This window comes from Papio anubis, chromosome 5 (genome assembly GCF_008728515.1).
Source record: "Papio anubis isolate 15944 chromosome 5, Panubis1.0, whole genome shotgun sequence".
Taxonomy (NCBI): Eukaryota; Metazoa; Chordata; class Mammalia; order Primates; family Cercopithecidae; genus Papio; species Papio anubis.
In genome coordinates this window covers 466,111-606,023 of record NC_044980.1, presented here as the reverse complement: position 1 = coordinate 606,023, position 139,913 = coordinate 466,111, and the positions used below count along the sequence as shown (strand labels likewise).

Here is a 139,913-nt window from a genome sequence, read left to right as displayed (position 1 = left end):
GAGTTGAAACCCAAGGTGCTGTGGTCACCTCAGTCTAATAATCTCCCAGTTAATTATTTTAACCTGTGTGTGTGTTTACTATGTGTACTCACACAAGCACAACTAAGAAGAGCTCAAATTCAGAATAAAGAAATTCTACAGGCTGGGCGCAGTGGCTCAAGCCTGTAATCCCAGCACTTTGGGAGGCTGAGACGGGTGGATCATGAGGTCAGAAGATCGAGACCATCCTGGCTAACACGGTGAAACCCCGTCTCTACTAAAAAATACAAAAAAAACTAGCCGGGTGAGGTGGCGGGCGCCTGTAGTCCCAGCTACTCGGGAGGCTGAGGCAGGAGAATGGTGTGGACCCGGGAGGCGGAGCTTGCAGTGAGCTGAGATCTGGCCACTGCACTCCAGCCTGGGAGACAGAGCGAGACTCCGTCTCAAAAAAAAAAAAAAAAAAAAAGAAATTCTACAAATCAATAAAAGACAAAAATCCAATTTTTGAAAATGCCAAGAGAGTATCCAAATTGCCAATACGCATATACAACTGTGCTCAACTTCAACGACTGTGGGAGCAATGAGTATCAAAAACACAATAAAATACCAATATACACCCAATAGAATGGCTAAAATTTACAGCTGACAATTGCAAGTGTCAGCAAGGGTGTGGGGCAACTGGAACTCCCGTAGACTCTTGGAGAGTGTCAGTTGGCACAGCCACTCTGAAAAGCCATTAAGCAGTGTTTGATAAAGCTGAGCATGTGCATACGCTATAACCCAGCCCTTCAACTCCAGTGTATGTTCCACATTCGTAAAAGAATTCCATTCACCACAAAGTACACATGAGGCTGTTTGTGACACCCTTACTCACAACAGGTAAAAACTACTGTGATTAATGGAACAGATAATCAACTGTGTTCGCATGATGGAATACTACAAGGCCACTTATATAAATGAATCACAACAGGTAAAAACTCCTGTGATTAACAGAATGGATAATAAACTGTGTTCACATGATGGAATACTATAAGGCCACGTATATGAATGAACCAGTGCTGTGTTCAATAGCATGGGTGAATTTCACACTTATATGAAGTTCAAGAAGAGCTGAAGCTAATCTGTGTGTTAAAAGAGGGGTTGTGGAGCCCTACTGGGTGTAGGATTCTGGGGGCTTGGGTTGTTCTGCGTCCTGGTCTTGGTGGTCTTGATGCTGTAACAATTCACCATAATTTTCTTATGCATAGTATACTTCAAAAAATTGCCTAGAAACAATAAAAGAGTTAGGAAACTAAATAAATAAAATTAAATTTAAAAATAAATTCCCGGCTGGGCACAGCGGCTCACACGTGTAATCCCAGCACTTTGGGAGGCCAAGGCGGGTGGATCATGAGGTCAGGAGATCAAGACCATCCTGGCTAACACAGTGAAATCCGGTCTCTACTAAAAATACAAAAAATCAGCCGGGTGCGGTGGTTCACGCCTGTAATCCCAGCACTTTGGGAGGCCAAGGTGGGTGGATCATGAGGTCAGGAGTTCAAGACCAATCTGGCCAACATGGCAAAACCTTGTCTCTACTTTAAAATACAAAAAATTAGCCAGGTGTGGTGGTGGGCACTTGTAATCCCAGCTACTCGGGAGGCTGAGGCAGGAAAATTGCTTGAACCCGGGAGGCGGAAGTTGCAGTGAGCTGAGATCACACCACTGCACTCCAGCCTAGGCAACACAGTGAGACTTCATCTCAGAAAAAAAGTAATACAAAAAATTAGCCAGGCATAGTGGCGGATGCCTGTAATCCCAGCTACTTAGGAAGCTGAGGCAGGAGAATTGCTTGAACTAGGGAGGCGGAGGTTGCAGTGAGCTGAGATCATGCCACTGTACTCCAGCCTGGGTGACAGAGTGAGACTCCATCTCAATCAATCAATCAATCAATCAATTCCCACATTGATTCTTTTGGGGGGAAAAGCAATAAAATGCATGAACAGGCAAACAGACTAATGGAATAAAAGAAAGTGCCAAAAAGGGCCCCCATTTATGGGAACCCCAATACGACAGGACCATCACCTACGGGAACCCCCCTATGATGAATGTGGACCCCACATCCCTGGAGAAAGGGTGCCAGGGCCAGCATGAGGGATGAGAGCTGCCTCACCGCCTGGGAAACGTGAAGGTGGATCCCTGCCTCATGCCCGATTCAAGAGGGGAAACTGGGACCAGGTGCAGTGGCTCACACCTGTAATCCCAGCACTTTGGGAGGCTGGGGTGGGTGGATCACCTGAGGTCAGGAGTTCAAGATCAGCCTGACGAACATGGAGAAACCCCGTCTCTACTAAAAATACCAAATTAGCTGGGCATGGTGGTGCATGCCTGTAATCCTAGCTACTCAGGAGGCTGAGGCAGGAAAATTGCTTTAACCTGGGAGGCGGAGGTTTTGATGAGCCAAGATCACACTATTTCATTTCAGCCTGGGCAACAAGAGTGAAACTTCATCTCAGGAAAAAAAAAAAAAAAAAAACACACACACACACACAAAAAGAGGGGAAGCTGGTTTCAAACCTAACGTGAAATTAAAGCCTTGAAGCTCACAGGAGAAAACGTCACGTAGCTTCACAACCAGAAAACCTCACGCCACGCGGTGAAAAACCACGGGTACCACCAGTGGGCTTGTGTATTCCACAAAGGACATTAACCACATCATGCCTGCACAGCAGACAGAGGGGCCGTTTCCAGATCCAAACCCTGCAAGGGACTCATCTCTATGACACACAGCAGCATCCGTGAACCATGAGCAAAAGGCAGCCTCTCAGTCCACTTCATGCTGCTTAACAGAATTCCAGTCTGGGTAATTTATAAAGAACAGAAATGTATCCCTCACCAATTCAGAAGCTGAGAGTCCAAGCAAGGCACCTGCATCTAGTGAGGTCCTTCTGGCTTCACCATCCCAGGGCAGAAGGCAGAGGGTGGAAGTCACGGGCATGGGTGGGCATCCAAACTCATCCTTTTATCAGGAACCCCCTCCTGGGATAATAGCACTCATCCATTTATGAGGGCGGAGTCCTTGTGGCCTCACACTCCTTAAATGTCCCACCTCTTAATACTGCTGCAATGGTAATTAAATTTCAACATGAGTTTGAGAGAGGACAAACATTCAAACCACAGCAGATGAGAACTAGCATTCGGGCAGAGGATAGACATGGACGATTCACAGAAGGAACAACCGATAGGACTCACCTCAGCCTCTGTTCAGCCTCCTGTGATGGGTGAGTGGGAGACGCTCAGCCTCCCGTGACAGGTGAGTGGGTGAGTGGGAGATGCTCAGCCTCTCCTGTGACGGGTGAGTGGGTGAGAGGGTGACACTCAGCCTCCCGTGACGGGTGAATGGGTGACGCTCAGCCTCCCGTGATGGGTAGGTGGGTGGAGGCCCAGGGGGCGGCAACCTCCCTGTGGTGGGTGGTGGGAGACCTCCAGCCTCCCCTGTGGCGGGTAGTGGGTGGCTCAGCCTCCCCTGTGGCGGGTAGGGTGGGAGGCGGCTCAGCCTCCCAGCGGCCAGGTGAGTGGAGTGGCTCAGCCTCCCACATGGCAGGTGAGTGGGTGGCTCAGCCTCCTGTGTGGTGAGTGCAGGTGGCAGCTCAGCCTCCACCTTGATAGGTAAGTGGATGGCACTCAACTGTCCCGTGATGGGCAGAGTGGTGGGAGGCGGCTCAGCCTCCGTGGCTGGCGGGTGAGTGGGTGACGCTCAGCCTTCCGTGACGGGTGAGTGGGAGACGCTCAGCCTCCCGTGACGGGTGAGTGGGTGACGCTCAGCCTCCCGTGACGGGTGAGTGGGAGACGCTCAGCCTCCCGTGACGGGTGAGTGGGAGATGCTCAGCCTCACCTGTGACAGGAGGCCGGCAGGTACACTCACACTAACTGAATGTTTCGTAAATCTGGGTACTGCATGCTGCTGGTTGCTGTTAGAGTGGGGTCTTCCCTCCATGGTGTGTTTGACAAGTCCTACTTTTCCCCCAGCAGTTCAGGAGCCTTGCAGCCATGCAGCACTGGCCTCTTCACATGCCAGTAGCGTTCCTGTCCACTTTGCGGGTGGCCTGTGCTGCCAGGTGAGCCACAGCCGTGGTGGGCCCTGCTTTCCTTCTCACGGCTCTGCCTCCTTGGAGGGCACAGATGCCTCAGAGCCGCTCAGCTGCAGCAAACCGCTGCCTTCCTCCTTGGGTGGCTGTTGCAATGCAGCCTCTGCTCAAGACCCTGTGCTCGTCCATGAGACCCCCGGGTGGAGGGCAGGTGGGTGACAGGATGGTCTAAGCTTGGCGCTCAAGACCCTGTGCTCGTCCATGAGACCCCCGGGTGGAGGGCAGGTGGGTGACAGGATGGTCTAAGCTTGGCGCTCAAGACCCTGTGCTCGTCCATGAGACCCCTGGGTGGAGAGCAGGTGGGTGACAGGATGGTCTAAGCTTGGCATTAGCTGATAAATCACTTGATTCCACGGCTTTGGCATCAAATCTTTTCTTGTCTCTGTGGGCACTGCCTGTTGGCCCTGCAAAAATGTGTTGCACTGCCTTTTGAAATAGGAGTAAGGGCCGGGCGTGGTGGCTCACGCCTGTAATCCCACCATTTTGGGAGGCCAAGGTGGGCAGATACGAGGTCAGGAGATGGAGACCGTCCTGGCTAACACGGTGAAAACCCGTCTCTACTAAAAATACAAAAAAATAGCCGGGCATGGTGGTGGGTGGCTGTAGTCCCAGCTACTCAGGAGGCTGAGGCAGGAGAATCGCTTGAACCCCGGAGGCAGAGGTTGCAGTGAGCTGAGATTGTGCCACTGCACTCCAGCCTGGGCGACAGAGCGAGACTCCGTCTCAAAAAAAAAAAAAAAAAAAAAACCAACCAAAAAAAAAAAAAAAAAGAGAAAAAACAGGAGTAAGTTTATAATGTTCTAGTTTACTTGCTATGTTTTCTTTTCCTCTTGATTTTGATGGAAATAATTTCTTATTCCTGAAATTGATATTTAATAAACAGCTTATGTGAGAACTGAGAAGTAACAAAGGAGACAGGCAGTGGGGAAGCAAGACAGTGCCAGGACACGGGTTTAAAAAATAGTAGAGCTGGAAATGTCTAAAAGAAAAGGTTCGATTGTGCCTTATTTATTTATCGTATACTGTCTTGGCTGGTGCGTCTCATTAAATGCTTTCCCGAGGGACGATGCATTCTTCTTTCAGAGCTGGCCATGGAAGTCTCGTGGCCATAAACGGTTTTCTGCAGAGTCTGTGGCCCCAGGTCTGCGGATGGCAGGTGCGGGTCCTTTCTCTGGGCCACAACAGGATGCCAGGGATTTGGAAGAACCAGCTGCCCTGAGGAGGTCTCTTCTGCGCTTCCCTGCAGACAGTGGGTGATGGGTTAATCTGCGCCCCCCCTCCCCCCGCAGGACAGCACTGGGGACACAGCCTGGGGACGCAGCCTGCAGGGGCTGTGGACACCACGGTGACACCAGGAAGCTCTTCAGGGGCTCCTGCATTCCCTGCCCCGAGCTTAGTCCTGCTCAACCTCACAGGCCTTCCTCCCAGGAGTGAGCTCTGGAAGGTGCCACAGAACCCGCTTCCCCCAGTATTTCTCCAGGCATGTAGGTGGTGCCCGAGCCACCTCCCATAGTGACCCTCTTGTGACAACCTTGCTCCCACCCCCTTTCCATCCATGCAGCCACTTCTAACCATGTCTCTCAAAACCCAGGTCCCTCCAAGGCCAGGCCACCCAGACCCGACCCCACCCACACCCCACTCCTGCCAAGCCTCAATACAGAGTTCCAGGCCGGGCGTCACAGGGGTGTCATCAACTTACCCCCACCACTGGCCCCACACCAGCTTGTCATAGACTGCCCCACCTCTAGAGGGGAGGCCTCCTGTGTCCTAACCTCAGTCTCAGAGAGAGATACAGACAGACAAGGAGAGACAGAGACAGACACAGAGAGAGACATGAAAACATGCCTCTCCCACCTCCTGTGGCTGTGGGTGTGCCCATTCCCAGTCTCCCCACTGTTCATGCCCTGCCTTTAAATACATGCACTTCACATCCCATTAAGTGACTCCTCTGTGGAACAAGATGCGTTGACTGTAAGTGACAGCAAAGTAAGGGACTGCCTCCCATGACAGCAAGTCCACCTCAGGGTGGGTTTCAGGCACAGGGTGCTTAAGGCTCCAGCTCTGCCCCTTCGCCCATCAAGCTGTGGAGCCCCTTCCTGTCCTCCGCCTGTCTCTTCAACACTCCGGCTCTGCTCAGCTCTGGGATTAGCTTTGTCCTCAGGCTGGCTTCCTCGAGAGGGCAAAGTGGCTGCCAGTGGCAGCTGCAGCAGCACACTCCCTCACCGCACACTCCAGGGAGGACAGAAGAAGGGGACTGCCCACCTGCTGTCCCTGAAGCAGTTTCCTGGAAGCCACAGAAGTCCCCTCCCTGAGTCTCACTGGCCAAAAGCAGATGTGGATTTTATGCCAATTCCAGAACAAAGATTGGCAGGGGAAATGGTGCTCCCAAGATTGGCTAAGGGTAGTGGATCAGGAGAGAGAGAGAGAGACAGAGAAAGTGAACTTTGGCCCACACTTCACATGATAAAAATAAGTTTAAAATGGATCTCAAACCTAAGTGGGAATGCTGAGAAGGTGAAGCTGTGGGAGGGCAGGGCCCTCACCAACGTCCAGACGCACCCACCCCACGGCCAGTGGCACCCGATGTGAGAGACTCCACAGGCCACCGACAACCCCAAGCACGAGTGTCCTCCGTGCCGCCCCCACAACACCACCAGGCGGGAAGCCGCCCTCGCAGCCAGCAGCAGAGACAGAAACCGGAGCCATCACGCCAGGCCGCCCCCGCAGCAGGACAGCCGAGAGGAGGGGGCAGGTGTAGTTGTGTCTACCTGAGGCCAAGGCACAGCAGAAAGCAGTGCGGCCGCAGTGGAAGCAACCATGGGGGTGTCTGGTGGGGGGCCCACGGTGCCCCCAGGGATGTCTGCACCACTCTCTGTCTTGACCTGGGAGTGGGTAAAGAGACGGATACACAAATGCCATGGACTGTGTGTCTGTGACACACCCCCCCGCCACGAAAGTCACATGTGAAGCCTGCATGGGACAGCCTGGCAGGCCGCAGAGAATCGGGCTGGGATCCGCTCCCCTGGGTTAAAAGCGACTGGGAAATAAAAACAATGCGTGAAAACTTTCCCAGGACTGCATCGCCAACAGCCAGTTCTCACACCTGACACGGGCCACGACGGGAAAGCAAGCGACAGGCTGTTCCACCAGGGTCTCTCTGCCCCCGACACCCCAGGACCCTCCCCACACAGAGCCAACCCTCCCAACACCCTGGGACCCTCCCCACACAGAGTGTTGGCAGGAGTGGGGAGGAGCCTATGGGGGAGGCTCCTGCAAAGCCACTGGGTGAGGAGACATGGCCACTCCACCTCTGTCTCTTGCTGTATGTCTGTCTCTGTCTCTCTCTGTCTTTCTGTCTCTGTTTCTATGTCTCTCTTTTTTTGTCTCTGTCTCTGTGTTTCTCTGTGTCTCACTCTCTGTCTCTGCTTCTTTTTCTGTCTCTCTGTGTGTCTCTGTTCCTCCCTCTCTGTCTCTGTCTCTCTCTCTCTGTGTCTCTCTGTCTTTGCCTCTGTTTCTGTGTGTCTCTCTCCAGCCCCCTCAGGATACCCCGCAGTCCTAGCACATGGCTCTCACAGGCCCTTTCTGGAGAAGTGAAGATGGAGACTGAGGTCCCAGGAGCTGCAGAGACGGGTGTAAGGGAAGCAGGGGTGGAGAGAGTAGGTGTGAAACTTGGTGGGAGGAGGGCCCAGGAGCTCTGGCTCCTCTAAGCAGCTGGGGGGCAGCCCTGCTGCCCCTGAATCCAGAACCCTCTTGTGCAATTCTCCAACATCATTTTAGGTGGGAACAAAAAACTAAGTGATCAGCCTGGTGTGATCGGGAGGGATGTCCACATCCTGATTATGTCAGGTTCTACAGCGCCGCGGCTGCCACTCACCCGAGTGGAGGTGAGGACAGGATCCCAGGGGCTGCAGGCGGCCCAGGGTGACCACCGGGTCCTTTTAAGCAGGAGAGAGTGGGAAGGAAGGGTGGGAGGAGGGCTCCAGGGGCCACTGCTGGTGGTGAGGATAGAGGACAGGCCACAAGCCTGGCACCTTGGGAGTTAGAAGAGGCGAGGAACGGAGTCTCCCCTGGGTACTCCAAGAGGAGACAGCCCTGTCCAGATCTGGACCTCAGCCCAGTGAGACGCACTCTGGACCTCCAGCCTCCAGACTATGAGAGAACACGTGTGTGCTGTTCTGAGCCACCGAGTCTATGGCAACTTATCATAGCATCTGGCTGTGAGGGCTGAGAGCAACCGTTCCCCTCCCAGGAAGCTCCTACAGGAGCAGGCCCTGGAGCAGCGTGGGGGAGGGCCATGGACCTGTCCTGGCTGCAGCCGCACCAGCTCTGTCACCAGCCCCCTTGGTCTGGGCTGTGGAGGAGAATTCCTGTTCCCACAATCGCTGGGGTCTGGCTCTTGCTTTTGGAATTTGGGGCGAGGCTGTGTGCTTTGGCTCTAGCACAGAGAAGACCGCAGAGGTGGGGGTCCCTGGGGAGGGGGTGCAGGAAGCCCTCTCCATTCTTAGGGCCTGAAGGTGCCTTTTGCTTCCTGGCTGCCAGCAAGGAGCAATGGGGCGACCTCATTGTGCACACAAATGTGTGTGCATGCATGTCCATGTGTGTATAGGTGTGTGTGTGCTGAGCCATCCCAACTTTCCCTCTGGGTCATGCTGCTTTCAAAGCTCTCTGGTGGCCACCCTGCTCCTGGTGTCCTGGAGCGTGTGGTGGAATGAACCACAGGGGAGGGACTTGTCCTCTGAGGAGCAGGGCTGGGAGCCCAAACGGTGGGAAGGACATGAAGTGACCGGGTGAGAGGCGGCGGCATGCGTGGGAGGGGTGGGGAGAGCCAACAGGCAGAAGCCTTGATATGGGGTCTTGTCCACTAGGCTGGGGACCCCCTGGGGCCTGTGTGGTAGGAGGGTGGCGGCTGGGGGCCCCTGGGAAAGGCCGTGTGAGGCAGGGGTGTGTCGGGGCTGCCCCAGCAGCCAGGAGCGTGGGGTGGGCCATGGCGGGAGGTGGGGTCCTGTGGAGGCTGGTGTGGTGTGAGGGGCTGGTGCGGGGCTCCCACCATGCTTGGGAAGAAGGTTCTTGTGGCTGCCCCGGGTCCAGAAGCCCCTCCTGTGCTTTTTGGGATCATAGTCGGCACGGAGTCACTGCCCGTTGAAAAGCGGAGCTGGAATGGGAAGTGCTCAGCCTCACCTCACCGGCGCCTCCTTTGCCAAACAGTGTGAATAGGAGGCAACCACCTGAGCTCCGCAGCTGTTTATAAAACCTGCCGAGTGACACCCAGAGTCCAGTCACGCAGAGCTCAACCCGGGGACATCACTGGTACCGGGCGGGAGGAAGAGACCCGGCAGGCTGGACTCTCCTCTTCACAGCTCAGCTGCATCCAGGACAGACTAAGCCTCGGAGTCTTCGCGAGACGCCCTCTCCTTGCATAAGATGGTGGTCAGCGAAGGTCAGAAGCGTGGCCTCAGCTGGAGGTCTGGACTGAGTGTGGAATTCCTGCAGGGTGAGATGCAGATGCCAAGTGTGCCCTGTCTTCCCTTCAGTGGGCTTTGTCCCTGGTCACAAAGTCAGTGGAAGCGCAGCCCCGAGGCAGGCGCCATGCTCGCTCTCTATCCCATGTGGGCCCCCCAGATATGGGCAGAGGCTCGGCCCTGCGGCCTGGCAGCTTCTCCCTTTCTGGCCCCAGGGCCACCTTGCTGTGGCTTCCTGAGGGGAATGATCACCCCTCTTCTCGCTCCATCTTCCCAGGTTTTCAGGTGCACATCCAACGCTTGCTGAAGCTAAACGGCATCTCAGTGAGCTTCCAAAAATGCCTGCCAACCGCCTTCCTTCTTCACCAGGCCAGGCAAGGGCTCAAAGCACTTTTCTTGCAGGAACCGAGGCACTAGCTCCTTTAACAGCCACCAGCGAGTCCCACCTCCCCCTCCCCCTCTACCAGATATCCCCTTTCATCCTCAGGGGAAGCACCCGGCCCCTCCTTGGCCTGGGCCCCCTGGAATGGGCTGCCTGGTGCAGCTGCATCCTGTAGGAGCCCGTGGGTGGCTGGCGCTCCGTGTCTTCCAGGCACTTCTGTTGAAGGCATTTTGAGGAGGTTGGAAGATAAGTGTCTAGTTAGGCATTAGAGAGAAGTCTCCCTTCACGGTGGCAAAGTTAGGCTGTGTGTCTTTTCCTGTCTTGGGAGCAGCCGCTCTTGCCCCAGTTGTGGATACTGGGAGTGAGCGAGGCCTTCAGGCTGGCCATGGGCTCTGTTCAGGCTTGAGCTGTGTCCCCTGAAGCCAGGGGGAGCCATTGACCTGCAGCCTCCCAGAGGAGGGGCACGAGGTCTGCCACTGGCCTTTCCAAGTCGACTTCCTTCTTTTGTCCTGCCAATTTTCTAGGGAAGAAAGCTGCATTTTCTCTGGAGGCTGGCAAGAACTGTCTGGGAGACTGAAATACAGCCCCTTCCTTTCTGTCTTTAATTTCCCTTCAAAACTGAGCAGGAAAAAATGATGCCTTTTGGTCTGGGGCCCTTGCGGGCAGCATCAAGCCCCCAGCACCCCTCCCTTCCCCTCACTGTGCTCTGAGCGAACCCCACACGTACATGAGAAAAGGCGGGAGAAAAAGGTTCGGGAACAAACGAACAGGATGTTCTCCTCTTCTTCAACTGTCTTTGAGTCGGAGCCACTCGTCTTTAGAGCCAGAGAGAAGCTCTGTTTCTCCTTTTTTTTTTTTTTTTTTTGTTGAAAGAGAAAACACTGTTCCAGCATGCCGGCTTAGAAAAGAGAGATGTTTTGTGCCAGCTGATTTTCAAAAACACCTGGAAAAGCGAAGGACCTGCTCCTGGAATCTGTCCCCAGCAGACCCTCCTGCCCCACTTGCACTATCCTGAGCAGTGCGGGGGGCACTTCTGACCGCAGCCCCCAGCCCCACTCCTGCCCACCCTGCGCTTCCGACAGCAGCTCTCGGGTGTCTGATGGGCCCAGAAAAGAGGAAGTGGCCCAGATGTTTAGATCTGGATGTGCGCCCAGAACACCATGATGTCATGTGGTCAGGTTTTAATGTGGATGTTGGGTGGGGGAACCGAGTGCTTATTCTCCTTATTCCTTTCAAGCAAATTGATTGATGAAACAGCACCAGGCTGTCTAGGTTCGGTTTCCACAGAGCAGTCTTTGAAGACAACGAAACATCTCCAGAAACATCTTTACCAGGCCCTTTCCCTAATTTCCACTTTTCCTCAGGTGAACCATCTTTCCTGCAGAAACTCAGCCAGTTACCTCGGAACCACAGCAACCCTCCCGAGGACCAGTGAGGTGGGCCTGGCCACCAGCATGGCCACAGAGGGGTCCTCGCCCCACAACAGCTCACGGGGGGTTTCTCAGAGTAAGTATGACATGCACCTTGCCATCTGCCTTCCCTTCAACTTTTAACTTTTGAAAAGTTTGTCCCCATCTATTTAAAGTGTGCTTATTGTAAAAAATAAAAGTTCAGAACTGAAACAAGAAAAATTCCCGTCCTCCTTCTAACAGCAGTCACTTCTGTTAACACTTTAATATGCGCCTTTTGAGACATTTGCTCGGCATGTACAGTCGGAAACATTTTTATGTAGGTGGAATCATGTCAAAAATATGTTCTGAGATTGGCTGATTTCATTTAACCATTAGCCCTGGACATCCTTCCACTGGAGTCTGGCTAACATGGTGAAACCCCGTCTCCACTAAAAATACAAACAAAAATTAGCTGGGAGTGATGGCAGGCACCTATAGTCCCAGCTACTTGGGAGGCTGAGGCAGGAGAATGTCGTGAACCTGGGAGGCGGAGCTTGCAGTGAGCCGAGATCGCACCACCGTACTCCAGCCTGGGCAACAGAGCGAGACTCTGTCTGAAAAAAAAAAAAAAAAAGAAATGAATAAAATAGGCCAGGCACAGTGCCTCAGGCCTATAATCCCAGCACTTTGGGAGACCAAGGCAGGCGGATCACCTGAGGTCAGGAATTCAAAACCAGCCTGACCAACATGGTGAAACCCAGTCTCTACTAACAAAACAAAAATTAGCTGGGCTTGGCGGTGGCTACCTGTAATCCCAGCTACTCAGGAGGCTGAGGCAGGAGAATTGCTTGAACCTAGGAGGCTGAGGTTGCAGTGAGCTGAGATTGCACCATTGCACTCTAGCCTGGGTGAAAAGAGTAAAACTCCATCTAAAAAAAAAAAAAAAAAAAAAAAAGAATAAAAAGGGAAGAAGTTATCTGTTCAAACATAATTTTCAATTAAAATATTCTGTACAACATGTTTGCTTCCAGGCAAAATGGAGTAAAGAGACCAGATTTACCCTCCCAACTGAAACAACTAAAATATCAGACAAAATATATGAAATATTGGTTTTCAAGACACTGTACGGAAGGCACCAAAGGAGAGAGATACCTAAGAGATCAAAAATGAACAAGACGAGCCTGTGTTCACCCTCAGCATACTTTCTACAAGTGTCAAAGTTGCAGGGCAAGGCATGGTTACCCGAGAGGATCCAGCAGAATCCCTGAGTTAAGGAGGTAAATGTGGGAGTCTGGGTGTGCTCAGGATGCCAATGGTCACAGAAGACTATAGGACACAAGAGGGCTTTACAGAGAGAAGGGTTGGGAGATGAGCACATAAAGAAAAAAGACTGAAAAAGTGAATCCAGCACAAAAGAACAGTGGAAAAACTGGAAGTGGACTATATGTGTGAAGTGTAATCCTAAAGGAGGGAAGGATATATAATTTAAATTTGAAAAAACAATGGCTGAAATATTTCCAAATTTGATGAAAACTATAAACTCATAGATCTGTGATCCTTAACAAACTCCAAGTGCAATAAACAAGAAGAAAGCTATACCAAGGTACATCATAATCAAATGCTTAAAAACAATACTAAAGAGAAAATCTTAATAGCAATCACAGAAATAAGTCACATGATGTAGAACAATAAATATTGGATGACAGCAGATTTCTTGCTGAAAACAATGCAAGCAGGAAACAATGGAGCAAAATTTTTAAAGTGCCAACATTAAAAAGCAATCAAGCTAAAATTCTTTACCCAGTGAAATTGTCTTCTGAAAACAAAAACAAAATAAAGATTTCTTCAGACAAAAGCTAAAATAATTAATCACAGCAGATCTGCACTACAAGAAATGTTAGAAGAAGTCCTTCAGATGGAAATCTGGATTTTCACAAAGGAATCAAAAGGATCAAAAGTGGTAAGTGTGTGGCTAAACAGAGACTTTTTCTCATTATATAAGTCTTTATGAAAAGATAATCAACTGTTTCAAACAAAAATGATAGCAATGTACTTGAGATTTGTAACATATGTATAAGTAATACAATACCACCACCATAAAGGTCAGGAAAGGAGATATGGAAGCATAATGTCATAAGGCCCTTACACTACACATAAATTGATATGATATCACTTGAAGATAGGCCATGATAAGTTAAAGACGTATGCTGTAACCTCTAAGGCAAACACTAAAATAACGAAATTATAGCTAATAATCCAATGAAAGAGAAAAAATAAATCATAAACAACATTCAATTCATCCATAGAGAAGTCATAAAAATGAAAAAAAATGAATGAAAAACAGATAGGACAAATAGAAAACCAATAGTGAAATGGAAGATTTAAACCCACATATCAATAGTTGCATTAAATGTAAATAGTGTAAACACCCAAATTAAGAGGTAGAGGCTGTCAGATTGGATAAAAAAGCAGAGCCAAATATACGCCTTCTTTAATTAAAAGGGCACAGATAGTTTAAAATTCAAGGAATGGAAAAAAACTCCAGCTAGTCCAATCAAGAGAGGGCTGGAGTGGCAATATTAATTTCAGATAAAGTACATGTCAAAGCAAAGAATATTACCAAGGGTAAAAAAGCAACGTTTCATAAAGAGGCAATTTATCAAGATGACATAGCAGTCCTAATTATTTATGCACGTAATTACAAAGCTTCAAAATACATGAAACAAAATTGATAGAACTGCAAGGAGAACATTTTAAAATCACAATTACAGTAAGAGATTTCAACACCACTCTCTCAACAATTGAAAAAAGAGCAGGCAGACAAACCGGCAAGAAAGAACACTGGACAACATCGATCAGTATGACCTGACTGATGCCTGCAGAACCCTCCAACCAGCCACAGAGGAATTCATGTTCTTCTTACCAGAACACCTGACTGATGCCCATATAACCCTCCCCACAACCACAGAGGAACTCATGTTCTTCTTCTTCTTTTTTTTTTTTGAGATGGAGTCTCGCTCTGTCACCCAGGCTGGAGTGCAGTGGCACCATCTCAGCTCACTGCAAGCTCTGCCTCCCCAGTTCAAGTGATTCTCCTGCCTCAGCCTCCCGAGTAGCTGGGACTACAGGCGCCCGCCACCATGCTCAGCTAAATTTTTTTGTATTTTTTAGTAGAGATGGGGTTTCACAATGTTAGCCAGGATGGTCTCTATCTCCTGACCTCATGATCTGCCCACTTCAGCCTCCCAAGGTGCTGGGATGACAGGTATAAGCCACTGCGCCCGGCCGATTTTTAGGTTTATAAGGAGTGGCCGTCCCTGGAGCTCAGCTATGCTTGGGAAGCTGAGCCTCCGAGTCACATGGGGCAGGTGCAGACAGGCTTGTACCAGGGGAGGTTGGCTGTCATGTCCTGTCCCCACCACTGCCCACAAGCTGTGGGGCCAGGCCTGGGGTCCTACCACACCTGGTCCACCAGCCACGGACCACAGCCCATGGTGAGCTCAGGGAGGTACGTGAGACAGATGGAGCTCGGCCCTGGGAGACCTCCGCTTCCTCCCCCAAGGTCACCCCACCCCAGGAGGGGTAGGGACCAGTGGGCAGATGTAGAGCCACTGGGTGCTAGAGCAGAGGAGCCTCGAGATGAGACCCCGCACGCCCATCACACCCTCTGATTATCAGAACGAAACCAATGCCATCCCTTCCTGGGCTCTCAGCCCTTCCAGGACTTCTCACTGGTGCAGAATTCCACCGTACGCCTCATCTCCATCCTGGCCCAGGGTTAGCCCTGAAGATCAGGGGGCCCAGCCCAGATACTTCCTGCTCCCCACAGTGATCCCATGGGACTGAGCCAAGAGGATGCCCTGGCAGGGGGGCTTCTGGAACCTAGTGGCCTTCACCAAGCCCATCTGCACTGCCTCTCTCTGCAGGCTCCCAGGCAGCATCAGGGTCTGTCTGGCCCAAGGGGAGGTGGAGTGCCCAGACCTCGGTACATGGGCAAGTGAGGACTGAGATGCGTGGACAGCAGACCAAGCCCATCTTCCAGGGAGAGCAAAGAAAGTTGCACTGTGCTCACCTGGGCAACCCCTCCTGCACAGGTCCCATCAGAAGAGGCATGGCGCCACCCCTAGCCTCTGCAATAAAGAAATCAAGATGACCTAAGTTGTACAAGGTCGGGCATCCCTCAGTGGCACAGGAACAGAACCACAGGTCTGTCCTGTTGTGCTTTTTTGTTTTGTTTTGTTTTAAATAAAAGTGGTGGTTTTTAACCCCTTCGATCCAGAGCTCTTCTGTCTCGGTTGTGGTCCCACAGAACATTCTCTGTCTCCTGACTCCTCAGTGAGACTGAAGGAACGGCTGCCAAGGAGCAGAAAGGCAGCTCTGGGGACTGAGCCCCATGTGCAGCTGACAGGCCATGAGCTGAGATATCCAGTAGGGTTGGGAAATAACCAGGAATAACTGGCAACTAGAATCCCAGGAGAGGGGCTTATCTTTCATGAAGTTCCTGGAAGTTATAAGCGTTAAAATTAAAGAGGCAATTTCTGCTGGGTGCGAACTGTTTAGCACCAAGTGTCCATGCGCTTGCGAGAGAGAAGCCCAGGACGGAAACCCCCAGGGGTAGCAGAGCGATGCTGTTTTGTCCACCACTGCCGAGCAGCCAGCAGCCCCTGCACTTACTGGGGAGAAGCAGGTGGCCAGGGCAACAGGCAAGGGAGGGAGGGTTTGTGTAGAAGAGGAACTGATTTTTTTAAGTGCATTCCCACTTGGGACATATCTATGGACACTTGGAAAACCCAGGAAAGAGAACAGGTCAGTTCCATTCTACAGTGCAGCACGGTTACTAAGCACTTACTGCGTGCCCTGAGTAAGATGGGGTCCCTGCTCTCAGGAACGGTGGGACATGCTCGGCAACTTTGAGTTACCAGGGAGTGGGGAAGGGTTCTGCAGTTCCCAGCCTCTGAGGACTGACTGTTGATGGAAGGCCTGGGCCACATCAGGTGTTCACCCTGAGGACCCTTGTCTAGTCCTGGGATCCCATGAAGGAGAATCCTGGATTTGGGGTCTGTTGTTCAGAAGAAAATGACCCAAGATCGGCCAGGCACGGTAGCTCACGCTGTAATCTCAACACTTTGGGAGGCTGAGGCGGGGGGGATCTCGAGGTCAAGAGCTCGAGACCATCCTGGCTAACACAGTGAAACCCCATCTCTACTAAAAATACAAAAGATTAGCTAGGCATGGTGGCAGGTGCCTGTAGTCCCACTACTCAGGAGGCTGAGGCAGGAGAATGGCGTGAACCCGGGAGGTGGAGCTGGCAGTGAGCCGAGATCGCACCACTGCACTCCAGCCTGGAGGACAGAGTGAGACTCCTTCTCAAAAAAAAAAACACCAGACAAAAAGAAAAGAAAGAAAAAAGAAAAAAAAAAAATGACCCCAGATCATGAGACCCGATTGAGCAGCCGTGAGCAGCTGGATGGGCACAGAGCCATCTCCTGGTCCTCGCCCAGGCTGTTCCCGAATAAACCATTTCCGGGGTGAGTGCAGAGAGGACAGCCCACCCTCTACTCCTAGAGAAACAGCAGGGAGGAGAAGGCTGGAGTTCAACCTCCACCCCCACTCCCTGAGTGTCAGCCAGGATGATGGAATCTGGTCATTTCCAGCAGAGCTTGTGCAAGCAGGAAGCAGCTGGATAGCAGCAGCGACCTCTTTTTTTTTTTTTTTTTTTTGAGACGGAGTCTCGCTGTGTCTCCCAGGCTGGAGTGCAGTGGCGTGATCTCGGCTCACTGCAAGCTCCGCCTCCTGGGTTCACGCCATTCTCCCGCCTCAGCCTCCCAAGTAGCTGAGACTACAGGCGCCCGCCACCACGCCCGGCTAGTTTTTTGTATTTTTAGTAGAGACGGGGTTTCACCATGTTAGCCAGGATAGTCTCGATCTCCTGACCTCGTGATCCACCCGCCTCGGCCTCCCAAAGTGCTGGGATTACAGGCTTGAGCCACCGCGCCCGGCCAGCAGCGACCTCTTTAAACCCATTTCTTTAGACTTGGTTGATAGAGAGTACTGGAGTTGAGCTAGCCCCACCTCTCAACCCGTTGCTCTCAAGTTGCCCAATGTGGAAGAGACATGGGGTCTGGAGGAACAAGTGACACAGGTTCAGCAGGGCCAATGAGTCAGCGGTGGGACGGGAATGACAGCCAGGACCCAGCATAAACTGCCCCCTCACCGGGCTTGGTCCCAAAGGCTGAACTCTGCAAACTGCAGAGACCCTTACACAGCAAGAAAATTTTATAAATGGGAGGCACCTGCAGGCTCCAGGGGAGGAGGGAAGGGAGGAGAGGAAAGGAGGGAAGAGAGACAGGAGAGGAGGAGAGAGAGGAGAGAGAGACAAGGGGAAAGAGGAGGGAGGGGAAGGGAGAACGAAGGGGAGAGAGGAGGGGAGAGGAGCAGGGAGCACCTGGCAGGGCTGATGCCCATTCTCATCCAGGAGCGAGGAAGGACCAGCTCCCAGGCTGGCCTTCTGTTAGGATAGATCCTGCTGCATAAGAGGCCATGGAAGCAGGACCTGCCAAGAAACTTCCAGGACCCAGGGCAAGATGTCCATGTAGGGCCGGCCCCTTGTTCAAAAGTTAAGAATTTCAAGACAGCAACAGCAGAGCATTAAATCAAGCTCAGCTCAGGGTCCAGGAAGTGGGGCATGTTACATGCAGAGGGCAATGGAGCCCTTGAAAATGCAAAAGGCATCTACCCCTGTGCACAGGCTCTGTGTGTGCTTGTGTGAACATGCATATGGGTACATGTGCCGTGTGCACGCGTGTGAACGCGTGTATGCATGTTTGGAGGGCAGATGTGTGTAGAAGTGTCATCAGGTACAACCCTCCTCTACCTCAGTGGACCCTGGGCTCACCCAGACCCTTGGAGAAACACGGTGAGGGCCCCTCACATAGGGCCCTTCAGGACCCAGCCACATCCCAGCCAGCCAGGAGCCCACAGTGTCCATGCCCAGGCCCCACGCAGTGTTCAGAGTCCATGCAGGGTGCTGCCCATTGGGTGGGCCTGAGGCTCCAGGAAACAGACATGACAGCCCATGGGCAGGTGGCCTTCTGGTCAACAGCCATGAGGAGGCCTCAAGAGAAAGCTGCCTGGCAACCCCTTTCATCTGGGACAACTGGTCTAGCCCAACTGACAAACAGCCTGAACTTGAGGCTGCCTCCTGCCAGAGGCTCCCTGGGTACCAGAGGCCAAGGGGAGCTCCACCATCCCCTTTCCTGGGAGGGGCGAGTTGGGCCAGCCAGCCTCACTGTGGCCGCCTGGCAGGGCTACAGGCCTGCCCCTTGCACCTCCCCACAGCCTTCTGGAGGGAAACACTAGAAAGGCCACTTCCTACACCATGTCCCACTGGCTTGGGGTACTTCAAACCTGGAAACTAGTGTGGCCACAATCTCCTTTTGCAGCCCAAGAGTTGGAGGCTGGTTTCTAAGGAGACAGCCAGTGCCTGGGGTGGGTGGCAGGTGGGCTGTTTGCAGGAGGAAACGTCAGTGGGCCTGGGCCTGCCTGCAGGAGGGCATTGTTAGGAAGGCCATGGAAGACTCTCAGAGCCTGCATCTCCATTCAGGGGCAACTTCATCCACCCTCATCGTCCTCTCTCCAACTGGCTGTCCTTACCTCCAGCCCAACACCAAGCCAGCTCCGCTGCAGGTGCAAAGGGGCCACCTGTCCCAGCCCAGCTTCCACATGTGAATGTCCTGTGCTCTGGACAGCCAGGACCTGCTGCCACCTGCTTACAGGGGCGGCGAGCACCCTCAGGCATACCTGTTCATCACCCACAGGTGCCCAGCCCTGTGCTTACCCCACAGCACGTGCACACAATGCCCTCTGGATGCCACAAATAATTTCTAGCAGCAGATGAGTCAGAAGGGAATGGACCCAATGTCTAGACCCCACCCCACCCCCATCCTGCTGAGGTTGCGAGCTCCAGGGGAGCAGAGGCAGTTGAGGACATGGGCCATGGCTGGTCCCTGGCAACCTTGCAGCACCACCTGGGGGCCCAGCAGTGAGCACAGTGTTTGAAACACCACTGGGCAGGAAACACCACTGGGCAGGAAACACCACTGGGCAGGTATCACCCACACCTACACCGTGGAGCAGCCCATTCCAATGGCAAAGATTCCCAATTACACTATTAAATAAGAAAAGAATGTACTTTTTTTTTCTTTTACTACATATAGATGTTAAGCTTCTGTAAATCAAAAAACAGGACCGGGCATGGTGGCTCATACCTGTAATCCCAGCATGTTGGAAGGCCAAGGTGGGCAGATCACCTGAGGTCAGGAGTTCGAGACCAGGCTGGCCAACGTAGCGAAACCCTATCTCTACTCAAAATACAAAAATAAGCCAGGCGTAGTGGCATGCGCCTGTAGTCCCAGCTGCTTGGGAGGCTAAGACAGGAGAATGGCTTGAACTCAGGAGGCAGAGGTTGCAGTGAGCCAAGACTGTGCCACTGCACTCCAGCCTGCGCAACAGAGCGAGACTCCATCTCAAAAAATGAATCAAAAAACAAATAAATGTAATAGCAAACTGGGTGAATGTCTGCAGCAAAATTACAGAGAAAACATATCCTTCACAGAGGAAAAGCTCTTACTAATCAAGAAAACAACATCATAACGGAAAGAGAAATATAACCATAGACATTCAACATAGATGTCAACCTTGCCCATGGCCAAGGAAACAAACACTGAAGCCATCATGAGACTTCGTTTTTCAGTTTGCTACAGTTTGGAAAGGCAACGAGCTTGCCCCTGTGTGGCTGGTGGGCATGTGGGCTGGCAACAGCTTTCTGAGCGGCTGCTCCTCTAAGAACAAAAGCAGTTCCATCCCTCTTCCAGGGAAGCTCAGGAATCACTTACAAACATAAACAGGAATTTGTGAAGGAGGCCATCCAATACAATGTTACCTGCAATGGCAAACTAAAAACAATGTAGCTGTTTCATGGGAGGAAATGCTGAAATCCATGTCCCTACATTTGTACCTTCCAGCACCAGGCAGAAGTGTAAATTGAACTTTTAAAGAATATTTGAACATTGAGAAATAAAAACACAATCCCAAGACTTCCAACTGACTAAATGAACCCCTTCTACGCCAAGGGGGCTCCAGAGAAACCTTAAACACTGGGTTCCCAGCCATGAAGGGATGAAATGCCGGACATGCCTCATTATGCCCCCTCCCTCACTAACCACTGCCATTGAGTTTCTTTCTTCAGGATAAACAGAAAGCCCTTTTGAAAGATTTGCCAGACTCCCCACCCCTCATGCAGTTTTGACACAACCACCAAGCAGCATTCCTTCCTGATAACAGACCCCGACTGGGGACTGGCTCTGGCTGGTGTGGAGGCTGCACACAGGATGCCCCTGTGTCCTTCATTTCACCTTTTGACCTACAGAGCCTCATTTCAATGCACTTAAATGTTAAGTCTCTACCCCAAAGTGAACACGGGACACATGTAACCACACATGTGAGCTCACCATGCATGCGTGCCCCTCACTCTTGTAGAGCGCCTCCTGTAGCCTCTCAGCCACCCTGGTCAGCACGTTCCTGTCTCATCCTCCCCACCCTCAAAGTGCCTGCTTCTGGTTTAAGGCAGAGGCCACGCCTCCCAGCCTGTGGATGGTTACTTGCAGGCTTCAACTCTTTAGAGAAATAAAGCTCTCCCTTCCATGTTTATGAATCTCATGAATCTTCAGTTGACAACATATAAAGAAATGAGCATGAAATGATTTTCAGTAAAATAAGTAGGAAACAAAACTGCAGATAATTAGGTGATTATCTTGGGAAATGGGAATCTGTGGGTCGGGGGAGGGAATTTTTATTTTCCCCTTCACAATTTTCTACATTTTTCTAATTTTCTAATTTTTCTAAAAAATTTTCTAATTTTTTTTTACAATGATCATACAGCACTTTCATAACAAAAACTAATAAATATTTTATTTCACAAAACTACAACCTGGAAAAGGTGTGATAAATGTGTATGAGCAAATATTCCATAGCAGTTAGAATGGATGAGGCATTTTTATCCACACAGCAGATCTTCAGAACATGAGGCACTGCTACCGGTACTGGGCATGGCTTTGGATGCTCTCCCAGTGGAGGTCTGAGGTGACCCTGAGCCATCTGCCCTCACCTGGCTCTGGGGCAACAGGGGCAGGGGTGGGAGAGGCATCAGGTCTGGGAAAGGGCACAGTCCACGGGCTCCATTGGATCAAGGCAGTGCCCTCCACCCCATCGGGCCTGAGTGGAGATGGCCTCACTGGCTTAGCTCTGCCCAAGCAAATCCACCCTAGTGTTGACTCCAGGGCATCCACCAGGTCCCCACCTCACCCCCTGCCCCAATTACTTATGTTGTTCTTTTTATCAGAAGAACATTCGATGTGGCCGTATTTTCAGTAACAGCTTGAGTCAGTCTCACTTGGCTGTGATAACTCGGAAGACTGGTGATCAGAGAGGAGGAAAAGGGGGATGGGGGAGGGGGGAAGAGGGAGGGAGGGAAGAGAGAGGGAGAGAAGAGGTGGATGGTGGGAGGATGTTTCTTGGCATGATTCCTGCTGGTTCAGACCCAGTCCAAGTTTTCTGAATCCATGTTCTGGAGTGTCTGGCGCTGCCACAAGATGAGGAGGAGGCCCAGTCACATGCGTGAGGACATGGGTGCATTCTCCTTATGGCCAACCGGAGTTCCCACCAGGCACATGACTTCGTTAACAGAAGCAGCTTCTCAGGCAAATCACATGGCACCCCCAGCCCCTGCTGAAGTGCCTCCTCCTCCTCTCCAGCTTGCCCAAGGAGCCAGAGCTCCGGCTGCATTGGTGCTGGGGGTGGCTTCACCCCGTGAGGGTGACACTCCGTGGGCCACTGGGAGGTGGTTGTGCAGTCCTGGCCAGTTTACAGCACAGAGATCCAAACTTTCATCTAATACATAAGACAGGAGCCATTTTCATTTGACCAGAGAGGGCCCCAGTGGGAGCCTCTTGGCTCCCTGGCATGAGCCACCATGCCTCGCTGGGCCCTCAGCTCCCAGGAAGAGCTCCTCTCCCTGCAGCATCCATGGGAAGTGCCTTCAGTTGCTCCAGTTCTTCACCCCTCTCTGTATCTGCCCTGTGCCTGCAGCTTGGCAGGGTATTTGCTGCTTACATTTTGAGACTGTCAGAAACAAACTGTGCCTTCAAAATACACAGTGGAATCTGACACCAATGATGCAGTCCCGAATGCTTTCTTGCCCTGGTAACAAACTTTCCGAGTATCTTACGTTAGTTTAGTGGGGCCTTCCAGCAGCTGTCCCAACTCAGAGATAGACCTGCAGGCCCATGGGGCAAGACAGAGCCCTTCCCCACCAACCTTGAGCTTGGATGGAAAGTATCATCCCTATGTTTGCTGCAAGTGTGTAGTATGATGACGGATGTGTTGGCAGAGCCAGGACCATGCTGTCCAGGGAGGCATCAACACTTTGCGACGTCAAGACAGTTTACAAGACCCAAGAATGCTGCTCCCTTGGTGAGACAACTACCTTGTGCTATAAATCCCCTGACAAGTCACCAAGACTTGAAGGGAGGAGGCTCTCTGGAGTGTGAGCCCACTCTCCCAGATGCTAACTTGGATGGCTGCAAACCCAGTCCTGCCTCAGCCATGGGCAGTCTCTTCCTTGGAATCCAAGTATATTGCTGCCACCTGTGCCCCTGGTTGCACAGACTCAGGATGCCACCCACAGGAGAGAGTTGCAGGAACGCCTGGCCTCACTGCCCTGGGTAGGGAGCCGGATGTCCAGGGCAGGGAGGACTGGCTCTCACATTCTGCAGAAAAGACTATTTGTGTACACCTGGGGCCCTCTGTGGGGTGGGGGGGTCAGAGACGCCTCAATGCAATTCATTGTTCTGGCAATGGGGAGGGAAGAGCCTCTTTTAGTAACTCCCAAAACTGCCATTGAAGAGGGGATCCTGGACATAGCCAGCCTGACCCTCTGAGGTGAGAAAAGAAACTATAACACAAGGACTGCTGCAGTTGCTCTCTAAGCAATAGGCTTGACCCAGCAGGCACTGTTTAGACAGCCCAGTAAGCTCCCCTGTTGCCAGGAGAATCCCAGAGACCCTCTGGGACCCTCCAGCACCCAGCTATACCAGCTCCACTCCACAGCTCACCCAAGATGGACATGAGGACTTCAGATCGTGATGTCCAGTTTTAACTAAACTAACTCCCCAGAAACAGGACGCGTGACTTCACAAGGCTTTTGCTGAGAAGCCCTTGGCTGCAGGGAACGTAAATGGGGTAGGAGTACCCAGGCAAGGATGCGGGCAGACCCTCCAGTCTCTTGTGGTCTGGGTCTGCCCTGGGAAATGGCCAGCAGGATTCTTGTCGGAGGCAAGCTGGAGGTTTCTAGGTCCTGGGTTGGAGGGAGAACTATGTGATTCCCCTCAGAGACCTGGGGATGGAGGGATTGGACCCTTCCAGCCACCTGTGCTGAGCCCATCTGCTGCCTCCTAAGAGGCTCCTAAAGGGCGAAGGGTGGAAGTCTCCTGGGCCATGCCCTGAGCAGACACCACCCTTTCTGCTCCTTTGCAAAGATGCCTCTCAGGATCAGAGCTGGTGGCCTGGTCCCTCCAGGAGGGATGGGAGGGCCAGCTTCCTTCCCTGACAGCTGTGGGAAGATGGATCCCAGTCCAGGCCTTGAGTGCAGTTCCCTGACCCTCATGGTAAGCGCCGTGCCTGGTCCCCTCATCTCTCTGGGGAAGAGGTAATAAACACTGTTGGGTTTCCCCGACTCAAGCACAGTGACTTACACATCCTTGTCACAACCTGGGCTGTAAATGCTGCACCACACGTTCCCAGCATGAGTGAGGGCTGCATTTCTTTAGGAGATGGAGGCACAGCCGCCTCTGGGGGTCCTGCTGCCTGTGGGCACCCATCAGGATAGAACTCACAATCTGCCCACCACTGCCTACCATGTGGTCCCTCAATATCCCCAGGCCTCCTCCCACCAAGTACCCTCAAGCTTCTGTGCCCACTGCAATCTCATCGTAGTGACATCCATGATGTGGTGAAGACTTGAAGAAAAAGATGTTAAATGAGGGGTTCCTTCCTCAAAGTAGAATGCCCCTTTTGTGGGCTGAGAATTGAAAACTGAGGACAGGGTTCGTTCCTTGAGTCCACATCTGCTGCTGCAAGGAAAATCTGCAGTACAACCCCAACCCAATCTGCCTGGCATCTACACCTGTGCACTGGGCAGGGGAAGGAGTGGGTCCTTGCGACTGGGACCCCAGGGAGTCCCCAGCGGTGGGTGAGATGGACCATGGAAAGGGACTCCCCCACCACAAGAGCTGCACAACCTGTTAAAGGGGCTGAGGCCTCCATCTTAAAGATAAGTGGCTTTAGGCTGGGCTCGGTGGCTCACGCCTGTAATCCCAGCACTTTGGGAGGCCGAGGTGGGCGAATCACTTGAGGTTAGGAGTTCAAGACCAGCCTGGCCAACATGGTGAAACTCTGTCTCTACTAAAAATAGAAAAAAAAAAAAATAGCTGGGTGTGGTGGTGGGTGCCTGTAATCCAAGCTACTCGGGAGGCTGAGGCAAGAGAATCGCTTAAACCCAGGAGGCAGAGTGAGACTCTGTCTCAAAATAAATAATAAATAAAAGATAAGTGGCTTTGTGAGCCCAGGGCTGGGGACTGCCCTGGGCAGCTACGAGGCAGTAGACCCAGCTGGCCTGCTGTCCCTGGGAACTTGGTAGTTGGGCAGGTAATAGCAGCATATTTCAGCACTGCCCCAGGTAGAGGAGTGGACAGGGGAACCTTCCTTCCTTCTCGGGGATGATTGGCACACACAAAGCGCCTTCTGTATGCACACAGGCCCATGGACAGGGCAGGAGGCAGGGCAGTCAGGGGCGCTGGCAGGTGTCCTGGCAGGAGGGAGGATGCACCCCTGGTGAGAACCATCAGGAGACAGTTTGGCATTGCATGACCAGGGTGGAGAAGGGGAAGCCCGCAGGACCAGGTCACAGAGGGGCATCTTGTGGCCCACCAGATGGCAGAGACTTCCCTCAGACAGCATTCCCTGCACACTCACTGACAACACCCACGAAGGCATGCGGATTCTTCCAGAAGCAGCTCAGAGCCACACAGGGAAGCCTGCAGTGCAGTGGAGAAGCAATTCTCTGGGTTTCTCAGGGGCAGGCAAAGAGGTGTGTGAGCCCCCTGGGCTGTGGACAGCGGGACACCTAACAGCCCCCCAAGCCTCTGCAGAAGCACCAGTCACCATGCCCAACAATCACATCCCCTGTCCCCAGGTGAGGCCTGCGTGGGAAACAGGTGTCCACAGAAATCCCTGAGCCAAGGTCCCTTTGTGATCTTTTCTGACTTCCCAGTGAAATTTCACCACAAACTGCACATTTGGAGCATGGCTGCTGCAGCTTAGGCAGAAGCAGGCCTCGGTGGTCAGGTGCAGAAGCTGTTGGAGTTGCCATGTCTCAGGCCACCTCCGGCCTGGGCACCCAAGGCTGACCACATGCTGCATTGAGTGGAGGACGAACCTGAGCCCCTTCACCTGGAAGTGAGAGCAGTAACTCACTGCTGATTCACTTTAATTTCCAGCTGGGAGAGACTTTCCTCCAAGCTAGAGCTGATAAGATACAAAGACTAAGACTAAAACTCCCCAGGTTGGGGTAAGATAAATATCACTAAATTACAGTGAGTGTTTAGGTAGAGAGCACCTCAATAATCATAATTGATTCCCACACATGTTTCTTGGCAGTTGGGCTTCCTTCACTGCTCACTCAGATTCCTGGGTTATTTAAAAACTCACGGCCAGGAGTGGTGGCTCATGCCTATAAATCCCAGCACTTTGGGACGCCGAGATTGGCTGGGTGGGGGGAATCACTGGAGGTCAGGAGTTCAAGACCAGCCTGGCCAACATGGTGAAACCCCCTCTCTACTAAAACCAAAAATTAGCTGGGCATAGTGGTATGCACCTGTAATCCCAGCTACTCGGGAGGCTGAGGCAGGAGAATCACTTGAACCCAGGAGATGGAAGTTGCAGTGAGCCAAGATCATGCCACTGCACTCCAGCCTGGGTGACAGAGTAAGATTCCATCTCAAAACAAAAGCAAAAACAAAAACAAAAAACTCATGCATACAGGACCCTGGGAAGGCATCTTCTCACTGTCACTGCTGTCTGCCCTTCTACACATGATAGCTGTGTTTCACATGTTCACCGGTGTGTACGCCTGGGTGTGCTTCGAACTGAGGAGCCAGGAGCCCAGGGCTTCTCTGCTGCCCACGAATCATGCCTTCCTCTTGCCCCCGCTGCCCAGTTTGCAAGGCCCTTTTACTGAACTTACTTTATTTTGATTGTGATAAAAACCAGTAAAACCCAAAAAACAAGTGCATACAAAAGTATGCCCAGTACACCTTTGGAAAACCATTTTCTGAACTGGGTGGTTTTTTCCCTTCTGGGTCTCTAATCACAAATTTGCCTAAAAGATTTGCACAAATATTTACCTGAAACTGGAAGAGGTGTTTCCTCAACTATGAATCGTGGCCAGTCTGGGTCCCTTTGAGGCATTTTCCCTTGAGAAATGCATGGTTATTAAATTTAATAGGGCAGATGATTCATCTTTTGGATGCGGTCAGAATGATGGCTGAAGATAAATGTAGAATTATCCTCGTAAGTATCCAGTGGTCTGGCAACGTTCCAGCTGTGCCAGGAAACAGGTAGGCATGCTTCACATCCACCTCCTTTTTAATAATTTTAACAGTCCATGAACCAGAGGTGATATCACAACCACCCTGTAATTCAAAATAAGCGTCGTGTGGCAACACCCGGTGGGGGGGGGTGAGGGGAGCAGGTGAAATGCAAGGCACTTGGGTGTGGCAGCCACTTGAACTTCCTGTTCATGCCTTAGAAGGCATGTTCATGCCAAAGTGTGTGTCTGCAGGGAAACTCGGGGCACGTGGGAGGCACAGCCAAGGCTTCAGGAGTCAGCATGGCAGGCAGAGGCTGCACAGACAAGGAGAGGTGGACTCAAACAAAGGCTGCCTAGGGGGCAGTGTGCAGGCGACATCCAGGGGATCTTGTGCACTTAAAAACGCAGTGATCCATTTGCAAAGTGAAGAGCACGCAACGGGAGCACACATCCGGACCCGGAGTCGCCATCCTCCCGCGCAGGGCAGAACCGCCAGGGCCAACGCAGCATGGGCAGGGAGGGGAAATGGCTCCAGCAGGCTCCCTGTGACGTGCCACAGTAGCGTTCTGTCCCATGTCAGGCAGTGCTTTTCTTAGAAGTTCCCAAGGCTCACGCGAAGACCAGCCCGTGTGTGAATTTCAGTCTTGCCGGCTACTTCGGGTCTCGAGGCTCACGGGTTTGCTGGCACTATGGGGACAAAGCTGGGCACCAAAGTGGGTGTTGGTTCCGCGCATGCGCCTATTTCAACTCCAGCCACTGTCTCAGGCCAACACAGTGTCTTCAAAAGAGGCTCCTGACCCCAGGGTCAGAGTTGGCTACACCATGCCTTCCAGACATGCCACACCGTGACGTCACGCCGCGGACGCCCCTCACATAGGGACGCCCCCCACGCCGCGGACGCCCCTTCACACAGGGACGCCCCTCACATAGGGACGCCCCCCACGCCACGGACGCCCCTCACATAGGGACGCCCCCCACGCTGCGGACACCCCTTCACACAGGGGACACCCCTCACGCCGCGGACGCCCCTCACGCCACGGACGCCCCTCACGCCGCAGACACCCCTTCACACAAGGACGCCCCTCACACAGGGACGCCCCTCAAACCGCGGACGTCCCTGAAACCGCAGACACCCCTTCACACAAGCGACGCCCCTCACACAGCAGACGCCCCTCACACAGTGGATACGCTACGAAGCCCGCACGCGGCGGACGCCCCTCACGCCACAACGCCCCCTCAGATGGCAAACACCCCTTACCGCAACGCCCCTCACATGGCGGATGCCTCCTGACTCCATGGACTTCCCACACACGGAGGACGCCCGTTGTCCGCGGACGCCCCCTCTCACACTGCAGACACACCGCGGACGCCCCCTCACGCACTCCACGCCCCCTCACGCGGTCCACGCCCCTTACGCCGTGACGCCCCCTCACACGGTGGGCGCCCCTCCCAGCGACGCTCACCCACACGGTGGGCGCCCCTCGCCGCTACGCTCACCATCAGCGGACGCCCGTCATGCCTCCGACGCCCCTCACGCTGCAGACGCCCCTTCACGCCGCGGACGCACCTCACACAGCGGACATGCCTCGACGCCCCCTCACATGGCGGATGCCCCCCTCACGCTGCGCACGCCCCTCACATGGCGGACCCCGACCTGGCTGCCTTCTAAACGGGAGAGGAGGAGCCATGGCCACCGTGACAACCACAAAACAGGATGAGCCCCGCCTCCCAGAACGGTGGAGTCGCGGTGGGAGAGGCTGAGTTCACGAGGGTGTCCCAACCCGAGTGAGGAGCGCGCGGGTGCGCTTTTGTTCCCAAGGCCGCATGAGCGCCAAGGCCTCGCGGGGACAATGGCCACGGAGGGAGACGGGGTCTGTGGTGCCCCATGAACGCTGTTGGTGGGGACCCCGCGGCTGCGTCCGCTGAGGTGGAGGGGCCGGGAGGACAGAGCCCCGCGAACGCCGCCGCCCGCTTCGGAGCCTGCCGGTCCTGGGCTGGTGCAGAGAAGGGCGGGCCCAGGCGGCCGTGCTGGGAGCGGCGCCCCCTCACGCCGCGACGCCCCTCACACGGCGGATGCCTTGGCGTCCTGCGGCCGCACCTCCCCAGCCTGGAGGCCAGGCCCCTGCCCCGCCCGCTGCTGATGAGATAAGGAAAAGCTGTTTTGAAAAGCTGCGAGGAGGAGGAGGACGCGCATTTTAACCTCCAGGGACGGCTTCAGCCCCGCTCTGCCCTTTGAAAGTGCTGGGAACGGATTTTATCAGCAGGCGAAACTGTCCTCAAAGCTCCGTGGCCCAGAGAAAGGCAGGGCGAGGACGACCATGGTCCCCGGACCAGCCCCGTGCAGGCTCAGCCTCGAAGCACCCCCGGACTGGACGTGCGGGCATCGGGGGTCCCGGCTGCTCCAGCAACCCCTGCTGTGAGCCCGAGCCACGCTGCAGCCTCTGGTCACTTGTGGGGGTCCCCCGCGTCCTTTCCTCCAGGCCGGCAGTGGGCTGGGGCCGCAAGTGTCCCCGCATACACTGGCCGTTCCCCAGGGACAAGGACACTTGCCCTGAGAAGCTGCGGCTCCCGCCAGAAGGTCCCAGCTCGGGCTGTCCCGGGCAGACGCAGAGAGAAAGGCGAGGCAGGGACGGGCCTGAGGAACCTGGAAGTCCCTGCAGGGCCCCTGGAAGAGGCAAGCGGGGGGTTGCCCCACAGACAGGCCCAGGAGAGGACACCCGGGCTGGCATCCTGTGAGGAGGGCGTCCAGCAAACCACACTGGTCCCAAGGCCTCTACAAAAGTAGACGGGCACCTTACAGCAGCCACCACTGAGGCAGCATTAGGAAGGCGTGGTGGGTGCCCACTGGCCCCGCAGAGGGCAAGGGCATGCACATGCCAGAAGGGAACGTCAAGGGGAGCAAAGAGAACCCCTTCCTCCTGAAATGGCTGAGGGGACCAGGCCGCCCTGTGATGCAAACATCTCAAGGGGCTCTCCCTTGCGCTATCCCATGTGGACTTTTAACTCCCAGTTTAGAAAGTAACGACGTCATCTTCTGTGGTCTCAGGGTCCTAGTGAGCGTGTGAGGATAATAGTGTTACATGTTATGTAAAGGGATTGTGAACTGGCACGGGGGTGAGCTTTGCAGGGCCTGGAGCTGGTGACTCCAGCTCTGGAACAACCCCAGGTGGGCTCTGCCCTACCCAGGAGAAATGGTCATAAGAGGAAGAGTCCAGTGGGCGTTGGGGGCATAGGGACCATTTAGGGTTGCCCTTTGAGCTGACAGCCCACCCCCGCCCCCCAGCTCCACCTGCCCTCCCAGGACATGTCCTCCCCAGACCTCCTGACATCTGCATTTAGCAGGACCAGAGCTCAGCCACCTGAGGAGTGAGACACAATGGCCCACAACAGCCAACCTCCCCCAGTGAGACCTTCTCAGGGTCTTGGGAGGAGTGCCCATGAGTGTGTGAGGCAAGGCTCCCAGCCACACAAGGGTCACAAGACCACCAGCAGATCTTCACCCAGGATGGCTCACCAGTCCTCAAGTAGGGGCAGGATTTAGAGGCATGGAAATGGCTGCAATCCTCAGGCTGTGCTACTTTGCATAACATGGGGTGAGGGCTGGCCCCTGGTTCAGCTTCTGGTTTTGCCACTGAGCAGCCTAGGTCTCTGTAAAATGGAGTGATGGCGGCATCTGCCCTGAGGATGGTCTGAGAATGGGAGGCAGTAATTAGCCTGAAAGGGCTTGGCTGGACGTCAGTTCCAGAGGTGTAGGTCAGCGCTGAGCAGCCGCGGGACTGCGCTGCTCAGCTGGGAAACAGGGCTCCAGCCAGGGGAGTGGGAACAGAGAGATGGGGTGGGACCTGGGCCAGCTCAGCGGAGGCCTGGCAGGGCCTGAGCTGGGCAGGTGAGGGGTCCCCGACCGCCAGCCTCGGAGCTCCTCCACCAGGGACAGGAGATGCCCTGGCAGTGGGGTCACCCACTGAGGTTGGAGACGTGGGCGTGGCAACAGCCCATGGGGAAAATGCTGAGCTAGCTCTTGAAAGGCTAGAGAGATACAATGTATCAATGCAACAGTGCATGTCAGGGAGGAGATTCATGGGTAGGGAAGGAAAAAATGTCCCAGAAACAGGAGCAAGTTAGGGTTCCAGGAGGAGGTGAGGGAAGATGGTTCCTCTGAAGGTAAATAAGGAAGAGAGCCCCGAGGTACCCAGCAGGGTAGGAGGCAGAGAGGGGGTCCAGGGCAGGGTCCTGAGGGAGTGGTTTCCAGAGCCAGCCGGAGGATCTTGAGATGAGGCCAGGGAGGGAGCTGAAGCCACTGAATTGGACACGTGGAGGAGGCAGCGCAGGTGACCAGGTTTAGGGCTCCTGGGAGGCTCCCACACCCTCAAGGCACAGATCAGAGGAGACCCTGCCCAAACCAAAGTAAGGGGGTGTAGGGTGCTTCCAGCCGGGGGGGGGGGGGGCAACGCTGGTTCTTCATCAATTTGGAGCGCCAGGAGAGGGCGGGAACTAGTCCTGTACGGAGACCCCCCCAACTTTGGGCTGTCCACACCCCCACCCCCTCTCAAGCAGCCAAGGGAGGCGGGTCCTCCCCTTCAAAGGGAGGGGCCCTCAGGCTCCTCTGGAATTGGACGTCTTGACCCAGGACGGCCTGGTGAGGGGTCGGAGCTGACTCCCGCCAGGCTCTGCTGCAGCCCCTGACCGCCCTTACGGGTGGCCAGGCCCGGTCCTCGTCGCTGTTGGGGGCTCCGGCTGGGGGCGGGGGTCGAGGCCGATGCGCTGCGGGCAGCGGCCGCCGGGGGCGCTGCGGGGGCCGCAGTTAAAGCCCCGGCGCGGGCGCACGCGCTCAGTGAGAGCTGGGCCGCCGCCGCTGCTGTCCCCGCGCTCTGCGCCCGGTGCCCTCCATATCCGCCCCGCGGCCCCCGGCTCCCCTGGCCCCGGCACGGCGTCAAGCCATCTTCCCTCACCTTCTACCGGAACCCTAGCTTGCTCCCGGCCCATGTGGCCCCCGCGGGCGCCCGGCATCAGCTCCAGAACTCAGCCTTGCACCTGAGCGCGGGGCCCGGCGGGGCGCGGCGGCGGCGATGGGGAAACTGCAGTCCAAGCACGGTGAGCCGCGGGCCGGGAGGGCGGGCGGGCGGGCGGGCGTGGGGCCGCCTCTCACTGTCGTTTTCCTCTCCCCGCGCCCCGCCGTGCCGCAGCCGCCGCCGCCCGCAAACGGAGAGAGAGCCCGGAAGGTGAGCGGGCGAGCGGGCGGACGGGCGAGCGGACGGGCGGGGCGGGGCGGGGCGGGGGGCGGCGACCCCGGCCGGGACCCTGGAAGCCAGGAGCCCGCGCGCGCCCTGTCCTGGAGCCAGCGGTGGGGGGACGGGACCGCGGGTCTCCAGGAGCGCGCGGGACCCGCACGCCTGCCCCTGCGAGGTCTCCGGGAGATGGGGACACAGCGAAGGCGCAGCGCCCGCGGGGCTCACGGCGCGTCTCTTTCCCTCCTCGGTGCGGGTTTCCCGCGCGTCCGCCCCCGGGCCGCAGGGGACAGCTTCGTGGCGTCAGCGTACGCGAGCGGCCGCAAAGGAGCGGAGGAAACGGAGCGGCGCGCGCGGGACAAGCAGGTAGGCGGCGGGGCGACGGCTGGGTCGCGCTGCGCACCCGCCTGGGGACAGGGAGCAGTGTCAGCGCTGTTCCTGGCGCCCACCTGCGGACAGGCGAGACGTGGGCCGCCATGGCCGCACGAGTTACCGACGGGCCAGGAGAGCCCGTCCCTCCCCAGCCTCCAGGACGTCTGGGAGTCCCGTGGGGGAGGCCTTGCAAGTGTCCCGTGGTGGGTGGAGGAATAGGAATTCCTTGTCCTAGGCTGGGGGCGGTGTGGGGGCTCTATGTTTCGGGCTGGAGGAACTGGGGGAGCAGGAGGGGCTGGACCTAGACGTCCCGGGCTGGGGGTCCTGGGAAGCGGGAATGCAGTACCCCGGTTGGAGGAGCTGGAGGAGGGGTGGGAGTTACAGGCCTGGGGCATCACTGGCCAGAGCCTCAGTGCTCGCTCAGCAAACACGGCCAGAGTCAGAGGCCGCGGTGCCTCCCATCTCTGGGGGGCGGGGGGGGGGGGGGACCACAGGCCTGCTAGAGGCTCAGGAGACAGAAGGACATCTGCACAGCTGTGGCCACCCAGACTGCAAGGCTGGCTGAGGACCCAGGTGGCCCTGAGTGTGGGTGAGGAAGGTTCTATGTCCAGGAGCAGAGAACTGTCCAGGTCTGGCATCCTGGAAGGGTCTGGGGTAAATTAGACCTGCATGTTTGCTGAGTGTGAGAAAGCTAACATTCAGTGGTCATCAGTGTCAGTGTGAACAGGATTGCTGTAGACAGGCCCACCAGGTGGCCAGGCCCACACTTGCCCCGTGCTTCCTCCCCCACTGTCCCCACAGGTCCCCAGACACAGAGCATGCTGGGACACACAGTCAGTTTCTTTTTTGGAAAGATGTTCTTCTGGCAGTTGATTTAAAAAAGCTCTGGGCGTGTTTGGAGACATTTTCTGCAGCTCTGTCTTGAGAAGGGGCTTAGGTGTGCTTGGAAATTAACACGAAATAGAGTTAGGATTGGTGCTTCCTGAGAGTGACCATCTAACGTCTGTGAGGGTAGGAAGCATGCTCTAAGGTACAGTAACTTGGGTGGTTCTGTGAGCCTCCATCCGGGATAGGGAGACCAGGGTGAGGCCATCCAGGGAGCTGTCCCTGCCCCAATCTGGCTCTCTTTGCCAGTTACATTTGCACAGGGGCTTGCTGGTGAGTAGATGGTGCCATTTAGCAGCCAGGTTCTCCTAGTATGATTAGTCAGTGATGTGAGCACCTGGGGTGGCCGGGTGTTCACCTCACTCACGGTCAGGGCTTTGGCCGGCCCCTGTCCATTGGCCCACCAGCCTGGGGCCTTCTCCCTGGGAGGCGCGGCACCATGAACCTTAAAATCCCTGAGCCAGCGCCCCCACCGTGAAGTGCGGCTCCCAGGGCCATAGCGGGAGGTCAGTGCGCTCTGGAAAATGCACGTGCTCCCCGTGTGGCTACGATGTCAACGTGAAGGCTGCTTGTGGGCATTTAGACCCGGCACTCTACACTGGGACGTTTTCTTTAGAGAATAGTTTGGGGGTTGAGGCTTGCTTGGATTGTTATCTTCTAATTTTGCCATCATTTCATAAAAGAAAACTCCTTTCTGAGTTAAAATGAATAAACTCAGAATCAAAGGCTATCCTGTGAATTAAATACATTTCAGCTTTCAGACAAAAGTGCTGCCTTTCTGTATTTTCTGCTTCTGGCCGTGACTCCGCCCACCTGGCATGGAGACCCCTGGGCCCAGGTGCGCCCTCACCTGGCCAGGTGCCCTCCCTGCCACATTGCTGTTCCTCTCACCTGGCAGCCGTGCCCCTGGCGACAAATCCTACCCAGGTCTGGGAGAGCCGTAGCCACCACAGCAAAGTGTCTGGCCAAAAGTTAGGTGTTGAATCCAGCATCCCTCTGGCTCTTACTTTCTTCCTTCTTTGTGTAGTCCAGAGCCTTGCCTATCATCCTTGTCCTCCCAGGTGGTATCCACTGAGGAGGGCCAGTCCTTAGTCACCCAAGGCACCCCTCGTGATGCCTGGCTGGGGCCAGCGAGGGGACTCGCTCCTTCCCTTCTCCAAAATCCACCTTGTGGTTCCGTGCGAGGCATCCTGGATGCCACAGAACGGTGGCAGAGAACCCTGTGGAGATTGGGTGCACTAAGAGCCAAGACCTCCAACCTGTCCTCTCTCCCCAGACCCCAAAATAACACAAATGAGATTGGCCATTATTCTCTGTGAGCAGTGCTGGCTCCTGCCTCTGTACGTGTCTGAAAACACCAACAGCAGCACTTTCCCAGACAGGTGTCTCTCTGCACCCCTGACGTGGCTCTCCCTGGCGACTCTGCGGAGCGCCACACTTTGCTTTTGGTGGGGCCCGCACGGCTTCATCACCGAGTGTCCCTGAAGGGCCAGGGCCATAGGATTGCTAGTGACAGTGCCATGAAGGTCTGGAGAGCGGATTGTGAGGGATCCGAAGTCTCTGGGGTCGTGCGTGGGTGAGGAGTGGTGCATGGTGGCAGTGCACTTGCGTGGCTGTTTTTAAAAGTGGTAGTGACTGCAGGGAGGATGGCTTCAGTCCTGGGAACAGGCTGCCCCTGCACACTCACCCTCATCATCTGGTCTGCAGAATAGCTTTAGTTTCCACAGCGCTCCCTGAGGCTGGCAGAGAACAGTTCCAAAGACAAGAGTCACTGTTAACTGGAATGTTGTTGTGAACAGAGCACAGACGTCCATGAAGCAGCGCTGAGGAAGGTGCACTGGGGTAACTCCAGAGGCAACACTGGAGTGAACACTCGTGACAGACCAGCCTGTGCGTTGAGGAGGCCGTGGCCCTGGCCTGCATGGGGGGCTCCTGCCCACATATGTGGGAGGCCGTGGGCACGGCTCTGATTGGCCTGTGTAGGGCAGGTCCCAACTTGCAGGATGCACTTGCCGGTCCCACCCCCATGCCATGGCCCTTCTGAATGTGCTAACATGGTACATGTTTCCCGGAAGGGAGCCGGGAAGACCACAGCTGCAAGACATGCTGGCTCTGTCCAGGGCTGAGCTCCAGGCCAGGGCCCAGGCCTTCACCTGCACTGATCTCTGGCTTCCCGCAGCAAACTCCGTCTGCCCTCGGCATGGTCTTGCTCACAGGAACTGGGGGCTCAGCCCCATTACATGACTTGATGCCTTCAGACTGGAGCCAGCCACAGCGCTGAGGACTGCAGCTGGCCTTCCCCCAGAGGCAGGGGTGGGGCTGCCCCTTCCCTGTCCCTCCTGGCCACCCAGAAGCCACCGCTCACCTGTCCTCTGTGGGGCCAGAGAGCTGGATGTGGCAGTGGAACGCCCAGTTCTCAGTTGGGGGGAGCAGTTTCTTTTAGAAGATCCTGGGAAATTCTTCATGGCTTCGAGCACAGTCTGGACACTGCCGCATCAACACAGAGATACAGGGTGGAGACAAGATACACATTTGCAGGAGAGACTCGGGCCAGCACACATGTGCCCAGAGACAAGGCAGCATGGACCATGCTCTGCTTGGTGCTCGGCCACATTCCACACAGAAGGAGAGGTTGTGGGTGCCCGGTCCAGCCAGCTCTGCATTTGAGGGTACAAGCCACTCCAAGATGTCCAGGAGAACGGCAGCCTCCAAAGGGAGCAGGGGCACTTGGGGATGCCTCTAGCACAGACACTGAGGGCCGACCTTCTGTCTTCTGTGACCCGTGTTCCGGGACCCTGTGGCCTCATGCAGCTGAGGCCCATATGGGGCCTTGCGTTAGAGCCGGCGGCGGCTGCAGCGTGTCGTGGCTACCCTTTGCTTTCATTTTGGTGCCCTCTGCATGCCTGGCCCTTGGATACAGGCAGCTGTGTTCCTACCCTGGGATGTGGTCCGGCCATGTGGCAAGGCCGGCACAGACGTGCACAGAGGCTCAGGCACAGAGGGAGCAGAAGGGAGTTGCCAGGCCACCTGGCCATGCCCCCTTGTTGGGGGGGCATCGAGGTCACCTCTGGGCACGCAGCCGACGGCAGCTGATGCCCAGCACCTGAGAGCCATGGGACAGACTGGACACCATGTATGTAGTTTCTGCGGCAGCCTGGGCCCTGGGGCACTGAGGGCCGTGTGTGCCGCCAAGCTCTCCACCAAGCCACAAGCATCCCCTGTCTTGCAGCAGGGGCTCTGGGGTGCTGACTGGGAGAGGCTGCTGCCGGCGCCCGGCCATGAGGCTGGACCAGTAGATCTGTGTTGCCCATGGTGAAGGCCGGAGGCTGGCCGGTGGCATGGTCCTGCCCGCCCAGGTCACTGCGCCTGGACAGTGCCGGTATGCGTTCTCACTGGCAGCCACCTCACTTTATGTCGGCCCCTGTGTCTGTGAAGTGCATCCTGACAGCCCTGCGCATGGGCCAGGCAAGTGTCTGGATGGAGGCCCTGGAGCGCAGGGCGTCCCTGCCGCAGGGCCTGGGGCTGGAGCTGGGGGTTTCACAGACAAGGCCGAAGAAAAAGCCCACAAGCCCGCAGCTGCATCTGGGGCAGCTGTCACCCCTGGACTTCCGAATCAGCTTCCTCAAGCTAAAACTGGCCATTTTGCTGCTGAATGAGCTGAAGGTTTAGATTTCTGCAGGTGAAAGAAGACAGGCGGCTTCGCTCTACCCTCGTCAGTGGGAACCTCAGCCTGGTGCTGCTCCGTCCTCCTTCCTTCCTTCTTGTGGCTGAGTAATTTGAATTCCTTTGAGGTTTTCATCTTGTTTTGGCTGAAGAGCTTACATCTTTCCTTTTCTTAAAAAACCCAGGCTGGTTTGCAATCCTCAGAAACCGGTCATCAGCCCTGCAGCTTCGGGCCGCCCTGTGCCTGCTTTAGGGGGTTGGGGTTCCATCAGACACACGTGCGACTCCTGGAAGCCGCGGGAACTGTGGCTGGTGTGGGCCAAGGCGGTTGTGCCAGAAAGGGCAGGGCCGTCTCAAGTACCCGTCCACGAGTGCCCTTCGGTGCACTGGGCCCCTGCTGTGCATGTCTCCCGTTGAGCAGCAAGGTGATGGCGAGATTGGAAGTGCAGTTTCGCCTGCCTCATAGGAGTGGCTGGCTCTCCTTTGCCCTTAGGTGGCCACCGCTTGTTCAGAGCTGCCTGAGCAGGCGGTAAGTCCATGGCCACCCCAGGTCTAGGCCCCGGCAGGGGTAAACGCGCACCTTGCCACTGTCCTGTCTAGGCTGGGGTTGGGGGTTCGGCTGTTTCTATTTCTCAGGAAGTCAGGAGTCTGGGCCAAGGGCTCCTGTCCTCCACCCTCGCTTTGCGGCCAAGGGATACCCACCTGGTCAGCCCTGACAGAGGCTGTGAACGATGTCCTGGTCAAAGACCACAGTTGGGAGCCACCATGTGGCCGTTTTACGTGTGACTGGGCCCCGTCGTCAGTACCAGGTTTCTGTCATCCCATCGTTAGCGGAGGCGGCTTGTGGGGTGGCTCACAGCCTCTGGACCCGGCTCCGGACCCAGTGCTGCCACTCACAGCCTGGCCACATCCCTCGTGCCTGGGCCGCCTGCTTCCCCTTGTGGTCCTGCGAGGAAAGACAAGGGACAGCTCCACACTCCATAAGGCCGGGCAGCGAGGGCCACCTGGAGAGCAGCCCGGTGTGGCCAAGCCCCTTACTGGGCTTTTCCCCAAGTGCCAGGGTGCTCCAAGCCAGAGGGGTGCATGAGGCCGTGAGCTCACGCCAAGATGCTGTGGGCCCGACCTGTACCGCACAGTCGTCTGAGCTGTCAGCAAGCTCTCACTGGTTGGCAATGCCCACAGCCTCCCCGGTGTGGCCAGGTGTGGTGGGAGCAGAGGCCAGAGGGTGGGAGGGGAGTCTGCCCTCCTTCCTGTAGAGAGGAAGGCTCTGGCCTCCCGGCTGCTGTTCTTGAGTTGGCAAAGCCACACTTTACGGAAGCAGCAGTTCTTGAGGCCAGACATACCTGAGTTTGGAGTTGCCCAGCCTACCCCAGAATTTGTGGATAGCTACCTGCCAAGTCACTGGGTCCCTGGAGCTCTGAAGGCTGAGCCCTGTATCCTTCCTGCAGGGCTCTCAGACAGATGCCTGCATCAGAAAGTCCCTGGGTTATGAAGAAAGGCCCATGACACCCCCAGGTTGTTGGGGAAGCCTCAGGAGCATCAGGAAGCAGGAGGAAGCAGGAGCCCCTGCTTGGGTGAGGTCAGCGTTTAGGGGTGGTCCTGCCTATTCATGCCGCTGCCGGCATTTCAGGGTGGGCTGCTCCCAGCAGGACTGCAGATCTGCCTGTCCATGTGTGGAACCCAAGGGGGCCTGTGCTGCGTCCTGGGGCACTCATGCTGGAGGGTTCCTGTGGCTCTGTCCTCTCACAAGTCTTGCCAACCATGGCCCCTCTCCTGTTGGACTTGCCTTCCTGAACATGGGGAGGGGTCCCAAGCCCAGGACCCCTAATCAGTTCCAAGGGCTCCAGAGCTTTCAGTCCCTGCCACCTTCTGAGCCATTGTCTGTCACAGATCATGACCATTAGCTGTCCCTGGAGGAGCCCTTCCCACAAGGCTACTGGGTTAACGCTGGAACCATGGGGAGGAGAAGGCGCGGTGTGTGAGGGGTCTGCCCAGGTAGCAGGATCCCCCCACATGCCAGACACTTCCCAGCGTGGGGCGAAGCTCATGGTGCTGGCCTGGAGGGACACATGGTACTGACCTGGGTCAGCACCGCTCCTCTGGCTGCCGCCTCTGGGCTGCGAAGCCTGGACATGCTGGGACAGAAGCCTTGCAGAGACCGCGGTCTGATCCGCTCTCCCAGTGAGCTGCACCCATGCTAGCTGATAGGAGCTTTAATTTGCTTTCATGTTGGCAAATGCTTGGCAGGGCACCCTCTGGCAACCTTTCACGCTGGCGTTAAACAAATTGGGTTTGTTCGATCCTGTCCTGCACAGAGCTGGAATTCACTGGTGGTGATGGCCAGCCCTCGGCAGCCGGAGGGGGAAGGTTTGTTTTCCTTTGTTCTGCAGAATTTTCCAGGGAAATTGTACATAGTTTTGCGCACCAGAATCAGAGAAGCCAAAAAGCATGAAATATTGTAATACAAACATTCAAATTGGAGATTATTTTAATGGTAAGTGTCTTGGTGGATTTGGACTGAGAGCCTTGCTGGAGGCCGATGGAAATGGGGGGTCCTTCCGTGCTGTCTCTGGTGAGGGTCCATGGCACTCACATCGGTGGCTGTCAGGACCCTCCAGGGCTCCCACCTGTCCTTAAGGCTGTGGTCCTGCATGGACCTACCTCTAGGACAAGGCCTCTCACATCCGCTAAGGGGGACATGACAAGAGCTACAGCTGCTTTTGAGTAACAGAGCCCACCCCATCCTCGTTCCCACAAGGATAACAGAGCCGACTCCACCCTCGTTCCCACAAAGGATAACAGAGCCAACCCCATCCTCATTCCCACAAAGGATAACAGAGCCCACCCCACCCTCATTCCCACAAAGGATAACAGAGCCGACCCCATCCTCGTTCCCACAAAGGATAACAGAGCCGACCCCATCCTCATTCCCACAAAGGATAACAGAGCCGACCCCATCCTAGTTCCCACAAAGGATAAAGGAGCCGGCCCTATCCTAGTTCTCACAAGGACCTGCCTGGACATGGTGCAAAGCTGCTGCCCCTGGTGGCCTCCCTGCTGCCCCGGGGACGTGGGTAGCCTGGCCCTCGGTGGCTGGCGTCTGGGCCTCAGCGTCACCCCACATCCCTCTGCGTGCCATCGCTGCCTGCTCTCTTGGCTGCCCAGATGTACCCAGTTCATCCGTCCTGAGGGCCCTGCCAGGCCAATGGCCAGGTCCGTGTGCCCTGCACCCTTTGGGGCAGCCACTCACACTTGAGACCAGCCAACCCTAGACAGGGCTGGAGCAGGGGCATTTCAGTGGCTCTGATTTTGCTCTTGAGGGCTGTGGTGTAACATGAAAGAACGTTGCCGTAGGCTTCCGGCCATGGGATTCTGGGACTGTCTTTGCCTTGTGCTGCTGTCACAGGCTTGTCCTGGGCACGCCCTCAAAAGGAGGAAACAAAAACAGAAGAGCTGAGTCCCGGAGCCAGGACCCCAACCCAGAAGCCCCCCGACCAAAGCCCGCACCCCCACCACCGGGCTGCCCTGCTGCCCCGCTGCCCCAGGGTCTGAGCTGCTCTCTGGCTGCTGGGAGAACCTGATGGTGGTTGCCGGAAGGCAGGCCGGCAGGGCCCTGGGTTCTGGGATGCGGGAGAGGCCGGGCATGGGTGCAGGGCCTGTGGTGCTGGGGTGTGAGAGAGGTCAGGCCTGTGGTGCTGGGGTGTGAGAGAGGCCAGGCTGGGGTGCAGGGCCTGGGGTGCTGGGGTGTGAGAGAGGCCAGGCTGGGGTGTGGGAGAGGCGGGGCAGGAGTAGGGGCTGCCGCTTGTTGTGGGTGTCAGGACAGTGTGTGGTGAGGAGGCATGGAGGAAGTGTGGCCCCCCGGAGGCTTCCAGGCTGGGTGGCCAGTGCAAAGGCCCTGAGGCAGGAGTAGACCTGGAGGATGGGACAGTAGCAGGGGGCTGCGGGAGATGGGGGGAGGAAGAATGGCGGCCCCCATCCATCTCCTCTGCCTAGAAGGAGCCACAGGCACAGCCTACAGGTGTGCACTGGTCTCTGTGCTGTGGGAGGCCAGACCTGGTGTCTGTGAGGAGCACCACAGCTGCAGACCTGCCGGATGACCCTCGGGTGACACTTCAGGGTGGAGGACCCCCACCCACCCTGCGAGCCACGTTCCTCGGGCTCCGAGCCTGTCCTCCCGTCTGTGGAGCAGGTGGAGCCACTAGCAGGGGCTTCTGGCCCTTCCTCTCCTGCTGTTGATTTGTTGCAAGTGATTTAGGTTTTCTGTAAAACAAAGCGAATGTGGGCCTGGGGAAGGCTCTCGCGGGTGTTTCATGAGCTTTCCCAGGCCTGAGACGCGTTTTAGGCGGCAGCCAGCTCACGTGTGTTGGGAGAGGCTGGTCACAGTCGGGGCGACTCGGGGGCTTGTGCTCAGACGGTGACACCCAGCCCGCTTGTCCCCAGGGTGACGGGGAGGTGGCAAGAACTGGCAGCTGCCCCACAGGCTGAGCCAAGCCCAACAGAAAGGCCCAAGGCCGGAGCACAGAGGTGGCCCGGATGCTTCCGGCCAGTGGTCAGGACCCTGCCAGGCCTTGCTTGGAGGCGTCTTGTGTATGAGGGGAGCCCCGTCCATGCCAACCACCTGGCTTTGCCCAGGGGAAACTGCCCCGGAGGCCTGTTTTCGGGGTCTGTTTGCCTGTCGTGGGGAGAGCGTGGCGCAAGCTGGGTCCGCGGAGAGGAACGTCCTTGACCTCTGAAAGGGCTGAGAGCACCACCCCTGCTTTGGGCCATCTTGGGGGCAGCAGGTGGGGACGTTGCGCCTCTGTCCACAGCTCAGTCTGGGAGACTCAGAGCCCTGTCCGTGAGTCCTGGGTCAAAAGGGCATAGCGACCAGGCCAGAGTGCCACCTTCCTGCTGTCCCCCTGGCAGGGCTGTGATTGCCTCTAGCTCTAGTGACCGGGGCAGTGGTCCTGGCTGCCTGCACCTCCCCTGCCAATTATGTCCCCCATCTGCACCCCCCATGCTGGCTTCTCCTCTTTCGAGTTTGGAGTGTGACCCCAAGGCTTTGTGTGCTGCTCAGAGCTCAGCCTGTGCACCCTGCAGCCTCGGGCCCAGCGCCCTTCCTGAGATGAGATTGTGTGTCCTGTAACAAAGATGTGCGTGGTCTCCTCTGAACACTTCTTACCTCTCATGCGTGGGTTGTCACCACTCTCCCCTGAGAGTGGGTTGTGGCTCGTGTGGATGGCAGCTGCCAGGCATAGCCCCTGCCCCCTAGAGCCCTCTGCAGCCTCGGCCAATAGCAAAGTTGCAGGTGGGCACCAGGCCCTCCTTTCGTCTCATAGAGCCCCTCGCCAGCCACAGCAGGGCCCATGTGGAAGTTCTGAGATTGTCATGTGCAGGGCATGCAACGGGGGTGCTTAAGAGAAAGAAAAGGCCTTGATTATTTGTTTGAGTAGCTCAGTCCCCAGGGTCTGGAGCTGTAATCAAATATAAGCCCCTCAACCAGCATTTCCCGCTGTTTCTGTCTGGTAAGGACATCGACGTTGCATGTTCACATGTGGTGTCTTCCAAATGAGAAAAAAGAAAACTCTGAAATGCAGCAGGGTTCTTTCCAGCTTTGGAACTAATCTTCCTTTGAAACAGGACACATGAGGCTTTAGTATGAATGAAAGAAAACAAAAACATCCGGTGGTTTTTCCCGGGGAAGAATTCAGAGAGAAGGGAAGTGGATTCGGGTCTGCTTTCAATCCTGCTGGAATTCAGCCTCCTCTGACTGGGGCGGCCGAGGGTGCAGCCGTTCGGAAGTTCAGGGCCTGAGTCGTGGTTTTATTCTGTGTGTTCTGTGGCCTGGATGTAAGCTGAGCGTGGCAGCTGAATTTGGAAGGTCAGTCACCCTTGGTTTTCCTTTTTCTGTGACATTGGGGATCATTAGCTCTGAAGACAAAGACAGTAGCAGGCGTGACTGGGAGAAGAAAAACCTGCAGATGAGTTTGTGAAATGGTTGTTAACATTCAGCGTCAGCACGTCAGGATGCTGAGAGTAAAAAGCAGGGCATAAAGTTTCGGCAGAATTTATGATCACACCTCTATTATCTGGGCAGAGGCACACGTGTATATGTAGGTGTATGTGTGATGTGTTCACATATGTGAGTACACACGTGTATACATCCGTGCATACAGGTTACACACACACGTACATAGGTCTGTATTTAATACCTGAGCTGAAAACATTTCATATCAAGGCACCTGCTCTCCACCCTTGGCCCTGGTCACCCTGCTCAGCCTCAGCCATACCTGGCTGACAATGGAGTCTCTGGGAGGGCTGTGGGTTCCCATTCCTGAGCCAAGGTGTGGGCTCAGCGGCGCTCACGCCTTCCCCCTCCCGTCCAAGTCGGTTAATGTGGGTAAAGTGCTCCCTGAGTCCCCCTCTCTAAACGTGGGGGGAGGGAAGCTCGGCTGCCTGGTTGTAAAGCCAGGTCTCGCTGACCACGTGTTGCTTGTCATGTTTTTTTTTTCTCTGCATATGTTTAGATTGGGGTTAATTTCATGGGCAGGGCAGCCCTGGGCCTGTCGCTGTAACTCATCTCTTCACTTCCACTTGTAAGGGTGCGCCGTGGCTGGGCTAGGTGCCCCTTGACCCCTTGGTGTGGTCAGTCGTCCCCTTAGGCTGAGTGTCCACCCTCGTGGCAGGGGTAGGCCCTGCAGAGACCCTCCCTGGGCTCAGGGCATTTACTGGGTAAGGGGGCAGATGCCAACACAAAAGCCCTGTAGTGAGGGAGTGAGGGGCGTGGGGAATGTGGCGCCTCCATTTAAACGATCCAGATGATGAAAAGCTGCTGTGAGGCAGGATGAAGAGGGAGATGGAAACATTTGTATTTTCTGGGCCTACAGGAAGTTAAGTTGCAGCAGAACTCTAGCTTATGAGGACATCTGAGTATTTTAGGAGGCTTTTTGACCCCAAAGTTACTGCTTTTCTAGATATAAATTTCACATGTGGTTATTAAAAGATCTCTCAAATCAGTCCTAACCCAGAAGAACTGATGGGCAAAATCTGCAAATGCCTCTCAGATCCAGAGACTCCGTCTGAATGTATCCTGGGCTTGCGTGGGAAGCCTGGCTCCCCTGCCCAGTCCCCCCGCCCCTCCCCTCCGCCCGGCCCCCCTCCACCCGGCCCCCCGCCCCTCCCCCTGACCCGGCTCTCCCCAGCCCCTCCCCAAAGGGCCTCAGTCTCATCGTCCTTAAATCTTTCACTTTAGAACCAGAAGTTCGGAATAGCAAGCACAGCCTGGAGGGACCGGCAGGCGGTGTTACTGTAGCCTCTCTGGGCCCCAGCTGCACATGTGTCGGAATTATTAAGCCCATAAAACTACATTGTCACATCTGAAACTGTTTAGCCATTGAAACCGAGACTTTGACTTCAAAGCCGGCTGCAGGGTTTCCAGACAGGCGTGCTGGCGGATCACCTTGAAGTCAAATTCCATCCCATGGCAGCCCAGCAGAAGTGGGCCCCAGCACCTCCTTGTAAGAAAACACACTCTTCTGCAGACGCTGGTGGCAGGTTCCCCCTCCCCACGGTGACATTTTGGAGAGACATCTTTGCATCTGAGCTCCCAGCAGGGAGGAGGCGGGTGGGGTGGTGGTCTTTGCATTTACAATTGCTTGGAAACCACCGTCCCCCACCAGGCCCCAGGCCCTCTCCCTGCTGCTCTGGCCCCTCCCCCAGGGCCGCCTGCAGCCTGCTGTGACTCAACCTGTCTCCTTCCTGTTTCCTGCCGGCCTCACCTTCCACCTTGTCTCGTAAGGTGCCCTCCCACCCTCCCCCTACCACCAGCCGAAAAGGGGTCCTTGGCTGTCCTTCAGCCCCAGAACCTGCACCCTTGACCTTGCTGGCTCCTGTCCGCCAGTTGCCAGTGACGCTGTCCCTGCTCTTCCTATCCACTGTGAGGTGTCCCAGCCCTTTGTCCCTCCTCTTCCCACCAGCTATGGGTGTCCCAGCCTGTTGTCCCTGCTCTTCCCACCTGCTGTGAGGTGTCCCAGCCCTTTGGGTTCCTTGGGATCCTGGCATCACCCTCAGCCTTTTCCCGAGAGGCCCAGCTCCAGCCCGTGTGCCATGTCCTGAAGCTCCCCTCCCTGAGCCGCCTGCTGGGCACTCACTTCATCCCACCACGTCCAGCGTTCTCGCAGCTTCTGAGGCAGAAGGTCACTGCTGGCCTGGACATGGCCTTGGTCCTGACCAGCTGCACTCCAGGCACCTCCCGACTGCCCTGAGGCAGTGGTGGCTGTAGCCCAAGCCTGGCAGGTGCCCACCTCGCTCCTTACCACCTGGCATCCTGCCTGAGCCCCACAAACCTGCCCTCGATGCCACGACAGCCCCATAATTCTGGAAGCCTCGGGCCTTTGCTGCCCAGCAAAAGGCAGCCCAGTTTGCAGGATTAGCCCTGCAGAACAGGGTGGCCATGGGGGTGGTGGCAATGACCGCAGGACATGGGCCAGGCCGTCGCCTCGGCCCTTCCTTTCAGCTCCTGGAGGCCCCCTGGGTGCAACTCCAGAGGCACTGCTTGACCTGCCAAAGACAGGGAGGTGCACCGAGGCCATTTCCCCAGTGGTAGGAACTTCCAGCCAGGGGCTTCACCCGACAGGGCCGTCCCCACCACAGTGCAAGGCGGCTGAGGCACTGGGGAGCCAGGGTACAGCGCGGGAGGCACCTGTGGATCCAGGGGCACCAGGTGCTGCTGGTGGTGATGGAAGCTGTAGGAGAGGCCCGTCCCGCGTTGGGTGGAGCAGGAGCTGCGCCTTTTGGACAATGCCCCAGACTTGGGGCTCCACATCCACTCCAGAGGGACCCGGGGGCCCCGAGTTCTGGAAAATGCTGCCCGACACACCCACCCCGTTCTCCGAAGCCTTCCTCTCTGTCTCTCTCCTCCCTCCCTGCTCCCTCTCCTCTGCCTCGGCTCCCATCACCTCCACCCTCCCAACTCGTGGGGAGACGGTGGGCTCCAGGGGATGCTCCCAGCCTGGCCGCCTGGATATGCCACAGCCTTTGCCTGTTTATCGGGGCTGGTATTTCCAGAACCCTAGACCAGGGCTTAGGTTGTGACCCAGGGGCCATGACTTCACTGTGGACCACCCATGTGCTTCCCGCCGGGGGTTCCACCAGGGCTGTGGCCAACAGCTGCCCTCACGAGGCCCAGGAGGGGACGGCGCCTCCCTATGTTTCCGAGACCTGGGAAGGGTGCCTGGCCGTGCCCACCTGTCTACTGGGAAGAGGACATTGCCTACTCCAGGTGGCTTCCAGAGGCGCCTGCACCGGCACTTCCAGATTGAAGGCCACTAGGACGATACCTGTGATGCAGCTGCCTGGCGCCCCTCCAGGGGTTCCGACAGACGGGGCGGCTCTGGGGGGCAGTGGTGCTCCAGCTGCTGGGCGCTGCCGAGTGCTGGCACACGGGACACGGGAACATGCTCCTTTTGACTTTTCCAAGGAAGCTGGGAGTTGTTTTGTGAGCGTCTCTCCGTGCCTGGCCGCCTGTGGAGGCTGTGGTTTGCATCTTACCATCTGGGCTGGGACCAGGACGGGAGCTGGGTGCTGGGAGGACGAAGCACTCAGCCTGGTGCCTGTGGCGGGGAGCAGATGTCCTCACTGTCATGGCAGGGACATGGACAGTGGCCTTGGGGCTGTTGGCCCACAGACCGGGGTGACCTCTGTGAGTGTCCCACGGGGCCATGGGACCTGGAGCAAAGGCCACCTGTTGTTGACGCCGTGTGACAGACACCTGCCACTCATGCAGCTGTGAGGCTGTGGGCTCTGGCCTCCGTGGCCTGGGGTCAGACCCTCCTCCCAAATCTGAGGTGACGCTGAGTGAGGGAGTGGGGTCGAGCTGCTCAGGCAGATGCGGCTGCTTTCCTTATGGGATGAGGCCCCACGGGGCCGGCCCATGGTCGGGTTCCCTGTCCTCCCAGCGGCCAGGAGAGCGCCCAGCATTGCAGGAGGATGCCGTGGGCAGGAGGGGACAGCGGGCATGGGGAGGCCTGAAGGCCAGCCGTGGAGTCACTGCTGACATGGAGGGTTCTCAGGGATGCAGGGCAGTGGGACAGGTTAGAGGAGGTGCCCAGGCACCCCAAGCCGGAAGTGCAGCTGGGACGGGGCGGGGGTGGAACAGGTTGGGGGGTCACAGGAGGCTCTCACTGGGGGCAGGGTGAGAGGGATTGAGGGGGGTTGGGCCTTTGGGAGGGAGTGAGGGGAGGGTGGGTCCTCGGGAGGGCGAGGCCAGGTGGGGGCTGCATCTCAGGGAGGGGCGCCTGCCCTGGGAAGCTGAGGCTTTGGTGGGTGCTGGGGCACATTGGGCCAGGCCTGCTGGGGTCCCGAGTGTGGACTTGGCCTCTCAGGAAGTCTCCCCAGTGGGGAGGGGCCGCACATCTGGCCAGTGGCCCGGAGGCAGGTTTTATAAATTGCAATTAAAGCTCTTGGCCTTCTAGTTAACCGAGGCAGCATAGATTAAAGGGCAATTTTATGCAACCAGGACGGATTCGATGAAATCACCAGCCACAGAGACCGGTGTGGCTTTGACTGCAAATATTTCTTCCCGTTTGATCCTCTCTGCATCTCGGAGGCAGCTGTTGACTTGTGGCTTAGAAAAAACACTGTGCATTCGAGGGCTGAGAATTCTAGGGCTGAGGTATAAGTGGATTTTTTTAAATGGGATTTTCCTCTGTGTTAGGAACTCGGTCATGAGCTGGTTGGTGTAGCGTTGGCTGGTTGGTGTGGCGTTGGCTGGTGGCTGAATGGCTGGTGTGGCGTTGGCTGGTGGCTGAATGGCTGGTGTGGCGTTGGCTGGTTATTACAGTGTTGGTTGGTTATTGTAGCTTGACTGGTTGGTGTAGCACGGGAAGCATTTCCAGAAATCAAACCACGGGTCTGTGCAGATTCTTTCTGTCTTGAACAGCTGCACCCCTCCTCCTGCCATCTCGCAAGTTTAGACTTCTGTCTGTAACCAGTGAAATCCCCCACCAGTGGCCGGGCGGTGGCTCACGCCTGTAATCCCAGCACTTTGGGAGGCTGACGTGGGCGGATCACGAGGTCAGGAGATCGAGACCATCCTGGCTAACATGGTGAAACCCTGTCTCTACTAAAAATACACACACACAAAAAAAACTAGCCGGGCATGGTGGCAGGCACCTGTAGTCCCAGCTACATGGGATGCTGAGGCAGGAGAATGGCGTGAACTCGGGAGGCGGAGCTTGCAGTGAACCGAGATTGCGCCACTGCACTCCAGCCTGGGCGACAGAGTGAGACTCCGTCTCAAAAAAAATAAAATAAAATAAAATAGAAATCCCCCACAAGTGCACTCAGAATTTTTAGACACATGACACGGACGGCGTTTGCATGTTCGCCGTATTGACGTCATGCGTGGAGTGCGTGATGCGCCATTTCTCACTTGTCATTTTCAGCAAATCGTGGGAAACACTTAAAAATCCCTTAAAAATTACTCCACCCCGCCCAACTCGCTGCCCGGCTGCTCCTATGAGTTCTGGCACTTTCCAGGAAGCCGCTGCTGCTGCCCCCCATCTGGACAGCAATGTGGCATCCATGAGTGACTTCAGTTAGGGCTCTTTAGCAAGGAGTGCTGTGCGTGCCGGCCCTAAGGCCCCAGGGCACCTCACTGCCATCTGTAAAGAGGCTTGGGGCACCCAGCACCATGCAGGAGGCCTGAGCTCTGCCTGCTGGTCTGATGGGAGGTGAACTGGGCACTTGGTGGGGGATTGTGGTGCAGTGGGGTGGGGGGACTGAGAACCCTGCGTGGTGCAGCCCCCCAGCACCCTCCCCACATCCCAGAGAAGGTCTGGGCTGGAGCTCCCAGGGGTGGACAGGGATGCCTCGGGGCGCCCACCTCAGCATTTAGGGTCACTTTCCCCTCCCTACCAGCCCTCCACAGTGACAGTGCCTGCATCTCTCAGCCTGGGCTTTGGGGGCCTTGGCTGCCCTCATGACACCATTTCTGTTGGCAGCCGCCACCAAGCACCTGGACGAGTCCACCTGAGGGGCTCTGGAGCTCCTGGCACCTGGTCCTTCCCACGAGGATGCTGTGCCCATGGGGGCTGCACCTCTGGGGCTCTGGGCACTGCTCTGCACTCCACAGAAGCCTGCGACTGCAGCCTCATCCATTATTCTGATTTTGAAAAAAAATAAATAACCACAGCCCGGGTTTTAGAGATGATTTGGTTTTATGCCGGTGTCCACGTGGACAGAGTTTTACCTCACAGTGGTGCCTCCCTGCTGTGTGGATGTACGAGGGCCTCGCCAGGCTGGGCTCATAGGGCCCCTCAGTTCCGCAGCAGCCAGTCCCGGAATGTCGGGACTGCAGCCCCCAGGAGGGAGGCCTACTTTTTAATAATCAGCTGTTTTGTTTCTTATTAAAATGAGGGCAAGCTCTCCTGCCTCCCACTGGGAGCTGCCTACCCTGCCTTGGCACCTCCCTGGGTGACCGGCAGGAGACCTCAGCTCCAGGGGGCCCTTGGCTCAGCCACAAGGAGGGCTGGGGGCCTGGGTCTGACTCAACCATACTCAGCCTCGGCAGCGTCACCTTAGTGCCCATGTGTGGATGGGGGTCCAGTCCTTCTCCCTGCCCAAGGTCTGGGGTGGCAGCCGGCCAGCCTGGAACCTTCCAGCATACCGTGCTTGGCCCCTGGCCAATGACCACGGTGGCAGGAGGCGCTTGGGGGGGGGGTCCAGGTGCCCTCGAGGGCAACCTCTCTCGGCCTCCTGCCCAGGCCAGACTCCAGGAACCCCAGGGACCCCAGCGGGGCCGGTAGCCCCCCAGGAGGTCAGAAGGGATGAAGGGCACGTGACCCCGGTCAGGAGGAAAGGATGAAGCGTGGGGACCATGAGGGCAGCCCTGGGGTCCCGTGTCCACCCACGGAGACACCAACTCGCACCAAAGTCATCGCCAGGGTCAGGCTCTGGCCGTCCGGGTAGACGGGACTCAGCTCTGTGCTCTGTCTCCTGTGGGCTCTCCACGGCTTTCCAGGGACCTGGAATCAGAAGCAAAAACACAGCTGCCCATCCCTCCAGCCCGCCTGCGCGAGAGCTGCCTGCTCTCAGGAAATGCTCCAGGGCAGTGAGTGCTGGGCTGAGGGACGCCGCACCTCCACTGCCACGCAAGACCCCTGCCCTGACCACGGTCTGTCTCCTTCTCCGTGTCCTCAAGGCTGTAGCTAATTCAGTGAGCTTTGGCTCAGCAGAAACACCGCTGGGATGTGTTTGAAGTTTTTCCCCATTTTCCGTAACTGGTCTCTGCTGGCAGCCCTAGAAGAGGCACGCTGGGGTGCTGGGCAGCTGTGGGGGCAGCGGCTGGAGTCCTCGTGTCAGGCTCCGGGGGGCAGTGCTGGGAGCAGGCCCCAGAGCAAAGGGGCAGGTGCGTCTCCTCTTGTATTTAGGGTGATCCAGCGTGGGGGCCCTGGCCAGGGGCATCCTCAGGGCAGGACTGACCGAAGAGGTCGTTCCAGGCAGCCGCATCTTCCACCTGGAAATGCTCTGGGGAACCTGACAACACGGGCATGTCTGTGTGTTTTGCCTCCTAAAATCCGAGGCTGAGTGGGGCACAGAGGGTTGGTGTTTCTGGACCCAGAGATTGAGATGCCCCAGGAGGCTTGAGGCGAGTGTCAGGCTCCAGTCCAGCCGCCCAGAGCTCCTGTCCGCCTGCCCACTGAGCTGTGTGGCCACTGACTGCCCCGTTCTTCCTGCAGGAGCTGCCCAATGGGAACCCCAAGGAAGGGCCTTTCCGGGAGGACCAGTGTCCCCTAGAGGGTAAGTGCAGCTCCCGCAGCCCTCCCTCCCCAAACCTCGCAGACTTCATCCCGTACCAAGGCAACGCCAGAAAACCACCCTTAAAACAACCTGTGTGTGAGGCAAGGGGCACTTCCCAGACTCAGACGCACCTTGTTCTTGAAAAGTGCTTGGCAGCACAACTCACAGGGTCCTCGCTGGACTGGCAGCTGGGATCTGGCAGCAGAGATGAAAAAGGCCCATCCCATGGCCAGAGCCCTAAGCATCACCTTTATGTGTTTGGAGTCTCTGTGAGCCTGTGTTTGTGGATGGGGGTGGCTCTGTATAAAGGTGACCTGTGAATTTTCACGTCAGCCCTGGGTCAGAGGATGTGTGAGATGCTGGCCCAGCCTAAGTCCCTGCCACTTGTGTGTCTCCGTGGCACCAGTCCTACCTGTGGCATGTGGCAGGTTGACACTTGGCTTACCTGTGGGTCTGTGGGAGGGTGCTGGGAGGTCAGCCAGCCGGGTCACCTTCAGATGGCTGCTGAAGCCAAGAGAGGCACCCAGACCCCCCTCAATGGGAAGGCAGGCCCAGAGTGTCGTCCCAGCTCAGGCTCGACGTGCACTTGTCTGCAGGTGCTAAGCTGGGACAGACCCATGCTCCTATCCTGGGGACGCGGCTTGTGAGTGCCAGAGAATAATGGAATAATTGTGCCCCAGAAACCTGAGTGCTGTTCATCCATCCTGCCCAGAGGCTGGGGGAGGGGGCCGCCTTTGACACACTCAGTGCACAGGTGGCCTGCATGGCCTGTGGGCTCAGTGCCAGGATGCTGGAGTGGAGGGCGGTAGGGACTGTGTCTACGGGGAGGGGGGCCTGATGATGACACAGGGAGCATCTCCTGGAGGCCCAGGCTGTCTTCCCCTATCTGTGCTCCTCGGAGTCTGCTGCATCCCCAGCCCCGAGGTGGTGGTTGCAGTTGGGAGCCACTGTGGGCTGGTGAGAGGAGGGCACACCTGGCTGAGGCTGGCTGGGATGGGGCCTCTCTCCCCTCCGCAGGGGTCCCAAGATCGGGCTCTCGGCTCAGGCTCGTCTGGATGGGATCATGGTGCGGTGAGGGGAGGGCAGCGACGGCCCCCCCCACGGCAGGCCACATCCTCCATGTCTCCTCTGCCAGCCCCTTCGCCACCTCTTGTCCCCCTAGTGGCACTCCCTGCTGAGAAAGCTGAGGGCCGCGAGCGCCCAGGACAACAACTCAGCGCAGATGACGGAGAGAGGGCAGCCAACCGCGAGGACCCACGAGGACCAGGCGGGCAGCGCCTCAACATTGACGTAGGTCTTTCTCCGGCCTCACTTGCGGGAACACGTCCCTGGGGCCGGGGGCACAGGGACAGGTGTGTGTTGCCCTAAAATGGGCATCTGTGGACAGTGCGTAGTTCACTCAGTTTTCCCCACAGTTCACCCCATTTAAAGCACTGAAGCAAAACTTGAATATGCAGCCAAAGTCAGCAGGAGCCAGCGAGTGCGGGATGTTGCTGTGAATTTGGCCAAAACTGACTGGTCTGGCATTAAATAACTTGAGCCGCGTTCCCAGCCTTGGTACCCTTAGCACTACAGGAGTAATGCCAAAGCTGACTTGACGGACAGCCCGACTGGAGGCAGGGCACCGGGCCCAAGGCACAGGGCACTGGGCTTCCGCTTCCCGGGAGGGCTGAGGGAGGGGTGGGGTCTCCGTGTCCAGTCAAGATTTCTGGAATTGACAACACTTGACGGCCAGCGTGTCCTCTTCTCCTTCTGGGGGACATGGAGTGCTTGCATGAGCTGAGACAGGTGTCACTGTGGGGAAACCAAGTCACGGAGCACAAAGCTGTGTCCCCCCCAAGGAGGGCTGAAGACGGACAAGAAAGACCTGCTGGTTCCAGGGCCTGGGCTCCAGCCATGCTGCCCTCTAGGCTCCCCCTTTCCTGGCTGGCATGAGGGACCCCCGGGAAAGGCCCCAGAAGATCCTGCCCCCTACGGAATGGGGCGTGTTGGTGTGGGTAGGAGGCGAGGTCCCAGCCCCCATGTCCCCCGCAGGCGCTCCAGTGCGATGTCTCGGTGGAGGACGACGACCGCCAGGAGTGGACGTTCACTCTCTACGACTTTGACAACTGTGGGAAGGTCACCAGGGAGGTAGGTGAGCTTGTGTTTGTGTCAGGTCCACAGGAAGGGCTGCACAGGGCCCAGTAGTAGACAGACTGGGGGACAGATGGAGGGACAGATGGACTGTGCTGGCCTCGCCATACCTCAAGGGGCGGGCGGGGACCTGTCTGCTGAGAGCTCCTCACGCCAGCTGGGCTTGCGTCTCCCCAGGGCCTGATTCACATGTGTTTCTGGGCCAAGCCTGCACCGCCCATTTCTGCGGCTGTGCTTCCCACACGGCAGGGCTGCCCTGAGGGCACTGGAGGCACTCACAGGGCCTCCCAGGCAGACCCAGGCTGCTCAGAGAAGACGCCTGTGTTGGTCCCTGAGGTCTGTCGGCAGCTGCGAGGATGGTGCGGGGAGGGGCAGGGGATGGGCGTGTTTTCTGGCAGGGAGGGCGGGTGGCATCCCCTGGGGTCTGCTCTGTCAGTGACACCGATGCTGGGCCCCAGGACATGTCCAGCCTCATGCATACCATCTATGAGGTCGTGGATGCCTCGGTCAACCACTCCTCGGGCAGCAGCAAGACCCTCCGTGTGAAGCTAACCGTCAGCCCTGAGCCCTCCAGCAAGAGGAAGGAGGGTCCTCCTGCCGGCCAGGGTGAGTGAGGCCTGAGCACACACACAGGACCCTACCCCACATTGGCAGGGACCTAAATTGTGTGCTGGGGACAGGGAGGGACAAGTGAGTGGATGGAGGAGTGAGTGGGTGAATGGATGGGTGAGTGAGTAAGCAGATGAATGAATGAGTGAACAAGTGAGCTAATGAATGAGTGAACAAGTGAGTTAATGAGTGAATGAGTGAGTGAGTTAATGAGTGAATGAGTTAATGAATGAGTGAACAAGTGAGTTAATGAGTGAATGAACGAGTGAGTTAATGAGTGAATGAACGAGTGAGTTAATGAATGAGTGAACGAGTAAATGAATGAGTGAATGAGTGAGTTAATGAATGAGTGAATGAGTGAGTTAATGAATGAGTGAATGAGTTAATGAATGAGTGAACGAGTGAGTTAATGAGTGAACGAGTGAGTTAATGAATGAGTGAGTTAATGAGTGAATGAGTGAGTTAGTTAATGAATGAGTGAATGAGTGAGTTAATGAATGAGTGAATGAGTTAGTGCTGAATGAAGAAGGGAGTGAGTGAGTGACAGCAGGACCCCCCTTTCAGACCGGGAGCCCAACCGTTGCAGAACAGAGAGTGAACTGCCAGAGGAGCCAAGGGTGGCCGACAGGAGGTTGTCTGCACACGTCAGGTGAGGGCTGGGGTGCCAGGGTGGGGCTGTGCCTTAGGCAGAGGCACCCTGGCCATACCCCTGCTTCCCGCAGGCCACAGGCCATGCATTGTCCTCTAGGTCAGACCTGCTGGGGGCACCTGGGCCGGCAGCTCTGTGGGGCACAGGCCCTTCCAGCATCCGGCACCATGGCTGAGTTGGGCCCCCGAGTCTGTCTGAGCAGAGGGCTTTGAGGGGCAGCAGTTGCAGCAGCCTTGACACCCTCAGCTTGGACTTGCCGTGGCTCCCTGTTGCTCCACTCAGCAGCTTTGGCAGCAGCAGGGCTGGGGGTGGCTGGGGCAGTGGTTGGGGGTGGCTAGGCAGTGGCTGGGGCAGTGGCTAAGGGTGGCTGAGGGTGGCTGGGGATGGCTCAGGCAGTGGCTGAGGGTGGCTGGTGCAGTGGCTACAGTGGTCCCAGAGTGGTGACCAGGGGCCACTACAGCATGAGCCACTCCCTAGAGCACCTGCAGCTCTGGTGCCTGGGACAGAGATCACAGGGTTCTGGGGGGCGGCCATGACCTTGTTTCTCTGGACGGCACTTGGCTGTGTCTGCGCCCAGTCGTCCGCTCTTCCTGCTCTGCGAGGAGGTGGGTGCTGGTCAGGACACACCCCGGACGTCCGCCGCCTGCTGCAGGTACCCCATCCTCGGGGACGTGCCGCCCAGTCTGTGCGGCGGTCAGGCCCTTCTCTGTGCTCCATGCAGGAGGCCCAGCGCTGACCCCCAGCCCTGCTCAGAGCGGGGACCCTACTGCGTGGACGAGAACACGGAGCGCAGAAACCACTACCTGGACCTCGCCGGGATTGAGAACTACACGTCCAGATTCGGCCCTGGTATGTCCTGGAGGCCACCCTGGGCGCGAGGCCCCGGCTGTGGGTGCCCATTGAAGGTCCTGCTTCCTGCAGCCCTGAGTGCAGGGGGACCCTGCCCCACCCCGCCTGGCACCCAGGTCCTTCCACAGCTACCTGTTGGTGATGACTGCCTCCTGGCTACCTGTTGGTGCCGCCCAAAAGCAAGGCGGGCGCCCCCTCCAGGTGTGTGTGTATGGCAGGGGGAGTACCTGGTTCAAAGTGAGATGGAAGACGTTGGGTCTGCATTCAGGAAAACCCTGCCTTGGGGTGAGAAGTCAGTATTTTAGGGTCGAATCACCGGCTCACTCAGCAGAGGGGTTGTCCAGTAGTGTGGACGGCAGGCAGTGTGGACGGCTGGCAGGCAGTGTGGACGGCAGGCATTGTGGACGGCAGGCAGGCAGTGTGGATGGCAGGCAGTGTGGATGGCAGACAGAGCAGTGTGGACACCAGGCAGTGTAGATGGCAGGCAGGCAGTGTGGACAACAGACAGTGTGGACACCAGGCAGTGTAGATGGCAGGCAGCCTGCCCAGCACCCATTTATTTCTGACCAGCAGCACCCCCGTGTGGCCTGCATGGAGATTATTGGACTAAAGCCCAGGCCGCTCCCCAAGGACTGGGGCCAAGTCCCTCTCCTAACCCCGGCTCCAGGAGTCCCCAGGGGCAGGAGGGGTGGAGTTGGATCGGGGTCACGGGCTCGGTGTGCTGTGTGCTGACGCTGAACTGGGCCATTCTGTGCATGGGGCTTGCACTGCACCTTGTGAAGGTGGAAGCCCTGGGTCCTTCTGGAATCTGTTTTGTAATGAGGGTTTAGGGACGTGAATCCTGGGGGTGCCCTCCCTGACATAACCTGGCTTTCTGCCATGGGGCCCCAGGCAGGGTCTCAGCTGTGCGAGGAGAGAAGCTCCGCTCCCAGGACACGCAGTGGGGATGGGGCTAGAGGAGTCGGCCTTTGCAGGGAGCTGTGGAGCCAGGCAGGTCATCCCCGGTGGCCGGGCCCCTTCCCTTCAGGGCTGGTGGCCGTCTGACTGCAGACTTGGCTAACAGGCTAGCCTCAGATGGGACACCTGGCGCAGCTCTTCCAGCGGGCCTTGGGCCGTTTCGGAGGAGATGGGAACCTGGGCCTGCACTCCCAGGGCCTCACACTCTGACCTGTGTCCGCAGGGTCCCCTCCTGTACAAGCCAAGCAGGAGCCCCAGGGCAGGGCCTCGCACCTCCAGGCCCGGTCCCGCTCCCAAGAGCCGGACACACACGCCGTGCACCACCGCAGGTCGCAGGTGCTGGTGGAACACGTGCCATCCTTGGAACCTGCTGCCCGGGCCCTGGACCCACAGCCCCGGCCGAAGGGGCCGGAGAAGCAGTTCCTCAAGTCCCCCAAGGGCTCCGGGAAGCCGCCTGGGGTGCCAGCCAGCAGCAAGTCCGGGAAAGCCTTCAGCTACTACCTGCCGGCCGTCCTGTCCCCCCAGGCCCCTCAGGACGGCCACCACCTCCCGCAGCCTCCCCCGCAGCCCCCACCGCCACCCTACGGCCACAAGCGGTACCGCCAAAAGGGCAGGGAGGGCCACTCGCCACTCAAGGCCCCACACGCCCAGCCTGCCGCAGTGGAGCACGAGGTGGTGCGGGACCTGCCGCCCACGCCAGCGGGAGAGGGCTACGCGGTGCCGGTGATCCAGCGGCACGAACACCACCACCACCACGAGCACCACCACCACCACCACCACCACTTCCACCCGTCCTAGTGCCGCCGCCAAGCGCACCTCGCTGCAGCACACCACGGCCCGCACCCTCGGGACAGGGAGCCCAGCACCCCCTACCTCCGACAGCAAACAGCAACTGACTGCAGGTGCTGGCGTGACGGAGGCAGCACAGCTTGGACACGCGGACAAGGCCCAGGGGCCCTCTGCTCTCCTGCCCTCGATGCCACGTGGCGGTGAACACATCTGGGCCGCTGCGTTTCCTGGCTCTAAGGCTCATCTGTGTCACCCATAAAACTGCTTTCCTTTACAATTCCAAAATGAGGTCCTAGAGTGCGCAGGGAACGCCTGGATGCTTGGGGTGGGTGTTCCTCCCCAGGCTTTAAGCAGTGGCCTCCGTAGGCTGTCCCAGTGCGAGGCTGGGAGCGAATGGAAAAGCTGAGGCTTTGCCTGGCTTGTGCATTATGAAGTCAGAGGGGACAGGGCCGAGGGGAAGCAGCTCGTGCTTAGCAGGGAGCATCCGTGGCTCCCTGCAGGAGGCCAAGCAGCAGACGTAGCAGAAGGCAGCAGTGCTAGAAAGAGAAGTGCCAGAGTGGGCAGCCCAGACTAGCGAGGAGGGACCACAGGGCACAGGGAGCCCCGACGAGCGAGGAGGGGCCACAGGGCAGCATGCGGCGGTGGAGGTAGCCCCTGGTCCCGGAGCCACAGCAGCTCAGGTGGATGCAGGACACAGTCAAGGCGGGGAGGGGCAGGGCGACAGATGCTGGGGAGAGGCAGAGGCTCGCGCTTGGTGCGGCCCAGAACACGGGGACTTGAACATTCAGGCTGTGTGCCGGGAGTCCTCCGAGGAGGACTCCTCTGAGCAGTGGTGAGGGACTGCCTGAGCCCCGCCTCCTGTTAGATCAGTAGGGGGATTAGATCCTCGTGGGCCCTCGAACCCTGCTGTGAACTGCGCATACGAGGGATCTAGGTTGGGTGTTCCTTATGAGAATCTAATGCCTGATGATTGGAAGTGGAAGTTTCATCCTGAAACCATCCCCCGAGCCCCTGTCTGTGGAAAACTTGTCTTCCACAAAACCAGTCCCTGGTGCCAAAAAGGTTGGGGACTGCTGGGTTAAAGGAACTGGCACCTCCCCCTCTCTCTTCTTCTCTGACCATGTGACATCCCTGCCCCTCCTTTGCCTTCTGCCTTGAGTGGAAGCTTCCTGAGGTCTCCCCAGAAGCTGAGCAGATGCAGGCACCGTGCTTGTACATCCTGCACAACGGGGAGCCAAATACACCTCTTTTCTTTATAAATACCCCAGTGCCAAGTATTCCTTTATAGCAATGCAAAACAGACTAACACAAGAACCACAACCCCCTCCAAAAAAAACCCTGCAAAAAACACACATGCACAGAAAGTGAGCCAGTGCTGAATGGCTGTCATTCATTAAACACCCACGTGTAAAGATCGGTGTGTCTCGTCAGTTATGCTGCAGCAGCTTGGCCTGGGCCTGGGCAAATTGTGTGTGTGAAGCTGTTGGGTACCATGTCCAGCAGGCCTGGCGCGTGGCGGATGGGAAGGGACACAGCACAGGATGGCATCAGGTCCTGCTCTGGCTCCCGGGTCACACCCGTCGGGGGACGTGGGTGCCAGTAGAAGGAAGGCCATGCATCACTGCAGGCGAGACAGAGGCGGAGGCTCCTCGGAGGACTCCCGGCACACAGCCTGCTCCTCGGGCAGCTCTACCTGCCGTTCGGCCAGGTCTTCCCACCATGCTGGCGCCAGGAAGGCTTTGCTGCAGGAGACCGGGTGACAGAGGTGACACAAGGACAGAGGCCTGTGTCACAGAAACCAAGAGCTTTGTTCTTTCTTACGTTTGTGTAGACTTTGACTACCAGATGATCTTATAGCTGAACCAGCCTGTATCTGAATGAGTGGGAGTGACTTGGTGTAAATTAGTGAGTGAATGGGTGAAGGATGAGTGGGTGAGTTAGGGAATGAATGAATGAATGGGTGAATAAATGAATGGAACAGTGACTGAGTTTGTGAATGACAGCGATGAGTGAGGGGCTGAGGGGTAAATGAGTACGAGTAGGCGAATGAATGGGTGGGTGACAGTGAGTGGTGAGTGGGTGAATGAATGGGTGAGGCAGGGCACGGGTGGATGAGCAGGTAAGTGAATTAGTGTGCAGATGAGTGGGAGAACGAGTGGGTGAGTGAATGAGGGAACGAGTGGGTGACTGCTCTAGCCGAGTTCTTGCTCCTTGGGAAGCACCCACTGAGGCGAGGAGGCAGCCTGGTTTTCGGGGTCCCAGGGAAGGGGACATCTCGGGGTCTCTGACTGGGCCCTGGTCCCAGACGTGTGAGTATCAGTGGGTCCTCAAGCCTCCCTGCTGGAATTTGTGAGCACGTGGCCCTCAGGACAGCAGGCCCACCCCAGCTGGCCACTCCTGTGCTCGAAGTCCCAGGTGTGGATTCCTGGGTGCAGCCAGCACTCACCCGTCAGGGGTCTGAGGACAACGCTGCTCTCACGGTCACTCTCCTGTGGCCTGAGAGCCAGAGCAGGACCCGCCACCCTCCTGTGCCGTGTCCCTTCCTGTCCACCATGTGTCAGGCCCTCTGGAGACGGTGCCCAACAGCTTCACACACATAATTCACCCTTCGACACACACGAGGCAGTGTTCCAGCACATTCAGTCACGTAAGCTTCACCACAGCCATTTCGGAACATTTTCACCCCAAAGAGAAATCCATACCCCATGAGCAGCCTCCCCACATCCCCTGTCTCCCCCATTCCCTCGGCCCACCCCCGGCACCTGTCAGTGCACGCCCTGCCTCTGTGCCTGGCCCGCTCTGGCATTTCGCGTTAAGTGGAGTCCCGCAGCGTGAGACCCCTTGTGTCCAGCTTCCTCCAGAGCGAGAGGCTTCCAAGCTTGGCTCCTGGTTCTAGCTGGGTGAGGCCCACAGCAGGCACAGCCTGCATAGACTCAGCATGTTCTCAGACCGCGTCCAGTTTGGCTGCTGTGAACCTACGTGCACCCGTTCCTGAGGCCGTGCCACACACCAGGAGTGGACCTGCTGGGGAAGGGGCAGCTCTGTGTCTCGCACTTTCAGGAACCACAGGCCCTTCCCATGTGGCTGCAACCCCGCAAGAGGGGTCCGATTCCGCACGTCCTCACCATGGTTCCCCACTGTTTTGGCTGTGGCCAATCACAGGTGTGAGGTGGCATCTCACCGCGTGTTAGAACGTGCTGTCCCCACTCAGGTCAACTCTCTGGTGCCTCCATCCTTATATAAATTATAAATCAAATGGCTGGGCACAGTGGCTCATGCCTGTAATCCCAGCACTTTAGGAGGCTGAGGCGGGCAGATCACTTGAGGTCAGGAGTTTGAGACCAGCCTGGCCAACATGGTGAAACCCCATCTCTAGTAATATACAAAAATTAGCTGGGTGTGGTGGTGCATGTCTGTGATCCCAGCTATTCGGGAGGCTGAGGCAGGAAAATAGCTTGAACCCGGGAGGCAGAGGTTACAGTGAGCTGAGATGGCGCCACTGCACTCCAGCCTGGGCAACAGAGACTGTCTCAAAAATGAATACATAGATTGGGTCATTTTAACATGCAGCACTAGGAAGTTTGGGGTAAGGTCAGTTCCAAGCTGATGACATGATTTAGAAGCCCTCGTCCGATTCATGTGGTCACTGTCCAGCCACCTGCGTTGGCTGTGGCTGGTCAGCCCTGACGCTGCTGCTAGAGAAGGGGCGGCTAGTACATTTTCTCCAGTCACCTAACTTTTATGCTGAATGAGACTCAGAGATTCTTCAGCATACTCAGATTTCATCGGACTTTATTTTTCTACTAACAAAATCATACAAAGAACAAAGACAGGGAACCTACAAAAGGAAACGGAGTCAATTATAAATGGCCGTAGTTACTGCTTACATGGAGTTGATAACAGAAAGGATGCCTGTCGCTTGCTTGCAGAGGCTGCAGCCCAGGGTGGAGGCAGAGGTGAGCCCTCACGAGCCGTTTGGTGTGCAGGACTGAGCGGCTCTCAGAGGCATCCAGCACACAGGGCTGTTTTCCAGCCACCAACCGACATTCAGAGCCAGCACCCAGTGGCCACTGTGCCTCTAGCCTGCTCTCCTCCAGGTGCAGGGGACACAGGACCTGCTGGCCCCATTCATACACGGAGGAGAGTTTTGCTGCTTAACTCACACTTAGCCAAGGCAGGCAGAGGCTGCGGGAACTGCTGAGCCCCGCTGTGGTGTCCGGGACATGCTCTAGGCAGCCGTCACTCTACAGCAACGCCAGCCTGGCGCGGAAACCACTGTCTGAAGGCACAAGTGCAGCCTCTGCCCTGATTCGAACTTCGTTGATGGGGCTGATTCCCTCGGGAGACCGTGCAAGCCGGACGCAGCCCGAGGCCTGGCCATCTGGGGCCTCCAGTACAGAAGCAAGCTCTTTATAGACAACCTCCTTACCACGTAACTCCCTGGGGTGTTTAAATAAATAAATACGCCACACACAAAGGAAGGCCCAAGTCGGTGCCACTGCTCGCAGTCTGCAAATGTGACCACAGCCTGTAAAGCAAACTCACAGCGGAAGTGCAAAGTGTGCTGGGCCCTTGAAAGTTTTTATCTCTTCAGTGCCGCCGCCGCCACCTCCACGCAAGGCACAGGCCATGGAGGGGACGCCCGGGACTCAGCCAGACAGATCCGACGCCAGGCGCCACTGCTGCCCGAGGACCTCCCACGCAGGGGCCGTGTCCACCTTCCCTGGAGCGCCCGGGTGGGGATGGCACGTGTGAGCCGGCTCAGAGGCTGAACCATGTGCTGTGCTCCTGGGGTGGGGTGGGATGGAGAGTCCTGGCTGTCATGGGCCGTATGGGGAACTCGGTGTTCACTCCATGTGCGTGTGCCCCTGGGTTTCAGTGCATTCACCTGTGCGAGGCACTGACGGCAGCAGTGGCTGTGGGCTGGGCCCTGTCAGTGCTTATGAAAAGAAGTGGCTGGTTTTCTGAAGGCGGATGGAGACTCGGATGGCTACGAACACAGCCCGGCATGGCAGAGCCACAACTGGGGGCTCCTTCCTGGAGCATAGGCCCTGACGAACACACCATGTTCACCACACACACAACAGATGATCCACCATATTCCAGAAAAGCTGAGTTCCCTTTCCAGATGGCCCCAGCCCACGCCTCAGCTCGTGAAATGCGGACCTGCTGAGCCCAGATGCTCCCACACGAGGGTGACACGGGCATGGACAGAGTCCTCCAGCCTCTCTGCCTTGAGGTGCAGAAACACAAAGACAGTCAAGGAACACAGCGACTCGGAGGTGACCAGGGCCCTGAGCGGAGCCACGGCCAGGGCTGACGTTTCACCTTCATCACCAGGGACAGCTTCAGCTCCGGGTGCTCTTCCAAGAATGTTCTGGATGGGGTAGAAATGCAACCTAACCACTGGGTAAGTCCAGCCAAGAAAAGAACTTCCAGAAACCAAGGCGAGGGCTCGCTGGCGTCTTGTGACCTGCGAGAAGATCCGGCCATGTCCAGGTCACTCCTGCAGCAGTGTCTGCCCTCGGACGCAAGGAAATCGTCCAGCCGCGCCCTTGCTGGTTGAGCCTGTTGTTTAAGGCTGCTGAACAGGAGAGCCCCAGGTGACGGGCCTAGAAACTTCCATAGGAAGCCCCACGGGCAGGTTGGGTGGCATCACTGGGGGACAGGTGTGTTTGCTGTTTCCCTGGGCCAAGCCCAGGTGCAGGCCACCCACGCCGTCCTCCGTGCCCGTCCCAGCGTGCCGCAACGCTGTTGGGCGTTAGGAGTAGATGGTGATCACCTCCCGGCCGCCACCCCTGACCAGGAGGACTCTGTTCAGCCCCTCGGTCAGGACCTCAAGAAACTCCATGTCTGTGGTCAACAGAGTTAAGGCCAGAGCTGATCTCACCTGGGCGTGTGTAGCTGGAATCGTGTTGGGAGCGAGGTTTTATCCTCTTCCTAGTTAGCTAAGATTTGATTTGTGAAAGCCAGAGCCAAGGTGAGAGGAGGGGTGGGGATTAGAGAGACCCCTGGGCACGGAGAGGCAGGGCAGGGGAGAGAGAGGCTGGTGCTCAGGAAAGAGAAGGAGCACCGTGGCCACAGGAAGGATGAGCAGAGACAGCGACAGGGCCCACGGTGCTGACCCCACAACAGGGAACCTCAGCCAAGGGACTGGGTCCTTGCCAGTCTAAAGGGGACCCGGGCCACAGCTCCTGACCAGGATCCGTGGAGGACATGCCCTCACTGGCACCGGCTCTTGGTGCCGACCTGGCAGGGATGTGCCAGGCATCGCCCTGTCTGTGCCAATACGCCCAGATGCACCGCGGAATTCTCCTTCCCAACAAAGCACAAATTCCCAAAGCTGCGGCTAATTGGGGCCTTAAAGCCGAGAGCCGGGCTCTTCACCTCCCACCATCGTCCGGGCAGGGTGGGGCCGAGCCCCAGTGGAGGTCCCAGGACGCACAGCCGCTGTGGGGGTGCACAACAAGGAGCCTCCTAGTCCCAGGGCAGCCCTGAGCACCCGGAGACAGTGGGGCTGGTACTGTAGGCGGGCCCTCCCTCCCCACACCAATGCCAGGGTTGGCCTCAACTCTGGCCCCGTCACCACTGGCCTCAGAGCCCCACTGCATCCCAGTCGCAGCTCCCAGGGCCTGGGGCTGAAGAAGAGGCGGGAAGCCAGGCTCGCTCACAGCACCCACAATCCCAGGTCTCAGTGAGAAGCCGCCAGGGGATGCCCACATGCCCAGCAGGCACACTGTGGGAAAGGATACAGTTCTCGTCTCCCTGCCGGTTTTTGGGGGGCCCTGGCATGTTGAGCAGGACCAGTTGTGCGTCCTGGGACTTGTTGAGGACGACGCCATTGAGCTTCACAGCCGTGTGCATCCGCCTGACGTTGGACTGGTCCCTGCGGGGGAGGTGGGCACTGTCAGCGGGCGGCAGGTGCGCCCCACGCTCTGGACATGAGGCTGAGCCGAGCCCTGATGAGCCGCATTTACACGTGCTGGAAAGGGCTGTGTGAGTCAGGATCAGGCGGTTCCTCTGACCCTGAAGGATGCAGAGGCGGCCGCTCCGAGCGAGAGGCGCTGACTGCAGTGGGGCGGGTGTTCAGCAGTGGGAAGCTTTGGCCTCCAGGCACCTAGAACTCAGCACACTAAGGCTGCCAGGCTTCTAAGGGCTAGTCACACAACACAAACAACAAGCGCTTTCTCAACTACATCTACGTCTGCGAAGCAGGCAGAACAGAGTGGAAACCGTCTGGGGGTCCCGTGTGCCTGACGCCTTCAAGGCTGACACATTTCTCTTGACATTCATGGCGTTGCCCCTAAACCCCGTGTCAGACGCTGCCAAGCACCACCCGTCAGGCTGAGCACACGTGGCCTCCTCTCCCCTCCTCTCCTCTCCCCTCCCCTCCCCGCCCATCGTCTCCTCTCCCCTCCTCTCCGAGGGTCCTGATACGACTGGGTCCAGGGCCCAGAAGCTCAGGAAGGAAAGGCCCCGAGGTACCCCCGGCCTGTGCAGCCATCGCTGCTGAAGCTCTCGGGGGGGCAGGGTCTGCCGAGAACTCAGCTGGAGGCACAGGCGCTCACAGTGGCCACTATTGGGGTCCCCTCCCACAGCCCACCCTGCCCCTGCCTGGCCAAGGGCTAAAGGACAAGCACTTCCACTGTGTGGCCGTCCAACCCCGGCCTTCCGTCCTCACTGACAACGCAGCTCTGCTCCACGGCCCTCCCTGTCTGCTCTCCGAAGCTGCTGTGGCCAGTCCATGTCTCAAAGTGTCCCTGGCAGCCTGGGCCCGGCCGCGGCCCCCCAGGAGACTCCCCAGCCAAGCAGGTTTGGGGACACTGCAGAATCATGCTGTGCAGTGCTCAGGCCCCTGCGGGACAGAGCTTACCTCCCTCCTCTACCCCACGGTCCCCTCCCTAGGCAGGCCCCGAAACCGCAGCAGAACTGGCGTTCCAGGAAGCCACCTCGGGAAACGCCGGCAGAGGGCAGCCCTAGGGGAGCACTCGTGTTTCTGTGTTGGAAAAACCCGGCCCATGTGTGGACCTGCAAGTCAGAGCGGGTCTCAGGCCAGCTGTAGTCAGCACAGTCGTGACCGTGGCCCCCTGGGGAGGTCACCAGTGCCCTGGACGCAGAGGGGCGGCGGCGGACAGACAGAGGCCGCCCATGCAGGGTCACGGAGAGGCCCCGCAGACGCCGTCCAGGCTCACGCCCTTTGATCCACTTGACCCTTAAGCCAAATAAACCTGATCACAACCACCAATTTCCAGGAGGAACACGGAGAGGCCTTTCATCTCCTCTCCAGCTTGGTCTAATTACAGATGGGGTCTCTGTCCACAGTACAGTCAAGGGGCTTTCGTTACAGGAACTTGGAACTTTGAATTCGACTTCTGGATAGACCACAATTACCAGTGTGTTTGGGGACAAAGAGCAACGCCAGGAAGTGAGACCAGGCCAGGGGCAAGGGGGGTCGGAGAAGGCAGCATGTCTACAGCAGTGAGTGCTGGGGGGAAGCAGGGACCTGTCCCTTGGCTGCTGGTGGAGTATGCCGGCTGCGACAGCAAGGAGGACCACTGCAGACACAGGCACAGATAAGCACACTAATGTGTATACGCACGCACACATACATGCAGACACACTGACATGTACACACAGGCATGCAGTCACACTAATACACAAACACATGCACACACAAACAGGCGTGCAGTCATAATGTGCACACAAACAGGTGCAGACACACTAACATGTAAGACATGCATAGTATGTGCAGACATGCATACTAACATGTACGCAGACGTGCACACAGGCAGGTACATGTCCACCTGCAGGTGTGCTGACAGGTACATGCGAGCACGCACACAAATGCACAGACATTCCTAAGTGCGCTCCCAGTGACGTCACAGTAAGCTGCGCACATCTCACACCTGCACTGCCCAGAAGAGGTCAGGGCCCAACCTCCAGATCTTCGGAGGACTTCTCCTAGCCCAACCCCAAGGAACTGCTGGGCCAGGAGAGTCAGTGCCGTCCCAAACGCACGCCCCACGTGAACACAAAGCCCATGCGTCGTCCATTCTGGCCCACCTTCTCCTGACCCTACAGGCCTGTGGGGACCTGCCCCTGCCCCAGCCCAGGAGAGGCAAGCCCTGGTGCTGGGAGGAGGCACAGGTGCCACTGCAGGTCCCCGAGTGTGTGTGCACGTGTGTGTCAAACCCTACTCCTGGGTCTGCGTCCTCATTCTGCAGCTTTAATTAATACGCTATTCTGAAGGCACTTTCAGATTCACAGAATGAAGCAGGAAGTACAGGGATTCCCTACACGCCTCCCACACAGCTGCAGTTTCTCGAGTCTGATTAATTCAGATTTCAGGGTTAAAGATAAAAAGGGAAGTGTGGCCACTCAGCCAAGGCGTTCCTCACTCAGGCCCCAGGCACTGCCTGCCCACAAGGAAAACACGGCCCAGGCGGTTACTGGCAGGGGCAGGCAGGGGACAGAGACAGCGTCGAGGACTCCCAGGGAGCAGCTTGGGGGTCCGTCCAGGGTGCTCCCTCCCACCCACCCCAGAGCTCAGACGCAGGCAGCTCCCACCCCAGGGTCCGACCACACAGAGAACTGATCCGCAACCCTCTCCGCCTAGAGACTGAACGGTCAATCCCCAGGGTGTACGGCTTTAACAGGGAAGGCATTCCACGTGGGGCGCAACCCAGCTAGCACCCGACCTAGAAGGATGTGGAAAGACTGACGGGCCCTGCGAGGCACACGCCTCCCCTCCACTCTGGAGCAGCTCGGCCACCTCCCAGGTCTCAGTTCCTGGGCCTCACTTAGGAAGAGGCTTCAGGTGTGTGCTGGAGCCACCGTGAACAGAGGGGAGCAAAGACAACAGGAAACTGATGTGGAAGCCGCGGCAGCGCTAGGTAAGCTCTGGCCACACTCGGATGCACACAGGCCAGCGTGCACAGGGCAGGCACAGGCCTGGAACATGCACACAGACACACACAGGCCACGCACACAGACACACACAGGCCACGCACACACAGGCATGCAGGGCAACTGGGCCCGGGAGGCAACCTGGTAGCAGCGAGTGGACTTACAGGTTTCCCCATTCTCTATGCAGCAGAGAAAAACAAGAGTGCGTTACTGACTTCAGGAGTGAGCACCGGGGCTGTTCCAGACATCACGGCTGCCCCGGAGAACGCCACCTCGTCCCACCCCACAGGGCCTGGGAGCCCCCAGTCCTTCCTGAGAATCCAGCTTTAGGATCTGGCTCCAACCCCAGGTGAGAGGTGTCTCTGGTGCTGTCACCCTGGGACTCACAGGCTGCGTCTGCAGAACCAGACCCACACCCCCAAGGGCCTTGTCCAGCCCTGGTGTTCGCAGCCCAAGGCCACAAGTGGGAGCCTTGGCGTGGGGCAGGCCCTGGGGCCTGACAGCACCCTGAACTACCCACAGGGTGAAGGCCAGGAATTCCATGCCCACCAGCACACGCCTCCTCGCCTCCATGGAACACTCATCTGCCTGCTGTAGTGAGGCTTGCACAGCAGAGCAGAGCAGGCCTGGCTGCATGGCTGACTTCGGGGCCGGCCTAGGTACCAGGAGGACCACTTGGCACCCAGCTGTATGGTTAACACTGGGGCCCAGCCTAGGTCCTAGGAAGGACTCAGCGCTCTGGCTCCCAGCACTGAAGCGGGACTCCTCAGCCTGGCCTCTAGCACTAGCTGGACCCCTCAGCCCCTGCACTAGAAGGCTGACCCCTCAGCCACCTGGCCTCTCAGCACTCAGCTGACCCCCAGCCACTGGCCCTAGCACCAGAAGGTCCTCAGTCACCCCCAGCACTCAGAAGGACCCCCCAGCCCGGGCCCCAGACTGAAGGACTCCCCAGCGCCTATTCCTAGCATCTTAGCTGACGCTTCAGCTCTTGGCCTCAGTACTCAGGCGGGATGTTCTCAGTGCTCTGGCCATGTGGGCCAACTCAGGCCCGCCTTGGCAGCAGCAGACTCCCTCAGTGCTCCGCCTCTGTATGCCTCCCGCCTCTAACGTGGGCCTGCCTCATGGGTTGCCCCAAAGCTCCTCAGTGGTCAGGGAAGGGACTCTGTCCTCACTGCCGCCAGGCTGGGGCACTGCCAGGGATTCTGCTCACATGCACGGACACTCACGGCTTCATGCTGAAGAGGTCTTTGAACCCAGACAAGCTGGTGTCTCTGTTCCTGTACTTCTCGGCAATCAGCTTCTCCCTGGTCCAGGTCATCTGCACCTTGTCTGGCGCAGGCGGCGCTTGGGTCCTGGCCGCTGCTGCGGTATGGGACGCAGTGTTCCTGTCGTGGATGAGCTGGGCCTGGTGGGCCCGGGATTCGTTGAGACCAGCCAGTCTCAAAACTCCCCCAGGTGAGAACGACCCAGGACGCCAGGCCAGAGGCGAGGCCAGCCCACAAAACCAGAAGGGCCCTGCGTGCCTGACCCGGGACCAGCCTGGCTTCCCACATGGGCCCTGTGCCGCCCCCGCGGCTGCCTCCCTCCTCCCAGGCTTCCCGACCAAACGCTCGCTTCCTCCTCCCATCTTCACCCCCTCACCGTCCCGCCCTGGCCCTGAACTGGAGAGAAAGGCCCCACGACCCCGTGCTGACAGGAGGGGACACGTGCTGGGAGAGTCTCCCCCCCACCTGGCGGGGCTCCACACACACTGTGTTCGCCCCAGACCACCCGCTCGCCCACACAACCGGCACGCAGGCGTCCCTGTCTCAGGGAGGCTCGGGGCAGGTGGGGCCGTGCCAGCATCCAGGCCCTGTCCCAGGGAAGCAGGCTGTGTCTGACCAGCCAGGGGATGTTTAGGGGCCAGCCAGGCTGACGGCACCCTGTGGGGCACCGCTGGGGCCAATGACAGGGCTGGCCCCATGGGTCACTTCGGACAATCCGAGGAAAATGAGAACACCGTCCGCCCCTCGCTGTAGGCGCCGAAGGGGAAGTGGTGCCCTCACTGCGAGATCGCACCAACGGCACAGTCCCTGGTGGTTGAACACCCTCCACGGGGTCCTCCCTCCCTGTACCCTTCACGCCCTCCTGCTGTTGTGGCCAGTCTGAAGGGGAGGCCAGTGGGAACTCCCAGACACGGGTGCCACCTTGGAAGTGGTATTTACACATGTGCCGGAATGGCCACCTCTCCCATCGTGGCTGGAGCCCTGCCTGAGTCTGTGCCGCAGCCCGGGGGAGCCGCTCCTCCCAGGGACATCAGGAGTCTGGAGCCCTGCCTGAGTCTGTGCCGCAGCCCGGGGGAGCCGCTCCTCCCAGGGGCATCAGGAGTCCGGAGCCCCAGGATGATTTAAAAAGCCAAAGGCCCCGAGTGATTTCACTGGACCAGGTTCTTCCTCTCCAAATAAAAAAGCTTAATTTGGATGCCAGTCCTTCCAGAAAGGGAAGAGGTTGACACAGATTGGGGAGGGCCTGGGGCTGCCTCCCTCTCTGGACATGGACAGCAGGCCCCAGGCCTCTACTCACTGTGGCTGGCCCTGCAGCCACCTCACAGCCCGGACCGGCCTAAATTTCCCGTGGCCTTGAACGCGAAACCAGAGCCCAAGGGCTGCCCGCTCTCGCCAGAGCCAGCGCCGCCCACCTGGCCCTGAGGGCCACCGTGTAGGGCACCAGAGGGTGCCCAGCCAGTGTCTGCACAGTGGCTCAGCCAAACCCCGGCCTCTGCAGAGGAGCGACACCTCCAACCCCGCCCTGGCCCAGCAGGCGCCCTTCGAGCTCAAGCTTGCCGTTCCGCCCCCGGTCCCTCCTCGCTCAGCATTTGCTGACTCTCCACACTGAACTTCCCGTCAAGCCATGGGTGGATTCTTGCTCCTGGCTGGACCTGAGCTGAACCCCTGTGACGCCAGGGCGACCCTGCTGGAGATCAGGGACCTGGCCTGGACAGAAACAGAGGATGTGGGTCCTCCCAGCACTCCTGGCTGCCCGGGCCGCCGTGGAAGGGGTCTCTGTCCACAGACAAGCTGGGCATCCCCCCTGGTTCCCACATCTGTGCCCACCCTGACCTTCCCAGGATCTGGGAGCGGGCAGAGCCGCGCTTCTCTGTTGGGGAGAGGGTGGTCACTGCTTAGTGATTCCGGCTGGCAGCGCATATGGCCCCATACACAGACCCGTGTACTGCAGGTTCCTGCTGAGGCTGAGGCCCCAGGGCAGGCAAAGCCTCTGTCCCTGCCGCTGCTGTCACTGTAGTCTCAGAAAACCATCGCCTGCACCTGGTCTGCAGACACAGACACGCGTGTGATGCCAGCCTGGTGGGAGCCACGAAGACCCCACGGGGCCGTGACCTCACAGAGCTGAGCGTCCTCCTACCAGGCGACCCCCACACCGTCCCCCAGTGTGAAGTGACCCCAGAAACGCCTGCCCTCAGGGTCTCACAGTGGCCACGGGGCCCAGCCCAGTGTAGCTCAGGTGGACACACCTGGACATCCTCAGCAGCCTACAGGTACCCACGGAGCCCAAGCCTCTGCGGCTGGGCGAGCAGCTTCCATGTGCGGAGGCTGAGCAGGTCTGCATTGGTGGCAGGGTGTGGTGGCACCTCCTCTCCAGCTCACTTCCCTCCCTCCCCACACACTCACTCTCCCCTCCCACTTGGTCTTGGACAGGACAGAATCTGTGCACGCTGCGGGGAAGGGCGTTGAGGGGCTCCGGGGTTTCAGGCTGTGAGACGAAGCAGCCATCGTAAGAAGCTGCAGGCACTCATGTGGGCACTCATGCAGGCACTCATCTGGCTCAGAAGCTGCTGACCCTGTCAGAGGGCACTGCCCTTGGGGAGGGTCCCCACGTCTCCCGCCTGCATCGATGCTCAGAAAAGCTAAGTTCAAAGGTCCCGGCCCTGTCCCCTCCTGTACGTGAGTGTGCCTCTGGCAGGCCGCCGCTCCTCTAACCAGGCACCCGCACGCCCAGGCTCTGACCCCACTCCTGTGCTCCTGCAGGGCCTCTGCCACCTCCACGCGGACGGGGGGCTGAGACCGCGACGCAGCACCTGAGGAATGCTCCCTGGAGGACCCTCCTGGGCTGCAAGAGCGTCCCAGGAAAGACTCAGCGAAGCCGGCTGTGCTTCTCGGAGAGCCTGTCTCTGTGGCCGCGGCCCCCACGCACCTCTCGCTGCCGCTCATTCTTGGACAGCTGCATCTGCTTCAGCATCTGTGACCTCTGCTCCATCATGAGTGTCCTCTCGTAGGTGAAAGCAGAAATGTCGTTTTCAACCTAGAAAGTTCCCAAGCACATAGTGAGTCCGGTGTGCACAGAACCATGACTCCTCCACCACCACCCCGGCACCCAGAGACTGAGCTGCCCTGAGTGGTGGGAGAGGCCATGTGTCCCGGGCCCCACAGGCCCCCTCTGGCTCTCAGGCCCCCCGCCCAGTGGCCAGGAAGGTGTGAGACAACGGGCAGTCACGCTGCACACACACTCTGCTTATGTCCCTCCCCGGGACCCTCCGACCGGGCACAAGGGCAGCTGTGAGGACAAGGCCACAGTCACAAACCAACCCGGCGCACGCAGCTCAGGGCAAGGCACGGCCCCGTGGGGGCTGCAGGATCCACGCCCACAGGTGTCACTGTCTATGCTCAGGGGGGCTCGGCACCACGGGAAACCCACCCAGGACACATGGAGAAGCCACAGCACAACCTCAGCGCCCACCATGTGGGACCCTGGGTCTCACCCAGTGCACCCGCCACGCGGGACCCCTGCGTCCACCTGCTGCACCCGCCGTGCGGGACCCCTGGGTCTCACCTGCTGCACCCGCCGTGCGGGACCCCTGCATCCACCCGGTGCACCCGCCGTGCGGGACCCCTGTGTCCACCTGTGCGGGACCCCTGGGTCTCACCTGCTGTACCCGCCGTGCGGGACCCCTGCGTCCACCTGTGCGGGACCCCTGGGTCTCACCCGCTGTACCCACCGTGCGGGACCCCTGGGTCTCACCCGCTGCACCTGGCTCATGGGAATTGGGAGCAGCTGTGCCTGTTAAGCACCAGTGTTTAAAACAGCACACCAGATCGGGCCCAGTGGCTCACACCAGTCATCCCAACACTTTGGGAGGCTGAGGCAGGTGGATCACTTGAAGTCAGAAGTTTGAGACCAGCCTGGCCATCATGGTGAAACCCTATCTCTACTAAAAATACAAAAAAAAAAAAAATTAGCCAAGTGCGGTGACGCGCACCTGTAGTCCCAGCTACTTGGGAGACTGAGGCAGGAGAATTGCCTGAACCCAGGAGATGGAGGTTCCAGCCTCAGGGACAGAGTGAGACTTTGTCTCAAAAATTTTTAAAAAAAACAAACAGCATGCCAGACTGAATGGCAGCGGCCCACACACCCCTCTCCAGCCAGGTGACACTTGTACCTGGGGCCAGGGCCACGGGGGGGTGGGCAGCACCAGCCCTGCCAGAGATGTGGCCGGGAGCATCGGGGGTGCTGGGAGCTGCAGGTTCCCAGACTTCAGAGCTAACAACCTCTGCTCAGGAGCTGGTGAGCTGCCTCTGGCACCACGGGGGTGCTGGGGTGCGGCTGGGGGTGCGGCAGGGGGCATGGGCTCACTTTGCCTGTTTCCTCTGGGCCCCAATGGCCGTCCCACCTAGGCCCCTGGCAGGGCTGGTTCTCCCAGGCAGCATTTTGTTACCATTTTACTAAGTGGTTTTATGACTTGGAAATAACATTATTCATACAACTATTAGCACCAATAATAACCCCTACAACCTTGAACCTGCAAAGCCTTGTCCAAGCAAGACAAACTCCAGCCATTGTCCCCGAAGACACAGCCACGTGCAAACTAAGCCCAGTGTACAAAACTGGGCAGAAAACCGGCGCCACGCAGGCCTCGGCCTCGGAAAGGTCCCACAGGGCAAGAGGAAAAGCAGCCCCACGGGACAAGCGAGCTCCACGGGAACTGACGCAGAAACACAGAAGGTTGTCGGCGGGGCACGAAGCCATGCCTGGCCTCTCACAGCCAGACACCAACCAGGAGCAGGCGCTTGGGGTCTCTGCCATACCCAGGGCTGGGGGGCTGAGGGGCTGGGGGGCTGGGGAGACTGCACCTCCCAGGCTGCTGCAGGGGCACAGATGGCTTCCTGGGGGACAGCATGACAGTCTCTATCCAGCTTTATGTCTTCCCAGCACCCACCTCCAGGAGTCCAGGCCACCGAGGGCCTGCAAAACCGTGCGCTGGGGTCACGGGAGCCAGAAGAAATCAGGACTTTGCGGGTTCTGACTTCAAGACCAGTGTTGTTGGTGTGATCCACATGGGGTCAGAACCCACAAAGTCCCAGGACCGCCAACAGGACCACAGGGGAAGGCACAGCCGTGGATCCGGGTGGGCTGGTAGGGAGCAATAGCATGGTTCTATCCAGCACAAGGGGCCCACCAGACCCCCAGGGTCCAGAGCTTCATGCTTGGGGGCCCGGAGCAAGCACTCCCACGTCAGGCCTCCGCCCATCAATCCCGTCCTCTCCAGGCTTGAAGGACAGGACGAGTCTCTGTCCAGGCCCCACCTGCAGCTGACTGAGGGGCTGTCTGTCCTACACGATGGCTGCAGCCTGGCCTCACTCTGACCAGTGCCCTTCTCCCCCAGTCCCGACTGCTGACGTGTGGTTTCTAGCCATGGGACTGAGCCCATCTGGGGAGAGCACCCAAAACGGGAGGTGCTCAGAGGTGCACCCACCATGGCAATACCACTGAGGTGTGAGGTCCTGGACAGGGCCCCGGGCCGAGGAGGACATGAGACCATGGGGGACACGGAGACGCCGACGCCAGCTCTAGGGCAACACCCACGCCCAGGTTATACAAGGTGTCAACAGGGACACACGGGGCTCTGTGCTCTCTGCAGTGTCCTGACAATTCCAAAACCAAGCCTCCTCAACCACCCCACAAGGCCTGGCAGTCCCCACCACAATCGCCACCACCTTCTCCTCCCCACCTCCACCTCCACCTCACAAGGCCCACAGCCCTCCCCATCCCCCTCTCCACCTCGCGAGGCCCACAGCCCTCCCCCTCCACCCCCACTTCCACCCCCACCTCCTCCCCACTTCCCCTCCGACCTCCTCCCCTCAAGCCGCAGGCCTCACCATCTCCACCACCTCCACCTCGGCGCTGATGCGCAGGTGGTACAGGAACATCTGCAGGTCCTTCTTCATCTGGATGCTGTTGTCGTCCACCTGGGCCACCGTGAAGATGCGCATCCGGCACTTCCTCCACACCTGGAGACGGGGCGGGCGTCGCTGCGGGTCCTCGGAGGAGCCTGCCCGGCCCGCGGCGTGTGGGGTAGCCGTGCTCCGGCCGGTGCGTCCCCGTCCCCACCCGTCCCTGGCGCACCCCACCTTGTGCTGGCGCAGCAGGAAGGGCAGCAGCATGAGCATGCCGCCGTCGTGCACGATCCACCACACGTCGATGCAGCCCCCGCTGAAGCGCTCCTGGTTTTGCGGAAACGAGTCGACATTCTTGGCCACCAGCAGAGCCTGGTGCGCGGTGGTGGTGTCGCGGACGGTGTCTGTGAGAGAGGCGGCCGTCCGCAGGTCACCTGAGGCCAGGGTGCGGGACGGGCCTCGGCGGAAGCGTCTGGCCTCCCCCGGGACTCACAGCCGGCGCAGAGGCGGGCACGGCGAGGTGAGTGGCGTCCCTGCAAAGCCCCCACCCTCACTCCGTCAGCTCCTCCAAGGCCCAGCCAGAGACTCACAGCAGAGTTCAGTTGCTGGTCATGCGCCCAGGGACTCCCCCAGCCCCCGCGGGCTCTGGGAGAAGGGGAGGGAGTGCCTGGACACTTTCAGATGGCCGCTCCCCGGGCCAGAGCCCTCCACAGCCTCGGAGCACACACCCTCAGGCCGGCAGCCTCGAGGCCCATCGGGACCTGACAGCGCACAGGCCTGGGGACGTCGAGGGGACGGCGAGGAGACTGCGAGGGGACAGTGAGCGGACGGTGAGGGGACAGCGAGCGGACGGCGAGGGGACATCGAGGGGATGTCGAGGGGACAGCGAGGGGACAGTGAGGGGATGCGAGGGGACATCGAGGGGATGGCGAGGGGACAGTGAGGGGACGGTGAAGGGAAGCTGAGGGGACAGTGAGGGGACGGAGGGAATGCAGAGGGGACAGTGAGGGGACACAGACGGGACAGTGAGGGACAGGGAGGAAGAGGGGATGGAAGGACAGTGGAGGGGGGACAATGGACGAAGGGGAGGGGGGACGGAAGGGATGGACAGGGGAATGGAAGGAGGGGAAGGAAGGGACAGTGGAATGGACAGGGGAGGGGATGGAAGGGATGCCAAGGGGCCACCAGCCACACCTACCCACAAAGTTCTTCCAGGAGAAGGGGTTCTCCTCCTGCTTCCAGGACGCAGGCCAGGCCATGAGCACTGTGTTGTGCTTCAGGCCGCCCAGGCCGGCCGACTGGATCAGGTGGGACATGCCGTCCCGCAGGCTGGACGAGACCACCAGCTGGCAGAAACCCTTGGCCTTCTCTGCACTCATCAGGGACCGTATGTTCTGTGGGAGACAGGACAAGTTAGTGCTACGGCCCCCAAGAAGGAGCGGGGCGCACAGACCCACACCCACCACCCACGGTGGCCAGAGCACCCCCACCAGCTCCGTGGACCCAGCAGGAGGGAAGGCCCGAAAGCTCAATGGTGTGCTGCGATGCTCCAGGCCGCTGTGTGCATGTGCGTGTGCGTGTGTGTGCACGCGCGCTCACACACTGGGGAGAGACACACAGAGCAGGTGCGATTGATGCATGTGCAGGTGATGTGGAGGGCTGCTCTGGGCACACAACGCCAGGCAGTTCTCTGAGGTGATCCACAACGTCCCAGACCCACCCGCCACTTCACTTGGATTCTCTGGGCCAGGTTCATACACCTGGTGCCTCAGAAACACCCGAAAAAGGGTCAAATTAGCAACTCTTTAAAGAGAGGCCGTGAGGTCCAGGATGAAGCAACCCTAAGAGCAATGGCAGTGGGGGAGGGTCACTGCTGTGTGCAGTCTCCTCCCGGGGTCGGGGGTCACTGCTGTGTGCAGTCTCCTCCCGGCGGGGGTCGGGGGTCACTGCTGTGTGCAGTCTCCTCCCGGGGTGTGGGGTCACTGCTGTGTGCAGTCTCCTCCCGGGGGGGTGGGGGTCACTGCTGTGTGCAGTCTCCTCCTGGGGGTGTCTGAGTGGCTCGATTCCATGGGGGGCCGCACAAGCGTGGCCGAGGGACTGCCACGCACTAAAGCCACACGTGTTGGACACAGGCCTTCCGCCCTCTGATCTTCGGGCAACCTCAAGCCCTGGAACCCCAGAGCCTGCCCTGCTGGGTCTCAGCCTTGTGTGGTACCAGTGGCCCCTTCCCGCCTGATTCTCCCTTTTGGAGCAAACATGCCTCTCCCGGATGTCCCCTGCTGCGTTCTGGGATAACCACTTCCTTGCCTGCACAGATCTACAGACAGAGCAGTTCTGTCCAGGATGGACCAGATCCCACATTTCACTGGCTTCTGGTTTGGATGCTCAGAGGATGAGATTTGGGAGCTCTGAGCGATGAGATTTACATGAGACTTGGGACTCAGCTGGTCTGTGCAGGGCTGAGACTTCGGGAGACGCTGGGATGGGGTGAACATACTGTACACGTGTATCAGATATGAATTTTAGGGCCCAGAGCACAATTGCAGTGGGTTGAATGGTGGCCCCCAAAAAGAGGATACCCACATCCTGGCCCCAGGAACCTGAGAATGCGAGCTTATTTGAAAAAACTGTCTCTGTGGATGTATTGAAGAACCCTGTAATTAAGTGATGATCTTGAGAGAGCATCCTGGGTCAGAGTTGGGCCCTGAAGCCACTGACAAATGACCTTACAGGATGAAGGCAGGAAGAGCTCTCAGACTGGGAAGAGGCGGCTTCATGCAGGCATGGACAGAGGCAGAGTGACCGGCGCCCAGGGTCGCCTTGGGGCCACAGGAGCTGGAGGAGGCGTGAGGATCCTCCCAGGAGACTCTGGAGGCAGCGTGGCCTGTGGTCTCCTTCATCTCAGACTCCCGGGCTCCAGAACTGGGAGAGAATAGACGCCCTTTGCTGTGAGCCGTGTGGTCTCTGTCCCATCACGGCAGCCCCGGACCACTCAGGGACCAGAGCCACCACCTGCCTCCTTTGCCGAGATTCCAGTGGCCCCTATGTCAGCCTGACTGGTGTCCTCACCCCCTACCCTGGCTCACACCTAGAGCTCCACCAGCCCTTCATACACAAAACAACACCCAATGTTCTCCCACAGCCCCGCTCCTCCTCAGGCACCCCTCGCCCACACCCTGCTCTCCAGACACCTCCACCTTCTGCCCAGCTGCCTGGGGCAAGACGGGACAGGGTGCAGGACCAGCAGATATGCTCCTCTTTGAGACTTTTGCTTAGGTCAGGAAAGGTCTGAACATGTTACCCCCAAGGGGCGCCAGCCAGCGAGCAGAGGCAGGGGCCCCAGCGAGGCAGAGACCAGCTGGAGGCGGAGGCTGTGGGGTGGACACAGCGGCCCCCGGGCAGGAAGGCGCCGGGAAGCGCCTGCATCAGGGGTCACGTGGGAAGACGGCAGGAAGCACGGCTATTTCAGCAAAGGCTGCACAGCGGCCCCTTTATGCGGCTGCTTCTCATCCCCACGAGACCCCTCTGCAGGGCAATTCAGGCTCTCTGTTCCTGGGCCCCCATCTGGCCGGAGACCAGAGCCCAGGGAAAGCGCTGTTCAGGATCAGCCAAGTTTGGACACAGCCACTGGAGGGGCCCTGAGAGTCTCCAAGTGCTGGAGCCACGTCACGGGGGCCACTTCCCACAGGACCGGCTGCTGTGTTCACCCCACGTGCTGGTTCCAAGGAGTCGGAGCTGGGGATCTCCCCTCTCCTCCGGCCTCACCATTGGGAAAACCACCTTGCAGAACTGCAGCATCTCAGGAGGACGCGGCACTGCCCTGGCCTGGCAGGAACTCAGCACTGTGTCAGGCGGCCCTGTTACTACAAGTCCCCGCACCAGCCCGGCGCGGCAGCCACAGAGGCCTCTGTGCAGACAGACCTCAACCCGGAGGGCAGCGGGCCCTTTACAAGCGGGGAGCAAGAACGCCAGCACCTTAGGACCCCTTTCGTGCCTATCAGTGCCACACAGAACCGAGCACAAGGGCGTGCGTGAGCCTCTGGCGACTGCATGAGTCACGAAGCTGCATGCTTCTTAGAGAAAACTCTATGCTTTACAGACTTGCTCAGGCCGGGCACAGTGGCTCACACCTGTAATCCCAGCACTTTGGGAGGCCGAAGCAGACGAATCACTTGAGCTCAGGAGTTCGAGACCAGCCTGGCCACCATGGCGAAACCCCATCTCTACTAAAAGTACAAAAATGAGCTGGGCGTGGTGGTGGGCACCTGTAATCCCAGCTACTTGGAAGGCTGAGGCAGGAGAATTGCTTGAACTCAGGATGTGGAGGTTGCAGTGGGCTGAGATCGCACCATTGCATTGCAGATTGTGGCCTGGGCAACAGGCGAGACTCTGCCTCAAAAAATAAATAAATAAATAAATAAATAAAAACTAAAAAAAAAAAAAAAGATTTGCCCATATTTCTCTAATTTCACACTAACATAACCACAATGGAGGAGAACACAGCCCCCCAGAGCAGTGCACCCCAGAGGCAGCCAAGGGAAGGCAGGGCCTGCAGCTGGCTCCAGCCCTCACCACCAATGCAGCTAAGTCACAGCTAAAGGCTCGCTGAGAGCAGTGGGGGCAGGGTGGGCTCGGTCCCCATCTCGAGAGCGGGCTCCTGTCTGAGGCTGCCCCAGAGCCCCCAGCCGAAGGGCTGTCGGCCGGAGAGGATCTGGCTGTGAGCTGCATTAGATGTGTGAGTGAAAGTGAGGGCAGCTCTTCCCATGGCAGTGATGACTGTGGCAGAGCGTGGCAGGCCGTCCTGTCATCCCCCCAGTCACTGCAATCCCAGCCCTGTCTCCCCGTCACTGCAATCCCGGCCCCAACCCCCGGGCCACTGCAATTCCGCCCTGTCCCCCTGGCCACTGCAATCCCGCCCCACCCCCAAGTCAATGCAATCCCAGCCCTGTCCCCCCGTCACTGCAATCCCGGCCCTGTCCCCCAGTCACTGCAATCCCGACCCTGTCCCCCCACTGCAATCCTGGCCCTGTCCCTCGTGTGCACAGACGCGCCTTCACACACCTCCAGGGAGGTCAGGTGGTGCCAGGATTCTTAGAATCCACACCATCAGGGCAGTTCCAACTCCGAGATTCCTCCTAAGAGCATTCCAGCATGGGATAAGAAACACGGAAAGGGACATATGGGGACCAGGACTGTGAACATGCCCCTGAAAACCACAATACCTAAATCCACGGGTTCACAGTCAATAGCAGCTAACGCCTGAACCCGTGGTGAGCCATGATGCCACTGTCAGGGAAAGGGAAGGCCCAGAGCATCTCCTGTCTTCCCTGGAAAAGCGACCCTGTGGAGCAGCCTGAGAGGGCGGCCGTCCACGTGGCCAAGGTGGCGGGAGGGGCAGGGGCCATGTTTTACCTCCACGGATCCTGGCCCTAGGTCATGCCACCTGAGGCTGCCACCGTCCACACGCCCACAGCCCCGTTGAGCTGCGTTCCCACCCCTAGGCTGACCGGCCTGGATCTGGATGGGCCTCAGTGCGGCTGTGGTTGTGCAGAGAAATAGATGGGGGGGCCACCTGCAGATGCCTGGACATACCCACAAGGCCCCAGTGCAGGTCTGACAGCAGGGAGCTGGCTCCCGACCCACAGCAAGGACAGAGGGGGCACCGCATGGGAGGGGCCTCGGACACACACCACCACAGCAGGCACTTTGTGTAGGTTCCACAGACTCCCACAGACACGAGGGGGAAGAAGGAGGCTCAAGGCGCTGGCAGCAGCCAGCCCTGCCTGGGAATGAGGTGCCCCCGGCATGAAAATCATGCAGGTGGGCGCTCGGAAACTCCCCGCTTTAGCGAGAAATACAGAAGTAACTCCAGGTGGCGTGACAGGCCCCACGGGCTTTGACGGTGTCATAATTCCATTTCCGGACACTGAGAAGCTTCCCATAAGAAGTTTGAAAATCAGAGAATTGAAGACATGAAGTCTCAGGCCCCGATGTCCTGGGGGAGCCGACTGTAGCAGCACGGTACACACGCAGGGCACTCACCCGTCCCTCCCCACAAAGCTCTGAGTGGGCAGAAGTTCGGCCGCACACGGGCATCACGCTTACGCGGCCCCCAGTGAGCTCGAACAGCAGAGGAGACTGAGCTTGCAGCAGAACCATGACTGCGCCTCTGGACGGGGCTCACCCACGGCGGGAGGAGGCGGTCCCAGGGTTTGCCCTTGGAAAGCTAACGGCCCTCAGCACCTCCCAAGCATCCCAGGGTGTGGCTGGCACTCCCAGGCCTCAGCACACTGCTCCGAGCTCAAAGCCACCGCCATGGCTGAAACACAGCAGCGCCATGCACGGCACCGTGTTGACACATCACGATGAGGACATACCAGGGCGCATTTCCTGTGCAGCCCAGGTGGGAAAGGGGCCCGGCCCCCAGACGCTGCCCTGCCCACCTCCTCGGCCCGCTGTGCCTCCATGTGCTTGTCCAGGTACGTCCCTTCCAGCACCGAGCCCACGATGGTCAGGCCCTTGCCGGCCTTCAGCTGCGACGTGAAGGACAGCAGGCGGGGGTGCTTCACAGCCTGCTCTGCGTCCAGGTTCAGCATCACCAGCACCTGGGGCCTGCAGCGGGGGTGGGGCGGCTGTTACCACGGCACCACTCACCCGCACACAGCCCATCAACAGGGCAGGAGGGACGGCTGGGGCATGTGACACAGGTGGGACGGGGGACATATGACAGGCGGGACAGGTGACAAAAGGGGCAGGTGACACAGATGGGATGGGGAGACACATGACACAGGTGGGGGTAAGTCGAACAAGTGACAGGTGAGACAGGCCACACAAGCCAGGTGGGACAGGCAGGGCCGATGGACAGGTGGGCACTAGCCAGGCAGGACAGGTGAACAGGCAGGTTAGACAGGTGGGACAGGTGACATGCTGGACAGGTGAGACAATGGCCCAGGACACATGCCGGATGCCCCTGCCAAGACCCTGAGGGGACACTGGCCCAGGGCACAGGCCTGAGGCCCCTGCTGAGACCCTGAGGGGCAGAGGCTTCCTACAGATGGCCTTTGCTTCAGCAGGAGCCACCCTCTCCCACCCCAAGCCCAGGGCTGTGCCGGCAGAGGGGACGGCTCCCCACACCCCCGCCCTGCAGCAGGGACACCCCCGGTGCTCCAAGGCCCCCAGCTGTGCAATTCGCTCTGCACCAGGCAGTGTTCACACCCCAGACCGTGCCCAAGCGGCTGAAGGTAAGAGGCCCCTGAGACTCCAAGGTCCCCACTCAAAGGCCAACCTCAGAAACGGCTCTTCTGTGCATCTGAGGAACACGGGGCATGGGCAGTGCTCACCTCCAGTTCTTGGTGTGGGGAGGCCCGTGCTCCACACGCAGCAGGGCATAGCGGGCAGCGTTCAGGGACAGGCCACGGATGCCGTCGCCCCACTCCTTCTCGGCACTGCGGGAAAGGAAGTGGGGGGCTTGTTCAGCCCATCTGGGAAAGAGGGGACTTCTGGGGGCAGGTGAGTCAGGGCAAACAGGACCCCCGGAAAAAGTCCCTGGATAAGGAGGGAGGCCTCCGTGCCCACCCCTGCCCTCAAGGGAGCCTGTCCCAGGAGCCACGGGGTCAGAGGGTGCCGTGGCTATGGAGGAAATGAGGTCTACGTCCTGCATGCGTGAGGCGCCTTCCTCGCAGGGTGGGGAGCAGAAGGCCTGTGACAGGGAAGTGGCTGGACCCCGGGAAGGAGGCGGGTGCAAGGGGAGGGACGGTGGGCGCTGGGGCACGGGGAAGGACATCCGTGGCTGCCGAGTGAATACAGGCACAACCTGGGGACACCTCGCGAGACATGTAGCAGGAATAGTCAGCCATGGGCTCACCGCCTGCTGAGGACGGCACGAGACAAGAGCTCCAGGCTGGAGACACTGTCCACGAGTACAGGCACCTTGGCCTGGCTGGGGGCGGGAGGGAAACCCTGGCTTTCACAGCACAGCCCACCTGCATGTGCTCCCAGCTGCTCCCAGGACGCCACACAACATTCGGGCCCCAGGGAGGCCCCTCTAGGGAGCTGCCCTGGGCATAGTGTGAGAGGGGCCCGCAATCCTGTGCGCCGGGTCCGTGAGGGGGACTAATGGCGCTTACCCGCGGTACTCGATGTACTTGTAGATGCAGCCAGCGATGAGCATGGCGGAGAGTGCATAGTACCAAGAGCAGATGAACATCAGTGCCAGGCACAGGCTCATGCCCAGGAAGGACAGGGTCCTGGGGGCGGGACAAGTGGCTCAGGGGTGGCCCAACGCCACACAGACACTGCCCCTCCCTCAGTGAAACTCTCTGTTAACACCAGGAAAACAGTCACTGATGCCTGATGACCATGCCTGCACCCAACCACCTCTGAGGGGTGACGTGGCTCCCTGGGCCCCCGTGGGAGCCGCTACTCCAAGACCCAGTACACAGCTCCAGCTCCCAGCGTGCACACAGCACCTCGGCTGTGCACGCAACACCATGGCTGCAGCATCCATCCAGCGCCTGATTCCCAAGGAGGGGAGTTAAGAAGACCCACAGCCCTGATGGAATACGCCTCAAGTCTGGGAGGGCCGGCTGACCACGGGAGGTACAAGGCGGCACACAGACACCTGGGCATCCTCGTAACTAGAGACCTTCCTCAGGTGCAGAGGCAAAGAGAGGCCACAGTCTCATCAGCTGCCCAGGGGCTTACTCCGCAAAGGAACAGTCGAGGACCCGCCTGGGGTCTTCAGGCCCAGGGCAGCTGGCCTTGCAGAGGCACCCAGTGTCCCAGCCTGCAGGGTCCCTGACGCCCATGCTGAGCGGCCTCCCCACTGGCAGAGGCACCCAGTGTCCCAGCCTGCAGGGCCCCTGACGCCCATGCTGAGCAGCCTCCCCAGTGGCAGAGACACCCGGTGTCCCAGCCTGCAGGGCCCCTGACGCCCGTGCTGAGCGGCCTCCCCAGTGGCAGAGACACCCAGTGTCCCAGCCTGCAGGGCTCCTGACACCCATGCTGAGTGGCCTCACCAGTGGTAGAACTTGAAGCGTGGACGCCAGTTGGGGGTACGTAGCAGGGTCTGCACGGCGCAGGCCAGGTTCACGAACAGGTAGCACATGAGGAAGAACCTGCAGGGACGACCAGACACTGACACGCGCCGGCTGCGCCCCTCCAAGCCCCCAGTCACTGCAACCTGGGAGACCACCCTTGTCATCACTGTCCCTCCCACCTGCGTCTTGTCTCCCCGTGTCTCTGTACATAAGCTGACTCAGACTGACTCCGAATCAGGCCCCCTCAGGCCCCAGTCATCCTGTGGCCGCCTGGTCCATGAAGAGATGGGCCATTGTCCCTTCCCCAGCAGCCATTTGTTCAGCCACACTGTCCCCGGCAGACCCTGGCCGGCGCCTGCCTGGAGGCCTGTGCACCTGCCTTCCCCGGCCCAACTCCCTTCCCAGCAGGATCCTGACTGCCCACGGCTGGCCCTGCCTGTTTACTGATTGTCCTGAGCAGGGCCTCCCATCCACACTGCCCCATGCTCCAGGCCCATACACCCAACCCCAGGTCCCCGTCCTGCGGGGGCTCACATGGAGAGGATCGGGGCCACGCTGTCCAGGGAGGCAATAAGGATGCCAGTCTCACAGATGAGGACCGTCAGCAACAGCGCCCACGTGGGCTCCCCGTTGGCCTTCCCGTGGCCAAACACCTGCAGGGACAAGGGCAGGAACATGGGGCAGGTGACACCACCCTTTTAGGAGAGAAGCTGCAGTCTGGTCAGGTCCAGCCCAGATAAGTCTTAAAGGCAAAGACCAGCAGACACCGCCTTTCACAGTAGGTCCCCGGGACGTCACCCGGCTGGCCTGGGAAGAGGCCCTGACAAAGGGCTGCAGCCCAGGAGGCTTCAGAGCTGTGTCTACACCGGGCTTGCCTGCAACCTGTGTGGCCTCAGCCCACCCCCCACCTGCCTCAGTTTCCCCGACCACACAACACAGGACCAGCGTCTCCAGGGCACTCACGGTTCCCCAGACCCTGTAGTGACCTTTCTCACCCTCAGGCCACCCTCACCTCCCAGAAGCTGAGGCCCACGGGGTCTGTGTGTCCGTCCCCTTCCCGGACACCAGGCCCTAGGCCTGGCTGGGACTGACAAGATGCAACCACACAAAGGCCCGGTGGGTCGGCACCCTGCTGAGGGACCGGCGATGGGCGAGGACGGCTCCCACAACCTTCCCACAGCTCCCCTGGGCCCGAGTGGCAGGAGGAGCCACAATTGGCAGCTCTGGGCACAGCACACGGACAGGACCCAATGCGGGCGTCTGTGCCATCCCCAGAACAGCCACACACTCTGGCTGCAGGCTGGTGACGCCACCTCCCACGGGCTGAAGAGCTCAGCCACACAGAGAAAGGAGTGGCAGGCAGGCAGGGGGCTTCTGGCCAGACAGCAGACCAGGCACGTCTGGACCCGAGGCCGTGGGCCCTCACAGCCGCTCCTGACACACCCAGGGCTGCGCTCGGAGGGACCTGCAGGCAGGAGGGCTGGAGCTGCCTCTGCCCACCACTCACCACCCACCACTCCCATGCTCAGAGCAACGGCCGGGGCAGAATGACCACCCCGGGGTCCAAGCTGCAGGAATGTGCCCCACACACGGCACTGTGAGGATCCCGCAGGGGAACAGAGCCCGACCCTGACCTTCCAGGGTCCCCTCCCCGAGGACGCAGGGCTCACCCGCAGGAAGGGGATGATGCCATCACGGGCAATGGCCTGCAGCAGGCGCGGTGCCCCCGTGAGGCTCTGCAGGCCGGCGCCGCAGGTGGAGAAGAAGGAGCCGATGACGATGACCCAGGGGGAGGGCCAGGCCAGCATGCCGATGACCAGGTTCCCCTGCAGGGCCTCCCCGAACCTGCAGGCAGGCGGTTTTCAGAAATGTGCCTAAATCAGACAAAACGTCTTCTCCCACCGAGGGGCCCGGTGTGGTGGGAACGGCTCCTTGGAAAGCTGAGGCCTGGCCTCCAGTCCCCGTTGGCTGAAACCTCCACCAGGCTCTGCCCGGCATGGCCGGAATGCTCTGCAGGGTCTTCAGCGGGGGAGCGGGTCCTGCTCACCTCAGGGTCGCTCTTGCGAGCAGGGAAGACCCAGCCTGGCATCAGCTTCAGTCAGGGACCACCCAGGATCCCCGGGGCCTTGGGGCTGCCAGACAGGCACGTCCCATGAGGATGCAGGTCAGCGACGACCTGCCTGGGACCCCACTACTTCTCCACTTGGCCGCAGGGCTGGGGGGCCTCCCAGGGCCAAGCCTCACCCGTCCACACCCCTGTGGCCTCCCCAGGAAGGGCCTGTGCCCCCAGCTGCATCAGGGCTTGGAGGCGGCTCTGAACGGTTCCCCAGGCTCTAGGCTCCAGTGGAAGAGACACACATCAGACCAAGGGGATCCCAACCCTGGGACCGGGACGGCTTCAGCTCTGCACACGGACATGAAGTCCGAGGGCGATGTAATTTCAAAGTCGAACTCGTCCTCAGGAAAACCCATGAAGACGACAGGCTTTGCACGAAAACTGCAGATGGAAACGTACTTATCTCGTAAGACCACACCTTCGATGCAGGCCCCAAACAGCACAATGCAGGAGAGATCTACAGCTCTCGTCAAGGAAAGGCAGGTCTGCGGGTGCAGTGTCCTCAGGTACGGGGGTGGGGTAGGTGGGTGTCGTCAGGTACGGGGGGTGGGGTAGGTGGGTGTCCTCAGGTACGGGGGGTGGGTTAGGTGGGTGTCCTCAGGTACGGGGGGTGGGGTAGGAGGGGAGACGCGCTGGCCCCAGGCTCCAGTTGGGCAGGGACCATTCTGCATCCCATTCCGGGCATGTCCTGTCCCCCGCGTCCTCAGCGCATCCTCCCGGAGCTCTGTCCAGCATCACAGAACAGGGCCCTGGGGTGGTGGAGACACACCTGGCCTGGTGCTTGACCGCCAGGGATCAGCAGGGGACCTCACTGAGGGGACGATGCTCGGCTGGAAAGAGGCAGCCTTGGGATTGAGAAGTCAGAGACCCCACGGGCCCAGCCTGCCGGTGGCACACACCACACACAGCTGCGCGTCACTGTCCACTCGCAGCAGGGTGACTGCTTCTGTTTTATCTACGATCGCATCACACAGTGGCGAAGAAGCCGGGGTCCTGACAGCAGCCCCAGCCCCGTCTCCCAGGGAGGATGACATGGTCAGAGCCCGGCCTAACCCGGGAAGTCACACGCCAGTGGCCGAGGGCGCAGCGCTGAGCCGGGGAGGGCATGGGGGTCTCCCCCCAGGCAGAGGCTGGAACCCGCACCTCCCTCGTCTGCACCCCTCCAAGGATACAGATGAAAGACGTGGTCACTATGGCCAGGATGGTCCCCGTGGGGATGGACTTCTGCGCATCCTTGAGGTCCCCAGACCGGTTTGAACCCGCCATGATACCTACGAACATGGAAAATGCTGCCAAGACCCATCTGAGGAGTCAGTGCCATGTGATGGCGGCCCCTGCCCAGAGAGCCGGAAAGGTGGTCTCTGGGGAGATCCCGAGGGTGAGCTGCTCCCGAGGCTGCAGTCCAAGCTCCACCAGCCCACACTGCAGGACCACGGCTGGGGGGACGCAGGCCCAGGCACGTTTACCTCTCCCCTGGACCCGAGGACAAGGCCTGACCCCAACACTGACCCCCACACCCCCCACACCCAGGGCTCCTCTGGAGCCTGCGTTAATCCCACGACCAAGGGCCAGCCCAGGGACGCTGCTGAGCAAAGGCTCACAGGCCCCCCAGGACCTAAGGACTTTCGGAATGAGACCCTAGAACAACTCAGAGCCCAGCCAGCCGGGCGGGCAGATGCTGTGACCCCTCCTGCTGCAGTGCCACGTGGGCACCACCTTCCTCTAGGGAGCCACAGCCATGGGCATTTCCACACAATCAGCTCCCACAGAGCTCCGGGAAGCCGGGTCGGTGGCGGCCACTTGACGCCTGGCTCAGTCCCATCCAAGGCACAGCCTGAAGCGCCCATGCTCAGGGTGGCCCGGGAGGCAGCAGAGCGCACAATCCGGTGCCGTGGACTGCAGAGACACCCAGAGCCACGCAGAGGCTCTGCCCCACGCCCTCCACACAGAGGCTGTGCCCCACGCCCTCCACCCACGGCGCTGGGAGCAGACGGACGGGGTAGGCCGGAGCGGACGCACACGGAGAGGACCCCGGGCTGATCACCCCCTCCACGGTGAGACGGGCCCACCTTCAGGGGCGGCGAGGTAAACACGAGACGCCAGCACTGGGCCGGGCCCTGCGGCTGACCCTGGGCTCCAGGGCTTTGAGATGTGCTGAGATAAAGTCCAGGAGCAGACGTGGGAGGGACGGGAAGGGCAGCCCGGGCCACACAAGCAGCCAGCGCCAGTCAGGGGCATCCCGACAGGAAGGCCGAGTGGAGACAGCCGGGGGCGTGTGCGTGTGACGGGGGGAGCACGGGGCCCGGCCCCACCCCTTGGGGAACAACAAGGGCCCCACCCCCGGTCGGAACAAGGCCCACTGTCTGAGGAGGACACACAGGGCCGAGGTCCCCGGCCTCTGAGCTCACACGAGGCCACTCCTAGGCGTCTGCTAATATTGCGCCATGTACTCTCAGCAACCCTACAACAGCCTCTCCTGACACAGGCCTGCCCGGGAGAGCGGCAGACAGGCGTCTTACGAATCCATCAGGACGCAGAGCGGAGACCTCAGCCGCTTCCCTTGAACCAAACAGGCAACATAAGCAGGGACAGGAAGAAATACACTAGAGAGAGAGACAGAGAGAGACACAGAGAAAGAGACACAGAGAGAGACAGAGAGAGAGAGAGAGAAAGAGAGAGACAGAGAGAGATGTGGGAGGGAGAGGGAGACACAGAGAGAGACACAGAGAGAGAGAGAGAAAGAGAGAGACAGAGAGTGACAGAGAAAGAGACACAGAGAGAGACACAGAGAAAGAGAGAGAAAGATGGAGAGAGGCCGGGCGCAGTGACTCAAGATGCCTGTAATCCCAGCACTTTGGGAGGAGTAGGATGGCTTGAGCTCAGGAGTTTGAGACTAGCCTGAGCAATGTGGGGAGACCCCCCTCTACAAAAAATACAGACATTTGCTGAACGTGGTGCCGTGTGCCTGGGGTCCCAGCTGCTCCCCCTCTACAAAAAATACAGACATTAGCCGGGTGTGGTGCCATGTGCCTGGGGTCCTGGCTGCTTGGGAGACTCAGGTGGGAGGAATGTTTGTGTCTAGGAGGTCGAGGCTGCAGAGAGCCATGATCACGACACTGCCCTCCAGCCTGGGTGACAGAGCGAAAAAGAGAGGGAGAGAAAGAAAGAGAAGGAGACGGCTGGAGCGGCGGGCTCACCGGTCACGGAGGGGAAGTAGATGCCAACCAGGAGGGTAAAGGAGGCCGCGATGTCGGTGAGCACGTAGGGCAGCGTGCTGGCGCGGCTCTCCTCTGCCACAGGCACCGAGGGCACACCTTTCTTCTCCACAAACGCCCCCGCGTGCGCGTACGTACTCCACAGGTTCTCTGCCGGACAAGGAAGATCCCATGGGTTTCTGGCACCTTCCGTCCAGCGCCCACACCACGGGGCAGGCCACTCCCTGGCAGGTCCCACTGGTGGCCGGAGGGGAAGGGTCACAGCTTGTGCGCTGCAAGCAGGCTCCAATTCAAACAAGTTTTTTGAGACGGTACCTCTGGGAAAGCTACCCGTCTGCGTCTACGGAAGGAAGGTCAGCACTAAAGAGAAGCCTCAGTGCGTAACAACATACTCCCGGGAAGCCCGGGCCTCCCGTCTCGGGTTCTGGAGGAGGTCTCGTGTACCCTGCCAGGGGTCCTTTCCCTCAAGCCCCTGGGGCGGGTCCAGGGCAGCCTCTCCTCAAGGAAGGACACACAGAGGGGGTGTCACCGCCCAGCCACCGCTCCCTCACTAACACAGCAAGTTCCCCACACACACTGCCAGGTGGTCGTGGACATAAATCCATGGCTTTAAGACCAGCTTGCTGACCACGACAGAGGCCGTCTCCCCGCCACACTATGGCTTCTGTGGCTCTGCCAGGGGTGTGCACAGGGACCCCCAGGCTCGTCAGCAGCAGCTGGGGAGGGGCTCGGCCAGGCAGGAGGAACTGGGGCCCTGAGAGCGACTCTATGGTGACAGCGTCCACCAGGGCCAGCGCCGGCCGCTGCCACCCCCAGCCCCTGCTGCAGCCCTGCGGGCCTCACCCAGGAAGACGCCGCTGGCCGCGCCCGGGATGCCCTGGATTTCGGTGACGTTGTTCCGGATGAAGTACTCGTCACACGTGGCGCTGGGCTGGGAGCCGTTGCAGAAGAGGCCCCAGAGTGCAGAGGCGGCTGAGTTGTTGTCGGTGACGTAGGCCTTGACGCAGGCATCAAAGCTGCGCCGAGACAGCGTGCGGTTCCCCAGGAGGCAGACCCTAGGGCGGGACAGGGAGGCACGGCCGTGTGCTGCTGCCGAAGTGGCTTTTACTGCCCCACCCGGCTCCTCCAATGGGCACCCGTGGTGTCACCCGCGAGTGGCTCCTGGCACCCTGCACCTCCCAAGACAGGAAGGCCACAGATCACGCCGGGAACTGGGCCCGAGCCAGGCTGCAGCAGGAACGCAAGGGTCACGGATCATGCCGGGGACCAGGGACCCGGGACCGGGCCAGGCTGCAACAGTAATGCTGTACCGTACAGCCGTCCCCTCATCCATGGTTCGGCCACCCATGGTCCAAACATGCTTAACTGAAGTGTTCTAGACATAAACAATTCACACGTTTTCCACTGCGCAGTGGAAACCAGTGAGGTGGAACCCCGCGAACCCCCCGTGCCGACACAGCCATGCTGTAGTCGCTCCTGCCTGAGGCCCTCGGCGGTGTCCTGGCCGGGTCGGCTGTCACAATCTCAGTGCCTGAGTCCAAGCCACCCTCCTGCCACGTCCCAACGGCCAAGAGCACAGGAGTGCCGCCCCTGGTGTGTAAACCAGGCCTGTGTGTAGAAAACAGTCTACACGAGGCCACGGCTTCAGGCATCAGCAAGGGGTCTCAGGACGGGCGCCCCAGGGAAGGGCAGAGCTGTGTTTCCCTAAAACAGGCTCGCAGGGTTGCGGCTGCTCTGCCTCCCTCTGTTTTGAGGCCTCTATGAGGCTATTCCTTCAGGGGCTCCCTCCACATGGAGATGGCAAAAACTTGGGAACCTCGAGGGGCTTGGCTGCTGGCCTTTTCTGGACCCGCTCCTGAGGGCTCTGGCGGCCACTCCCGTGTTCCAGGACGTGGGCCGCCTCCCAGCTTCTCCTCCAAGAGGACAAGAAAAGAGACTCTCCAAGCACCTCTGGGAGGGAGAAGGGAGCCCACGACCCTCGGTGCCACCTGACCGTGCTCAGGCCGCCGGCCACCCCTGAAACCTACCACTGAGGAGGGTCTTCACGCTCAGACCCGGCCACGAGGATGCCTCGGCCCGCCTCACGGCTGGGTTTCCCATAATCCTCAGAACGAGCCCACAGGGGTTCCTGCCGTGGTCACACCCAGTCCCGCCCCTCACGGGGAGCTCAGTGTCAAGGATGACGGACCAGAGGAGGGCAGAGCCCATGGGACCTGGCCCCAGCCCCACACACCACCCACGGCTCAGAGGCCCCGAGACTCACGGGATGTCCGGGGGGTCGAAGGCAGACTTGATGACGCCGGCGTAGATGGCCAGGATGGACAGCACGACGCAGGCCAGGAAGACCAGCGCCAGCTTGTTGACGTACTTGACGCCCACGAAGACCACCAGGGCCATGAGCACCAGCGTGCACGTGCCATACACACGCATGTTGTGCAGCATGGCGGCCGCCTCGCCACCCGCAGCCTCTGCCTGGAAGATGGCCGCACCCGGGGAGATGTATGTCTGCAGGGACAAGACGGGTTGGGAGGCCGTCCCCGGACAGAACTCTCAGCGCCCCTCCCTCCTGCAAGCGCCACACAGGGGCCTCCTCCCAACAGGCGCTGGGGCCATCGGGAGGCATCCGTGCTGGACAGAGCCTGCGGGGGTCAGCGCACGGGCAATGGACGGCCAGGGGCTTGCACGTTTCCCAGGAGCCACCCGGGCACCTGAGAGTAAAGCAACTTCAGGACCCGGGTCGGCCGCACGTCCACACTCAAAAGAAACACCTGCTAAGAGGAACGTGACAGCCCAGAGAGCTCGGCCCATCCCGGCTGGACGTCCTGGACAAACACTGGGTCTGACCACGCCGGCTGGGTGCAACCTCTGTTCTGCCCAAATTCAAGGGACGGAGATGCGAGACGGTGCTGCTCAGCTCCCTCAAGACCAGGACAGGACTGGGGTAGAGTAGGCATGGAGGACACGCCACTCATCCCCACCAAAGGCAATCCGGGGAGTGCGGCAGCCACAGTGTCTTTGCAGCCATGGCACCCGGGGCAGGAAAGACCGAGGGGCATGGCCAGGGGACTCAGGGTGGGACAGAGGTGGATGCGACCCCACTGAAAGGTTTCAGAAACTTCTCGGCCATGTGGCTCTCTGCAGGAGCCCAGGAGGCCGGGAACCAGGTCTGGCAGCGGAGGGAGGGGCAGAAAGACTGGGGACGGGGGCTCAGGTGGGCGTCTCTGAAGCCCTGTGGGGACGGTGGGTTTCAGAAGCTCACAGGAAGGGCCAGAGAGGGCGGTTCCTGCTCAGGCCACAGCTCTTGGCTGTGCTCAGGTGACGTGGGGCGTGCTTTGAGCCTGTTTTGGGAAGGTGATGACATCACCTGGCCGTACACTGCTGGGCTCCGTAACCCTCGGCCAAGTGCCCAAATCAATCAGGCAGGGAAGGGGCTGGGATCCTGGCAAGAGGTTCTTCTAAGCCGAGTTCCAACCCTGCCCCTAAAACAGCTCAGACTGCAGAGCCGCACCCACGCGGGGCTCAGATCTACAGCCCAGACGTCTACCCAGCCCATGCCAGGCACCCCTCGCGGAGGGCGGCAATGGTGCTCACGGGGGACCCAGGTCGCTGCAGAGTGGACGCTGCCGACGGCTTCCGCCAGGGAGAGCCCAGGGGCAGTCAGGGCAGTGGGGTCGGGATGGCTCCGTGTGCTGTGTGTGCCACAGAGCGGGTCAGGCAGGGCCCCTTGGCGTCCTGCCGCAGACTGTGGGGTGGGGAACGCTCCAAAGCAGCACGCTCACCAGAAGGATCTCGATGGTCCCCAGAATATACATGGCCCCTGCGAACGTCGTGCCCAGGTAGAAGCAGAGGCCGACAGCGCCTCCGAACTCGGGTCCCAGCGAACGCGATATCATGTAGTAGGAGCCACCAGCTGTGGAGACACAGGCGGCGGCCGCGGGTCAGGGGCGCGCTCGGACGCAGACTTGAGGTGCGGCCTGCGCTGTCGCTCATGAGTGAAGGAGGGCCTGTCTCTGCGAAGGCAGCGTGTTCGCCCACCGCAAAGCAGCACATGAAGACGTCCGGCTGCCACGGTAAACGCTCCCCTCCCGAGGCTCGGCACACATTCCGCACCGACCGTGCCCTCGTGGACATGAGGACCAGGTGAGGTCGGGGCAGGAGGCCCCAGCAGGTCCGGGAAAAAGGCCTGCGTACATCAATGGCAGCCCCAGCCCCCACTTCCACTACGTTTTGCTTATAAAAAAGGCAAAAGAGAAACCAGGATGTTCAGGAGTTCTCTGGTAGACTGTGAACCACGCATGCGATGGCTGACGGGAAAGCTGGGAGCGACCCCAGGGTTGCCTGGAGAACGCGGCTCTCCCTGCTCTGAGCAGTGCGTGTGGCATGAGGAAGGGGCCCTAACGGATGCAGTCATCGAGAAGCAGAGACTGGTCCCCTGGCTGCTGAGGGAGACCCCCGGTGAGGGCCCTCGTGCTCTCCTGTGGCCGGGGAAGTCCACTGAGCACCACGCAATGCCCCCGTGGGGGTGGGGGCCAGCTGCGTGAGGACCTGGTGCTGAACAAGCCCGGCCGTTAACACACGCAGGACACGTGCACTAGGGAGCAGACGTGGCATCATCTCAGTTCACTAGTTATTTCGTGTTGCAATTTATTACTAATTAACAATATCATCTCAGTTCACCAGTTATTACATATTGCAATTAATTTATTACTAATTAACATCATCTCAGTTCACTATTTACGTAATTAATTACTAACAGTACCATCTCAGCTCACTAGTTATTACGTACTATAATTAACTTAATGCTAATTATCATCTCAGTTCACTAGTTATTACGTATTGTAATTAATTTATTGCTAATGAAGATCATCTCAGTTCACTAGTTGTTACGTATTGTAATTAATTTATTGCTAATGAACATCATCTCAGTTCACTAGTTATTACGTATTGTAATCAATTTATTACTAATTAACATCTCAGTTCACTAGTTATTACGTATTGTAATTAATTTATTACTAATTAACAAGGTCAGGGCAGCGTTTTGTCTTCACCTTCCCTCGTGAGATACAGGTTCCAAGAACTCAGCCTATGGCACATGCCAGGCTACAGGCATCACTGGAATCGCCCGTGCCTCCCCCTCCCAAGCCCGCTGCCTGGTGGGCACTGCCTACCCTGGCAAGAGATGGTCACCATGCAGCAAAATGGGGAAGAAAACCAAACAGCCGTGACCTCACAGCTCAAACGCCAGAGGAGCCAGTGGAGAACACGCAGAAGGCCTGGCAGTGACCCCCAGGCAGCCCCTGGCTCTGCCTCGCGGAGCGGCCTCCTCCCAGTTACCGTGCGGAAACACACAGACTCCTCTAACAGGACTCAGGCACCCCTTACCTGGCACCACGCCGTTGGTAGCAATCGCACTCATGGAAATGGCGGTCAGCATTGTCTGCAGAAAGACAGGCGGCCATCTGAGGAGAGCTTTCCAAGAGCCTGCCGGCATCGCAACACTCCCAAGGCACGGTCTATGGCCTGGCTCCCGCCGAAAGTCAGCCCCCAGCTCCAGGGCTCTCCATCTCAATGGAGTGGCTGGGAAACCAGGACCCGGAGGCTCCTGGGCACCAGGCATGCAGTGTCCTGGTTCCCACCCCTTTCCCTATGACAAGGACACCTGAAAGTACCCAAGGTCCTTCCAAACTGGAGGTGATGTCGTCAAAACACAGGGTGTCCCTTCCCTTGGAAGCCTCAGCCCCCCGAGGCCACCCCACAACACCCACCACCGGCTGAGATGCCTTTCCGCAGACACGGGTAAATGAGGTGCCAGCGCCAATCAACACGCCAGCGCTAACCCTGGCCAGTGCAGTGTCTCATCTCCGCAGCTGCCCCGGCTCTCGTGGAGGGGACGGTGCTGAACAACCTCTACACGGGTGTCTGGGGAGGGCCCTACTGTCTGGCTGCCCCCGCCTGAAGGCACAGCCACACTGGTCGGGGAGACTCACGCAGGTGCAGCACATGGCCACGATGAGGAAGGACTCCAGGACACCAGCCACCCCCACGATCCACGTCAGGCGCAGGAAGAGGATGACACCCAGGATGTTCTGCAGGCACGGCAGGTAGACGCCAATGAAGGTGCCCATGCGCGGAGCCTGCGACGGAACACAGCGTGTGCCGGGGGCTCGGACCCCACACCCGAAGGCGGCCCCCTCCCCAGGCTGCACTCAGGCCCTGGGCAGGCAAAGTGGCCGTGGGGGCACGAAGGGGCAGAAGGGGACTGGAGGGGACAGGAGTCCGTCCCGGAACAGACGGAGGCTCAGAGAGAGGCCCAGGGTGGGACCCTGACCATCCCGGGGGTGGGGGCTTAGGGGAGGGGAGCAGAACCACATGGTTGGCAGAGAACCAAGATGCAGCTGCTCTGCTGTGCCTCCCCGACGGAGGGGAACCTGTTACACTGGAAAAGTTATGGGAAAAACTAGAGGGAGAACAGGAGGGCCCCCAGCTCCATTCCCTGGATGGCTCAGGGCCTCAGACCTGACACCCGGGGAGAGCCTGAGACTTCAGGAATGGAAGCAGAGCCGGCGGAGGGAAGAAATGGCTGCTGCCCATAAAGCTAAAAAAAATAAAATTAAATTTAAAAAAATAAAATCCACAGCTCAGCATTGGCCCAGGTCACCACAATATAACAGCAAAGGTTCAGATATCCACCCTGGGGCCACCCCGCCTGCCCCAGCATGGAGCAGGCAGCCCGCTTCAGACACCTGTGCCAGAGAGGGGGACACACCCCGTGGCCCTGAAGAAACCCACACGGGCAAGGACCAGCAGCACAGCCAGAAGCAGGTCAGTGCCTGCGAGGCAGCCCCCCAGCCCCGCTCAGGACCGGCCAGGCTGGGGCAGAAGTTTCAGCTCTGTCCCCATTGCCTGCTCAGCCCCACTCCCGCCATGAGCAGGGGCACATGGCTCGGACCTGGAGGACGGCTGGCCCCAGCACAAGGTGATGTTTTAACAGGAAAACATCTCAAGGTCAATGTAGAAAACGGGGAAGGTTTTCTTTGAAGACATTTCCTGTGAACAACGGCCACAGTGCAGATCAGAACAGGCTCCGTGAGGAGGCTGAGGAGGGGGTTCGATCCTGGGGTTCACACAGCCCAGGCCTGGGGATGGGGCCGGCTGCCGGATGGGAACAGGGGACCAAGTGATGGACAGCTCCCAGGGAGAGCACGTTTAGCACCACACCACAAAAGCAAACAGGGCGGCTTCCGGGGTCATTGTGCCGGAACGCCTCCCACAGACAGGCCGAGTACGGGGCTCGGCAGAGATCTAGGGCTCCAATGACTTTAGGACCCTGGAGAAAATAATTTAAGAGAGCAGCCGGGAGCATGGGAAGCTCTGGCTCTGAGAGCCTGGGGGATGCACTTGGTTCCCTGAGCCCTAGGTGGGGAGCAACAGGGGAGCAACTTGCTTGTGACAGGGGCCCTGGAGAGGAGAGGGTGACGGGGCCGGGGGCCGCTGCTGGGCCCTCCAAATCTGAGTACGCCTTGTTCTTGGTGCAAACGACAGACGTGGTGGGAGATGGAGGAGAACCGGCTTTGGGACATTTTCATGGGATAAAACTGAGAACCCAGGGCAGGGGTGACAGCAAGGCTCCGGGGACAATTGTTGCTGTGACTTCACAGCAAGGCTTCAGCTAACGCAGGAGCCGACAGGCAGAGCTCCAGGCAGAGACGCCGTCCACACAGGGGACCCTGCCCTCCAGGCTCAGCCTCAGATCCCACGACCCCGTGACAGGCGAGTCAGAAGCTGATTCTCTGCCAAGGCGGGGGATCCCGACTCCTCATGAAACGGCATGGCTGGCCTTAGCCTCTCAGTTTGTGCCTAAAAGGCAACTTATAAGGCCCAACCCGATCCAATTTCAGGCGCGGGAGGCTGGAGATGCCTGGCCCTTTTAATGGGAGCAGGTCTGCTGGGGATGAGCCTCTGAGCCTGGCCAAAGAGGACAAGGGGCGGCCCCTGCCCTTCCACCCCAAGGGCCGAGGCACAGTCCCCAAAGGGAGCTGAAGGATTCACTGCCAACTGAAACCTGCCATCGTCACACAACAGGCCTGCTGGGGTCACAGGCCCTGGTCCCTCCCCGACTGAAACGCAGGCTGCACCAGCCTCGAGCACCTGCATGTTGACCCCGAGGGACAGAGGCCTGAGAGCCACCGGCCTGGGGGTAGGGTTGCCAGGGAGGGCCGGGGAGAGCCCTCCAGGTGGGAACCTCCTGGACCCTGGCCCACAGTGTGCCGTCAACAAACGCACCTGCCAGGACGTTTCCCTCATGTCTCAGTACCAAGTAGGGTGAGAGAAGCTGGGTGTGCTCTCTATGGCACCTCATGGCAGGCTGGGCTCCACCAGGCAGAGGGGTTGGAGCTGGGTGGCCAGGTCAGTGGTGCCTGAGCCCAGCTGAGCTGAAACTGAAGCCGGTTCCCGGAGCACTCGGACCAGGCCCGTGGGAAGGCACCTGCTCCCTGGAGAAGGCCAACATCTCCCTAGACACAAACTCCAGCACGCAGGCGGACAGACAGGGAAGGCCTGTCCGTCCGGAGTTTTGGTGCCAGGGCACCAGCCTGAGCCCATGAGGCCTCAAGGTAGCGCCCAGCCTGCATGAGACCCCAGAGAGGTGCTGAGTGCTGAGCCCGGCATGGCAACACCCAATTCTGCAGCGTCCACGTGCAGCAGTGATGGCCCCACCCCAAGGGTTGGCCGAGCTATGGACAGGCGGGGCGGCCACAGGCTCCCCCAGCCGGGAAGGGCCCAGCAGGGGAACCACAAAGAGGTCCAGAGATGCAGCTTCCGAAGAGGCCGCTGCCCTGTCCTGGGACAACAGCCAGGGCTGAGGGCCCTCGTCAGGCCAGGCCCCACCCCGAGGTGGCCACACGGTCACGTCCCTCACTTGTCTCTGGTTACTTCAACCCCAGGGTGACGCTTCTCAAAAACAAAACCAAGTGTCTTCAGGTATCCTGGAAATGCAGTATTAATTCCACTGTGTTTACAGTAAAAGGAAGGAAAGAGAAATCTTCAGGAGCCTGACTTCCCCATCGCTGTGTGGGACCCAGGTCAGCTGAACACTGGACGCTGGCAGGAGGCGCTCAGGGCTGGCGCCGACGCAAAGCACAGAGCCCAGGCTAGGCAGATGCAGGGGAGGGCAGGGGGCCAGCCGAGGGATGCCCCACTTGGTGGAGGTCAGAGCAGGGGGGCCACCCTCCCTGGACCTGGTGGGCACCCGGTTCAGCACCTCCTTCCTTCCTGCTCACTGGCCCCTACCTGGTGCCACAAAACCCTCCCTCCTGAGAAGACAGGGGTCTCCTGAGAGTATTTCTAGAGTTAGAAAGTTAGGGAAAATAATAGGGGAATTTAAAAATCATCCTAAAAAGCCAATGCATGCCCTTAGCTGTCTGCCGAAGGAGCGGGGCACAGGCTCAGGGCTGACTCGGGAAATGACAATTTTGTGTCAAGACTGGGGGAGGACATCGTCTGGCTTCACAGCGGAGCCTGCGCCGCACAGTTTCCTTCGATGGATTTTTTGTTTGTTTTCTGTATCTTATGATTCTAAAGCAATGCACACGTATTTGGAAGATTTTAACAGCAGAGGGAGTTGAGAAGAAACTGAGCCACCTGTCGCACCCCCACAGCGAGGACAGCGTTTGTTTCATCCGCCCATGAGACTTTTCCCAACATGGGTCCAGGGTCTCTCTCGCCTGTGAGCGTCACTTCAGGGCATCAGGACTCAGGGTGGTTCTCAGGCAACCCGTCTGCGCAGGGGACGGCAGAACCCTCCCGAGGACGCTCAAGGGGTTTTCACACCTTGTCGCCCACAGAAACCACCCAGGGGAAAACGTTCTATGGAATCCCCACTGCACCCCCCTCGTTTCCTAGGACGGATTCCTGGAAACAAATCCTCAAGGAATAAAACTGCAGGGAAAACGCTACCAGGCTAAGTGTCCTGGACAGGAAACGAAAAGGAGGGTGGCCCCCCGGGAGCTCGGAGGCCACAGCACCCTCTGAAAGGGGACACGTCCCGGCCTCTCGGAACCATTCAGACTTCTCTCCACAGCAGGGGACAGGGCCACTCCCACAGAACGAACAAAACAGCCCAAGCTTGTTTCTCAACAGGGAACCCGGCCGCCCAGCTGTGTGGGGGATGTCATGCTTCCCGGACAGTGGAGAGGGAAGAGGGCTGGACTGGAGCTGCAGGGCAGGCACCATCGAGTCCTCCCAGGAACAAAGGGCTGGATGTGGCCACGACACTATTGCTTAGGGCAACTCTTCTGAGAAGCAACTGCTTTGCTGGCGTGATCTGACCTACCAGGACACACAGGGTGGGGACTGGCCGGGCATGGGCAGGGCAGCAGTACCTTGGCCTCGCGCCGCCGGCTCTCCTCGTCCTCCTCATGCTCCACCACGCCCTGGCTCAGGTTGGTGTAGTTGGCCAGCTTGTTGAGCAGTGAGGACACCATGGGGTTGCTGTCCATCTCCTCCTGTGCGGCGTGGACATGGGTCACAGGCGGCCCTCACCTCGCCGCAGGCCCCCAGGCTGCCTCCCCATGTTCAGGTTGTGGAGCTCAGGCTCTTGCCCGGTCCTGCGCCCCTGGGTCTGAAGCCAGCCAGAGAGGCCTGGACACCTGTGCGGAGGTCTGAGTCCGAGGCCGGGGCTCCAGGCCTCACTGAGTGGGACCACCCACCCATGGCAGGGACCCCGGGATGGCCAGCACTCAGCAGCTCTGAGGGGTTCCCGTGGGGCTGGAACACCCTCGATCCAGGAAGGACCCCAGAAGGCACCCGTCGAGGACCACATCCCAGCTCAGGTGTGGGACTGGGTCCCCTCCATGGCCTTCGGGACAGGGAGGCCCCAGTTCCTTCCACGTGGTGTCCAGTCCTGTGGGAGGCCCTGGCCTGGGGGCCCCCAGGGGCTCCTTTACTTTTCCACACCAAAGCAACGGCCCTGGCACCTTCTTCTAATAGGTTACCTCGAAAAGTGCCATGTTCTTCCCTTCAAAGAAACTCTCCTGTTCTGCCTCAACATTGTTGAGGAATGGGCTGTTTTCTCTTGGATTTCCATCTCCTGGTGAGGGAAAAACAGTTCAGAGTCAGCATAGAAGGAACTAAAAGCAGGCACAGAAGGCCAACTGCAGATCCTGCACGGAGGGCCCTGGTCCCCACCAGCTGTCACCTCCAAGCCGTGGCTAAGGGTGACACTACCCCTTCCTTCCACATATCTGTGTTCCAAAGAAAGGGGCATTTCCCAGGGTGCACGCTAGTCCCAGGACACACGCTAGCCCCAGGGCACATGCTAGTCCCCGGGCACACACTAGCCCCAATGCACACGCTAGCCCCAGGGTACATACTAGTCCCAGGACACACGCTAGCCCCAGGACACATGCTAGCCCTAATGTACACACTAGCCCCAGGGCACACGCTAGCCCCGGGACACACGTTAGCCCCAATGCACACGCTAGCCCCAGGGCACAGGGCGCCTAGCCCTCAGGGCATTGAAAATCTCTCATTCAGCCAAATGTGGGCAAAATTCTCACTTTCAAAAGTCAAGGCTGCACCTCCTCGCCTTGCTACTCAATCCGCCGTTTCTGAGGGACACAGAGGATTTCCCACTGTCCCTGCCAAGGACGCCACCCACGGGCTCTCCAGGCAAATGAGCCCCCAACTCCTGCATCTTTCAAGAAGGCTGGGCCGGTGACCCCTCCGGGGGCTGGGCCCAGGGTTTGGAACCAGGGGGTAGATCCTAGCAGCTGCTCGAGGGCACGAGCAAGGGGGCTGGGGCGGAGGAGGACTTGAGGCTCCCTGGCGAGTTGAGGCCCAATGGCCCATGTGACGGTGTTAGGAGGCAGGGTCTGTAGGAGGTGGGGTCTGTAGGAGGTGGTGAGGCATGGAAAGGATGAAAGTCCCTACACCCAGCCCTCAGCAGTAGAACTCTCTCACCCTCCCACCCTCCCACCCTCCACGCGAGGACACAGCAGGGAACCTAGGGCCCTCACCAGACCCCAAACTTGCCCAGGCCTTGGTCTGAGACTTTCAGCCTCTAGAACTCTGAGAAGTTTCTGTCTTTATGAATCACCTGCCCTTCAGGAATCATCAGGGAATCAGGGACTGTCACAGCAGCACAAGGACCTCAGTACAGCCGCTGCACAGACCACAGCCTGCCCATCATCAGGGACTGTCACAGCAGCACAAGGCCCTTGACACAGGCCACTGCAGAGACCACAGCCTGCCCATCATCAAGGACTGTCACAGCAGCACAAGGAACTCGGCACAAGCCACTGCAGAGACCACAGCCTGCCCAGGACCCCCGAGCCAGCAGCCCATGACCAGGAGAACAGGGTCTGCAAATGCACATGCCCCAGCCAGGCACGGTGAGGAGCTGAAGGGCATCAAACCCACACCCACCCGTGCACCCCAGGGCCCTCTGCCCCATGAGCTGCACACCAGCCCCCCAGACTGGGAACGACCAGGCTGGGACCCTTCCTAGGGGTGCTCAGCCCATCCTTGACCAGCCACCCTAGCCCTGCACAGACTGTGTGGGACGCTGAGGGTCCAGAAGAAACGGCCAAGGTAGGATGCGAGGTTGCCGGAGGAGGGCAGGCCAGGAGCTCATCACTGCGGCAAACAACACTAGGGGGAGGGTGGGCATTTTCTATGGTACGTTTCAGATGTGCCAGAGCCCACTGGCGGCCACTCTGGCTGGCTGACAGGCACCAGCTGCAGGAGTCGTGGGTTCTGGCCATGCCAACAAAGAGGGCATCGCCGTCCCGGGGCGGGCGGGCAGCACGTGCTCCCAGTACGGTGCCCACGGCGGAAAGCACAGCCCTCAGGGTATAAGGTCCTTGGTGCGACCATGAGCGACTGCAGACGCCCAGACCGCGGGACACACCACAGAGAGGCCAGCACCACAGAACAGCAGCCCCACCCCTCAAAAACATCAGGGAGACAACACAGAGGAAGCTCCAGATGACAGAGACGGCCAAGTGCACGCACGACCTCAGACTTTCTTTTTCTAGAGACCGTGTTTGGGCCAGTTGGTGAGATCCGAAAAAGATATCTCGTGTGTGATCATTAACTCCCTGCTTCCGGGGACTGCACTGCAGAGATTCCGAAAGAAACGTGCTTGCCTTTAGGATACACACCTGTGAGGGGGACACCACTCAGCTGCTTCTTCCCAACCGTTCAGAAACAACGTGAGGGTGAAAGATGGAGACCCAGGGCGGGGCGGGGAGCAGGAGGGACACGGCCGACACGGCAGGAGGTTGGTATTTGGGCAACGAAGGCCAAGGCCGGGTGGGTGTTCTCCACACTGGTCTTGCAACCTTTCTGAAATCTGAAGTTCCATGAAAATCAGGTTAAAATAAAAATTACAAATACATTCAACTAAGAAAATACGTCTAAATGTCTTTCCCAAGGATTATAGGTGTCTTTCCAAGATGAGCCCCATCCAGGGCCCTTCCCCACTCCTCTCCCATGTTTTCAGTGGATTCCTGCTCAGGCCCTTTGTCTGGACATAACGGCCGACTGTCTACACAGAGATCAGCGGTGACTGGCGAGTCTTTCGGGAGTCAATGGAAGATGAAGGACCAGGAGCCTGGTACAGCTGTTCTTGGAGGGAGGAAGGGACGGAGGAAAGGAGAGAGGGACGGAGGAAAGGAGTGAGGGAGGGAGGGAGGAAAGGAGTGAGGGACGGAGGAAAGGAGGGAGGGACGGAGGAAAGGAGAGAGGGACGGAGGAAAGGAGTGAGGGAGGGAGGGAGGAAAGGAATGAGGGAGGGAGGGACCCGAGGGTTTCAGGTTCTCCCTCCCACGCAGCCAACCCCACAGACAACCTTGGACAAAGTCACAGCTGCTTGGGTTCAAGTTTCTCTTCCCCGCAGGAAGGGTGCGCGGCTCTGAGGCTGAGCCTGCCTGCCTTTCTCCACCAGGAGGGCAGCTTGGGGCTCCACTGCTCGGCCCACATCCCTTCTGGAAAGCACGGGTTGACTGGTGGTTGGGGTCTGAGCATGGAACTACGTTTGCGTTCAGCAAGCAACCACTGTTTATCTGAACTTCTGCGAACCGCGCAAGTAGGAAAAATGTGTACACAGCAAGCACGTTCACTCAAACCAAGGAGACCAACATCCTTCCCGTCACCTCCAACACTCCCAGCAGCAACAACCACTGCTCACCGCAGTGTCTCCTCTGCACAGCCTGCTTGGGAAGATGGCAACACCTATCAGGCCCCAAAGACACCCCAAAAAACACACACGCAAGCCTCCTACAGGCAATCTATGCAGCTGGAAAAAAGCACTAGCAACAACTTGTTCAAGTTGGATGAATATCAAGCAATTCATTAAACTTAGAAAACATAACCATGTACCCGCCACAGGGTCACACCTGGGATCCGTGTGTCCGACTGTGCATCAGCGGCCTCACGACAAAGCCCCACGCGTGGGGACGACGAGGCGTGAGTCTGTCCTTTCACTGCTTACTAAAGTAACACAGACGATGAGTCCAGAACACGAAGACGCACAGAAAAGGGGGACGGAGCACGCCAGCGGGGTATGGCTGGTCCTCCCACGTGGGGACTGCACTGAACACATGAGCGTGTTCTACCAGCCACCAGCACGTTCTTGTTACCAAAAGCAGCCTCAGACCATGACTACAACCTTCGAGCCTTTGAAGAGAACGCGTCTCCCCTCACTTCTTAAGAGTGTCACTTGGTCTCTGTGAAGGCCACGGCAAGTGTGCTCTCAGCAGGACGGACGTGCCCACTCAGGAGGCACAGAAGCAGGCTTTTCCACCCACGGTTTAAAGGCAGCCAAGGCCGGACCAGGACTGAGGGAGTCTCGTTGGGATCGGTGAATCAGGTAGCTGGATCAGGGTTCGAGAGTCGGTGCACTCGATATCGCGTTGGTTATCTGGTATAGCGTTTGCGCGCATCATTATCTAAAGTGCCAGTACTATCTGGGCTCTTGCGTACAGTATCGGCTATCGCTTGATTTATCTGGCACTCCGCGTATTCCTCTGGCCATCTGCTGACCCATCAGCCATCTGCCGTGGCCCACTCATCGCGTTGTTGCATCAGGTATCGCGTGAGCCTCAGCCCACTCTGCTTGACCCCTCCAGCCATCTGCGCGTGACCCATATTATCCTGCCGCCCAGATTTTATCTAATATCTGCCATTTGGATTTTTATCTCCGGCCCATCACCAGGTGCTGACACATCTGGCCATCTTAACGCTTTGGATTTTTATCTGACCCATCGCGGTTGGATCATCTGGAACATCGCCGTGATTTGCTCCCGTTATCGGCGGGATGCTTATCGGATGCAGGCCGGACATCAGGCCATCGCGTTTGATTTGCCCATCTGTTATCTGTTTGATTTTATCTGTTATCACGGAACGTTTATCGGCCATCGCGGTGATTTTATCGGGCATCGCCGCTTTGGTGCTCTGAACATCTGTGATTTTATCGATCGGTATCGCTTTGATTTTCGGATCTGTTATCTGTTGAACATCGGTCATTATCTGCGTTGGTACGGGTCGACCATCTTAGCATTGGTTATCCGTCTGACCCATCGCGCTGATTACACCGGATCGTTATCGCTTGAACGCATCGGCCATCTGCTGGGCACACATCTTGACCCATCTGGCCGGATCCTGACCATCTCGCGGGTTGCATCGTCGGTATCACCGCAGCGCCCCGTTGGATCCGATATCGCAGCGTTGATTTATCTGGTATCTTGAACGGGTTTTATCTCTGGTATCGCGCGTGCGGTGCGCTCTGACCCATCTTAGCATTTGAATTGCATCTGGTATCTTGGCCCCGGATTGCCTCGATATGTTGCGCCCAATTTTCCTCGTCCTCTTAGCGGCCGATTTTATCGTCTGTTATCTGCTTGGTACCGGTTACTTATCTGTTAGAACAACGCGTTTATTCTGTTATCTGCGCCCAATTGCATCTGTTATCTGCGCATTTGGTTTATCTGACCCGTAGCGGTACGTGGTATCTTGGCGGTGCATCGGGCCATCTTGGCGATTTTATTCCTGGTATCTTGGCATTTGGTTATCGGTATCGCCAGCGGGTACATTGTTATCGCTTTGGGTATCTGTTGCATCAGCGATTTATAGTATCTGGCGCTTCGTTGCGCATCCTGGTATCATGTGACGGTTTTATCTGATATCTGCTGTTGATTTATCCTGTTATCTGTGGTTGCGCATCTGTTATCATGGCGGGTGGTGCGCATCTGTTATCATGGCGATTTACATCTGGTATCATGAAATTGCGGTGCATCTGTTATCGCGAAAATTTGGTTTATCTGTTATCTTAGCGGTGAGTTTTATCTGGGCCCATCTGTGGTGATTTTATCTGGTATCTTGGCGTTATCGATCCTAACCCTCCTGCACCCCAGCCCCTCATCTAACCCTCTGCACACCCAGCCACCTCTCTAATCCTCTGCACACCCAGCTGTGTGTAGCTCCCTGGCTGGAATGGCGGACATGGCAGGTGGCTGCTGTAGAAAGAACAGCCCGAGTTTTCCTCTGGCGGGCTGCCTGTGTTTTGGGGATAGGGCCACTCGCCTGGGATGGCACCTCCTCCCTCGTCATTCTGCACGTTCATGATGACCGGAAAGCTCCTCAGAGGACAAACGGACACACAGGAAAGACTGGGCGTGCGGTGCAGGAGGGTGAGACGGGCAGGGTTCTTGCCGGGCGGCCCACAGTGTCTAACCCTCAGGGCAGGCCTCGGCGGTGCCCCTGCCCAGGCGCCATGCACAGGTGGCCTCTGACAGGCTGGGTGAAGCGGGGGCAAGGGATGGCCCAACAACCCAGATCAAGTGTCCCCAGCCACATCCACCCCGTGGGCCAAAGAGCAGCGCCCAGACACCGCGTGCCCTCAGGCAGGAGCGGCACAGACACCAACCCAGCCTCAGGCGGGAGCAGGGCACAGACATCAACCCAGCCCCGACCCGGTCCGTCTCCCCTGGGGGACGGCAGGCATCTCGGCGGGTCAGAGGATTGATCCCGGTTCCGGTCAGGACACAGAATGAGCCACGGTACCGACCCCCACCTAACTCGCCTCCTCAGAAGACAAACCCATTTCTGATTTGTCTCCACATTTAAGGACTGAAATACTCAACTCACCTCACAGAAACCCCTGTAAAGGCCTGCTCCTTTCACATTTTACATCACAGCAGTGGCCTGCCCAGGACAGCTTAGAAAGGCTGACTCAGGAATCTCAGTTCATGCCAAGCTCATGGTCTCCCCAAAACCAAGTGCAGCAAAACTCGGGACACCTTAAAACCACGTGACCAGGCCGGGCGTGGTGGCTCACGCCTGTAATCCCAGCACTTTGGGAGGCCAAGGCGGGGGGATCACGAGGTCAGGAGATCGAGACCATCCTGGCCAACATGGTGAAACCACGTCTCCAGTAAAAAATACAAAAAATTATCCAGGCGAGGTGGCGGGCGCCTGTAGTACCAGCTACTTGGGAGGCTGAGGCAGGAGAATGGCGGGAACCTGGGAGGCGAAGCTTGCAGTGAGCCGAGATCGCACCACTGCACTCCCACCTGGGCGACAGAGCAAGACTCGGTCTCAAAAAAAAAAAAAAACAAGTGACAAGTCGGGAGCGATGGGAACAGCCCCTTCGCAAACACCACGGTCCCTCCAGTGGGCGTGTGGGGCAGGAGTGTGGAGCAGGAAGTCCAGGGTCCCCCAGGCCTGGGCCGCTCCACTTCGCACTCTGACCGTGCGTGATGGTTCCTGTTATCACTGAGAAATGTGATCAATAAGGCTTTAAAAGAAGGCTCCTTCAGCCAGTAGCATCCAGGGCGAGAAGTAGCAGCCACGGCATTTCAACCCTCTCCTCCCACCAGGCCGGCTGGGCTCCCACATGCCTCGGAAGAGAACAGCGAGGCGAGGCGGCTGCTCAGGAATTTCCCCTTGAAGGAGACTCGGGCGGATGTCTGCAAATAGCTCATGAGGCCCGTGAATCATCCACGAATGTCCCTCACCCTCGGGCAGCATCAGGACGGCAGGGGCTGGTACTGTCCGTGCTGCCTGTCGAGGCTTGTACGGTGCTTCATTCTGCAGACACGCCGTCAGAATTAGAAATCCACAGGACCCGGCCAGAGTCACCGGGAAAGAAGCCCCTGTAAAGGCCACCTGGACCCTGGGCCTCCTGCAGCCGCTTGCTGTCATCTATCTTTCCACAGCCTTTCAAAGGCTGGATGGTCTCACAGCAGCCCCCAAATCCACAGCACGGCAGGCCCCAAAGGCAAGCCCATCTGCAGATCCAACAGCGGGAACCAAAACTAGACCCCAAACCCTGAACGAGGGTAAAGAAGCCTGGCTGGGGTGGGAGAGGAAGGTGAGCTGCACTCATGGGTAACGGAGGAGGAGACGGCGTCCTGGGGAGACTGTGCCCAGTCCTGCTGACGCGTGTGCCCAGACGCTGTGTACAGGGAGGGCGCCTGTCCTCTGGGGTCTTCCTCCCGGAAACACCCAGCCACAGGCTAACCACGAGAGAAAACACCAGACACCTCCCAACTGAGGGGCGTTCTCTGAAATGGACCAGGACTCCCCAAAACTGCCAGAGTCATCAAAAAAAGAAAGTCCAAGAAACCGTCACAGCCAAGAGGAGCCCAAGGAGGTTCGGGAACTCGGTGTCTGTCACGCTGGATGCTGGACGTGTCCTGGGACAGAAAAGGGCACCAAAGGACGCCGGGAAACAGGAGGTGAAACACGAGCCTGGAGGGGTGTGGTTCCGCGTGGTGAGCACCCACCAGGAGCCCTCAATGAGCTGAGCCCCCCACCGCCCGTGGCCACTCCCCCACAGCTGTGTGCATTGCCCTCCTGCTCCGTCCATCCCAACATCTTCCCAGCTCTGAGAACAGCCCTGGCCTTGGCCCACCTCGTCCCTGGGAACAGCCTGTTTCACTGCCTTCTCCCCAGAGGCGCCTCCTCGCTCACCTGCCCCAAGCGGCCCTAGGCAGCTGGCACTGGGTGGACCGCCCTGCCTACCTGCGCTGGGACAGGGCCTTGACCAGTGCCACCAGCGCCCATCCCTCCAGGTTTAAAGCAGTTCCAGCAGCAGCTCTGCTCACAGCTTGTCTGGTGTCTTCATGAACCCTATGCACCAGGCTGACCTATCCCCAGGGGCCAGGGTCTCAACAGGACCTGCCCAAGCAGATAGGCCCTGGACTGACGGCGTCTGGCCAGCAGGCCCGGCCTGGGTCCAAGCCCCAGAACCACAGCCTCTGGTGAGCCCCTGAGACCTTGGAGGAGCCCTCCCAATAGCCAGCAAATGCCGACAGCCGGTGGTGGAGAACCAGACACACCAGGCTGACCAATGCTGCTCTCCTCCTCAGCCATGAAGGCAGCGAGGTCGAGCCCTGGCCTGGAGAGCTGGCCATAGGTCAGTTTTTTTCTCATCTTGTTTTTTCTACCTCTTAATTTTATTATGAAAACGACCTCAGGTAAGCAAGTGGGCAGACATCCTGTGCGCCCCCACGGGTGCTAGCTATCCACACACAGATCCACCCCATGGACGCATGTCACAGCACACAGTGGCCACCACCGCCCCTGCCCGGCCTCCAGCCCCCGACACTGAGCAGCCTTGTGGCCCTCTGGAGCCACTTTGCTGAGTTTTCTCTGGCTGCGGCCACCTGGGCAAGAAAACATCTATCTGCTAAGCATTAACAAAGGCCTGTCCCTGCTCACCGGACCTACCAAAAGCCTCCCACCACTTCCCCAGCTCCCTCCCTGCCAAGCCCCCCAGCCACAGAGGCAAGTTCTGGTCTGTTTTTCACTCTAGATTAGTTTTCCCGACACCTTATCAACACAGTGAATGCAGACTCTGTGGTCAGCAAGCAGATCCTGATGGGCTGGGCCCTTGGGGAGCAGCCTCCTGGGCTTGTCCAACCAGGCTGTGTCCCCACCCCAAGAGGGAAGCGGGCGGGTGCAGATGGAAGAGTGAAGACCAGACACACAAGTGTCGCGGCCAGAGGAAGGGCAGCCCCTCCAGCCAGAGAGGCAGCGAGAGTCTGCGTGTCAGACCCCTGACCCATCCCGATCCACGCCTGGGAAGTGCCTTCACGGGTAGTTTCTGCAGGGAGAAGCTGGTCTAACCCCCTCTGAGATCGCGATGCCTCCACCAGCCTCCCTATCTCCAGGCACAACCTCCTCCCTTTCTCAGTGGCTCATCCCTCCCCCTACTCCTCCTGCGTCTTGGGATTTTACAGCCATTCTCCGAAAAGGGCTCCAGGAAGTCCTCTTAGAGCTGGAAGCAGCCGACAGGCAGGAGGGGCTGTGAAGCTGGAGTCAGGTCCGGCAGCCTCCGCCCCTTCCTGCCCTCCAGCGTGGGTGGTCTGTCCAGCTCCCCAGCCCTGCAGAGCAGTGGCAGGCGGCACAGGACCTGTGCACACAGAGAGGCGCTAGGCCCGGGGCAGGGGACAAGCAGGTCCAGGCTTCCCGGCTCCCTGCACTCCGGGAGGTGCTCAGGCCTGGCTCTGTGTGTCCCCTGGGTCCAGGGGGCCACCCTCCCCTGGAGCCACAGGGACACCTGCAGCAGAATGAGTCCCACGTGGTGACCTAGTGGCATCCGTCCACGTCGTGACCCAGTGGTATCAGCCCACATGGCCTCTGGGAACAGCCCGCAACTGAATGGACCCAGGAACACCCCCGGCCCACACCACTGTCTGGAGGCCGGGCTCCCTGTGAAGACGCAGACCCAGGAGCACTCCCCCACCCCCACCGCCCGGAGGCCGGGCTCCTGGTGACGGCACCAGGCACCAAAGTACAGTGTGTTTGGGTTCCAGGACCCGAACACCAGCTGATGACCCCTGACCCTTGCCCTCCCTCTGCCCCTAAAATCCAGAACCTGAGGCTCTCGGGGGCACAGGGTGAGAACCGCCCAGTGTTCAGGCTGGGACCCGGGGGTTTCAGGTAAGCGCTGAAGCTTCCAGCACAAGTTTCTGGCTAAAGCAGTGCTGCCTTCTGAGGCAAAAACAGGCCCTTCATCGCCCATTCCCGAAGGGCCCTCCTCCCAACGGTCTGTGCAGACACCCCTGCCAGCATCCTGTAAACCAGGAGAGCCCGGGAGATCCCAGCTCACTGTAAGAGGCACTGGGAGCAAGGAAGCCTGGCTGGAAGGTCCTGGCAAGCTACAGCCAGACACACATGAACACCCGCCACACAAAACACACACTCACACACACACAGACTTGCATGGGTACGCATGCACAGACAGGCACTTCCACGTGCACACGCAAACATGCTCACACGTAAGACACTCTCCATACCCGTACTCAAACGCACACACGGTACCCCACTCATCCATACACACAACACTCACCTCGCAAACCTGCACACGCACCTGTACTCACGTGTGCATACCCTTACCACAGTCACAGTCACACACAAACACCCGCACATACACGTGTACACATACACATATCTGCAGCACACACACCTGCAGAAAGTCCCAGGGGCTACAGCCCCCAGACTGCACCACCCATGGGGCAGGGTGCCCAGGACACAGGCACACACTGGGACCACAGTTCTTCCATCTAAAGGACACGCCTGCTTGTGGGAAGGTGGCCTCGGGTGAACTCACTTCCCGAACCCTCTGTCAGGTGGCTCTTTGCTGGTCCTGGTCCAGCCTCCTCCCTTAGCAGCCCGAGTGATGTCTGAGCCATGGAGGGGCCATGGGGTCCCCTAGTGCCAGAGGCTCGGGGCCCAGGCAGCCTGCAGGGGCAGAGACGAAGGAAGGCGGGAGAGGCAGGGCCCCAGCGCACCTGCCGGGCCCTCCCAGGGCAGCTCCTGTTACAGGCTCCATCTGGGCTGCGGTCGGGACCCTTGGTGGCGTGGAGGGGACCCAGGAGGGGCCTGGCCTGGCGCGCTTCCCTCCTCTGATTTCCACTCCACTCAATCCCTCCCCAGTGACTGCCCAGGGCGTCTCTGAGCCTCCCTGAAAGCCCAGGCCCGACCCGCTGGCGCCAGAGGTCTGCAGACAGAGCCAAGGAGACTAGAGGTCATGGCCACTGCCACCCTCGTGACAGGCTGGCTCCTGGCAAGGGAAACTGAGGCACGGAGCAAATGTTCAAGGATCACTTTAACATCCTCCTCGCAAATGCACATGTACAAGGTGGACATCCCCTGTGCACTGGGTCTAAATGGACAGGAATGCTGGGAGGGCCAGCGGGGCTACCCCACCATAAGGACGGCTCCAGGCCATGGCAGACACACCAGCCAGACACGCCAACCAAGCACATGGGCGTGCTGCGTGCGGCTGTCCATGGCCAGCCTTGAGCTCAGGCCCCAGCCCCCTAACTTCCCAGAGCCACTGGAACCAGCACAGTGGATGGCAATCTGACTCCAAGGGTCAACACAGGCCTGGGCAGGGCCCACTCTCATCCCAGACCCCAGGACCACTCCCCAAAGAGCCGAGCTCCCTCCCCAGCCAAGCCCCCCAGCCACAGAGGCAAGTTCTGGTCTGTTTTTCACTCTAGATTAGTTTTCCGACACCTTATCAACACAGTGAATGCAGACTCTGTGGTCAGTAAACAGATCCTGATGGGCTGGGCCCTTGGGGAGCAGCCTCCTGGGCTTGTCCAACCAGCCTGTGTCCTCACTCCGAGAGCGAAGGAGGCGGCTGCAGACAGAAGGGCGAAGACCAGACACACAAGTGTCGCGGCCAGAGGAAGGGCAGCCCCTCCAGCCAGAGAGGCAGCGAGAGTGTGCGTGTCAGACCCCTGACCCATCCCGATCCAGGCCTGGGAGGTGCCTTCACAGGTAGTTCCTGCAGGGAGAAGCTGGTCTAATCCCCTCTGAGATCTCGATGCCTCCACCAGCCTCCCTATCTCCAGGCACAACCTCCTCCCTTTCTCAGTGGCCCACCAGGGGGGTGCGTGTGGGGTGCTGCCCGAGAAAACCCTAGAACGCAGGAAACAAACCACCCTCGATTCACACGTGATTCAGACACAGCACTCTCCTCCCCACAACTGTTTCCTCAAAAAGAAACCGCCCAAGGAGAGAGCGGAAACAGGCACGGGCTGGCAGCCGGAGGGGGGGCCTGCGTCACAGCCCAGGGCCGCAAGCACCTCAGACCCTGAGACCTCTGCAACAGCAGCACACACCCCTCCCCGCAGGGATGAGGTCCTGCAGTCACCCACCAGCCAAAGGGGACCCTGCTGTAGGCCTGTTCCCCGGCACTCCCGGCCAGAGGCTCCAGGACCCTTGGGGAGTCAGCGGCCACGAACGAGGGAAGAGGCAGGGCCTGGACAGCATGGCCAGCCAGGCAGCTCATCGTCCAGGCTGCTGCATCGAAGCCCGAGGTTTATCTTCACAGAACAGGCCTCTGCCCCCAAAAGGGAGTTTCCCTCCTCTTCACAAAGGAAAGGTATTAACCCTTTGTGCTCTGCCCTTGTCCCTGGGCGGCACTTCCCCAGCCTCTGAGAAGGAAGACCAAAGAAGACCAGCCCCCCGTGTCAGTTACCAGGAGGGCCCCCAGTCATCTGTTCACCAGGCCCCAGATGCCCCCAGCCCAGCCCAGTGCCCTGAAGACCAGCTGGTCCACTCCTGAATGCCGTCCATGCCCAGCTCCGCCAGGCTCCACAGGGTTACCAGGCCCCACAGGGAGCAGACTGCCGCTCGCTCAAGGCCCCGGCGGGTCTCACACTCCCCAGCACCCAGGGACTCCTGCCCCACCCACCACGCGGCCGTCACAAAATGACTCTGGGAGCCGCCCCCAGAAACACTCAGCTGATGGAGCTGGTTGAAATCAAAAGCACCCAGCCAGGAACTGTGGTTAATACTTAACATCAAACATCAAACTTTGCCCTCCAGACCTCGGTCTAAGGCACAGCTTAGAAAATTCATATTCCGGCCAGATATGGTGGCTCACTCCTGTAATCCCAGTGCTCTGGGAGGCCAAAATGTGCAAACTACTAGAGGCCAGGAGTTCAAGACCAGCTTGGCCAACATGGCAAACCCCATCTCCACTGAAAATATAAAACTTAGCCAGGCGTGCTACTGCACGCCTGTGGTCCCAGCTACTCGGAAGGCTGAGGTACGAGAACTGCTTGAACCTGGGAGGCGGAGATTGCAGTGAGCTGAGCTTGTGCCACTGCACTCCAGCCTGGGTGACAGAGCAAGACTCTATCTCAAAAAAGAAAAAAAAAAAAAAAGAAAATTCATACTCCAACAGAGATGTAACAGGAGAGCCCTCCGGGCAGCTGGCCGGCCCCACAGAGGCAATCGATCACTGGTGTGTCAGCTCCACTCGTGCCCTTCATGGCTGGGATGTCCCCCTGAGCTGACCTCCACTCCCAGTGCTGTGCCCAGCAGTGCCACGTCAGGGTCTGTCTGCAGTGCCCGAGGACGGCAGCCCTGGGACAGCTCGCTGGTCCAAGGTATGGAAGGAAAACAGGATCTCAGGACCAAACCCACTAAGTCTCAGGCAAGAGTCACGCTGGGAAACGGGTCACGCAACCTGCCTTCTGTTTTCTTCCTGTGTAGGAAGCTACACGCCTCCCTCACATTTTGGGGCCCACAGGATCCTTACGCTAAAGCAGTTGCAACAAAACTCACCCTGACCGTGGAAACGACAGCTCATCCTCACGGTGCGGGACCAAGGACAGAACCAGGAGTTCCTGCTCTGCTCGCCAGAGGCAAACGCACACCTGAGCACTTCACGCACCCCGTGGTGACTGTGTCGTAGGTAAATGTGCAGATTCACTGAGTGTGAGGCGTGAGGGGTTCTTCCTCTTCCCCCACGTGTGACACACAGGTTCAGTGAACGCTGATCAAATGCTGCCTGCCTCTTATCTGCCCTCCCTCTTCTTTTTCTTTCTTCCCCTAATACGCACGCTTTACCCTCTGAATATTCAAGTTCCCAGCCTTCTTTGAGAAGAAAAGCCCGGACCACAGAAGTTTCCCGTGGTTCTGTGCTACGCACATCCTTAACCTTGGCAAATAAACCTCTCAAGTGATTGAGGCCCACCGAGGTCGCTTTCTGTGATTTACAAAGGCCACCCATCCCCCATGCAGGAGCCTGGGCCATCCCGGAATCCCTGGGTCAGGTCCAAGGAGCTCTGCAGGACGTGGCCCCACGTCCAAAGGGCAGAGGCCCTGACAGAGGTGACTTCACTCCTGCCAGGCATGAGGGGAGGACAGCCCCCAACTCACCCTCAGGGTCCCTCAGGTGCCTCTGCCTGACTCCAGCCCGCCTGGCAAGGCCTCTGACATTCACTGATCCCCAGCAAGCCTGGGGCTTCAGCCCCGACCAGCCCCCTGCACCAGGCCTGAGCACCTGGCCCTCCTCTTGGCACCGCCCTCCCAACGGCCATCCAGACCACAGGAGAGGCACTAAGAAAGTCACCCACTCTCAGGAGGGGATCTGGTGTCCAACACGAGACAGAAAACCACTGTGGAATCCGTTGGCCTCGCCCACTCCGAGAGGCCTGGGGAGCTTTGCAAGACAGGAAACCAAGTCCACGAGGCAAAGGTCTCCTCACATGATCAGAGGCCCTGGAGCAGGTTCAGACCTGAACACAAGGCCACACCAAGAGGGGGAGCTGCTGGCCACTCACTGACGGGCCTAGCCCAGGGGAAAGGAACGGATATCCAGAGGGACACCCAATGCCATGTGACCCTCTGCTGCGGAGGAAGCCCCAGTCCCTGTCTACCTGCCACGGTACGCACACACACACATACACGCACACACGCGTGCACGCACACACGCACGCACACACACACGCGCACACGCGAGCATGCCCACAGCACACAGCTGTGCAAGAGCACAGTGCACTCATGTGTGCACACGTGTGTACATGCATGTGCACATATACATGGTGCAAGCACATGACTCACACATGGATACACCTGCACACTCACAAGGCACACAGGTGCCTGCACACATGCGCCCAGCCAGCTGATCGAAGGCACCACGCTTTACCGCATGCCTGCTAAGGAGGGCCTCTTGCCTGGAGACAGCCTGGGAGTATACTAGGCGCAGGAAGAAGCGCAGGCCCCAGCCTAGATGCCCAGCAGCCACCACCTTCCTGTGTATCTTTTGTTTCCTTTGGTTTCAAAAAGGGAAGCTGATACACAAAATGCATGTCTCGTAGCCTCCCTGCCTGCCCACCACATATCCATGACCATCCATACCCACAAGGTGGTGCCCAGCTGCTGCAGGGGTTCCCAGGCACAGCCACAGGGTCAACAGCCTGCCTGTCACCTCCTGCTCCGACTGCCTCCCGTGTCTGTGTCAGGAGCGCCCTCCTGAAATCTGGGGACAACAAGAGCTGTCCGTCCCTACTCAGAAGGACGGAACCCGGACGCTCTGTGCATGGTCCCCCTATGTAATGCATGATCCCCCAAGTCCCTGCATCCCCAAAGGGGACCCCAGATCAGTGCAGCCGGCGTGCACCGTCTTGCCGTTCCCAAGGCCAGTGCAGAGCATGGCACCCAGCACCCAACAGGCAAGGATGGCCCAGGACGGCCTTCTGAGTAGGAACGGGAAGTGGCAGCTCTTGTTATCCTAAGATTTAAGATTTCAGGAGGGCACTCCCAACACAGACACGGGAGGTAGTTGGAGCAGGAGGGACAGGCAGGCCGCTGACTGTGCGACCGGGCCTCTGTCAGCGGCCGAGACCGCCCCTGGACAACCAACACGAGCTCAGCCACAGTGGAAAATCTCAGAAACGGAACCCAAAGAGGGAAATGGCACCCGAGCCAGGAAGAAGCTCCCGGCAAACCCGGGAGAGCCCCAGCTGAGGGCGGGAGACTTGGGGGTGCCAGGCAGGACCCACCCTCTCCCAGCCCAGGGAGCCCCGGACATGTGGACGTCCCCCCTAGAGAGTGGGTGGTCCGGGCCTGCGGGGCCTCGCCGGAGGTTCTGCACACTGCACCTTCCAGACAGGCCAGGGCACCGGCCAGCCCTCCCTCCCCACCCCTCCCACGGTCTCCTGGGTCCCGACACCCCTGGACACATCCCTATAACCTGGGAAGGAGCGAGTCTACCCTGATGTAGTCATGGAGGAAGAGTGGGCTCCCCCAAGTCAGTTATAAAACCCAACCCACCCTGAAGTCAGAGGAGACGCAGCCGGCCCCCAGCAGTGTCCCCCCATCTCCTACTGAAGACGTAGCCGGCCCCCAGCAGTGTCCCCCCAATTCCTACTCAAGACACAGCTGGCCCCCAGCAGTGTCCTCCCACCTCCTACTCGAAAAATCACCCCACTGAGAAACTGAGGGCTAACACGTCCCATCACTTCAAGACGAGGCATTTCATATAAAAATAAAACCAGGAATAAAAGCTCTGTCCGAAGAAGTGCTGAGGGCACAGTGCCCATCCTGGGAACAGGACGCCTCCCGCAGAGGCTCCGCCAGAGGCAGCAGGGAAGCTGCAGGGGTCGGGGACAGGAGGCCCCTGGAGCCAGGCTGGGCAGACACGGCCTTGCTGGGTTCTGGGTCAAGCCAGGCAGCCTGGGCAGTAGCATTTACCCCTCCTCCCCCAGAACCCCCAACCCGGGCTCAGGACGCCGAGTCCCCTGCTCAAGCTGGGGTGGCTCAGGACGCCCTCTCCACGCCCACCCAGCAGTGCCCAGGAGCAACCCACCAGGCCCCCCAAACTTGCTTCACCGTCACCCAGGCGCCAGCCCAGAAGTACCTCTATGGTACCTCCATGGACCATTCGAGGGAACGGCAATGGAGTCAGGAAGAGCTTGGGTGCCGGTAACTCCCGTGGCTGGACAGGTTTGGACCAGGTCTGTGACCTTGTGGTGTGGACCCCATGCAGCAGGCCTTTGGGAGCGGCTCCGGCTGCTGCAGGACCCCTGCCCCCGACCACCACCACCGCCACCAAAAAGCAAAGCCTGTGCCTCCTTCCCCAGGCTCTGTGCCCATCACGGGACTCCTCGCCACACCTCTGTGGGCTGAAGATCAGGATGTGATCAAGTGGATTCCGAAGGGCAGCTGCATGCCCGTTACAGCCTGGCAGTGGCTGGGCACCGGGCCCTTTCTGTGGAAGAGGAAGCATGGCCAGCACAAAAGCCCCAGGTGCAAGTTCTCTGCCAGTTCGGAGAAATCTCCCAAGTTCAGCTCACACCACAGGCCACCTTCAAGTGTGTCCAGAAGCCCACACCTGGCCCGTTCCCTCCTGTTTCCGATTTCATGAAGGGCCAGGGAGCTTCCTGACACGCCTGTAGCAGGACCTGAGTAGCAGGACCTGAGTGCGCCGGCAGGGCCACTGCCTCCCGGGCAGACAGAGGCCCAGGGTACCGCTCAACAGCCTTCAGAGTAGAAGAGACAAGAAAACGAACAAGCACAAAATTCCCTCTGGCTTAAAAGCAAACGACACTTAGAGTCTAGAGACAAAAGTGAACCTGATCAGCCTTGAGAAAGGGCCGGCCAGGCGGGAAGACTCCTTCTGAGTGCGTTTCGGGGGCGTTGCTATAAAGCTCACACAGAAAGACCAGGCCAGAGCCCACCCTCCTTGGTGCTTCCTGACTCAGCCCTGATGACTGGAGAGAAGGGGCTTGGACTCATGGACCCTGCTTAGCACTTCACCTGGTGTTGAGCCTGGCATCCAGCCTGACCAATTCCAAGATCGGGGCTGGCCTCCGTGCAGAGGAAGCTGAGACCACTCTTCACCCGCCTCGGTGGGTGCCTTCACGGTGGGTCCCCACTCGTGTCCCTGGGTTCCTAAACTGCCTGGAGGGGATGTCTGGCCTTTCCTGCCCGGGATGGTGGGTTAGGAAGGATCTGGGGTCTGCCGCCGGACTTGTCCCTGGATAGACCTCACCTTCCTTCCTTCCACTGCCAGGGAACAGGGAGGCTGCCACCCACTGCATGAGACCCGGGCACATGCGGGCACGGCCAGCACGCGGGGTGGCGGCTGGACTGAGTCCCGTCACCTTCTCAGAGACTCTGGAGGGAAGGGCCTAACAGCCTCCGCTTTCTAGATGGGGCTGAGATCCCAGGAGTAACTGGGATTTGGAGCCAGGATGGAGGGAACAGGGCTGGGGGATTTTCTCCCCAGTCCCATCCCCAACCCCCAGAGAAAGTGAAAGTGCTAGAAACCTCCAGATTCCCGGAACCGGGAGGACGCGGCCTGAGCAAGGCCCCGGCGGCCGCCCACTCCCCAGCCAGGGCGCAGTCCTTCCTGTTCCGCCGCTGGGGGGTGGGCGGCTCCTCCAGGGTCAGGCGGGGGCAGGACGGGCCGGCCCGGGCTAGTGGGACCGGACGGCGGCGGCGCAGGGGAAGGGAGAGCGCGGGGGACGCAGGACGCCCCGGCTCCCGAACCGCCCGGGTCTCCACCGCCACCCCTGTCCCACCAGGGACCACCCAGGGGCCCGGGCTCCCTCCCGAGCCGCGCTCCGGCCCCTCCCCGTTTCCATAGCTACCAGCAGCGGCGTCCACACCTCCGCCCCCGGTCCCACCCGAGCCGATGGTACCCGGAGCCTGGGCACAGCCCCTCGCCCGCCAGCCCTGCCACTAACGTGGGGTGGGGGCCCTCGTGGGGGGCCGAGAAGATCAGGCGGTGGGGGCGCGGGAAGGGGCGCCTCCTGTACCCCGGCCCCACCGCCGCGGCCACAGCCCCCACCGCGCCGCCCACCTCCCCTCCCGGATGCAGGGCCCAGACCCGCGCTCGGGGCGCTCGGCCTTTGTCCGGCCAGGTGCGGCCGCGCTCACCCGGGCTGGGGCGCTCGGGCTCGGGGCCCTCGGGGGTGCCCGGCGCCTCCGTCCGCTCGGCCGCCTCGTCCCCGCCGCCGTCGGCGCGCGCCTCCACGGGCACCACGGTGAAGTTGGTGGGCATGGCTGCCTGCAGCCCACAGTCCCTGCCCCGGCCCGGCCCGCGCTGCGCCGCTCCCGCCGACGCCACGGGACTTGGGCGCAGGGGCGGGGTCCGACCGACCAGCCCCGACCGCCCCGCCCCGCCCGAGCCACGTGACCTCACCTGCTGGCCCCGCGGCCCCAAGAAAAGTTGGCCCGCGGCGGAGCTGGGCCAGGCGACTTCCCGCAGGGACCCCCAACCCAGGCTGCGTCCGCCCGACCGCCCCGACCCAGGACGCTGGGCCTTCGCTGCCTGCGCCCCGGACCCTCGCAGAGCCAGTGAATCCCCTCTCCTTCTCCTGCACCCCCTCCTGCTCCAGCCCCCTGCCCCGCCTGCTGGAAACCCCGTCCCCCTGCCGCCCTCCTGCTTGCCCCCCTCCTTGCCCCCCCCCCGCTGGTCCCCTTCTTCGATCTCCTACCCCCACCCCGACCCCTCCGCTGCTCTTGCTCCAGCCCCCTACCCCTCCTGCACGCCCTCCTGCGGGAACCCCCCCCACCACTCCTGCACCCCCTCCTGCTGGGCCCCTCCTGCTGGCCCCCCGGCACCCCCTCCTGCTTGCCCCCCATTCCTGCTCCAGCCCCCTGCCCCCCCTGCCATCCTCCAGCACCCACCTCCCACACAGTCCTCCCACCCACTCCAGGCTGTCAACACCCGCTCAGACCCTGGGCCCCTAGCCTGGCTCATGGCTAGCCCAGCCTGGCTGCGAAGGCATCGCCTGTGGAAGGAGTCTTGGATAGTCTGGGGATGGGGTCCTCTGGACCTTGGTCCAGCTCCAGGTTAGGGACCTAACCCAGTAGAGGGAGTGCCCCCCTCCATGACAGATACCACCCACGAAGACCCCAGTCTCCTCCACACCTACCCCAGGAGTGCCCTGCGGCCCCTGCCCTGGAACCCTCCCTTCCCTCCTTGGGAAATGTTCCAGAAGCTCACAGGGTGGTGCAGGGAAGGTGGAGTTCTAGAACCTGCCAGGCGTACACCAAGATACCACCGGCCAGCACCTGGCACATTTCTCAACAAATGACTCATGAAAAACGGAACAATCAGATGTCCGTCAATGGAGAACTGGGCTAAAATGCTATGGCACACAGGTGCAATGAATCAGCCTTTATTCGTAATCACCCACAACTGCTGTACAACAACAAAGCAGAAACACAGGTGGTGTGGGCAAACATGGCCACAGCCTCTTGTCACATGGAAAATGGGCATGGCCTGGCCATGTTTTAGCAGCATGCCTGTCTAATCCTAAAAGGCAGCTGGATGAGAGTGATGGCCTCCAGGCTGTGGGATCACGGGGCTCTGTGGGATCAAGGAATGCAAGCCCAACCTCTCCAGCCATTTCCAGTAAAGCCAGTCATGCCCTGGGATGGCCCAGGGTTCTACCCTTTGCCCCATGGGCTCTTCTGGGCAGAAGCTGGAGGCCTGGGCCCCTCCTGGAATGTCCCCCATCCAGCACCAGCCCTCTGCAGAGGTGAAGGTACCTCTGGCCTGGGTGTCTGGAGCTGTGCCTGGTCCACACTCTCACCCCACCTCCCACCAAAGGGAGCTCAGGGCTGTGGGTGGTGCTAGGTCAGCTGTCTCCCTGGGTCAGTGGGACGGAAGGTGGGAAACCACCTCCCCAGAAGATAAAATGGTTCCCAGGCATCCTCACGAAGAGGGTTGGCCCCAGGTATCCTCACGAGGAGGGCTGGCTTTGCTGAAAAGATCCAGGGGGTGGGAACAGAAGTGCTCAATGGGGTCAATTATAGGGTTCACACTTAGGGTGCTGGGTAAACCCTCTCTTCAGTCACCCCAACAGGGGCTTCTGCACATTCAACCCTGGTTGCCACTCAGCGCTATTCCTGAAGGTTAGACAGAGCTCAGCGTGGGCACAAGGCCTCCCCAAGTGATGCCAGCAGGAGCAACAGATGTGCAGGGCTCCCGTCGCACGTCCAAGTTCTGTTGCACACCCCTGGACTGTGGGGACGGCTGCCCACCACACACTGGCTGTGGACCTTCAGAGGGGCTGGTTTGGAGGGTCTATGGCCAGGGCCAGCGCCCGGACTCAGGACTCATCAGCTTCATTTTACAGAGGAGGAAACCGAGGCCCAGGAGTTTAGGGTCCTGCAGCAGCTCTGAGGGTGGTCTTCTCAGTAATTACAAAATCTTGACTAGGACCAAGGGCCATGGCTGAAGCTCCCTCTTGTTTAAATCTTAGATCTTACTTATGGGAGGCCTGGGGTAGGGGGTGAGGTCTGCCTTTTGCATTCTAATTAGGTGAGTCATTACAGAGATCAGCACCCTGTAAGCACCCGCGGGTCAAGACAGAGAACCTTGCCAGAGCCCAGAAGCCGCTGCAGGCCCCTCCCATCCCGTCAATAGCCCATCCCTAGGGGCCTGGTGGCTCCTTCCTTCGCTCTGTGGGTTTCCACGCCCATGTATGTCCTCCCACACTGCAGCCTTGGGTTAAATGTGCATTGTGTGACTTTCAGTGCTCTCTTCCTACCTACCTCCAACCCTCTGTCCTTTTCTGTACATGGCACCTGTTGTAGGAACCGGCCCTTGGACATGTGGAGGTGCCCGAGACCTGGGTTGGAGTTGCATCTTTTGGTGCAGGCCTCTGTGTCTCCTGAAAGTGGGCATCTGGAGGCAGGGGACTGCTGGGATCTGGGTCCAGTCCCCTGGCAAGGCCAGGGGCTTGCTCTCAGGGGGAGCCACGCGCTGTCTGGTGGTAGCCCCTCCGTCAGCAGTCGTTGGTGCTTGATGTCTGAAATGACAGATTCATGGAACAAAACAGTGATTTTCCAGTGCCCGGTGGCTTCGTCAGGAATTCACTGGAGGGAGAGGCTCATCCTGTTCGTCTGGCCGTCCGGATAACGGTGCCCATAGGAAAGGCAGGGCGAGGGTGTCTCTCCCTCACTTGTTGGTTTTCACAATGGTGAATTGGTTCCTGATGATCTCCCAAGTGTATTTATACATCGCTGATGAAACACGTTGGTGGGTCTCAGTCGATCACCATTAGTGCCCTTTCCAAGCATTGGTGTCCAGCTTTGCCCAGCGGAGCCTCTTCAAAGGCAATCTCACGTCCTTATGATGTGAGCCTGGTCGTCTGAGATGGCCTCTTGGCCGTGTGCAGGACATAGCCAGGGGAACCCTAGGATTTAGTGCAGAAGGTGGCCAATGGTGGTTACATTCTGTTTGTAGATTCTCGGAATAGTCCCTGCTGCCTGCCACCCTGGCATGGAGTTTCTAATTGATTAGGATGGACGCTCAATGCCAGCTTCCAAGTCAGGAGGCTGCTTGTGCCCATGGCTTGGAATCAGGGCTGTGGCCTGGGAGGGCTCTCACCAGGTGCAGGCTGCCTCCAGGTGTCTGTGTGCCTCTGCACACGGAGCTTCTCCCCAGGTCCACGGGTCCCCCCAGTCCACTTCTGCTTTCCTGTTAGGGTGGGGGGCTCATCTCCTGATGTGCCATCTGCATCCTTTTGGGCTGGGAACCTGCTGTTGGGTACCAGGCAGGACGCACCTCCAGGGCTGAAGGATGCAGGTGGGGTCAGTGGGCAGAGCGTCCGTGGAGAGCTCCGTGTCCAGGGAAGGGGACACCTGGGGGGAGGCTGGCCCTGGAGGCCCCACACTCCTTCTCACCAGAAAGCCACCCACCTTCTGCCTGGCAGGGCTGGGCACCCACCCAGGTGCTTGCCTGTTGGCCTGGCACCCATGGTGAGTAGGGGGAGAGAGGGAGTAGGGCAGAGTAGAAGAGAGGGGAGAAAGGAGAAGCAGGAGAAGGGTGAATGGGAAGTGGGCAGGGGAGAGGGAAGGGAGGCCCCAGTTACCCAAGGCTAAAGTGATTTTTAAAAAACAAAACTTTTTTTTTTTTAAGTGTGTTGAGCCTCTCCTGGCAGAGTGGGGTGCGTGGACACCCGTGGAAGAAGCAGAGGCTCCAGCCGCCTGTGGGACCTGCACTCTCCCTGCCCAGGAGTCCCACCAGGGCTGAGAATTCTGCCCATGGCCAGGGTGGCCCTAAAGCCCCACATCCGCCACCACCTGTGGGGGCTTGAAGGGAGCTGTGGTAGATAGCGAAGATAGAAGACCCCAGCCACAGCCCCAGGCCCACGGCTGCATCTCCCCTGAAGATGCAGCCCTGTCCCAAGGGTTCTGCAAACAATGCCTGGTTCTTCCCAGGCAGGCACCACAAGCTGCCTCCACCCTCTGCACCCCCGGCTTGCTCAGGGTGGGGCCCTGGGCCTGGTGGATGGTGGGCCTGGCTCAGCTGGTGCTGGGGAGCCCGTCTGCACAGTGGCCGGGTACATGGGGCCTGAGTCCTGAGCCTCCCGGCTCCTATGCCTGCTGGGCAGGGGCACATCCCGTGGAGCTGAATCTGGGAACAGACGGGGCCTGCCCCCGGAACAGAGCTCCTCTGAGACCATCTGTGTCTGAGACTGTAAGTGACGCCAACAGAAGGTCAAGCTTGAGCGACAAAGCTCTCAGTCCTGTAATTCACGGACACCGAGTCTTCACTCAAGTTCCCTCTGGAAGATTCCGTGGACAAGGCTGACACACTCTGCCCCTCACTCAGGAGGCTCCAGGATTTTTAGACCACGTGTGCAGCTTTCCTTCTCTCAAAGTGTTACTCACATAATGTTACTCAGAATCTCACTCGGATGCCTGTGAGCTGCGGACACAGGGAAGGTTCGCATCTCCTCTGAAGTCCAAGCTGCCCAGAAGCCCACCCACCCCCTGCCAGCTCTCGTTCCTGCTCCACAGGTGACTTCTTTCCAGTAAACCGTGGGCAAATGTTTGCTGTCAGCTCAGGGGGAGAGGCCGTGCCAGGGTCCCGATGGGCTCAGAACCTCCCAACCTGGCAGCCACACAGCCCTTGGGAAAGGGAAGCAGAGCCCAGGACACGTGTGGCCAATCCTCTCTCAGACGTCATAAAGAACTGGGTATGGAGGACGAGGCCAGCCCTCGTCAATGACACCCCCAACCCCGGCAACAGCATGAGATCAGGGATCTGCTGGCTCTGTCTCAGAGCCGCAGAGGGTCCTGCTCAAACCCCAGAGCCACAGGGATGGGCCAGGAGGCTGGTGGGGGGCGTGCTGTGAGGGACTGCTGAGCAGGCTGGGGTGAGCTGGGCCTGGTCTGCAGGGGTGGGGGCACAGCCTTCACTGGGGAGGCACCAGGGAAGGGGTTCCTGCCAGCCCGAGATGGAGCAACGGAGCAACTAGTGAAACCAAGTCTGCAAAATTATCACCGTTGGTGGAAGTGATCCGACCTGACTCCCATCTTGGTTCTAACTACTCCAAGCTGTCCTTATTCCTTCCTGGGCGTAGGCTGAACTAACTTTGGGAGGAACTTAGTTTACAGTTAAAATAAACCTCCTTCTTGCCCGAGGACTTGACTGCCTTTGTAGGATTAACAAATTAGCCGCAAGATTAAAGAAATTGTGGTTTGGGAGTCATGTAGCTGGAGGCTACAAGATTCTGACCCTCCCTAAACTGCTCCTAAAATCAATGCTTGAGATGTTTTGCAGACCCTTGTTGCACTAGATGGATCAGCTGGCACCACCCAGATTAATAGACTGGCTCATCTGATCTTGTGACCCCACCAGGAACTGAGTCAGCGCAGAAGGACAGCTTCAGTTCCCTGTGAGTTCATCTCTGACCTGACCAATCAGCACTCCTGGCTCACTGGCTTCCCCACGCACTAAGCTGTCCTTAAAAACGGATCTCAGCCGGGCGCAAGTGGCTCACGCCTATAATCCCAGCACCGTGGGAGGCCGAAGCGGGTGGATCACGAGGTCAGGAGATCGAGACCATCCTGGCTAACACGGTGAAACCCCATCTCTACTAAAAATACAAAAAGCCGGGCGTAGTGATGGGCTCCTGTAGTCCCAGCTACTCGGGAGGCTGAGGTAGGAGAATGGCATGAACCCGGGAGGTGGAGCTTGCAGTGAGCCGAGATCACGCCACTGCACTACAGCCTGGGAGACAGAGTGAGAGTTCGTCTCAAAAATAAACAACAACAACAACAACCTGATCCTGAATGCGCGGGGAGACTGATTTCAGTGATAATAAAACTCCAGTCTCCGCACAGCCGGCTCTGCGTGAATCACTCTTTCTCCACTGTAATTCCCCTGTCTTGATCAATCAGCTCTGTCTGGGCAGCAGGCAAGGCGAACCCACTGGGTGGTTACATGACGGGGAGTCCATGGGCCTCAGCCCCTTGAAGAGAGAGATAGGAAAACCCCACGCGGGGAAGCGTTTCAATGCGGTCTGAGAATGTCGTGGGCAGGCCTGGCAGCCATGCAGACCCGGCAGAAGAGTCTTCCCGACAGCAGCGCCAGGGATTCACCAAAAACAGGCGTGACCCAGACCCACACCCTCGCCAGACACAGATGAGCTGTTGGCCAAATGCGAAGGCCGACGAAGCCGTCCTTGGGCGTGAAAGGTCTTGCATGAAAGGTCTCTCTAGACTGGGAGATGCCTCCTGCCAGGAAATTCGAATGAGTCCAGGAGGAAGGAGAAAACCTGGACCTGACACAGGCCGCAGAGGGCCTGGCCTCAGCCACTTCTAATGGAGCTGATGAAAAATCAGGGAGTGTGGGGGACCCAGACAGCGGCAAACAACTGTGCTCATAACATCAAATGCGCCGGCCCCGCAGCCTCGCAGGTACCAAGGCTGGTTCTAGTGGCTTCTTCCAGGGCTGTGGGAGGTGTGCGGGTATCTCACTGAGCTTTTGGACGAGAGGGCCAAGACCAACTAACATGGAGGAGCACGTGCAGACGCCACCTCGCCCAGGGACGCTTGCCATCGGCAGTGTGCTGGGGACACCACGGGGTGCTGGCCAGATGCCCACAGCCGCTGCACCTCCCTGCACAATGCATTCCACAGGCGGGATTTGGGGGTGTCAGAATCTCACCAGCATCCGGGCAGTGTGGGGATAAAAATTCTGGCTGCCCGGCACAGCCCCTGCCCCTGCACTTGGCACCTCAAGGGGCTTGGATTCTCAACACCAGCTCAGATAACTGGTAAACATGTTTATTAGTTTTAACTTTGCTTTTTCCTTTTTCTAAAAAAACCATTTAATTGTAGTAAAATAATATGTAAAATTGCCATTTTCACCATCTTTAAGTGTCTGACGGAAGAAACATTCCCACAGCTGTGCGTCCACCTTCACCGACGGTCTCCAGAGCCCTCCCAAACTGAAGGCCTCTCCCCAGCCTGGCACCCGCCATTCTGTGTTTGGTCCCTACAGATCTGGGAACTCCAGGGACTTCCCAGGAGGGGATCAGACAGGGCCCCGCGGCACGACGTCCACACAGCTCCTGCGTGCTGTAACCCGTGCCAGCATCTCCTTCCTTTTCTCGGCTGTCAAGTGTCCACTGCGTGGATGGGCCGTGTTTTGTTCACCCACTCATGCACGGATGGGCGCGAGGGTTGCTATTCCCCGTCTGTAGAGTGCTGGCTAACAACTTCAAAGGTATGTATCTAAGTAGAAATGAAAATGTGTAAAATGTGTGAAGCACCCCACGTGCGCACGCACGAGCCCTCTGGGAGGAACTGGGGGCGTCGCCGTGGCTGCCTGGGGGCGCGGGGGCCTGACCTTCTGCCGACGCTCCTCTGTCCTGTTACCTGGGGTGGCTACACCAGCATCATCTGGCCAAAAATACCTCCTAATCGTTCTGGCTGAGCCGCTGCCACTGCCCAAGATAAGCAGGGCACGTTCTGGCTCCCGGCAGTGATTTCTGTCCTATTTTTACACTTGGTTCGGATAAGGTCTCGGGCGGCCTGTGCCCAAGGTCACTCTGTGAGGCCCCAGGGAGGCAGTGGCTTGCCCTGGGTTCACCTTCCCTCTGGGGAAGTGGGTTCCGGGAGCCGCACAGAGAAGCATACTGCGTGTGCAGAGCAGGACTGGTCGAAGGGACCCCGGTTCCGAGGAGGGGAGGGGTCCACTCCTGGGTCCTCGAACCCTTGGGTCCCAGCACCTGCAAGCACAGCCCTGCCGGGTAACACCACCAGCTCCTGGAGGCGCATGAGAGCCCACATCTGGGGTTCCTGGCAAAAGAACCCCCAGATAAATGCGTTAAGCTGTCCAGCCTCCCCCCGCCAAAGGCCCCAGATAAATGAATAAAGCTGCCCAGCCTGGCCCCCGGCCCACGGAGGCGCAGCCGCTCAGCAAGGCAGCGAGGCCGGCCAGAGACTGTCGCACAGGAGTGGACGTTCCCCGCCAAGGGGCCAGGGGCCACGGTCAGCTTCTCTGAGCGTCCTGGTCTTGGAGGACACACGTCGTGTGTGTCGGCCAAGGAGCCGGACGCGGGGCCTCCATCAAACAGTGTTGCAAACTGGTGCAGCATATCCTCAAGGTTTAAGCTTCAGATTTTGCTTGGCAAACGGAATCCAAATCCACTTCTCTTTCTTGACTTTCTTCGTTTGTTTCATTAAGAGAAGAGAGAAGAGGAAACATGTTTGATTAAGTTTCTGAGATAACTCGCTTGGTCTAATTGCCTCATTGAAACCTTAAATATTTGGCTTACATCACGAGAACAGTCTGGCTAATACGCTGCTAAATTCATCGCTCTCAACGGAGAATGACTTATCTGTACAAATACTGCAAGTCATTAATTTCTATTTTCTCAGGCCGATAAGTTAAAAATACATTTAAAAAATAAGTTTTGATTGCTTTTGAAGGACAGCGACCTCCATGGACCTCGCAATGCAAAACCCACAGCTGACAGCAAGACAATCTGCCCCAACAACTAGCAACAGCTAGATCCGTCCTAAGGGACACACTTCACAGGCCAGAGATCTTCAGCATAGAGATCAGCGCCCACAAGCCAAGAGAAAAGTATTTTAAAGACCACCTAATCCCTCACTGTGCTTTCGAGGAGAAAAGGAATGCACATTTAAAAAACAAAAACCAAAAAGATTTGCAACTCCAGCGCCTGGCCATGAGGGAGTAGCTGCGTGCAGTGGTCAGAGAGAACACAGAGGACAGAAGACCGTGGGAGGGAGGGTGCTTCCGAAGTACAGAGAAACAGCTGCAGCCTCCACCTCTGTGCCAGCAAACACTACCTTCAAAAATGAAGGCAAAATCAAGACATTTCCAGACAAACGACGACTGTGAGGATTTATCCCAAGTGGAAGGAAAATGGTTCCTGGTGGAAACACTGAAATCCAGAGCTCAGAGAACACGGACTGGCGGGGCAGGTGAAGAGCCTTGCGGTGCTGGACGCATTAAACACTCAGTGTCCAGCACGGGGGAGGGAGGCCCTGGAGTCCCTGACCACAGTGGACCTGGACCGTCAAGGGCGTCTGTGCAGGGCAGACGCTGGGGCAATGACCGTGAGAACAGCAGAACACACAGCTACCAAGCGAACACAGGGAGAAAACGGAGTAATAAAAAAAGTGTTTAATCCAAAATAATCAAGAGAAAAGACACCCATGCTTGCGCTAACCGGAGAACCGAGGTGGCAGACCAGGCCTCGAATCTCACGCCCTGATGACGGCCCCACTTCAGCAAAAACCAGAGAAGTGGAGGAGAAGCAGACACTGCTCCAGGGAACAGCTAGAGATTTCGAGGTACCTCGCCCCGTCACTGGTAAAACAAATCACTGGAGATAAAGATTTGAACAACACATGAGCAAGACTGACCTAATGGTGAGCTACGTGGAAATGCACCCAACCACTGCCCAGCCTGTACTCCGCACCACGGGATTGGGAGAGGAGCTCTGACAGCTGGGAACGCAGCACAGAGCAGCCACGGAAAGATAACGGAAAATCCCCCAGGGCCTGGGAAACTGCAGCACATCGAGAAACCCACGTGCTGAAGAGTGAGCCATGATCGGAATGAGATAATGTTTTAAACTAAAGAGAGTGTGTGTGTGTGTGTGTGTGTGTGTGTGTGAATTCTTTTTAATTCTAAGACTTTCATATAGAAACATCACTTCATGGGTAAAAACAAGTAAAGTCAAACGGCACACTTTTAAAGTTTATTTTAGTATTTTCATGCTAAATAATACATAATAATGGTATTGTAGTATTTTCATAGAATCTGCAGTCATGTCAGCACGTTAGAAATTGTACTGCGGAAAATGCCCCGATCTCAGTGGTTTTGGAAAGTTTATCTAGGGCGGGAGACTCTTCTAATTTATTTATAACTTTGACTAATTGGATCCCAATTACTTTGGACAAATGATAAAATATGAAATATATCAAACATGGTTAAAATGTCTACCTGGGCCGGGCGCAGTGGCTCAGGCCTGTCATCTCAGCACTTTGGGAGGCCGAGGCGGGCGGATCACCTGAGGTCAGGAGTTTGAGATCAGCCTGGTCAACATGGCGAAACCCCACCTCTACTAAATATACAAAAATTAGCCGGATATGGTGGCACATGCCTGTAATCTCAGCTACTTGGGAGGCTGAGACAGGAGAATCACTTGAACCCAGGAGGCAGAAGTTGCAGTGAGCTGAGATCACATCACTGCACTCCAGCCTATCTGCACTCCAGCCTGTCTGCCTGCGTTGTTATATCTTCATTAATTTAATTGTTAATGTTTCCAAAAAATCACCCGTGTTATTAAGCTAATTCTTAACAATATACACATAGTATATTTACACAATATTAACCCATGAATTCACTTATTCTTTTTATTTTATTTATTATTTTTCGAAACAGAGTCTCACGCCAGGCTGGAGTGCAGTGGTGGGATCTCAGCTCACTGCAGCCTCCACCTCCCAGGTTCAAGTGATTCTCGTGTCTCAGCCTCCCAAGTTGCTGATAGCTGGGATTACAGGCACGGGCCACCAGGCCCGGCTAATTTTTTGTACTTTCAGTAGAGACAGGGTTTCACCGTGTTGGCCAGGCTGGTCTTGAACTCCTGAGCTCAGGTAATCTGCTTGCCTCAGCCTCCCAAAGTGCTGGGATTACAGACGTGAGCCACTGTGCCCAGCCCCTACCTATTCTTTTTAATGTTTAATATAATTGAGATGTTACTCACTGTTTTTGTTTTTTGGGTTTTTTTTAAACAGAATCTCACTCTGTCGCCCAGGCTGGAGTACAGTGGCCGGATCTCAGCTCACGGCAAGCTCCGCCTCCCAGGTTTACACCATTCTCCTGCCTCAGCCTCCCGAGTAGCTGGGACTACAGGCGCCCACCACCTCGCCTGGCTAGTTTTTTGTATTTTTTTAGTAGAGACAGGGTTTCACTGTGTTAGCCAGGATGGTCTCTATCTCCTGACCTTGTGATCCACCCGTCTCGGCCTCCCAAAGTGCTGGGATTACAGGCTTGAGCCACCACGCCTGGCCGAGATGTTACTCACTTTTTAAAACATTTTGAAGTGTTTAGTTTTTCTCTTCTGATTTTTGTTTTGTTTTGTTTTTTAACTTTTAAGTTTCAGGGGTACATATGCATGTTTATTACATGGGTAAATTTGTGTCATGGGGGTTTGTTGTACAGATTATTTCATCACCCAGGTATTAAACCCAGTACCCATTAGTTATCTTTCCTGATCCTCTCCCTCCTCCCACCCTCGCCTTTACGTGGGCCCCAGGGTGTGTTGTTCCCCTCTATGTGTCCATGGGTTCTCATCGTTTAGCTCCCACGTGTAAGTGAGAACATGCGGTATTTGGCTTCCTGTTGAACGAAATTATAATGAAAATACAACCTATCGAAACCGTAAGATGCAGCTGAAACTGTGCTTAAGGGAAGAGTCACCACTGCAGATCCTGCAAAAGTATAAAGGTAGTGGAGTGGGTTGAGCTGGGCTCCCCCAGAAGGATATGTTGAAGTTCTAACACGGGTACCTGTGAATGGCCCTGACTGGGTGGTAGGTCCTTGCAGATGGGATCGTATCGTGAAGATGAGGTCATCCTGGAGTAGGGTGGGCTCTCAATCCAATGACTGATGTCTTTTTTTTTGAGATGGAGTCTCACTTTGTCGCCAGGCTGGAGTGCAGTAGCACGATCTTGGCTCACTGCAACCTCCACCTCCCGGGTTCAAGTGATTCTCCTGCCTCAGCCTCCCAAGTAGCTGGGACTACAGGCGCGTGCCACCACGCCCAGCTAATTTTTGAATTTTTAGTACAGACGGGGTTTCACCATGTAGGCCACGATGGGCTCAATCTCTTGACTTCATGATCCACCAGCCTCGGCCTCCCAAAGTGCTGGGATTACAGGCATGAGCCACCATGCCTGACCGACTGATGTCCTTATATGGAGAGGTTTGAGGCCACAAAGGAGAGGCAAAGGGCAGGGGCCACAGGGACAGAGGCAGAGGCTGGGGCGATGGGGCCACAGACCCAGGGATGCCTGGAGCCACAGAAGCTGGAAGGGGCAGGAAGGACCCTCTTTCAGAGCCTACAGAGGGCATGCAGCCTTGCCCACACCTGGACTTCAGATTTCCTTTCTCCACCGCTGAGAGAGAAGGCATATCTGTGAAGCCACAGTGTGTGGTAATCACAGCAGTCTGAGGAAACTCATGGATATAAAAATACCACAAATAATTCTGTGATAATGATCTTGTAAATGGAGATAAAATAGACAAATTCTCTGGGAAACAAAATCTACCAAAATCCATACAAAAAGAAACAGAAGCTCTCAATAGTACTATGTCTCATGAAGACAATAAATCCTTGATCTAACCTTGCCCCCCCTTCTCCACATAAAACCTTCAGGGTCTGACAGACTCACTGGTAAACTCCTCCAAACACTGAAGGAAGAAATAATACCAGTTACATTGAAGTATTCCAGGGAATTTTAAAAAAGAAGTAATCTTGCACAACTCCTGTTATCAAATTAGCACTTGTCACCAAGGAAGGGAAGATAAAGCATGATGAGATGCCCACACCCCAGGAAAGTGTCCCAAGAGTGGCTCGGATTCTTCAGGGCTGCGACGTCCTGGTTTTCATCTGGGAGGTGGTGACAGGCGCGTGATCTCTGGTTATTCCAGAACCAGTGAATGTAGGATGTGTGTCATTTAGCTTCTCACGCCATGCACTGGGGCAAGTTCACTTAGGAAACAGATCTCATGCTTAAGGAAGGCTGGGAGTGGGCGTGGCTGGGAGGTGGGTGCCTGAGGAACCATACCCCCGACCCTGCACCTGTGGTCTCAACCTGGCGGGAAGTCCGCGCCAGCTCCGGTGGGATCAGGGTTGCTGAATCCCAGCTGCCAGGTAAACTCCCGCTGATCTGCAGCACAAGATCCCAATCCCAGGACTGGAGCTCTCACGGGGCAGTCAGGCCCAGCGGAAACCGGTGGCCTCGCTCCAGGAAGTGAAGCCGGACTCAGACTAACAAAAGCCAGCAGCAATGCATGGAGGCAGGACGGGACATCTCACGCCGACCCAGGGACCTTGGAGCATACCGCGGTACAGATGGAGCCTCCAACAGGGGTTTCCTTCCTCATGTGGTTCATGGAAGGTTCTAGAATTCGTCTTCTCATAGGGAGGAAAAGTGCTGCCCAGCCCCAACACACCGAGACTGCTGGGGCTCAGTAAATATTTGATAAATAACAGGCTCAGCAGGTGCGGTGGCCAGTGAGACTGGTACAGACCCGGTGGCCCATGGGCATCAGGTCTGCCCTGTGACTACCAGTCCTGACAGGCTGCAGCAGAGCACGTGTGCATGTATGTGTGTGTGTGCATGCGTGCACACCAACGGGAGTGGCCCCAAGTCTGCCTGGTCTCTACACGGCTCCCAGCCTTTTCCTAGAACGGATCACATGTTTGCATACACACGTATGTGCACACACATGCGGAAACCAGACCCACTCCCACCATCCACCCACACAAGCTGAACCCTCAGTCACGCCGCTCCCTGCCACGTGCACCATCCCCACGCACGTCAAACACGCCTTCTGCTGAGTTCTGCTTTCAGCTTTCTCTGATGGCCAAGCATACCCCGCCACCCCCTGCAAGGCTTGGGGGTACCGCTGGGATCCCAAGTATGATGGCCTCTAGAAGCCCCTCTCCTCAAACCTCAGTCACAGCTGCTGCCCAGGGCCTGCCTCGCCACGGGGACAGCCACATCTCTCCTTGACACACGAGGACACCCCTCCAAGAGGCCTCCCTCAGCCAGCGGCCACTGCTGCCGGCCCCTCTGTCCATTCCCAAAGGCTGAGCTGCTGCAGGGAGCAATGCCTCCTGGCTCCAAGTGAAAGTCAGAGGTGGCCAGGACGTTCAGGTAACACCCCCACCTCCAAGGTCCAGTCTCATAGAGCCTCAGCAGCTACCCAAGGCAAGGAGGTGGTCACAGGGCCACCAGGAGTGTCCCAGGGGACCCCAGGCCCACGAGGGCCACAGAAAGTTCCGGGCTTCCCCTGGCGTAAGGGACAGAACCAGGCGCCCTCCTGTCCTGGCCCCCTTAGCCTTCCTGTGATGTCCAGGACCAGGACCAGGGAAACCACAGCGTCCTGGGAGACAGGGTGGAGGGTGGCTCCAGGAGCCCAGCTGGGGCATCGGCCAGCCCCTGAGAGACGTGCTTGCTCAGGCATCCCGGGCAAGGCTTCCAAAGCCCTCACGCGGATGAACACGAGAACACCCGGGGAACCCACTGTTTCACAGAGAAAGTCACAGCGGTCACCCTGGTGGGATGTAATTTCTGGACATCATTAAACAGGAAGAAAAGATCCCAGCTGAGATTACGTGCAGAGGCACCTTGGAGCCAGGCTCTTGACACCGCTGACCCGAAACCTGGTGATTCAAGAGGAAAAGAACGCCCTGCTGCCGTCAGAGCTGGAAACCTTACAGCCCATTGTGTCCTGGGCGTGAAGCTGTCACCTGACTCCCAGGTGAGGAGCCTGTGGGTCAGGGGTCAGAGCTCAAGGGATGCCCTCGCCAGCTGGGGCAGCCAAAGCTACCTCTGCATTTTCCCCTGAAAGAGGAAGTTTAAACACCCAAGAAGCTTTGATATCACCTCCATGACTTTACTTCTGGATGTGGTTCAGAAAATCTGCGGAAAATCACCCAGAATTGCACCCGTTTGGTTACAGGAGTCTTAACTGTGAGGGCCCCTTTTCTACTGCTCCCATCAAGTGGCCTCCTGGGCAGCCCAGGACCCTCCAGAATCTTCCAGAAGTCACAGCACTCGCTTCAGTTGTAACCTGCAGGACCCTACTGGGCAAGGCTGGCTGGGAGGAGGCACTCTCAGGACAAGGGACCTGGGCAGGCACCTCCTGTCTCGGCTCGACGCCCAGCGAGGATGGGCGGACCCAGGGTGCACCTGCATCTGCATCTGGGCGGGGAGCAAAGACATGGCCCTCCCAGAGCTTGAACTGTGAGAGGAAGAGAGGCTGAGCGAAAGCCCGCCCCCACCCCACCCCAGGAGAGGCCACCTGGGGCCTCCCACAGCCCTGCCCGCGGCTGCGCACGCGTGTCCCCTCACCTCCTCAGCCGGGGCGGCTGCGCACGCGTGTCCCCTCACCTCCTCAGCCGGGGCGGCTGCGCACGTGTGTCCCCTCACCTCCTCAGCCGGGGCGGCTGCGCACGTGTGTCCCCTCACCTCCTCAGCCGGGGCGGCTGCGCACGTGTGTCCCCTCACCTCCTTAGCCGGGGCGGGGGCAGCAGGGAGGGAGGGCGTGCTGCATTCTTACCTGTGCCTGCCCAGAGGGAGCAGTGGGAGCTTCCAGCAGACACACCTGGACAGGTGCACGGAGCCCCTGCCAGGGAAACCCAGCACATGCAGGTGGGCGGAGGGCGGCAGGAGGGTGGCAGAAGCGGGCAGAGGAGGAGGCTGAGCTCAGCACGGCCCATGCAGTCTCCTTCCGGCCAAGGGGAGTGGCTGGGCCGGTCTGAGCAGGGAGGCAGCTCAGGGAGTGAGCCCTGGGGACAGCATTGGAGCAGCCCGGGGGTCCCGGACGGAACCTCACCTCAGAGGGTGGTCTGATTGCCGCCGGTAGCCCCCTGGGAGGTCAGGGAGGGGGCGGTGTTTTCAGGGTGAGGGCTGGGGGCAGGAGCAAGGCCTGGACTGGGGGATGGAGGCCTGAATCAAAGCAAAACAGACTCAGAGCTCAGCGCCCGTATTCGCAGAGACACACAGGGACTCACAGGGATGTCCCGGCTCACAAGGGGACATGTGGGGACACGCTGGGACCCACGGGGATGTGCAGGGACACGATCCCTCCCGGCTGTCCTGCTCCTTGCTGATAGTCACCCGGAGGCTGGGGCCTGGCACCACTGGCACAGGAGGATTCCTGGGCCCCTCCTTGGGGCACCTCCGCCTCAGCAGCAGCTGAAGGGCATGGGGGAAGGAGCCGGTGTTGGTGCAACAGGCAGATGGTTCCAGAAACTCAGGATTCTACACAATCCTAGCACCTGGGGCGCACAGTCCCGCACGTCCGCCATGCTGTTGGAAGCAGGCACTGGCCCTGGTGGTCAACACAAGCCCTGAGGACCTCCCCAGAGGGTGTGCTCCAGGCAACCTGCCGGGACCACCTCTCCTGCCTGGTGTTGGGGGCCTCACCTCACCTCTCCGGGTCCCTAACCAGGGGCTAGGGCTGCCCCCTTTGGGCCCCCCAGAATCCACCCTGGAATGGCTGCTGGGACTGAGACCCTGAGTCAGGCCAACCCCCAGAGCCTTGCCCAGCAATGGCCTGTCTGGGGTGGGTTCCCAGACCCTCGTCCAGGACACGGGAAAGGGGCTCTCTTTGTGGCCTGTGCTGTGGAAGGGCTCAGTGAGTAAACTGATCCTCCCAGGAGGTGGGGCGACACCCCCCAGAAGCAGATTCCCAGGTGGGGCCCAGCACCCTGGCTGTGTACACAGCAAAGTTCACTGCCCCTGGTTCCGTCAGGGGCGTTTGAACCAGAGTGACTCCATCTTGAACAGGGGCTGGGTCTGAGGAGGCTGAGACCTGCTGTGCTGCAGTCCCAGGAGCTTCGGGATTCTCAGTCCCAGGGTGAGACATCGGCACAAGAGGCAGGTCACTAAGACCTTACTGATAAAACAGGTTGTGGTCAGGAAGCCGTCCAATACCCAGTACCCACCAAACCAAGGCGGCCGGCCAGTGACCTCTGGTCGTCCTCACTGCTCACTACACGCTGATTAGAATGCATTAGCATCTACGAGACACTCCTACCAGCACGATGGCAGTTTACAGAGGCCACGGCAACATCGGGAAGCTACCCTCTATGGCTGAAAAAGGGGAGAAGGCCACAGTTCTGGGAATTGCGCGCCCCTTTCCCGGAAAATTCATGAATAATCCACCCCTTGGTCAGCACATAATCAAGAAGTAACAGCGTCCTTGGTCGGGCAGCCATTCTTCATCCCTTCACTTTAACAAACTTGCTTTCACTCTGTGGACTCGCCTCCAATTCTTTCTTGTGAGGTCCGAGAACCTTCCCTTGGGGGTCATCTGGATTGGGGCCCCTTTCTGGTAACAGTTCTTTTCTTTTTTGAACTAAAACCCAAGCTGTTTTCTGTCCCTTCCCTTACAGGGTTCCCTGGCGCATGAGGACCCCTGGCCTTCCGGACCATTCCGGTGCCAGCTCCCACCACGGCCAAAGGACCTGGCCAGGGCTGCCGGAGAAGACACGGGCCCTCGGCCCACCGCAAATTTCAGATACATGATGAATTTTATTTTGATGTAGTGTGGCCCAAATATTGCTTCTACTAAGAATTTATTTCTCTCTGAGACAGAGTCTTCCTCTGTCATCTAGGCTGGAATGCAGTGGTGCGATCTTGGCTCACTGCAACCTCTGCCTCCTGGGTTCAAGCGATTCTCCTGCCTCAGCCTCCCGAGTAGCTAGGATTACAGGCGTGCGTCACCACGCCCGGCTGATTTTTGTAGACAGGGTTTCACCACGTTGGCCAGGATGGTCTCAAACTCCCAACTTCAAGCGATCTGCCAGGCTTGGCTTCCCAAAGTGCTGAGATTACAGACATGGGCCACCACACCCAGCTGCTTCTACTAAGAATTATTTGTGTTAATTTGAAACAAATTTAACCAGGTGCCCCTGCACTGGGCTGGTGGTTGGGGGTCACGCATGTGGGCAAGAGCTCCCACCCCCAACCTCCTCAGGATCTTCAGACCTGAGCTTGAATTCCGTCAGCCCCACCTCCTCCCAGAGAGGAGGACATTCAAATGCACACGGCTCCCTGGGAACCCTGCCCTGCTAGTCCTGGGGGAGACGGCTGGGCGAGGTGGGGTCAGGGCCGTGAGGCACCTGTTCTTTCCATCAACAAGACTTAAGGCAAGAGAGGCGAGGGGGACCCCACACAGCGCTGTCTGGGGTTGACTGTGGGTGGAGAGAACAACCCCAAATACTCGTAGGCCCTGTGGCTGCTGCTGGACGCTTGCTGGCCGGCGTGCTTGCTGGGATCACCCCAAAGCACCATCAGAGATGGGAGGCTGGACGTGTGCCCCTCGGTGAGAACCTCATCAGCTTTGTGTGTGGAGTTTCAGGGTACGAACATCTGATGCTGAATCTCAGAGGCTGAGGTTAGGGGCAGCGCAGGAACCCCCCGGGGTTCTCAGACCCTGTAAATAACTTTCCGAGTAATCCAGGGGAGCCAAGTTTTTCCCCGACCAACCGAGGCAGCAACAGCAAACAGGGTTGTATGGAGCTGCAGCTGGAGGTGGGAGTGGGCTCTTGTTCTAACCGCTGCTCGGCCTTCCTCCCTGAACTTCCTGGCACGCGCACCATGGAGAGACGGGGCTTGATGGTGCCCACAAGCCTGCTCAGCCCAGCCAGACTCCCTCGCCCACCCCAGACCCACCCCAGACAGCCAGAGTGTAGAACAAGCCCAGCCTCCCGTTTAAAAGCCGGTTCTCCTGTTGTGGGAGAACTGGGTGACTCTCCCAGCTCCAGCCCTGCAATTCTGGGACAGCTATGTGTTTCTAGTAAGTTAAAAAACTTGGCTGGGCAAGGTGGCTCACGACTGTAATCCCAGTACTTTGGGAGGCCGAGGTGGGCAGATCACCTGAGGTCAGGAGTTTGAGACCCGCTTGGCCAACATGGTGGAACCGTGTCTCTACTAAAAATACAAAAATCAGCCAGGCGTGGTGGCACATGCCTATAATCCCAGCTACTGGAGAGGCTGAGGCAGAAGAATCACTTGAACCTGGGAGACAGAGGTTGTAGTGAGCTGAGATCATCCCATTTCACTTCAGCCTGGGCAACAAGAGCAAAATTCCGTTTAAAAAAAAGAAAAAACTTGAACACCCATGAAGATGGCTACTATCAAAACACGAGAAAATGAACGCTGCAAGGATGTGAAAATATTCGGCCCCTTCTACTGGTGGGAGTGTAAATTGGGACAGTCAATACAGAAAAGAGAAAGGCAGTTTCTGAAAAAGTTAATAGAATTACCCTCCCACCCAGCAATTTCACTTCTGCATATGTGCTAGAAAGAACTGAAAGCAGGGACTTGAACAGGTATTCGCACACCCGTGATTACAGCTGCACTACCCACAACAGAGAGGTGGCAGAATCAGCCCGAGAGGTGGTGAGCAGATAAAGCCATGAACAAAACGAGTCTGTCCACACAGCAGGATATTGTTCAGCCTTAAAAAAGGGCATGGCCGGGCGCAGTGGCTCACCCCTGTAACCCCAGCATTTTGGGAGGCCAAGGTGGGCAGATTACCAGGAGTTCCAGACCAGCCTGGCCAATATGGTGAAAACCCATCTCTACTAAAAATACAAAAATTAGCCGGGCGTGGTGGCGGGCGCCTGTAATCCCAGCTACTCGGGAGGCTGAGGCAGGAGAATCACTTGAACCCGGGAGGTGGAGGTTGCCGTGAGCCGAGATGGTGCCACTGCACTCCAGGCTGGGCGACAGAGTGAGACTTCATCTCAAAGAAAAGGACACTCTGACACAGGCGGCAGTGTGACGACAGCTGAGGACGTTCAGTGAAATCAGCCAGTCACGAAGGACAAAGACTGTACGCTCCCACGCCTAGGAGGTCCCCGGAGGTGCCGGATCCAGAGACCCAGTGTAGACGGCGGTGCAGGCTGGGAAGGGAGGGGAGGGAGTGATGGGGACAGGGGTCTGTTGGGCAGACAGGAGATGGACGGCAGGGATGGCCGCACAGCAGCGTGGACGTGCTGAATGCCTCAGAACTGTACACTTCAAAGTGGTAAAAACCATAAATGTTGCAGAATGTGTATGTTTGCCACAATAAAGGGAACTCAAGCTAGACACCTGCACAGCACCAGCAGAGAGAGGTCAGGAGGTCGGCTGGGGGAGTGGGGCCCTGGGACACTCACAGGCAGCGTTGGCACCCTCTCCCCACAGTGCACACCCCTGATGCTTTAACAGCCACCGTCTATCAGATCTAACTTCAGTCCCCACCAGTGGAGTCACCAGAGCTCCCAGTGCAGCCTCAGCACCGCGGCTTCAGTCACCTCAGGGGGAAGATGGGCTGGCCCAGCTCCTTGCTGCCCGGTGGGGGGATTCCTGCCTGCCTTTGAAACCTTCTGCTCCCCTCTGCTCACAGTTGAGGCTCAGGTGCACCAGTGAGTGGGACTTAAGGATGCTTGCTAACTTCACCCCGGAGCCCTGACACCACCTAGGCTGACCTTGGTAAGACACTGACCTTCCTAGGCTGGGTGCGGTGGCTCACACCTGTAATCCCAGCATTTTGGGAGGCCGAAGGGGGTGGATCACCTGAGGTCAGAAGATTAAGACCAGCCTGGCCAACATGGTGAAACCCTGCCTCTACTAAAAACACAAAAATTAGCTGGGTGTATGGTGGGTGCCTGTAATCCCAGCAACTCGGGAAGCTGAGGTAGGAGAATTACTTGAACCTGGGAGGAGGAGGTTGCAGTGAGCCGAGATCTCACCACTGCACCCCAGCCTGGGTGACAGGGCAAGACTCCATCTCAAACAAAAGACATTGACCTTCCTAAGCCGTGGTTTGCTCATCTGTAAGATGGGGATGAGTAGACGGAAAATGATGGAAATGATGGAAAATGAAAGGAGAAACATCTGGACAGACTGTGGGGCCAGCCAGAACCTTCCTGGTAAGGAAACTGAAAAGGCGCATTTGCAGCTGAGCCTGTGATATTTTGACTCAACAGGCAAAGGGAGTTCCTGGGACCCAGGAAGTCAACCACACACAACCACCATGCTCCATTTCCATGGCCTTGGACAAATGCCTCAACACTAGACCCATTTCCAGGGCCTTGGACAAATGCCTCAACACTAAACATTCCGGCTCCAGCCCAGGTGTGCTCACCTGTGGGTGATGTGACCTGCAGCCCTCGCCCCCAGCCCTGCTGCCCTGGGATCCAGGGTGGCCATGGAGATAACATGATGCCGGTCCCAGGGGTGAAGTGGCCACAGGGATGCGGAGACAGAGCCCCAGAACAAGTCTAGGGCGGTGCTTACCCTCAGTGCCGTTTCGGTAAGGGTGAACATGTGCAAAGTGATGCCACATGTGGGTTCAGGTGCGTGCATGAGTGGTGATAGTGTGACGATGTTCCTGGAAAGACAAACGTCCCATTCAGGGTTTACAGAAGGCTCTGCTGAAGTGCGTCACCCTGGTAAGGGCAAGAACACACCAGGTCTCTTTCAGAGGAGTGCAGTTTCACAGCTGGTGGGTTTTCCAAAAATATTTTCATGAGTTTGACAGTGCCAGCTTGGACCACACTGTCCCCACATCCAGGATGTACTCCTTGTTTCCCTCACACCCTCCCCGCTCATCCTGTAAGTTCCCCACAGAAATGGTGGCCTCGTTGGCCCTGCAGGGTGTGGGGGTAAGCAGCACACCCCCT

The 139,913-nt window shown here is 58.3% G+C and overlaps 2 protein-coding genes and 1 long non-coding RNA gene across 13 annotated transcripts; 2 read left to right on the top strand and 1 right to left on the bottom strand.

The window, feature by feature from the left end:
- Window positions 1-31,878: 31,878 nt before the first annotated feature.
- Window positions 31,879-58,366, top strand: NKD2 (NKD inhibitor of WNT signaling pathway 2). 5 transcript variants are annotated; one of them, XM_009208078.4, is made up of 11 exons: window positions 31,879-32,132; window positions 32,225-32,260; window positions 32,553-32,632; window positions 50,905-50,965; window positions 52,128-52,255; window positions 53,000-53,095; window positions 53,276-53,434; window positions 53,557-53,704; window positions 54,272-54,356; window positions 55,078-55,205; window positions 56,386-58,366. In XM_009208078.4, exons 1-11 carry the CDS (start codon window positions 32,108-32,110, stop codon window positions 56,958-56,960), a joined length of 1,521 nt encoding a protein of 506 aa, XP_009206342.2. In that variant the 5' UTR covers window positions 31,879-32,107; the 3' UTR covers window positions 56,961-58,366. The 5 variants fall into 5 exon arrangements, with proteins under 5 accessions (XP_009206342.2, XP_009206340.2, XP_003899508.2 ...); XM_009208076.4 differs by having other exon boundaries at window positions 55,009-55,205; XM_003899459.5 differs by lacking the exon at window positions 53,276-53,434.
- A 2,360-nt stretch (window positions 58,367-60,726) lies between these two features.
- On the bottom strand, window positions 60,727-118,279 carry SLC12A7 (solute carrier family 12 member 7). 7 transcript variants are annotated; one of them, XM_017959413.3, is made up of 26 exons: window positions 102,792-103,158; window positions 101,556-101,746; window positions 99,387-99,481; window positions 98,775-98,897; window positions 94,383-94,529; window positions 93,778-93,832; window positions 92,175-92,305; window positions 90,659-90,900; window positions 89,239-89,450; window positions 88,378-88,545; window positions 86,353-86,451; window positions 85,580-85,637; window positions 84,735-84,909; window positions 83,599-83,717; window positions 83,044-83,142; window positions 82,153-82,272; window positions 81,367-81,471; window positions 80,470-80,638; window positions 75,225-75,420; window positions 74,261-74,430; window positions 74,009-74,140; window positions 71,049-71,156; window positions 68,084-68,262; window positions 67,022-67,036; window positions 63,704-63,837; window positions 60,727-62,804 (listed from the first exon to the last, which is right to left on the bottom strand). In XM_017959413.3, exons 3-26 carry the CDS (start codon window positions 99,399-99,401, stop codon window positions 62,713-62,715), a joined length of 3,063 nt encoding a protein of 1,020 aa, XP_017814902.2. In that variant the 5' UTR covers window positions 99,402-99,481; window positions 101,556-101,746; window positions 102,792-103,158; the 3' UTR covers window positions 60,727-62,712. The 7 variants fall into 7 exon arrangements, with proteins under 7 accessions (XP_017814902.2, XP_017814901.2, XP_009206348.3 ...); XM_017959412.3 differs by lacking the exons at window positions 101,556-101,746; window positions 102,792-103,158 and adding an exon at window positions 118,090-118,274; XM_009208084.4 differs by lacking the exons at window positions 101,556-101,746; window positions 102,792-103,158 and adding an exon at window positions 116,965-117,519.
- LOC110743412 lies at window positions 112,568-113,387 on the top strand. Its single transcript, XR_002522392.2, has 2 exons — window positions 112,568-112,808; window positions 112,915-113,387. It is a non-coding gene; the product is annotated as an uncharacterized LOC110743412 (long non-coding RNA).
- Window positions 118,280-139,913: the final 21,634 nt, after the last annotated feature.

What these genes read in the sequence shown, in the direction of transcription:
- SLC12A7 (XM_017959410.3), bottom strand. Translation starts at nt 113,458, where the DNA reads ATGGCCCAGGCTCCTGCATGGGGGATGGGTGGCCTTTGTAAATCACAG. An exon ending in GCATCATCCCCTTCCTGCGG is followed by an intron (nt 83,718 to 84,734) that starts GTGAGCCCTGCG and finishes TTGTCCCTGCAG; the next exon opens with GTGTTTGGCCACGGGAAGGC. An exon ending in CGCTTCAAGTTCTACCACTG is followed by an intron (nt 82,273 to 83,043) that starts GTGAGGCCACTC and finishes TCCCGCCCCCAG; the next exon opens with GACCCTGTCCTTCCTGGGCA.
- NKD2 (XM_009208076.4), top strand. Translation starts at nt 32,108, where the DNA reads ATGGGGAAACTGCAGTCCAAGCACG. An exon ending in GGCAGCGCCTCAACATTGAC is followed by an intron (nt 52,256 to 52,999) that starts GTAGGTCTTTCT and finishes TGTCCCCCGCAG; the next exon opens with GCGCTCCAGTGCGATGTCTC. An exon ending in GTGGGAAGGTCACCAGGGAG is followed by an intron (nt 53,096 to 53,275) that starts GTAGGTGAGCTT and finishes GCGTCTCCCCAG; the next exon opens with GGCCTGATTCACATGTGTTT.